General features: G+C 46.1%; 2 protein-coding genes across 7 annotated transcripts; both read right to left on the reverse strand.

The window, feature by feature from the left end:
• Nucleotides 1–22508: 22508 nt before the first annotated feature.
• Nucleotides 22509–24407, reverse strand: CARTPT (CART prepropeptide). The gene is made up of 3 exons (XM_004420469.3): nt 24249–24407; nt 23851–23934; nt 22509–23030 (listed from the first exon to the last, which is right to left on the reverse strand). The coding sequence occupies exons 1-3, from the start codon at nt 24405–24407 to the stop codon at nt 22923–22925; spliced, it is 351 nt and encodes a 116-aa protein (XP_004420526.1). The 3' UTR covers nt 22509–22922.
• A 35801-nt stretch (nt 24408–60208) lies between these two features.
• MCCC2 (methylcrotonyl-CoA carboxylase subunit 2) lies at nt 60209–121484 on the reverse strand. Of its 6 annotated transcripts, none has more exons than XM_014779698.2 (17): nt 121334–121484; nt 114045–114111; nt 110360–110444; nt 108790–108891; nt 100976–101103; nt 99901–100013; nt 89437–89550; nt 83867–83931; nt 80340–80439; nt 80133–80228; nt 76918–76990; nt 72402–72478; nt 70575–70641; nt 67919–68075; nt 66966–67080; nt 65138–65223; nt 60209–62524 (listed from the first exon to the last, which is right to left on the reverse strand). In XM_014779698.2, exons 1-17 carry the CDS (start codon nt 121460–121462, stop codon nt 62407–62409), a joined length of 1692 nt encoding a protein of 563 aa, XP_014635184.2. In that variant the 5' UTR covers nt 121463–121484; the 3' UTR covers nt 60209–62406. The 6 variants fall into 6 exon arrangements, 2 of the variants coding, with proteins under 2 accessions (XP_014635184.2, XP_087286340.1); XM_087430214.1 differs by lacking the exon at nt 121334–121484 and adding an exon at nt 120675–121059; XR_015552049.1 differs by lacking the exons at nt 60209–62524; nt 65138–65223 and adding an exon at nt 67381–67658 and having other exon boundaries at nt 67021–67080.
• Between the last annotated feature and the right edge of the window lie 6238 nt (nt 121485–127722).

The following is a 127722-nucleotide window of genomic DNA, read 5'->3' on the forward strand; positions in this document are numbered from 1 at the left end:
AGGCCTTTAAAGTTCAATCTAAGATTCCTTATAAAAAGTTCCAGCAAGGCAGATTTAAAAGAGCTTATATGATCAATTGCTATTCTTGCTGTACTTATGTAAATAATTGGGCCAACTTTATTGGAACTAGACTTATTTTACAAACTAGTTACTCTAAATTTGGCTATCTTTGATAAAAATGAGGGTGATTTTAGAGAGAAAAATTATATTTCAGTAAAAACTATAGTATACATTTGCAGATATTAGATCCTAGTTTTGTTAATTTGTCTTTTGAGGTTTTTGTTTTATATCTATTCACTGGACTGGATCCAATCTAGAAGAAATTGATTTCTTCTAGTCTCCTAAAATATCTGGCTACAGATCTCCAAACTAAAGTTTTTGATTTTTTCCATCATTTTCATTTGGAATCACTGAGAACTGAACCTTCCCTTTATCCTGAAGCCTTACAAACTGAAGCCAATGGACTTGATATAAACTTGAGAGATGACCTGACGACATCATGAGAGACATTTTAAACTGCAAAAGATGCTTTGACGCTGACATCTAAAAATCTTCTTAACTGGCTGTCCTCTAAACTCAGAAACTGCTTTACAACTTGCTCCAACCATTAACCCTGTTTTTCTTTTGTTTACATAGAAATGCTTCTATTAAATACTTGATTGCTTGCTTCCACAATATAGGTGTAACCTTGAGAGCCCACCTGCCATCACCACCTTCTAAAATGAACTTAATTGAACTGATCTATTATCAGGACTAAGAAATGTGTTCAGTGAGATGAAACAATCTACCAACTCAGCTTCTGGGCTATGAAACTTCTTTAAGTTTCAAAAGGACTGTGAAACTTAGTTTCAAAGGCAGGACTGTGGGAGATCAAGGTTTGGCCACCCTGAAATATATCTCTTTACCTTGATTGTTTTCTTTGAGGGACGTTTGACCTCCCCCACTAACTGCCTAAAGAATTTGACATGGTGGCTCCTTCCTGGAACAGATCTTCTATCATGATGGCTGTAATGATAATGTAAAATAGATGTTACAATGGGAGGGGCACCAAGCCCCTTTTATCAAAAAACTCTGTCTCTCCCTGACCACATTATCTATAGATGACCCTGAAAAGAATTGTCTTCTTGCCCTCTGAAGTCCCAGACCACTACCCACCCCACCACCTTCCTCTCCTTTAGCTACAGTACTTAAGCAAGCAGCTTAGACAGAGGGACGAGTTGCTCATTTCTGAGTTTCTCCCATGTGTACATGTTATTAAACTTGGTATTATTTTCTCCTGCTAACCTGTCTTGTTAATTATTTGGCCAGCCATAAGAACCTTAAGGGAAAGGGCAGAGGGGGATTGTCCCTCTTCCCCCACAACGTCAAACCTAACATAGACATATGCCAGGAATGCAAGAAAGTATTAATAACAAGAAGATCTAAAAATATAACTAATCATGTTAACAAATTAAATTAGAAAGAAACCAGCTCAGTAGATTCAGGGAAAACATTTGTCAAAATTCTACATTTATTTATAATCTTTAAAAAAACTCCCAACAAACTAGGAATAAAAGAGAACTTTTTTAATCTGCTAAAGGATATCTCCATAAAACCCATTGCAAACATCATTTTTAATAGGGAAACATAAGAAGCATTACCTTTATGAAAAAGAGCAAGACAAGAATGCCCATTATTATCATTTTATTCAGCATTGTACAGGAGGTCCTAACCAGCACAGTTGGACAATAAAAACAAAGGCAAAATATTGGAAAGAAAAAATTAAAACTATTATTATTTAAAGTAATATAATTATCTACATAGAAAACTCAAAGACTCCACAGGAAAATTATTAGATACAATAACAGAATTTAGCAAGGAGGCTGGCTAAAAGATCAACATACAAAAATTAATTACATTTGTATACACCAGAAATCAATAACTGGAAAACACAACTTTTAAAAAGTATCTATCTACAAGAGTTACAAAAAACAAAAGATACTGAAACAAGCAAACAGCCATTGATGATTGAGCAGCTGGTAACTATGGGGGACTGGAATTTGCGAACTCAGATTATGTCTCTGCCTGAATGACCTTTTGACCGCCACCCCCACTAACTGACCAAAGGAGTTTGAGATGAGAGTCCTACCCCCAGAAAAGGCCATTACTATAGACATCTCCGGGTACCTGGGTGGGGTGGTGCTAAACCCATTCTTAGTTCTAGTTACCCTTTATGAGAGACATTTACATTTGTAAAGAAAATCTCCATCTGTAAAGGTATCTTGTTCCCTGCACCAGGAAGAAGGGGGGATGGCCTTACCTGGAAACTTATCAGAATGGAAGGCAAGGACTTAAATCTGCATGACAAACTTACTCATTGTTAACTGTGCTGTTTGGGCAATATGCTATCTGACTCCCACTAGGTTCCTATAGATGACACCTCTCTGGAGCCTGGGTTACCATGGTAATGGGTGTTTGAGCTATTTTTTTTTCAGGAACTGAACCCCTTGTCCACTTCAGGCTGGATTGAGACCACCAACCCATCAACTGGCCCTTTTGATGCCAAGAGGTTGGAACTCCACCCTCAGGGCATGCTAATGCTGCCATTCTGTGAAGCCTGACTATGCTTGCCCAGATCATCAATTACCTCATCTCTCCTCACCTCCAATCATTTCAGACCACCTTCCCCCTTCCCCATAAATACCCCTGAGTCCCTATTGGGGAGGTGGATTTGAGACTTGTTCTCCCGTTTTCCTCACTTTGTTGCCTTGTGATTAAACCCTCTCTCTCTGCAATCTTGTCGTCTCGGTGATTAGCTTTCTGGGCGGCGGGCAAAAACAGACCTGGTGCGGTAACAATACTTATAAATAAATCTGAAAATGATATATGAGAGCTATATGGAGAAAAATTTAAATGTCATTGGAAGACATTTAAGAAAGCCTAAATAATCAGTGAGACATACTATGTTTATTAATAAGAAAACTTAATGTCATGAAGATGTCAATATACTTCAAATTGATTTATAGATTCAATATAATTAATCAAAAAGCCACAGATTTTTTTTTTCAGAGAACTTAAAAAGCCAATTCTAAAAGGTACATGGAAGAACAGGGTGTCAGGAATAACCAAGACGCTCCTGCATGTCCTCATAAGGCTGGGCAGACCTGACGTAGCAGACATCAAGATTTGTTATAACACTTCTGTTAATAAAATAGTGCGGCATTCCAGGGCCGGCCCATGGCTTAGCAGTTAAGTGTGCATGCTCCGCTACTGGCGGCCCGGGCTTGGATCCCGGGCGCACACCGAGGCACCGCTTGTCTGGCCATGCTGAGGTGGTGTCCCACATACAGCAACTAGAAGGATGTGCAACCATGACATACAACTATCTCCTGGGACTTTGGGGGAAAAAAAGGGAAAAAAAAAAAAGAAAGAGGAGGAGGATTGGCAATAGATGTTAGCTCAAGGCCAGTCTTCCTCAGCAAAAAAAGAGGAGGATTGGCATGGATGTTAGCTCAGGGCTGATCTTCCTCACACACACACAAAAAAATAGTGTGGCATCTGCAGAGAAATAGATAAATTGACCAAAGAAACAAAACAGAGACCTAGGAACAGATCCATGTGCATGTGGAATCTTCAGTATATTTTAAAGATGGCATTGCAGACCATGAGAAATAGCCTCCATTTGCCTAGAAGGGAGTGAAACAATGGGTCCGCCACGAGGCAAGAATGATGTAGGACTCCCACCTCTGGAATCTGTCAGCTCCACACGGATCAAGGACTCACATCTGAAGGGCCAACCTTCAAAACTATTAGAAGAAAATGCAGGAGTATATCTTTCTGACCTTGAGGTATGGAAAAATTTCTCAAACAAGGTATAAAAAGTTTCAACAAGGAAGAGAGTGATAAATTTGGCTACATTAAAATTAAGAGCTTCTTTTTATCAAAAGACTCATAAAAAAGAGAAAAGACAGGCCACAAGCTGGAAGAAGATATTTTCAATGCATATTACCAGCCAAGGATTAGTACTCAGAGTATATTTTTTAAAACTTCTTCAAATCAGTAAATAAAAAAAGACAAAAGATCCAACAGACAAATAGCGTGAATAGGAATTTCACAAAAGAGAAAACACAAATGATGACTAGAAACTAATTAATAACTAGAGAAACGCAGATGAAAGCCACAATGAGACAGCATCTTACACCTGTTGCATTTGCAAAAATTAGGAAGTCCAGCAATTCCTAGTGTTAGGAGAGGAACATAAGTTAATGAGAACTCTCATACACTGATGGTGGAAGTGTAAATTGGTGCAACCATTTTGAAAAACATTTTGGCATCATCTTACACATCAGTATTTAAATTTTCTAGTGACCTCGTTAAAAAAGTAAAAATAAATAATGAAATTAATATTAATGAAATACAATAATATATTGTATTTTACCCATTATATCCAAAATATTATCATTTCAACATAGAATCAGTATAAAAAATTATTAATGAGATATCTTATGTTCTTTTTTCATAATGAAAGGGATCAGAATATACTATCCCAAAATATGCCATTTTGGCGTAAAGATTATTTTGAGCTGAATGCGATTGAAAAACAGCAGGCTCCGGAGATGCTCTCTGCTTTCCCCTTTTCTGCCTAAAAGCGGGGCATAAATTTCCCTTTGTAAAGGAGCCTTTCTTCCCCTCTCCTGTACCAGGAAGAGGAAAACCATTCTTATCACAGGAGACAACTTGAGTCTGCACAACAGCTCTTACTAAACAGCCCTTATCTATGACATATTTCCTGGTCATCTTCCCACAATTCACAGCCCCTAGGAGCCCAAACTTCTTTTTCCTCTATCTAGTCATTTCATCATAATTTGCCACCCTTTGTTAAAATGGTATATCAGCCCCCAAGTCTAATCATCTCTCTGAGTTTTCACTTCTTTCCTGTGAAACCCCCATGCATGTAAAAATATTAACATCAATAAAATCTGTATGCATTTTCTCTTGTTAGTCTGTCTTCTGTTAGTTTAATTCACAGGTGTCCATTCACTGAACCTAAGAGTATTTTTCCTCCTCTACAATAAGTTTTCAAAATCCGTTATGTATTTTACACTTACAGCACATTTCAATTCAGAAGCTAAATTTTTGCTGGAAATACTTTACCTCTATTTATATTTCATAAAATTCATAGTTGGAAAAGTAGATTCACAGACCAGAATTGTTCCAAACATGCTTAAAAGTTTTCCAATAACCACATGGAGTTTTGGTGTAAACTCCATGTAAAATCACATTAAATATATAGTTCCTCATTTATGCTAGCTGCATTTCAAGTCCTCAGTAGCTACATGCAGCCCCATCATTGAACCATAGTCTTGTAAAGTTGAACATTTGTATGTCCTTTGACCCAGTAAGTCCACTCCTAAGCAACTTCCCTACAGCACCTACAGTTCTGAAATTTCAAGCGTCAGAACATCTGAAAGGCTGATTAAAACACAGATGGCTGGGCCCTATCCCAGAGTTTCTGACTCAGTGGGTCTGGGATGAGTTTCAAGAATTTGCCTCTGTAACCATCTCCCGGGTGACAACTGACACCGCCCTATACAACATGCACATGAAAGTTCACTGTAGCTCTGTAATAGCAAAAAACTAGACCCACCCTACATATCCATCATCAGAACAATGGATTTGTGTGAAGTATAGTATAAGCACCCAACAGAACACTATACAAAACTGAAAATGATGTGTTGTTGTCAGATGGAACAGTACGGATCAAACCACATCTGTTGATGGAAATAGAACGTTGATGTTTCTAACAAAGCAATTTCAAGAAGATTACAGACAGTATAGTGCTCTTTTTATAAAAGTTGAAAACAATATATTATTCGGACACAATTAATAAAACCATTTTTGTTTTAAAAGCAAGGGAATGAGAAAGCTTTTATTTCTCCATCATATCTGAAGGACAGTGTCTTGGATGAAGGTTTTTGTCTTTCAGTATTTTGAATATATCATTCCATTCTCTCCTAGCCTGTGAGGTTTCTGCTGAGAAATCCACTGAAAGCCTGATAAGGGTTCCTTTGTAGTTTATTTTCTTCTGCCTTGCTGCCCTTAATATTTTTTCTTTGTCATTGACTTTTGCCAGTTTTACTATTTAATGCCTTGGAGAAGGTCTTTTTGCATTGATGTAATTAGGGATTTTATTGGCTTCATGTACTTGTAAGTATAGTTCCTTCCCCGGGTTTGGGAAGTTCACAGCTATTATTTCTTTGAACAATCTCTCTGATCCTTTCTCCCTCTCTTCTCCCTCTGGATTACCTGTAATCCTTATGTTGCTTTTCCTAATTGAGTTGGATATTTCTTGAAGAATTTCTTCATTTTTTAAAAATCTTAGTTCTCTCTCCTCCTCCACTGGAAGGATTTCTATATTTCTATCCTCCAAATCACTAATTCTGTCCTCCATAATGTCAGCTCTATTTTTTATGGATTCTAGATTATTTTTTATTTCATTAATTGTGGTCTTCATGTCCAGAATTTCTGTTTGGTTTTTTTTTAGAGTTTCAGTCTCTTTGGTGAAGTATTTCCTTCTGCTCATTAATTTTATTCCTGAGTTCATTGAACTGTCTTTCTGAGTTTTCTTGTAACTTGTTGAGTTTCTTTATGACAACTATTTTGAACTTTCAGTAATTTAGATTGTAAATTTCTGTGAGTTCAGGATTGGTTTCTGGAGACTTGTCATTTTCCTTCTGCCCTGAAGTGTTAATGTAGTTCTTCATGGTGTTTGATGGAGTGCTCCTTTGCCAGCGCATTTGTGTTAGTATCTGGTTGCAGATTCCACCTGCCACTGCTGGTGGGGGGCAGAGGCTGTGTTTTCTGATCACACCCCTTTTGCTGGAAGTTGTGCCACTAGGGCTGCTCTGTGTTTGTGCGCTGGCTGCAGCCGCTTGGCGCATCACACACGCATGCACAGGCTGAGTCTCTGTGCTCTGCCCTCCAGTTGCTCTGGTGTGGGACCACTGCACCTGGCGGGCGACCAGCTGAGCTGCTTTCATGTGTGGGCTGGCTTTGCACTCACGAGCGGCTCGGCTGAGCGGTTGTGCCTGGTGGGGCTCCTTCACAGGGGCTGCACCACGCCACTCAGTGGGGAGTGTTCCCGAGGGCTGGGCTACAACTCTGAAAGTGTTTGCGTGGGCCCAACTGCCCCTGCCTCCTTTTACAGTTGTGCCAGCTGCTGTTTGAGGACCTGCATCCTTGATTGCTGCCAGCAGGGATGGGGAGGGGTCCACTCACCTAGTTCCACTGCTTCCCAAGGATCCAGTTATCCCACCTTCAGACACACGGCTGCATGGATCTCTCAAACGTCCTGTTGTGTTGTGCAGGGAATCCACTACTGATTAATGAATGTCCATTTAGCTGTAACTTAGAGGGGAGAGACAAAAGAAACAACTCATTCTGCCATGATTCTGACGTCAGTCTCTTAAAAGAGAGGGAATGAAACACAAAATTTGGGATAATGGTGACCTCAGGGATAGAGGGGAGGAGTAAAGATTAGATTATATTCACAGGAGTTCATTATATTATTATGCTTTATAAATGACACATGTCATATTATATCATTTTGATGTATCGCATACATATGACATAATAAAAATAAGATATAAAAATTAAAGTAATACTATATAGCACATAATCCCAGATATGTTAAAAATACATGTATTTATAGAAGCAAAGAAAAAATATCAGAATGTTAACAGTGGCTATTTCTGGGTTGTGGAGTTTGGATATATTTTTTCTTTTTGTATAATTGTATGTTTTCTATGATAAATATGCAAAGCTTTATAATTAGACAATCTTGTTTCTTTTTATCTTCAATGCAGATGGGATTCAACTTGCTCTACCCAGTTATTCCCCAAACTCCCTGTGCATTTCTGCACAGCCTCAGCACAAACCTAAAAAGGACCCATTTCTGTTCTCTACAACATATGTCTCAGACGTCTTTTCATGTCTTTATTAAGGATAATAGTAATAAGCATAGCTGACATTCATTAAGCACTACTGTGTTCTTATGTTCTTGGTATTTAGTGAATAAATTTGGTTAACTTTTTACAGGAGCTAGGTACAATTACTTTTCTCATTTTACAAATCTAGAAAAGGCGTACAGCACTTACTTAAGCAACTTGGTTAAATTGATGCCCAAGGCCACACGTTCAGAAGACATCTCCCTGTCAACCTTAGCAGGGAGAAAAGCAACAGTTTGCATTTCATCTCTACATCCTGTTTCAGGGACCATTTTCTCAGCAATAACTTGGTGAGATTATTCTACATATGAACAAAAAGTGGGGAGAGGACTCATGGAAAATTTATTAGATTTCCTGATCTAATAAATCTTAAAAAGCAATTACAATCACTGTTGATGACAGAACTTCCTGACCAAAATCGATATCTGTCTCAGTGAGCAGTGTTTGGCTATTCTCAGTCTAATCAAGACAAGCAGAAACCTGGATGACATCAGCAGTGGTCAGAGTCAGAAGAGCCCGCAGCTCCATCAGGCCCTGGGGACACTGCAGTTTGCTTTACCTTCCAAAGAAAAGAGCCTAAAATTCCTTGTCTGTGCTATTGACTGCTAGAGAAAGTGTCCGTGACTGTTCCCTCACTCTCTATATGCGTTTATACGTCATCTTTCATGCTGAGATAATCAACCATCTTACCTGCCAAATACAATGGAAATAGGTGTTATTAATTTCTGTTAGCAACATCCTGTAGGGATACTGAGGCCATCTCAGTCCACAGATGTTGCTTCTCAACCAAAGTGGCCTGAGTCATCACCAAGCAGCTTACTTAGTTTTAGTCTAATAAAATCCCCAAATACATCACCTCCTCTACCTAAGCCAGGACCGAGAACACTTGGAGCTTCGTATTTCTGCCGTCTTTTCTCTGCTTCCACCTCCCTCATTCCTCAGTGGTAACTTAGAATCTTTGGAAGCCCCACCTCCCTTCCTTTTAAACAATGTCTATTTAGTTTCATTTTGAGAGAATAAGCACCTTATTGGAAAATCCAAGATCTCAAATCCATGATGGCAGCAAAACGTGCATGGATTTGTGGGGCCAGCCTGAGCAGCCCGAGTTTGGGTCTTACCAGGTCCAGAGCGACCTTGGAGGCTGATGTCTTGGGTCAGCTGCCAGGAAGGGCAGAGCCACAGCCCAGTCTGGCAGCGGAGGACAGAGGACAGTCCAGGCAGAGAAAACTACCCAAACCTCCTTCTCACTAGAAGAAAATCTAGAACCTAGAATGATGAATCACCCACAGCCCTCCCAGGTGGTTTGAAGGAGCAGTTTCCTCTCTAAACAAAGCCTCAAGCCTGCGAGATTTTCATAGAAAAGAGCTCTGGAAATAAACTGTCCAGGTGGAAGGAGCGGGGGGGCAGGAGTTACAAGCACAGGCTCTGGAACCTGCCTGCCCTGATTCAGACCCCCTCTCTGCCACACACCACGCCTGTGAGACCCTGAATGCACTAACCGAAGTGGCTTGGCCCAGTGCCCTCATCTGTAAACACAATGATAGGATCTATGGCATAAATTATTCTGAGCATTAAATGGGACTATGCATATGACGTGCCTAGCTCACGACAAGAACTCCAGGAGTAGCGTCTGCAAGGAGCAGCTGAACAGGCCTACACTGCACAACTGCAGAGAGCACCAAGCATGCAGCACGCAGTGAGAACAATGCCTGCTGGACTGCACGACACGGCAGCCGTGCTGCTGGACCTGAGCGTTTCCTCTCTTGCTGACACGCTCGGCCTCCACAGATCCTCTACTCTCCACCAGCGCTCCCTGGAAATGCTGGCCCAACAAAGATACAGTGCCCTTCCTAGTCCGTGCACAGCTGAGATAAATGGGAATTTTCCAAAGAAATGTCACTAAACACCAATGAATAATCTGAATATGAAACTGAGAAAACTGTTTCATTTATAATGGTACAAAAAATAATAAAATACTTAGAAATAAATTCAACAAAAAATAAGTGTAAAACCTGTGCTCTGAAAATTACAAAACATTATTGAAATAAATTAAAGGGAACATAAATAAGTGGAAAAAATCCCACATTTATGGATCAGAAGACTTAATATTGTTCAGATGGTAATACTCTCAAAATTTATTTACAGATTCAATGTAATACCTATCAAAGTCCCAGCTGCCCTTTTTGCAGAAATTCACAAAATGATCTAAAATTCATGAGAAAATGCAAAGGATCCAGAACAGCTAAAACAATCTTAAAAAAGATCGTAGTTGAAAGACTCACACTTCCTGATTTCAAAACTTACCACAAAGCTACAGTAATAAAGACAGTGTGTCACTAGCATAAGAATATACATATAGATCAACAGAATAGAACTGAGAGTCTAGAAATAAACCCTCACATGTACAGTCAATTGATTTTCAACAAGATAATTTCATGGGGAAACAATAGTCTTACCAAGAAATGGTGCTGGGACAACTTGGATATTCACATGCAAAAGAATAAAGCTGGACCCCTACTCCTTGCCATATGTAAAATCTAACTCAAAACAGATCATAGACTGTGGTAGGCAGAATAATGTCCCCTCCCAAAGATGTCTATATCCTAATCCCCAGAACCTATGACTATGTTAGGTTACATGGCAAAGGGGAATTAAGGTTCAGATGGAATTAAGGTTGCTAATCAACTGACCTTAAGTTAGGGAGAGTATCCTGGGTTTCCAGGTGAGCCTAATGTGATTGCAAGAGTCCTTAAAAGTGAAAGAGAAAATTGGAAGAGGGAACCAGAAAGGTGGCAGGATGGGGTGGACTCTGCCTGATGTTGTTGGCTTTAAAGATGGAAGAAGGGGCCATAAACCAAGGAAAGTGGGTGCCTCTAGAAGCTGAAAAAGGCCGGGAAAGAGATTCTCCCCCAGCACCTGCAAAAGGAACACAGGCCTGCCAACACCTTGGTTTTAGCCCAGTGAGACCCATCACAGACTTCTAACGTTCAGAACTATAAGGCGGTAAGTTTGCACTGTTTAAACTACTAAGTGTGTGGTCATTTGTTGCAGCAGCAATAGAAAACTAATGCAGAGACCTAAATGTAAGAGTTGAAAATATAAAATGCTTAGAAGAAAACGTAAGAGTAATTCTTCGTGACTATGGATTACGCAATGGTTTCTTAAATATGACACCAAAAGCACAAGCAATCAAAGAAAAAATAGATAAATTGGGCTACATCAAAATTTAAAACTTTGAGGCTGCAAAGGACATTATCAAGAAAGTGAAAAGACAATTCAGATAACAGGAGAAAATATTTGCAAAACATATATCTGATAAGGGACTAGTATCCAGAATATATAAAGAACTCTTACAACTCAACAATAAAAAGGCAAATAACCCAGTTTAAAACTGGGCAAAGAATTTAACAAAGAATGTCATTCATGAACCACATCAACCACTACTCAGTTAAGACCTAAGACCCATTTCCCAATTTGACTCTCCCCAGTGACCATCGCAAGCCTCTGTCTGGGATGTAGACCCACATCGCTGTCATCACGGGCCCAGACAGACAATTAGTGTTATCCAGGGGGAGAGTGTGGATGAATAAAGCGAGGTGGGAGAGTGGGAGTCAGAGAGATATATTTTTGTCTCTGCAAGGACACTGGTTAATCTATGTCTGTTGTCTGGAGTCCAGTGGGTACACCAGAAAGCTCCAGGGGGAGCCACTGCTGACAAAAGTTTGTGACAATGAGCTTCTTACATCCTGGGATGGAGAAACCCCTCTCCATACAGACGGGCTTCTCCGGAAAGAGACATCCTAACAGGCCAGCAGAAATGCACAGTGGTGGGGTCTCCATTCCTGAGGCCCCTTCCTTCCTTCATGCCCATCTCATTTATCTAGAATCTCCAGTGTCATTTCCTTTCCTCCTGGAACCTTGATTTTATGAACTGAGTGCTAGACTCTGCCTGCAAACGTGATCCACGTTCTCCGTGAGTCATGCACACAGCCCCTCATGACAAGCACTCACCACAATCCCATTTCCTGTCCTTTTCTTCCTTTCTCTATTTCTCCAAATAGAATGGAACATGAAGGCCTGGGTGCAGCTGCCGGTACCTGCCAAGCTGTCCCTCAGGGACCCAGAGCAACACAACATCTCCAAGGCCTTGTGTTGGACCCCGAAACCCCGCAATTCCTCAGCTACGTTATTCCTCTGACTTTGAAGGACCCTAAACCGTTTAAAAGCATTCTCTCATACAGCAAACAAATAGCACTTCTGTCATGCTCTGGGCATTGTGCTCGTCTCTGGGATTCAATGGTAAGCAAAATAGACATCGTCCTCATCCTTGGGAAGCTGTTGAGGGAAAGAAGCAGTAAACAATTAATCAAATAAAAAAATAAAAGCAGATACTTAAATCGCCACTGTTCAAGTGCCTCAACACACATTCACATTTGATTTTCCCACCAATCCTAAAGGTTATTATTTATGTCCCTGTTTTACAAGGGTTTGTAACTTGGCCAAGGTGTTCTATCTAAGCAGTAACGGAGCCAGGATCCAAACCCAGGCCATTAGAGTCCAGATTTTGTGTTCCCTGTCTTTTCAGTGCATTATCTCTTTGTGACGCTGTGAACACAAATATTCCCATTTTTCTTTTGAAGTAAGATCTATTTATCTAGAGTGACAGACCAGAAATAAAATTGCTGAAAAGCAGGACAAGGAAAAAAACAATCAGAGTCAAATGCCTGACATGAAATCCAGAAGCCCAGTCTAGTGTAGGGGGAGTCTGTCATGGTCCTAGAAATGAACACCCATGTTGGATCACACCACTCAGACATCAGAACTCCCTACCATTTGCAATGGCCTTGCCCTGGAGAAGTGTGACCACTCTGCGGGTGACAGTTCTGGATAAGTCTGCTCTGGCCCCCACATGGATCCCTGCCCCTATCAAAACCAGATTCCTCCTATCGCCTTCTTTCCCAGTGCAAGAGCCTGGATCTCTGCCTGAGGCTTCACCTACAAGGACACGCCACCGCGCTGACAGCATGAGGTCACTAAGAAACTGCCCTCGGCCAGAAGCCTCTTCCTATCCTCTCAAAACCCAACTATGAAAGCTCTATGGCGGGCACCACCCAAAAGCCCCAGCTGCAGGGAGGTCTGGAAGGTCACAGCGAGGTCTGTCTCAGAGCAGGCGCCCCATTCTTTGTGTAGAACTTTTCCCCTGAGGATATACCCAGCTCAGTCTGCAGAACACAGTGTGTGTCTAAGAAGGAAAGAAATAGAAAAAAGTGAACGAAACCCCTAAACTCTCTAGAACCTGCCTGCCGAGGCCTAAAAGACTCCAATTAGGTCCCTGCAAAAGAAAGGAACACAGAAGATAAAGTCAAAACAGTATTTCCAGATAGAGTTTGCCCCCAAACTTCTCTGAGGACCCTGGACGGGTAGATTGGCCCCTACTCCAGAGGGTCTTGCTTTGGCTGATCTAGACTGGCCTAAGCAGCCTGAGTCAAAAACCATTTGAGTGGCTTCCTTGTTCCACTGTCCCTGGGCCCACACCCTCTCAATCCTGGAGATCCCACCAGGGGTGAGAAGGGACACGGAAAGAAAAACCTGTGGAAAAACACACCCCAGAAAGGGGGAGTCTTTCCCCTAAGGTCCTCGGTGTTGGCCTAAAGCTCCCTGCCCCGAGGGCTTCCCGGGACAGAGATGAGGAGGCAGCCTCCCAAGGGACGAAGCCTCCAGCCATCTCACTGTGCTAAGAGAGGGACGGCTCCAAAGGACGGCTCCATCTGGAACCCACACGGGGGACACCAGGTGTCAGGCTTTCGGAGAAGATTTAGGAAGGAAACCCTCAAAAGTCTGGAACAATAAAAAACAGTAATGACTTTCTTCTTATGTTCTCTTTTACTCGATTTTTATGAAAAATAGTAATAAAGCCGGAAATGAAAAAAAATTTTAGCACCAAGGACAGGGCTTATTATTCAAATATTTGTTGAATAATGCATACTCCCTTCTTCCCACCCAAGAAAAGTTGCCAGACTTCCAGAACAGGTTCAGGATCCTATAACTACACACTGGATCCAAAAGCCTAGTAAAATTTTTGACACAGTCAGACTCAGGCTTCCCTGCCTGTTTTGATATGGGACACCCCATTTGGGAGTCTACTTCTGGACGCCCATCCGCTTCTTCTTGCTAAGAGAGCAGGAATGACCTGACAGTTGTTCAGAGGCAATACTGAGATTCCTCTGTTATGTCCCACGGTGTCTGAAACAAATCCTGAGAAGCCGGTCAGCAGCACACAGAGCCTAGAAAGCGACGCAGGCTCTCCTGCACTCTGAAATAGCTAACATGCACTGAATACGTACTGTGTCCAGGTACCGTTCGCATACTTTAACTCATTTAGTCCTCCTTGGGTCAACAAGGTCAGATCAAATGGGAAAAAACTGCCTTCTTCGATAGCACCAGTTGTGATCTGAACAGGTTATCAGTGGCTTTACGAGACTATCCCATTTTAGAGGGCTGTGTCCAGTTCTTGGTGCCACATTTTTTTTTTTTTTTTTGGTGAGGAAGATCAGCCCTGTGCCAACACCTGCCAATCCTCTTATTTTTTCCTTTCACTGAGGAAGACCGGCCCTGGGCCAACATCTGTGCCCATCTTCCTCCACCCTATATGGGACGCCGCCACAGCATGGCTCTCCAAGCAGTGCGTCGGTGCGCACCCGGGATCCGAACCGGCGAACCCAACCGCTTGCGCTACCGGGCTGGTCCCTCTTGGTGCCGCGTTTTAAGAAAGTCTCCACCTGGACTGAGGAGACACCCCAGTAAAGGTGACTGCGTCTCCTAGCTGAGAGAACGGGTAGATGACAGCCAGGCCAGCAGCACATTGACACTGGTATTCAACCAGAACCTTCGCCTGCTTCATCTGATCCGATTACGCCTACTTCCTCCTCCTCTATCTCTGCAAAGGAAGAGTTCAAAGAAATTCAAGGCAAAACGCCCACCCTTGACTCATTTATGAAATACGATCTGTCTCCTCTGAGCCAGCACTAGAGAGGGAATTATTTTTCCCTTTTCCTGAGGGACATCATTAGCATGGTGATAATTAATAAAAGGCAGCAGCCAGAGTTTGGTAAATTATTAATGGCTTCAATCATCCCCAGAGCAGACAGCCCCTGTGTGCAGTTGTCCTCGGTGACAGTGTGGGAGTGCTCCGGAAACCAGGGATGGTGGATGGAGGACCAGAGCCGTGTGCCTGTCCCGCTGCTCTCCAGACTGCACACACAGCCTCATCCTTTCTCATCCAAACAGCCTGGGTTTTCATGCAGAAATGTTCATGGATTAAAACCGGGAGCAGGTCCCTCTGGCAGATGGTGGATACTATCAGATTCTTCCTATAGAATGGCTAAGTGGGAATCAGGCCTGGTCCCAGGGACCTGCTGGAAAGTAGGGGGAGGAGGAGGTGGGTCTCTTACAACAACCACAGAGATTGGGGGCCAGAGAGCAAAACTAAGAACTGCGTTAGGAGATCAGTGCCCAAGGGTAGCTGGGGAGTGTACCCAAAACGGGTTATCAGCCAAAGGGCTGGAGACCAGTGTCGGGAGCTGAGATGCACAGACAAAGGGAGCCACAGGCAAGCTGGGAAAATGAGAGTGAAGGCATCGTGCAGGAGCCACTGAAAGAAGGGATGACCTGGGAGAAGAAGTTCCTGGGAGAGGAGTTGAGTGCCGCAGGAGGAGTCTTTTTCCCTCCCTAGCCCACTTGTATGGGTCCCACCTACACGGAGCCTTCTTGTTATAAAGATCATAGGCTCCTTGAGAGTGGCAATCTCAACCTTTTCTTCTCTGCAGCGTCTCCTGACCCTAGCACAGTGCCTGACACAGCCTGGGTGCTCGAACATGTCTGCTGGGTAATGAATGAAGGGAAGAATGGGTGGATACAGCCAGCTTACCATGCTGGATATTGGCTAAAGGAAAGAAATATTGACAAGCAGTTTTTCAATAAAACCGTATCAATTGTTACTTTGAGTAACAAAGAATTTACTGAAGAATCCGCTGTGGAGCAGGAAGAGAGGTTTCCAATACACCCACCGCACAGCACAGCTGAATTAATACTCCTTAGATACATTCTTCCCCTACTTCCCTTTGCCAAATGTCTTCTTCAGCCCTTCCCCAGCACAGCACACAGGCGTCGTCTATCTCTCTCTCTCTCCCCCGTCCCCCTGACTAAGTGCAAAGTAAAAACAAAAAGTTCTATTATTGCATATGTAAAAAAAAAATCAGTCCTCTTATAATCGTGATGTGACTTGAAGGACGAGGGGTGCCACTCCCATGCCGTCTCGAGCCCGTGGCACTTTCTCCCTTCGGGGGTGTGCTGAGCCTTGGAGATCTCCAGCCAGACACAGGCTTTAGCAAAGCGTGAAGCAGACAAAGCTGGTCCCAGTGTCCCCCTACAGGGCCCTGACATCTCAGCCTCTATGGTCACCGAGAAAGAGGCTGTGGAAAACTCGCCCCGACAGAGACACCGGGAATGAGTGGTCTGGGCCTTTCAGGAGTATTTTCTTTTTACATCAGAACCACAAGAAAATGGAGTTTGGGGAAATTCCCTTTGTGGGGAACGATCTAGCGAACAGAAGACTAATTACTGAGTAAAACCAAATCTATGAATTAGAGGACAACCTCAAGATTTTCCCCCAGGACTCAGAGGGAAAAGATCAAGATGAAAGGAGAAAAGATATAGTTCACATAAACATATTTATATAAAAGGAATCCCAGAAAGAGAACCAAAGCATACAACAGAGAAACAATAATCAAAGAAATGAGAGAAACATCTTTTACTTAACCAAGGAAAATCTTGAATCTTCCCATTGAAAGGGCTCCAGAAGATTCAGGCAAGTTTATGGAGACAGACCTACACCAAGGTACACTGGATGCCGTTTCTGAAGTTCAAATATGGAAAATAATCTCTACTCCGACGCTGAGGGAGAGACAAGACACCTGAAAGAAACGACCATCACAGGGAAAGAGCTCCCTCACTCCAATGCCAGGAAACAAAACACCAACAGCAGGAGAAGAGACTTCTACATCATGTCTAAAAATACGCTCCCGTAGGAGCAAAATAAGCACAAATTCAGGTATGTGAGGGTTCAGAAACATAATACCCAAGTACCAGCCCCGAAAAGTCATGAGAAGAAGGATTCCAATGAATTGGAATAAAGACTCAAGAACTGAGACAATGTGACAAAAGAATCAATGATGAGCAATAAACCAACAAAACCTAGAATTAAGTCAAGAAAATTGTTGCTATGTGGTTGGTAAACTTAATGCAAATGTTAACAAATTACTCCTAAATTAGAAATATAGATAAATTGAAAAGTTAAAAATCTGGATCTAAAATACCAGAGTATTTTAAAAGAGACTAGGAAGTAGGGCGAAGTTACGAGTTCAAGATTCTCCATCCAAACAGAGCTGCCCTGTGGAGTTAGGAGAAGGAATGGCTGTGGGAGAAGCAGTGGCAGGGGAGGAGCACCTGGAGACTGAGGTGAAGGGAAAGCAGGAAATTGATCAATAAATTAGAAAACCTATCAATAGATTTTCACGTCAAGCAGGCATTGTAAAGGACCAGGCAGCACAAACAGCAGTTCTAGAACGGCATTGTGGGAGGGCGGGGGGGAGAGAAGGAGCAGGTGTGTGGCTCTCCACCCCATGCCAGTCATAGAAGGATCAAGTGTCAGCCTCTGAGGGGGGACCCAGGCCCTTAGGCGGCAGGAGGTATCCGCGCTCCCTTGGCAGGATCTGGGCGACAGCTGTGGGCCATGGCGGAACCTTGGACTCCAGCCTTGATCTTCCAGCTCAGCGCTCCACCAAGATGCTCAACCACTAGCATGTATCCATGGAGCTCTGCTGGAGGCAGATTACTTCTCTAGGATGTGATAGTCAGATTATTAATACATTAAGAAAAAATGATTATTCAATAAATGCAGGAAAAAATTCTATAAAATTCAATTCTCATTTATGTTTGGGTAAAAAAAAAACAACTTATCAAGCCAGAAATAGAAGAAAAATTCACCAATCTAAGAAAGGGTATGTATTTTTAAAAATCTGCAAGAAAAATAAATTTTCTGTCAAACTTTAGAAGCATTGTCACTGAAGTCAAGAATAAGATAAGAATGATGGCCATCACCTGGTTGTCATGTGATGAATGGTCATTCTCTCTGTCCTGGCTAATGCATGTTTGTTGTCTATTTCCCTCACTGTCCTAAGTGAGGGTAGCTCTTCAGGGTCCCTGGTCTTGAGGGTCTATCAGTACAACTGTTTTGGCTTGAGAATAGTTTATGTAAATATTTCTAGCTGATGATCCCTGAATTACCGAGAATAGGAATCAGCAGAAAGGAAGAGGTTAAAAATTTAGAAGAAAGTAGAGGTATTGATGAAGCGAGGCTCTTGTCAAAGATGAGAGGATGGGATTCAGAGCCAGGAGAAAGATTAGTTTTGGGGAGGAGGAAGAGGGTGGGAGAGCACATGATGTATATGTATGCAGGTGACTTTGTAGGTGCGTTGGCAGGAAGTGGGGGAAGTTATTTTATGGCTTCTGTTTTCTAAGGGAAGTAGGATATAAAGTCATCTGTTGAGATGGAGGTGAAGCAGGAGGAGATAAGTGTGGGTCAGATAGTGGGGTAAGGGGCCAAGGCTTTATTCCTGGAAGCAGAATGATGTGATCAGAGCTGTGCTTTAGGAAGCTCATTCTGACAGCTCATTCTAAAGCAGGGACCAGAGAGGGAGGCTGGAGCATAGGAAGGGCAGGCAGGAAGATGCTGCAGCAGCCCAGACAAGAAGTGATGAGGCCTGATGGACAAGGCAGCGAGGATGGACGGGAGCTGCCCAGGAAGAGTCTGGAGCAGTGGCTTCCCACAGCTCCTCAGGTCTGCGGGATGTTTTCCCTCATCTGTGTAAATGGCCTAGGGCAGGGAGACCACTCATCCATCAAAGAGACAAAGAAGACAAAGTTGATGCCAGGACAATGCCTCTGCTCACTCTCAGGCCTGCTTTCCCTGGAGGTATTCCTGCCCTATGAATAGCTGCTAATTCCACCTGGCACCTGATCAAGGCAACAGCGTGCACCTGAGGGCCCCAAAGACCTATTTACAGGGCAGCCACCTGGACCCTCCTCGTCTGGCATTCACTCCCTAAGAGTCTTCGGTCTTCTTTCGGGTCCTTGAGCTATGTCAACAGCTATTCTGCCTTTGAACTTTTATACACACCACACCCTCTCCCTGAAGCACTGTCCTTTCCTCTCCCTCCCTTCACCCTGTCTCTGGCATGACTGGCTCCTTATCCTTCAACTCTCAGCTCAAATATCTCCTTTCATGACCCCTCGTTTGCTATCACTGTGTTCTTCATAGAATTTCTCATGGCTTATAATTTTTCTTTGTTTCTTATTAATTGTTCTCATCACTAGACTATAAACCACTAGACTAAAAATTCTATGAGAACAGGGATTATGTCGATCTTGTTTACCATCACATTCTCAGCATCTAACACATGGAAGACACTCAAAAAAGTATGGAATGGATGAACTGTATTAAAAACTAGCTCAGCGGGGCCGGCCCCATGGCTTGGCAGTTGGGTGCGCACACTCCACTACTGGCGGCCCAGGTTCGGATCCCAGGCGCGCACCGACGCACCACTTGTCAGACCATGCTGAGGCTGCGTCCCACACACAGCAACTAGAAGGATGTGCAACAATGACATACAACTACCTACGGGGGCTTTGGGGAAAAAAAGGAGGATTGGCAATAGATGTTAGCTCAGGGCTGATCTTCCTCACAAAAAAAAAGTAAAAAAAGAAAACTAGCTTAGCATTGCCGTGGTTCTTTATTTAAACTAATCTTATTTAAACTAAACCTTATTTAAACTAAACTTAACCCTCCTTCCCCAACTACACTCCCCTAACTGTCAAAGAAAAAATAGAGCTGGACAGTAGTTAAAGCCATAAAAACAGATTTCATTCAGGACTATTGCAACAGTGGAAAAGAGATCTCAGTATAGAACGGGGCTCAAGTGCGAATACAGCGAAGGCAAGTGGGTATTTATAGCCAAGGAGCAGGGTGGGGTTCAGAGGACGGAAAATTACTAAGAGGAAACGTCAGGGGTGAGGGTGTTCCAGCTAAACTGACCTAATAGGATCTTTGCTGAAGACAGGCAGGGTGATCAGACCTGGAGGACGGTGGAGCGTGAGGAACCTGAGCAGAATCAAAGGTGGGGGGAGTTCTTGATAAACCGACTTAGCAGGCTTCTTGCTAAAACTGGATTTTACAAGGAAGTACACACATGGGCCCAGAAGAAGCTTCAAGAGACTGACTCAAGTTTGGTCAAACAAGAAACCTTTGTCAATACCCAGATCCAGATGCACCATTATCAGGATGGGGAGGGGGTGTAGGTACACAGGTAGACCATGTGTACCCAGCGCCCCAGACTGTGGCATAGGATGAGGGGTGTAATATCAGTAATTACCGTGAGAAGGGGGCTGTAGTTGAGAAAAGGCCTCTGGTAACTTCCATACGTCATCTCCAGGCCCCTGTGGGAACCACGCCTCTAGGTGGACCATTCCTGTGCCTTGTAATGCTCCCCATACAGCTGCTTGTTGACTCGCAGACCCCCGACCACTCAGCCGATCTCAGAAGGTCTCTGGGACTCATATACTGGCAACTACTTTTCTCATTAAAATGTTCTTAATCTTTAACATTCTTGTCCTCTTCCACAGGGACCTTCAATCATTAAACACACTAAGGCATCCTGTTTGAAAAGGAGCTCTCATATTGATAAAAAGAAGGCAAAGTTACTTCTAACAGGCCACTGAAGATTAAATGTTGCCCCCATTAGTGTAGAATGTCATTAGCACTGTGAACCTAAAATCTGGGCCCCCAGACAAAACTTTTGGAAAAAGCCTTTGTATCCCCAGGCCACAGATTCCCCATTACCAATCCCCCATAAGTCCACACCCTTTAGTCGTATCAAACAAGAAAGCAGGGGTGATATGGGGGGGGGCGGGGAGGGGTGCAAGTGAAAGGGGTTTGGAGCAGAGTTCTTATTCCTTTCTTTGAACTACAAATTCCTCTAGCATCTCCTGCTTTCGGGGACACATTCCAGACTGAAATAGGAAGCAGTACCAAGTGTTATTCCTGATCTGATTTATTTAGGACTGACAGGAAGGGGGCGACAGTTAACAGACTCAAGGAGAAGGTTAGGATTTTAACTGAAATGCTTTCTGGAAAAGTAGCAGACTGTGAAACTACTAAATAACCCTTTGCAGTTTCTAAAGATTAAAATGTAACACACTTTAATCACAACGAAGCCTGTCATAGAGGAATTCAAATGGAAATGCGACCCCCAAAAGTACATTGGTACCCCAGTGAGCTGATTTCTATTAGAGAAAGAAGTGCTTCCCGGGAAATTTGGGAGTCCAAACAGCCTGTCCAATTGCCCAGCATGACATGGAGGGAAAAGACAAATCTTGGGAGTCATAGGGATTAGAGCTGAAATCGTGATTTAGGATTGCGTGACTTGAAAAAGTGCCATCATCTCTCTTGGCCTCTCTTTCCTCCTCTGAAAAACGATAGTAATGCCTATCTTGCAAGATTATTAAGGGGATTAGCCATGCTAATAGGAACAGCAAGAACACTGCCGATAGCGATTGTGTATGAGACTATTTTTGATCAGCATGCTCAGTCTCCCATGAACCCATGGAGGGACTTGCTTGTTAAATTCTGTTCTGATGCAGGTGTCTCTTGAGTTTGCATTTGGAGCCTGAAACGTCTGTTCCCCTCATTATGCTGCTTCTCGAATGTTACTTAGTTTGGTTTAAACCCTCAGAAATGCAACCTCAGGTAAGCACTCAGAAACAGTTAAAGACTACTAAATTTTACATTTAAGATTTTTGTATTTCTTGAGTCGAATCTGCCCCCATCGATTTTCATTTGTTCCCCTCAAAACTGTTTGCTAAAATGACTCTTTTCCTTTGAATGGAGAATTTGTCCAAGATTGTGAATCACCTGGTGGGAAGGATTGGGTCTCCCACCCTGGAGCACCCGACGCAGCTCTCCTCCTTCCTTTGGACAAACAACAACCCCCAAAGAGTCCATTTTTTTATCAATGTATATTTTCTATAAAGGAGTTGCTAAAACACAAGTCCTAATTTTTCGAATTGTTTTTAATGTGGCTAAAGTATGAAACAATTTTTCTTTTATTGGTCTCACTATTAAAATTAAGGGATCGAGCTAAAGGTTTCAACAAACAAAATGCATCAGCTCAACTCCAACCACCTCCATTTTATCACACACACCCTGCACTGCTGCAATCAGAGAAAGATAGAGTGGATCAAATCTTGTGTGGCAGACTCCTGACGAGTGGTCAAAACTCCTTGGAGCTAAGGGGCTGTTCTCCCACTAGACTGCTGTTTTTTAAATATTTCTCTTTGAAAACAACAGCATGATTAATTCCACCATTTCATCTTAGATTACTGATGTAGAAACAACAGTGCACTATGAGCAATTATTAAAAACATTTTATTATGTATAATTTGTACATGCTTCCATTGTGATGCTTGGGGTGAGTTATTTTCCAGGATGTGATGTCATCTACCAAGATTAACTAGGTCTAATTTTCGTCCTGCCGTGCCACATACAAAAATACAATTTTCACGGTGAAATCCCCTTCTTTACACAAAGATACACAAAAGTTTGTCAGACGAATAAAATAAGAAAGAATACTTTGCACATCACACAAGGCACCATCCTTCACACAGCAACATCTAATGACTTCTTTTATTTGGAAACAACGGGAAAAGAGCCCCTGCCCTCAAAGGGAAATGCAAAATTTGTTGCTAAAGCCAAACTCCCGGTGATGAAGGCTGGTCCTCTGGGGAAAGTGGGGGACCGGGGACCCCTGGAGAAGGGTGGGCGCCTCATAAGCACTTCAGGAGGAAGGAATTGCAGGAGGTTCCTCGGGGACAGTCGCACAGCTTCCCGATCCGGGCTCCTTTTCGCACTGCACACTGCTCTCCTGCGTCGCACTGCAAAGAACACAAGTGTGGTCACGGGCAGGAGCAAAGCCAGGCTCCCATCAACACAACTTCTGCCTCTTGGGAGGGAGGGTGGACCCCATCTCCACCACCAGAGGTCTAAGTACAGTCAGGCCTGAAATGCAGAGAGCCTTGTCTTATCATTTCAGCGAGAGAACAGAAAAGAAAGAAGTTTAAATTATCGAGCCCCTCCTACCATCTTCCACCTTACATTTCCTGGCTCCTTTAATTGCTCTACCAAAAGAAAAAAAAATCACCAGACCTTTTTTCTAAGAAATGAACAATAGATCTATATTTTCTCACAACCGCTCCTCCCTGCTTTCCGCCTCCTTATCCCAAGAAGGAAGATTTAGGGTTGTGTGTGGGGGTGTGTGTGTGTGTGTTCTCCGAGGAAGGTAACCAGCCCTGAATCAAGAACTTTGACCCTAGAACCTAGGTTAAAAAACTGGCAGTGCCCAGGAAGGCAGGAAGAAAACTGGAGGGACAAGAACTGAGTATATTTAAGGGCTTTTCCAACTCGGAGAATTCTTTGCGAGATGAAAGTCGCTTATCTTCAGGAAATGCTCTTTCCAGACCCGAGAGAGAGCTGGTTCCTGGCACAAGCTGTTCTTGCTGGGAACTGGCTGGTCTGAGCTTTGCGCTTAGAGACCCAGGGGCAAGCCTGGCGGTGCAAACAAACGGAGCCCACAGCATTCTCCAAGCCCATTACCTAAATTACTAAGCCACATCCCGGGGGAAAGGTCGTGGATAAGACTCAAGGTGGTGTCTTTCCTCCCGGAAAAGCCTGGGGAGGGGGGCCCCAAAGGCTTACCATGGGGACTTGGCCGTACTTCTTCTCGTAGATGGGAATGCGTTTACTCTTGAGCTTCTTGAGGACTTCCTGCAGCGCCTCGATCTGCAACACACCGCCCCGGCCGAGTTGCCGCCTTGGCTGCGAGCCAGCCCGGGTGCTCACTCCCAGCGCGAGTTCCGAGGAGCCCGCACCACACTCTCCTCCCTGGGACCCCACTCCAGCGTGTCCCACGCACCGACCCCAGGTCCGGGAGCCGGGCCGGGGATCCGCTCTACGAGCTTCGGGGCCGGGGCTCGGGAGGCTCCTCGGAGGACGGCGGGCGCCCCGACTCTGGGCATGCGGTGGGAGGGGAGCGGAGGGCGCGCACAAAGAAAGGGACCGCGCGGGGCCCAGGGGAGCCGGGGAGGGGTACCGACCAGCTCCTTCTCGTGCGAGGCGTCCTCCACGGCGGAGTAGAGGTCCAGGGCGCGGGGCTGGAGCTCGGCGTCCTCCTGGGCGCGCGCGCCCAGCAGAGGCGGCAGCAGCAGCAGGGCGGCAGCCAGGACGGGCAGCAGCCGCAGGCGGGGGCTCTCCATGGTGCTGAACTCCCGCCGGCGGCCGCGCGCCCGCTTTATAGCCGCCGAGCCGCGCGGCGCGCGGGGAGGGGCGCAGGGAAGGGGCGCGGAGGAGGCCCGGGTCAGCCGTCCGGAGGCAGCCCCCGCCGCCGCTTGACGTCAAAGCCCGCGGGCCCCGGGGCCGGAACGAGGCTCTGCGCACGGATGGGCCGGTGCGCGGGGAACGGGGACCCCGCGCCCCAACGCGGTCAGCCCCGCGGCCAGGGGCTCCCCGGGGGGCCTGAGCTGAAGTCAGGGGCGAAGGTGAGGGATGGGGAGCTGGAGGGGGCTAGGAAATGGGAGTCAGGCCCACGCAGAAGTGTCGCTCCCCAGCACCCAGCAGGGGCGGCTGCGCAACCCGCCTCACCGGCCCCACCCTGCCTCTCACCCCAGCCCCTATGTGGCAGCAAGAGGGGGGTGCGCACCTTACCAGGCGCTCGAAAATAGAGAAATCATGGCCTCCCCCACGATGGGTTCTTTGATGGATCTGTGTGGTAATGAGAAAGGAAGGGAAACAGACTCACCCCAATTCAGGGGCGGAGTGGAGGAGGCAGAGAGCCAGCTCTGGTTCAGTCCTGGCTCCACCACTTACAAGCTGTGTGACTTTGGGCAAAATAAAGCACCTGTCTGAGCCTCACCTTTTTCTTTTGTAAACTGGAATTTAAAAATGCACCTCCCAGAGTTATCAGGAGGATAGAACGAGACACTAGGTATGTAAACCCTGGCCAGTGAGCACTAAGTCCCCCCCCCCCCCCCAGATAAGTGGCTGTGTGCACTATCTCAGCTTTTCCCTGGGGCAAATTCAACCATCCTCAGAACCTCTCCTACCTATCACCCACCCTGGTATCTAAGAAGCCTGTCCAGAAAGAAAACAAAGGGGATGAAAAAATGCAACTCCTGATTGTGGAAATATCTCCAGAGATCAGCAGTCAGAGGTGAGCTAGGTCTTTGGTGACCTGTGAAGACACTGTTTTTTAAAAGGTCTGGGTCCTTGTAGCCTGAATACAAATGAAAGTTCCTGTAGGAGATGCGATGTTTTCCCACTTAGACCTAGAGGCTTATCCCACCTGCCTGCCAACCTGGCTTCTTCCACTACATCCTCCTTCCCTCAACTGCTTCTGAATCCATCCACTCTTCTCCATCCCCATCTCTACCACCCAGACCTGCACAGCTGTCCCAACCTACGTCTTGCCTACACCCAACCTCACCCCATCTTCTCTTGCTTTCCTCTAATCCATAACTCACCACCAGCCAGAGTGTTTTTCCCTGTAAAATACATTAATGGCTTCCCATCTTACTAAGCACTGAATCTAAATTCCTTATCCTGACTTACAAGGTCCTACAAGATCTGCACCCCTCTCCAACTTCATGTCCTACATTCTGCCCCAGGCCGCTCCACTCCAGCCTCAGTGGCTTCTTTTTGGCCCTCTAACAGACAACCTCATTCTTACTTGAGAGCCTTTGTATTTACCTTATCTGGAAAGGTCTTCCTGCATCTCCAAATAATTGACTGTTTAAAAGTCCTTGACACCCAATCTAAAGTATCCACCAACTTCTTCTCCCACAGATTTATTGCTTAGTAGACAATGTGGGTCACTGGGATAGTTAATACATAATGTGTCTCATTATTTCATTGATCAAGTATTTAATTGTTACTTAATGCACACTGGGAAGCAATTCAAGAAGTAATCTCTCTTCTGATGAATAGCACACATATTAACAGCATCAAAATATTTTCCTTTGGGGTAAATCCAACTTGAAAACATATCTAACACCTCCCCCAGCTCTGCCTTCCACACATACCTTTTAATTCTACACAATAAAACTTCAGTGGCAGCACATTTATTGTTTAAACCTTACAGAGACATACCGGAACTCATTGCAGAAAACATTTCCAGTGATCTTAAAAGCATTCTAAGCTTCAGAAGAAAAACAGCACCAAAGAAGATTTTAGCCCATCCTTCTGCAAAGATAAGGTATTCCCAAAACAATATTTTCTCTTAAATTTTGTTGTCCCCAGACACAAATAATAGCTTTCCCTTTGTGCCACTTGTGTTGGAAAAATAACTCAGAAGTTCAAGTCCTGCCAATGTTGGGTTGGTGCTGTCGTCTTCATGGAAGCAGGACCCCACATTTAGTTGAGGGGTTGGGAAAGGGACCCTTGGACAATACTGTGAAGCAAGCCAGAACGTCTTGGTCATTTACGTGTCATAGTACTTTCTTCATCTTTGAGCAGAAGGACTTGATAAACTGTCTTTAGGAAGCATGGTACAGTAAGGATTAGGCCATTTTCTTCCCAAAGACAACTTCTGATAAGTTGTAACAAGAGAGGGCACAAAAGCATGAGCTGTTCTACAATCTTTACATCACGCCCTGTTGGAAGAATTTATACATTCTTGCTACTTTATAATGACTCCATTAGAAAGAAAAGCCCACCTTTTATGCCCCTAAGCAAGTGAGGAAAAGGCACCATTGGATTTAATCACTATTTCTCATCTCATATAGAAAAGGGAGGCAGGTCTCCTCGCAAAAGAGAGACAGTGACCAGAACATGTCTACAGAGGTTTACTATAGACAAACCTCTCTTAACCACTCCTGTTAAGACAGAGTAGGCCTCAAGTTCTGGTCTTTGGAATAGCTCAAAGGGAGAAATCTCATCAGCAGAGAGCTGAGAACTAGTGCCAGTAAGATCTATTTGTAACATACTGCCATCGGAAAAGAAAATTTAAAAGGTTGGGAAAATCTCCTCTTACTGATGTCTGTCTCTTGGAGTTCTGAAACTTTTATTACAAAAATAACCCATTAATTGATTTGTGACTTGGCAAGAGAAAAGAGCCTACGCTGGTTTTGGCCTAAAATCCTCTAAAATATAGAGCCCAGTCAATATTACTAAATGATAACTCTAGAGCCCTAAGATGTTGAATCGTGAGAAGACCATGGAGAATCAGACACCAAAATCGTGTTTTTGCCAAACTGCAGTCCTTCTCTCTCTCCCTCTTCTTCAGATTTTGAATAGTCTCTTTTCCTCTGGCCTTTTGGGTTGTCATATTGCTCACATGTCAGACCGCTTTGTTGTCTATTAACCTCTGCTCCATCCCTCCTCCGACCGAGTCTTGTTCAGCAGTAAAACTTCCTCAGTTCCATCGACTTCTTAAATATTTGTATTTAAAATTGTTTCTCTTTACTTGTGTTTGCTGCAATTTCCTCCAAGCTAAACATCACTCTGTTCTCTTTGGTACACAGTTATAATCTCTTAGGTGGCCCTCTTTTCACTTCTACATGGTCTGCTCTCCACCCTCCCAGCCTCCAGAAGAGGTTAATTTCCATTGACGTTCATCTTCTGTTTACCGACTTTCGATCTATAGCCTTCGAAAGGAACTGGTGAGGGCCAGCCCCATGGCTTAGCGGTTAAGTGCGCGCGCTCCGCTACTGGCGGCCCAGGTTCGGATCCCGGGCTCGCACCGACGCACCGCTTCTCTGGCCACGCCGAGGCCGCGTCCCACATACAGCAACTAGAAGGATGTGCAACTATGACATACAACTATCTACTGGGGCTTTGGGGGAAAAATAAATAAGTAAATAAATAATTAAAAAAAAAAGAAAAGAAAGAAAGGAAGTGGTGTTCACTCTGTTCTGACTAAACATGTTTATCACTATCTAGAAGAAAATAATCTGCAAGTAAAGGACCCGTGTTGTTAGTGTTAAATTGGGAGGCGTGGAGACGTAGTAGGAAAGAATACCTGCTTTACAGACAGCCTCTGAAGGAGTAAAGCAGGGGAAATTAGACAAAGCTTTCCATCAATTTTTTTTAAAAGCTTTCAATTTTTAAAAAATCTGAATGCTCAATATGTTCACAGCACTGCTAAGTACTATGAGGACCCTGAGATGATCAAGACGCAGTCCCTGCCCTTGATCTTTGGGTCTGGTCATGCCCACAAATACCCAAATACAATGACTCCGTGAGGTGAGGGTCCTGGGAGAGAAAGGGAAGCCCAGAGAAGTCGGAGATTAATTCTTTCTTGAGAGGGATGTTTCTGGAAAAAACGGCATGTGAGCAGCTGGGTCTTAGAGGGAAGGTAGAATTTTAATGATAACAAACATCCCACTCTGGGGCCTTGAGGGCAAGCGTGCAGTGTAAGTGTGGTCAAGGAGGCAAAGACATCTGGGGGAGCACGGAATGGTCTGGATTGCCAGAGACGAGGCTACATGGAGAATGTGAGATGTGTAATGGAACACAAGACTGGAAAGGAATAGTAGAACAGAAAAAGAAAATCTAGAGCAGCAGTAGATAGTTCCAAATTTGGATCCAATGAACAGAAAGTAGGAGCATAGGTAAGCCCAAAAGATTCCATTTTTCAAATACTAACACTAAAAGCAAGCTTTTTGGCCTAAAAGGTATAGCCTAAGAAAAGTAGCCCATGTCAGATATAGGGAGGTATCACTGACGAAGAGACACTTGCCCTGGGAGAAAAACACCTTCCTCTGGTCCCTGGCATAGTCCACCTGGAGTGCAGCACAGGAGGGGCACACCAACCACCACCCCCTTGCCGTGCCTCATCCGTCCCATCCTCCCCTCTGACTTTTCTGTATCCAGATCCCCTAAGCTTGTAGGAAGAATAGGATTAGCACCAAAGCAGCAGACTAGGGCGCCCCAAGAGATGAACTATAGGATTTAACAGAGAGCAATTTTTTTTTTAATAATTTTATTTATTTTTTCCCCAAAAGCCCCAGTAGATAATTGTATGTCATAGCCGCACTTCCCTCTAGTTGCTGTATGTGGGACGTGGCCTCGGCATGGCCAGAGAAGCGGTGCGTCAGTGCTCGCCCGGGATCCGAACCCGGGCCGCCAGCAGGGGAGCACGCGCACTCAACCACTAAGCCACGGGGCCGGCCCCAGAGAGCAATTTAATTCTTCCATGGCTGCTCGTTGCCGATAGTTTCAAGTTCACTTCTCCGCATGGTGTTGATGTTTCTCATAATTTGGTCCTGGCCCACATCTCTAAACTTACTTTCCTTCACTCCCAACCAGTTCCGTCAGATAGCTTGTATTTTATTTTGCAGGCACAACATACTCATTTCTTAGTTTTGCACTGAATTAGTGGAATAGACTGGCTCATGCTGCCGTAACAAACAACCCCAAAATCTCAGTGACTTGAACAAAACCCAGATATGTTTCTCACTCACGTCACACGTACGTCAAGCGTTGATGGAGAGTTGTGTTCATCATGGTCACTCGGACCAGACTGACAGAACAGCCACCACGGCTGATGCTGCTGGTCGTGTTCCAGAGGGGAAAAAAGAGCTCGGGACGGTCTTGGACAAGCTGTTAAAAGCTTTGGCCCAGAAGCGATGCTTTGCCTCTGCTTCCAACTCATCAGCCTGAACCAGTCACATGGTTCCACTAAAGCACCTGGGACTAAGAAGAGCAGTGTCACCATGTGTCTAGACTGCAGCAATGACCACCACATGCACTGGCATGTTTCCGTCTCTGCCTTTCCCCTTGCCCTGCCATATGCCTGGAAAGCCCTGCCATACCTGGAACATCTAAAAAGTTCATCTTTCAAGACACATCCCATCTGAAGCCTTCCTCCCCCACGGCTCCATCACACCACCAGCTCTGCCTTGCCTTTGTTTCCAAGGAGCTTTATACACATGCTGATTAAAACGCCTAACATGTCTTACATCATGTTATCGGATGTCTATCTCACTTGCTGGACAGGGAGATCCTTGAGGGCAGAGAATAGATCTAACCACCTTTGTATTCCCTGGGTTTAGCACGATGCCTGATACACAGGTGAGGAGGGGAAAGTTAGTTGCTATGAAATGAAAGATAACCTTTAGACACTAAGTAGGTGACCATTCAATAAAGTACATAATCTATTATAGAATAGATTCATCAAGAAGTTTAAAAGCACTGCTAATTTACTATCTAGAAACGCCGTTATCACCCTTGTATCAGGCAAAAAAATGTGCCAGAAAGGGGTAAAATGGTTTCACAGTATTCAGTTTCAGAAGTAGGATTTCAGGGGTACAGACTGTGGCCTCTCTCAGCATTTCCTCCAACAACTGAGGGCATTTCAGTCACCAAATGGAAACTTTTCTCAAATGCGAAACTAGCTGTGTCACTAGGAAGCAGGGAGTTGTCTCCACACTGTTGTTTAGACTCCTACTTTGCTGCTCTCCCCCCACACTCTCTGTGGTACAATGTGGAAGCAGAACTGGGTCGGGACCACATCCTGACGAGTCTTGGGAAGTTTAAAGCGGCCCCTGAGCGCCCGCGCCCAGATGGCCGCCGTGAGGAGGTGAAGCTGCTCTGGGCAGGGGTTTGGCTTAGAGGGCGTCTGAGGTCACTTGTAAACCTCGGTTCTGGGCCTCTGCTATGCCTCCTTCAGAACTCACCCGGGTGAAGTCTATTTCTTTTGACGCGAACTATAACCTCAGGAGAAACAGAATACCGTCTGGCGAGATCCAAAGAGGCAGGGCTGGAGGGCAAAAGTGTACTTTATGGGAAGAAGGAGCCTCAACAGGTCCCCGTGCTTTTTAGGGGCTCTCTGGCCCTGACATTTCTCTGCTGCGCATCAGCAGAAGTTTAATCTGGTTCTGGTTTTGACAACAGATTCATCATGTTGGCTTGGCTCACCAGCTAAGGCAGGCTCAGCTTCTGGTGACATGCTGACGTTCAGATCTCTGCACGACCTGTCACACCGCCTCTCTAAAGCCGGCCGGCAAGGCCTCTGAGACACCCGGGCCAGCGGTCATTCCTCAGGCTCCGCCAGCATTTGCAGGAAGTCCACAGGGACTGTGCTTGTTCCTCAGGAAGGTAGGATTAGCCCGGGGCTTTGGAAAGACTGAAACCCAGACAACGGCAGCCTTGCCCACGGTGGTGTGTCAAGTCTTCCACTCCTATTAATTGGCTGCTGGAAGACAGTTGTTTGAAAACCCACTTTCACTTGATGAACTGCATTATAGATGTGGAGGCTGTTATATTTCTGTGCGGAGGACGCTGGGAGAGCTTCGGAAAGGCAACGCAATCAGATGAGTGGTGCCAGAGGGGCACATCTTCACGCTGCATCTGCCACAGAGAGCTCCCTGTTTTAGGATCTCAGGGAGGTGACAATGGAGATTCTGGGGATGCTTAAAACACCTCAACTTCCCTCAGTGCCCCATGTTCCCTTAATTCTCCACCCTTCTCCGGGAAGGATAGCTCTTCAGCTGCACTCTCCTCTTAGACCCATTCTGGGGCCTCTCACCCCTCATCTGAGGACGAGAGCTACTCCTCCTCATTCCTGCGTGTCCTGGCAGTCTGTGGCTACTGCTCCCTCTGACCAGCGTGCAGGGGTACACGGTGCCCTGTGCTACTGCTCACCAACACTTAGCCCCCCACCTGGAGGAGGATTGTACTTTGGGCCCTGTTCAACTCCCGTGCGGACACGTGACTCACTCTGGCCGGTGAAACACAAGCAGAAGTACGATGTGTCATTCCACGGGAAGCCGTGGAAGCTTTGCCCTGCTCCCTTCTCCTCTTCCATGAGGACCGGCCACGTTCCGGGTGGAGACGGCTCTCAGCCTGGGTTATGGAGGGCTCTAAGGGGAAGAAAGTGTTGAGCACGGCTACAACCAGCCTTCAGTGGACATACAGTGCGAGCGAGGGTAAACTTTTGTGGGTGGAAGCCACTGAGCTTTTGGGGTCATTAGTTACTGCAGCATAATTTAGCTTAATCTGGCCAGTTCAGGCGGACAGACTAACATGTCCATCAACTCATCTCATAGATAATATCAGTCACCTATTGCCACATAACAAATTACCCCAAAACTTAGTGGCTTAAAACAACACACCTTTCTTATCTCACCATTTCTGTAGGTCAGGAATCCAGGCATGGCCTAGCTAGATCCTCTGCTCAGGGTCTGTGACGAGGCTACAGTCGAGGTGCCAGCCCAGGGTCTCTCCCGAGGCTGACATCACAGTGTCAGCTGGGGCCACGGTCATCTCAAGGTTCACCCGGGGCAGGATCCACCTCCAAGATAACACAGCGTCATTGGCAAGATTCAGTTCCTCACAGGCTGCAGACTGAGGCCTCAGTTACTTGCTGGCTCTTGACCAGAGGGTGCCCTCAACCCTTTCCAGGTGGCCCTCTCTCTCAGAGCAAGCATGCGAGAAGAGGGATGCTCGCAAAACAGGAGTCACGGTCTCTCCCAACCTCATCACAGAAGTGACGTCCCACCACTTGGTGATGTTCTATTTAGTGGGACCCCCCAACACACTCAAGGGTAGGGATGACATAAGGGCGTGAATATCATTGGGAACCACGTTAGAAACTGTCTACCACAATGACTTTACCAAAAAATAAAATTAAATGGATAAGAATTTTGCAAGAACCTAAGCTTGAGAGGTGAGATAGGAAAGAGAATTGTGGATTTTATAACTGGGGCTGTGAAACCCAGAAAGGTTAAAAACATTGCCTAGGATGCACAGTTAGAAATAAAACTAGAACTAAAATTCAGATCAGTGCTATTGCCACTGGACAGAGATAAGTGAAAAATTAAATAGCAATATAAGACAAATTGCCTTCAACTGAAACAGAAGCCAGGCCATCAATTGCTAATTGAATTGTCAAATAAATCATCCAGGCAATGAGTGAATTAAAAGTGCAGAGAAGGCAAGCTCTTCGGGCTGGGGCAATCGAAAAGGCAAGTCAGGATACGAGCTAGGCTTTGCAGGGTGGAACTGTTGAGCAGAGAAGAAGGGGAAAGTGTTCTTCGCAAGGGTCTGGCCAAGCTGAGGCTTCTTCAGGGCTATGCCGTCATCAGACAAGAATGCTGCCGTCGCTCTTTTCTCTCTTCTATCTCAACTCATCAGATGACGTTTTCCAAACAGGCTAAGTTGGGCACATTGTGCATCAGAGGTGAGGCCGGATAGGGAGATCCTTAAATTTACTTTTAGGGAACTGGCTCCCAACCCAAGGTGGAAGTATCAGAATCAAATGGAAATTTTTGTTCGGCAAACTACATATGCTTCATCCCACCCCCAAAATCTAGGGCACTGGGGTCTCTGTGGAGGACGGTCCCACTCGTGTTGCCCCGAGGGATTCTGATATAACCCGACTGATACAAGCCCCGTTGAGGAGCACTGCTTAGGGCATCTTTGCATCATCTCGAAAAGTGTCAGGGAGCTCACCCTGCCCTACAAAGATCTCTGAGGCCAGGTCTTTTCAAGATTCCATTATCCTACCCTCATAAAATACAAATGGCTTGCTGGCTGAGCCGGTATGGGTGGGCAAGGTAAAGTCCCTCTCAGTTCAGCAGGGGTCTCCCTTGTCCCCTCATCTAAGGTCATGAACCCGCCCCAAGCGGCTTTCCAAGAGGGCCTGACGTGCAGAGAGAAGCCCCCCAAATAGTAATAAGTAATTAAACGTTGATGACAGACTTATTTGCGCTCACCTTGAGCAGACGTTGTGTTCCCAATTCTGCAGGTGATAAAACTGATCGTCTAAGTAACTGGCTCCAGATCCTCAGGCAAGGGGGCGGGAAGGTGGACCCAGATCCTCTGAAAACCTAGTGTTTCTTATTTACCTTGTCCTTCCATTTCATTTCATCAACTTTATCATTTTTAAAAAAAAAAAAAAAAAGGAGGTGAGAAAAAGAGGGAACAAAAAAGAGAGAAAGAGAAAATAAAACAATTCTAAAAAAATTTTAGGGCCGGCTCCGTGGCTTGGCGGTTAAGTGTGCGTGCTCTGATGCTGGCGGCCCGGGTTCGGATCCCGGGAGCGCGCCGAGGCACCACTTCTCCATCCAACGTGAGGCCGAGTCCCACGTACAGCAACTAAAAGGATGTGAACCTATGACATACAACTATCTACTGGGGCTTTGGGGGGAGAAAACTGAATAAATAAAATCTTTAAAAAAATTTTAAATGTTGTAAAAGATATTCCCTAATGGTCAAGATCCCCCTGCTCCCTGAAAACCTAGTAATTTTCCACTGGAAGCTGCAAACATGTCGGGCTGAGTCTCCAGGGCGAGCTTGGACTTTCCAAACGTGAAGTGGGCTCCATTTTGTGACAGAGACCTTAGCTTTAGGCTGAGATCGCCTGGAAGCCCCATTGGAGATCTCCTCCCATGTAGACGGGAGAGGCTCTTGAGGGCCTTTTGGCCAACGGAAGAGCAAAGATCTCACCCTGTGCAGACACAAGCCCGCCACACTGACTGATGAGGAGAGACCGCGGCTCTGAGCATTGGTGATGCTTTTTCCCAGATGCAAATGTCATTTTCTGCCATTTGCACTCTTGGCCAGAGTGGCCGGGATGGAGACATCGCTGAGGGACATGGCCCATGCCCAGCGCCCCACAGCGGGGTTGGAACGAACGACCACTGTGGCTTTGCACACGGCACCGTCCGATCCCACAGAGACCATCTCTCCCAGGGCTTGCTAATGAGATTCCTCCTCGGGAAGAAACCTGTCGAGTTCGCTTTATTTTTTATTATTTTGTGTTACTTCTGAAGCAAGGGTGCACCAAAAAGCAAGGAGCTTCTAAATGTCATTACCTGTTTCCAGGGAATCTGAAGATTTGCCATAAGATAGCATTGATGTTCAAGCACTGCACAGGAAAACTTTGAAGTAATTCTTTGTTCCTTTCTTGTCTATTCTCTTTCTCCAGAATTCTGTAAAAACACATCTTAGCTCTGGACATGGTGGACATAAAAGTCAAAAGGGGCCCAGCTACGTGTGAGTAAATTAGGATGAGGTGAACGGGCTGCCCAGAGGTGCTGGGAGACAGGTGACAGCAGCAATTCTGCACTCAAGACTTCGTAAGCCCATTTCTCTCACGCAGAGACTGAGGCTGGCGTCTGTTTATGGGGAAACCCTAAGCAGAGGGTCCCAACTAGACTGACAGAGGAGAACCGCCTGGGGGGCTGTTCAAACCTACCTACCCTCAGAGATGCTGGTTCCATTGGCCTGGGGTGGTGCCCGGGCAAGGGTCATTTCAAAGCTCCCCAGGGGGAAACCGGAAGTGCCTCACTCTCTCAACGGTCCGGCGGCCCTTCTGGTGCCTATGCACTGAACTGGGCATTTGGGTCAGCTAGCTTTGTTGTAGCCTAGGGGTTGCAAACTCAGATATCTATGTGCCGGCAAGTGAGGTAAGGCATGAAGAGGGAGTGGTGGGCCTTCTGGTTTTTCTACAGGAGATGGAAATTTGGGTTTTTACATGAAATGTCCCCATTTCAAAATGTTGACAACTGAATTAACATTAAACTCTTTAAAGGTGAACGAGGCAACAGCCTCGGTTCCCACCTGAAATATTTCCTGCACTGGGTCCTCATATGACCTGGGTACCTCTTTCGATCCAGAATAAACTACAAATTCGAGGAAGGAGAGAGCACACCTGTAGAGCCTGACTGCACGACCTGGTCAACACTGGCCCCCGTCAGTGGGGGGGGGGGGGGGGGCTCATTTATACACAGGTGTCTTTAATTGACATTCAACAAGCCAATGGGTGCAGGGAGGGCACAGGAGCATCCCCGGAGCCAAGACGACTCACCTGATCCTAAGAGGCTTCACCAGGCCTTAGACAAGGATGTGCCCCTGGGTCCAGGACTTTAGAGGAAACCCAACAAAAATAAGGAGGGGAATAGCTGGACCCCCAAAACATCGTTTGTCGAGGCTTTCTGTTAGGACCACCACCCAGAGAGTGTGGGGTGGGGGAAAACGCACGGGCACTGACGCTGGCCACTTGCCCTGTGCACACTGGGCAAACCAAACAATCCTCTGAGCCTCAGGCTCCATCCATGAAGTGGGCAGAAAAACGTCTTCCCCATTGAGTTGCAACGACGAGATGGAACGAATATGGTGTGCCCGGCATGCAGAACGCACTCTGTAAATTCCCACCAGGAAGGGCAACTATTCTCAGCCCTAGTGATCAAATCAAAGCATCTCAGAACACTTACAGCTGAGGAGTTCTTCCAAACATCTGATTTAACCCCGAATTCCTTTGGTTTGTTGGCAGCAGCTGACACACACACACGCTCCCTCCCTGTACTTGAACAGGTGACAAATGCTCCCTCCCATCACAGCTCCTTCCTCCTGCCAGCGTCTCCCAACGCCCTAGGGACTCTGCTGCCCTCTGAATTCCACCCGCCTTTCCACGCACCTCAGGTAGGTCGCCATATTACCACATCGCCTGCCGCTGGGCGCAGGGATGTGAAAACGCCACGACCTAGCAGTCCGCGTGTGCACGCCTGACATGACTACCCTCAGGGAAGAGACTGTGTGCTGTTCAGCTTTTCACCCTCTTCAGATATAGAAGTGTCACCCAGGAGACCAAAATGTCACCCAGGCACTCTCTCCCACCCTCTTTCTGCGAAACCCCATCTTGGCTGCAGCACCCACGGCCAGTTCTGAAACCCCGTGTCCATCTTGGTGGGCTTTGCCCGATCAGGCAGCTCTTTATTAGCATTTCTTGCTCGTATCTCTTCACCGAGCCATCCATCTCTGATGCAGATTCCCTGGCCCGGAAGCAGAGTGGGTGTGACTATTGACTAATATAACTGATGATTTTAAATAAAGAGCTTTTGTGTCCAAACAACTCTTGAGGGAGATCAGGATATACTACCCCAAATACGCCACTGTGGTATGGGGATTATTGATGAGAATTTGAGCTGAAGGCCGTTGAGAATCAACAGACACAGAAAGAGTTCTCTGCTCTCCCTTATCTGCCTAAAAGCGGGGCATAAGTGTCCTTTTGTGAAGGTGTCCCCTCTCCTGTACCAGGAAGAGGAGGGTGACCCTTCACCAAAGACGGAGATTTGGTGCCTCCAGGACGAAATGGCTAAGCTCTTTCCCCCGGGATCAGACAGGTTGAGCTGAAATGGTGGATACCGCCTGCTGGTGGAGCTCAAGGAGCCTGGGTCCTCCATGGGAGAGCGACTTACTCCTTGACAGCTGCATCCACCGGGGGAAAGTTAGTTCTAAAATGTACAGCATTCGAGAAATGGAGAAAACCTTTCACAGTTGTGTGGTGAAGAGGTCGGGAGGGAGAACAGTAACCTGATTAATTGTTAGGAGAGCACAGAGCTTCTTAATGAACAGCAGCCCTGAGGAAGAGATGCGTCCGCCTCTTGGGGGGCTGCGCTTGGTAGGTGTTGGCCTCAGAACCCCGCCACCTGTGCTGATCACAGAAGCCGACGAAGCCCTGACTCTGCGATAGCCACTGAGAAGAGCACCTGGCAGGCATTTCTCACCTAAACCGAGGGCGAGGAGTTATTCTCCCATTGTCCCACGAGAACACTAAGGCTCAGAGAGGTTAAGTAGTCACACAGCCTGTGAGGAGAGTCTGGGCCCTCTGCCACATGGCTCCATCAGTTCTTCCTGCCACCGTCTCTGTGCTTTTGAACTAGGGGGCCAGCGAGAAGGCCAGGGGAGGCCACCAGCTTGAAATCCACCATCCACCACCATGTTGTCCTTCCCGACCCATCGAGGTGCCTCGTCACTAGCTGCCCTGGGCAGACGCTGTCTCGAAGGCTGCTGCTTCCAAATAAGACCTTCAGGGGCCGGGAGGAGAGCAAGGGGCAGGAGGGCAAAGGGCACCTGCCACCTACTCACACTGCCCCGATCACTCACGTCCAGCGCCTCCCGCCACACAGGACACACAGGACTCGGCTTGGAAATGTTGACAGTACTCAGCACTACTCACCATGTTTCTATTGAACCTGAAACAATGTGCTTTTTTTTCTTTGTGAGGAAGATCAGCCCTGAGCTAACATCCATGCCAATCCTCCTCTTTTTGCTGAGGAAGACTGGCTCTGAGCTACCGTCCGTGGCCATCTTCCTCCACTTTATATGGGACGCCACCACAGCATGGCCTGATAAGTGGTGTGTTGGTGCGAGCCCAGGATCCGAACCCGGGCCACCAGCAGCAGAGCGCGTGCTCTTAACCGCTAAACCACAGGGCCGGCCCCTGAAACAATGTAGTTTTAACGGCTGCTCTTTCAAAGCTCTGTAGACAGAGCTGAATCTAATGGGTGCGCTTTAAATATAATCAAGCATACATTTCTTTTCTGATAGAATAATGATGATGATAATAATAATGAATGTCTACTGTTTCCTGAATATCTTCTGTGTCAGCCGCCTTACATAGATATTTCCCTTAAATAGCTGTTTTGGGAGCAACGTACACTATACTAATATTTTAATGCCTATTAATTTAATAATAGTATCTGGATAGTACAAATACACTATTGAAGTACTTTATCCATTTTAAGTCATTTGCAAAATTAACAATTTCATTCTTTCAGACTTTTATAGCAATTACAGTTTAAAACTGGGCCAGGCCCTATAAAGATTAATTCATTTAGTCCCCCTAACAATGCATCATCCCATTTTTTGCAGATGAGGAAACTGAGGCCCAGAGAGGGTAAGTAATTTGCTCAAAGTCACACAGCAAGTAGGTAGGAGAGCTGAGATTTGAACCCTAGCAGTCTGATTTCAGAGTCCAAGCTTGTGACCTCTATGCTCTGCTGCTTCAAATGGTTGATGATCCCAGTGGCTGGACTCTGGAGAGAGCGAATGATAACTGCATGAAACTAATCATTGTAAAAAAAAAAAAAAGGATTAGCAGATTCAGGCAAGAATCCATCCTGCGACAGAATCAGAATCACATACCGTTCATAGAAACACTCTTACACATTGCGTTGAGATCAAAATAAATGATAAATGCTTAATGTTACACATTATAGAGTTTCTAGTGTTTTAAGGTTAAGTAAATCAAGACTCAGAAACACTTACGACACTTATAAGCATTCCTAACTGTATATCATTAGTGTATATCACCACTTATAAATCAACAGAACGGTCTGTAATGTGTCCACTGGGCGTTTATGCAGTTGGTGGATGACCAGCTAAAACCCACATGCAGATGAATCTTGGGGAAAAAACATCCTAAATGTTTGTGTGTGTGTGTGTGTGTGTGTGTGCGTGTGTGTGTTCGTGTCACACGTAGCAGCCTGCAGGGTTTACTGCTGGGACACAGGACACTCAGGCAGAAGACGTAACAGTCCCCGTGTCACACAGTCGGGTGAGTGGTGGAGGCGGGGTCTGAAGCAGATCCAAGCACAGCCCAAGCTTTCTGCTCCCCACACTGCCTCTCTGAAAGCACAGGATGAGATCAGTCATGTTTTCCTATAAAACCTGGAATTTATGTTAAAACCTATTAATCAAGAGCAGATAAACAGATCTAACACTCATAAAGTATAATTTATCTGCCGTTCTCTGATCTATTAATTTTCTGTCCTCCATAAATTGTGTCTCCTGGGGTCTTTCACGAATCATATTGGTTATCACTACAAGGATTGTCTATTTAATTGGCTTTAGTGCCAAATTCTGTGAAGTAAGTTTGCTATCAGCTTGGAATTCATGTTTTGCATACTTCTTTTTAGTTCAGCGTAGACTAAGAGTTCCTTTCTCCCTTTTTCTAAATGGCTTATTTTTAACCAAAATATATAGCAATAGAAACCAAGGAGTTCTGTGAGTATTGCTGTTAACTTATTGTCTATTGCTGGTCATTGAAATCACGATCCTTCTCAGGGCATGAGGGACAGGAGCCTTCTGGAGCAGACGCGAGGCGGGGCGGCGGGGAGGCGGGGAGGCGCGGGGCGGGGGAAGGAAGCAGTTAGACTTCTCCGCCAGAGGGTCGCAGAGGAACGTGCCTGTCAGCCCTACTCCTTCCTTGCACTGCTTTACTAAGAAGCGCAGTCTGCTTTTCTTGCCCTTAGCCACACGTTCGAGGCAGCTTCCACCCTCCCCTTTGCTTCAACTGACCAGCTAACCCCTGAGGTCATTCAAGATAACACCCCAGGCGTCGGGCACTGGGGGAAAGGATGGTGGCTGTAAGCTTACAGCGTCAGGCTGCTCCTGACGGCAGCTGGCCTCCCACGTCCAGGTGCCCGTCCTGCGTCCCAGGAGCCACACGGCGCAGCCTCTTCCGGGTGCTCTGGGGAGCCTCGCCACCTGGCACGGCAGGTCTTGGGGGTGAGTGCCGTCATCTGCACCCTCCCGCACACGAGGAAAAGGAGGCGCAGGCTGGCCCTGAGACCTGGCCACCGGCCCCGGAGCCCACTACCAAGGACACAGTGCTGCTGGCAGGGGACCCCAGCACCCCTGCAGGTGTCTTGGTGCACTGGGTAGAATAATAGGGAGAAGGAAGGCCAGGGACTGGGCCCAGCCGGGGAAGCCCAGAGCAGGGGCCGGAGGCCGAGGAAAAGGCTCACAGCCTGTAACGTCCTCCACCCTCTGGGCCTGCAGAGGCTAACAGAAGCCTGCAGAGCCCCTTCAGGGCTGCATCTGGGTCCTCAGAGGCCTGAGGAAGAGGAAATGGGCTAAACCTGAATTTCCAAATTTTTTTCTGAACGTGCAGAAAGCTGAGACAGGTCTGCTTGAGCGGGTTGTAGAGTCTGTCCCTGGAAATGGGCTTCACAGGAGAGGACGGCCAGTCCTCTCTCCCGGTATTGAACTAGCGTCCATCAAAGCCGCTGCTTTGATGGTTCTGCTCCTGCCCCTGCCCCAGTGAGGTCGTCTTTTCTCTTCTGCCGTCTGCCCCTTTCTTTCTCCTTCTCCACAATTCTTCGCTAGTCTGACGTTTTGAAATACTCCCCACTTGTCTGAAACTTAGTCACACCATCAACAATTCCTTGAGCTTCTTGATGTTCAGACAAACAGCTCTTGGCTCAGTAACAAGACTATGTCAGACTGAAAAAGAAATAATGTTTCAAAACTTCTTGTCCCCGCAATCACCACTCTTTTTCTTTCTTTTTTTTTTTTTTTTTTTTTTGTGAAGGAGGTCAGCCCTGAGCTAACATCTGTGCCAATCCTCCTCTTTTTGCTGAGGAAGACCGGCTCTGAGCTAACATCTATTGCCAATCCTCCTCCTTTTTTTTTTTCCCCAAAGCCCCAGTAGATAGTTGTATGTCATAGTTGCACATCCTTCTAGTTGCTGTATGTGGGACGCGGCCTCACCGTGGCAGGACAAGCGGTGCATCGGTGTGCGCCTGGGATCCGAACCCGGGTCGCCAGTAGCGGAACGTGCGCACCCAACCGCCAAGCCACCAGGCCGGCCCCACCATGCTTTAAAGTCTGTGACAAATGTCTATAATGTTAAATAAATAAAATTAAAAATTTTTTTCTAATAAACCCTAATTCTTTTTTTTTTCTTTTGTGAGGAAGATCAGCCCTGAGCTAACATCCATGCCAGTCCTCCTCTTTTTGCTGAAGAAGACTGGTCCTGAGCTAATATCTGTGCCCATCTTCCTCCACTTTATATAGGATGCCGCCTCAGCGCGGCCTGACAAGCGATGCGTTGGTGTGTGCCCGGGATCCGAACCTGGCCGCCAGCAGCGGAGCGTGCGCACTTAACTGCTACGCCACAGGGCCGGCCCCTAAACCCTAATTCTTGAAGCAATAAAAATTGTTCACGTTAATAATATCCCTGAAAATCTTTTTTTTTTTTCCTGTTGGTCTCACTTGTATCAAATTCAGCTAAATGCTCAATGTGGGTTCATTTACACAGGGAGGAAACTTTAATGTCTCCCCTGCCAAAGGCCCCTCTGGATGTCTGCTCTCTCTCAGGGACAGTGTTCACCTCTGGGGACCTTTTCCAGTAGCCCCAGGTCATTGCCACTCTCCGAATATGTTAAGTTTGTCTCTATGTATGACTCTGCGAGGGAGAGAACACAACATGCTGCTTCGGAGTAAACCAGACCTGGGTTCAATCCCAACCCCACAATTCCGTTCTCCCCCACGTGCATGATGAGCCATGCACATCGATGAATATTGCAGGATTGTTTGTAATAGGAAAATGTAGGAAACAGCCTAAATGTCCATCCCTAAGGAAAGGTATTGATATGATGGATATTATACAAGAGTCAGAAGAAATGATCTAGATCATCACAGTCACTCACATTTATCAGGTGCTTATGACGGGATAATTGGACGAATTTCTGTTCTCCAGCTAAGGATTTCAAGTGCACCCCACGCAGCAATCTTGGCAATGCTTGCTTGAGAACACAAGGGGGATTCAGTGGAAACCCATGTCACCAATGGAAATGAACAATTCAACGTCTTTGTCTTAGAGACGGACAGCCAGGGGCGCCTTTAACAACAGCGACAGCGCCCGCGGCGCCTGCACAGCTCTTTCTGCCCCCGGCACTCCCCTGAGCGCTTGACGTGTCTTAACTCAGTTCATCTTCCCAACAACCCAAGAAAGTCACGACTGTTAGAACCCACGTTTCACAGATGAAGAAGTTAAGGCACAGAGAAGACAGGAAATTTGCCAAGGTCACAAAACTAGTAGTGGCAGGACTGGAATTCCACTGGCCGTCGGACTCGGGATCCGGGATCCGACCACTTTGCTGTTTCTCTATAGGAATCAGAATGGACTGGCGTCAAATCAAAATGTGAGTGGGGACAAAGGAGGATGCAAAATTTTATGTAAGACATAATTTATGGAAACATCAAGAGCACCTGTATATTACGATAATACCGTGTATTGGCTACTAATGTATAAATGTATTATGTACAAGTCCAGAAGAAGCGATACCCAGCTCCTGAGACTGGTTCATTACAGAACGTGGGGGACAGAAGACATGGGGAGGGGGAGATGAGAAAAGACATTGAACTGTATCTCTAATATTTTCTCTCTTTAAAAAGGTTTCCTGGGGCCGGCCCCGCGGCTTAGTGGTTAAGTGCACGCGCTCAGCTGCTGGCGGCCCAGGCCCGGATCCTGGGCGCGCACCGACGCACCGCTTCTCTGGCCATGCTGAGGCCGCGTCCCACATACAGCAACTAGAAGGATGTGCAGCTATGACATACAGCTATCTACTGGGGCTTTGGGGGAAAAATAAATAAATAAAATTTTAAAAAATAAATAAAAAATAAAAAGGTTTCCTCGACTTGGACAATACATGAAGTCAGTGCACTGCCCTTTTGGCTTTCCCAAAACTCTTACAAAAGACACCCATTTTTCCCCTATCATTGGTATTTTCAAAGCCCAGAATCCACAGACATACTTTAATTTTAATCTTATCAATTAACATTTGCATTATTAGAAGACATCTTAAATGACATTTACTTTTAAACAAATTTTATTAAGCTATGCATTTTAATAGTGTGAAGAGATTGGAAGAAAAAGCCAAATAGGTTAAAACAAACAAATTTTATTTTCTTATGATAAAAGTGACCAGGTTCATTTTAGAAACTTTAGAAAATTCCAGTATGCAAAGGAAGACACTTGACTGATACCCCACTGTTTATGTTCCTGTGTACATTGCTCTAGGGTTTTTCTATGACTAATATACATATATAATCTTTACACAAAATGACATTACACTGTACATCTGTCTCCATAAACTGCTATTTTCCAGTTAATATACAGCAAATTCTTTACATGTATTTCTGCATTATTTTAAACAGTTGCATATACTTCATTCTGTGAATGTACCTATTTAACCAACTGTTATTGCCTCCCACCCAAAAAAGAAGGTTAAATGAAGACATTTTTGGGAAAATGGAAGTTGAGAGAATTTGTTGCTAACAGATCTACACTATGAAAAAATGTTACAGGAGTTCTTCTGGCTAAAGCACAATTATTTCAGATGGAAACTCAGATCTGCCCGAAGGAAGGCAGAGCATCAGATGGCAAACGTGGGGGTAAGCAACTTTTTGTTATTTTTCCACATTTCTATAAAAGATAATTCACAATTTAAAGCAAACAGGAATAACAATGTATTGTGGGTTTTATAACAAGTGTAAAATTAAAAGTTATGACAATAATAGCACAAAAGATGGCATGGGAAGCTGGACACAAGCTGCTGTGGGTCCTTCTACTGTCCATGAAGTGGTAGGACACCACTTGAGGGAAAACGTGATTGATAGGCTGCTCACTGTACACCCTAGAGCAATCGTTAAATAATTGTTAAAAAATATGAAATAAGATAGCAAATACATGATTCAAAGCAACATCTGGTATTTAAGAAAGGAAGGACCTATGATCGAGGGATGCAGGCAGGCTTCTTCACTATTTAACCCGCTGCTATTCCAGAAATAAAAATATCCTCTAACAAGTTGCTTCTGGTCTAATTCCTTAGTCCCATCTTTCAACTCAAAATATGGAGGCAACCAAATCAACCTGAGCAAACTCCTAAAAAAAATGGACACGGACAAATGGCCTAGAGGGCCCACGGACGTGGACAAATGGTCCAGAGGGCCCGTGGACTTGGACAAATGGCCCAGAGGGCCCGTGGACTGGGACAAATGGCCCAGAGGGCCCACGGAGGTGGACAAATGGTCCAGAGGGCCCGTGGACTTGGACAAATGGCCCAGAGGGCCCGTGGACTGGGACAAATGGCCCAGAGGGCCCACGGACATGGACAAATGGCCCAGAGGGCCCACAGACATGGACAAATGGCCCAGAGGGCCTGTGGACTTGGACAAATGGTCCAGAGGGCCCACAGACATGGACAAATGGCCCAGAGGGCCCACAGAGAGAACTGAACTGGAGGAAGTCCGAGCATCCTTGTCATGAGCCCATCCAAACCACAGAAGCTTGGGTCCTGAAGCTTTGACATTAGTCACCTTTATTTCCATTTTAACAACATTATCACCACTGAAGAAATATTTTTTGGTCCACTTTTTAATACAGTTTCACGTATAAAAGCCACAGTGGAACTATGCTGGCATTTTCAAGATCGAGGGATCAGTTTTTCTAAGGCTCAGCTCCTTTCCGCATCCGTGTGTCCACAGAGACAAAGGCACAGGGACTTGGGCCTGAATGAGCCCTTCAGGGACATGCAGCTGCAGATGCAAATACATACCAGAGCTTCCAGGGCGGAAATCATGCAGACCTTCTGAATCATCCTACCATCGCCTGGATCCGGGCGGGCGAGGGGCGTCTCTGACCAGTGCTCTCGCTCAGTGAGGGGGCAGCCAGTTGCCACAGGCCTCTGGCAGCTGGAATGTGTTAAATGGTCCTGGAATCTGAAATATATAGTCACCATTCTAGATCCCCCAGACTGCCTTTGTGGTTTTGAGCAAGCCACCTGACCCCCTGAAATCTTGCGTTAGTCCTGGGAATTAGGATATTAATAATACTAACACTTAGGGCTGAGTGTGTGCCCTCCCTGGGACCTAAGTGATTACAGGAAATACATAGATACATAAAAGATAACAGTACAATGAATACTACATCATAAATAAGTGTAAGATAATAATACGTAACATATACTCAATCCTCACAACAGATAATGAAACCAGGACAGAGAGAGTTTGAGGAACTTGAGCCCAAACTACAAATCTAACAGGCGACAGAGCCGGGGCTCCCACCCCGGCCCGGCCCCCCACTGCCCCTCCGCTCCGAACGGCCCCCGGGAGAGGAGCGGTGGAGACCGAGGCCTCACAACATCGACCCACTTCCACAATTTCAACTGGACAGAGCACAGCAACCTCCGTTCCTGCTCGTGTCCCTCCCCCTACCTCTGCTGCCCCCACAGCCTGCCCTCGAGGCCCCACATGTTCATCTTGGAAGCACCTCCCCCAAGGGTGGCTGGAGACCCCAGCGCCCCTGCGGTCACTCTGGAGAGGTCGTCTGTGTCCCGGGGCCTGTTCTAGGTGCTGACGTGTCGAGCTGGCTCTCTTTCCCTTAAGGACGTTCCCTTATTCACTCAACAAGTCTGTTGAGCCCTACCGTGCGGAGGGCCTGGGAACACAGCGCTGAACAGACAGGGAGCTCTGTCCTCGAAGTACCTGTGGCCCAGTAAAGGACACACGTGGACTCAGAATTAGTATCTGCTGGCAGGGCGAAGGGAAATGTAACCGAATGTTGAGGAAACGGGGAGCTTGTCAGCCTCACAGGAGAATAAACTCCCGGCAGAGGGCGAGCCCGTGGGTGACTGAGGGACTGTGAGCCCACGACGGCGGGACGGGAAGTCCGGTTCCAGAGATCAGAGGCCAAATCAGCAAGGACATGCGTCTCCCCACCCCTCTACACGCCGACAGAATGATGGAAAGGAGCGCAGAAGGAATGCGCTAACAGCCAAGACCTAGAAGAAGAGCTCACCAGGGGAGGCCCTCGAAGGGCGCCGCCGAGGCCTGACCCAGCAGAGGGGGCCGCCGAGGACACAGCCCTCACAGATGGACGGCCAAGCCAACCCTGAGACAAAGGCTGGTGAACAGGTAGTCTATTTGGGAGGTGATCCCAAAAAAGCATAATGAGGGACTGGGCAAAGTGAGCCGGGAAAGAAAGGGAGAAAGAGCCAAGAAAGTGCGTGTTCTATGAAGGTAACTGCTGGGGGCAAGGAGGGCCTGAGGCCAGCAGGCCAGAGAACAGACCTTAGAGCCCGGGTACGGATCAACCAAGTCCGCTTCACCGGTTGAGGGTGGCTCCGGAGCCAGCGAAGGCCCAGCGCTCTCAGGCTGCCCGCATGCTGGGCAAAGCTCTCCCGGTCCTGGAGAAAGTCTCCGAGCAGAGAGGCAGGTGCCGGAGGCAGGACATGCCCAGCATCTGCAGGCACTGGGACGGCCAGCCACCTGAGCTGGGCTGCAGGGACGGGGGGCCAGGCGTGAACAGCTCCTGCTACGATCCGCTCCAAACCCCCCAGTGACCGGAATGTGTGAAGGACAGCAGGAATGGGAAAGGAATTAACTGAAAATTACTGCAAGTCAGCTCACCGAGCAAGTGCACTCTCCCACACCCCACACATGGTAGACTGCAGCCGGATGACTACCCTTCTCTTACTTTATTATCCATCCAAAACTGAACGGTTACAAAGGAAAAGACTAGAAATACCATACTCAAACACATTTCCTCCAAAACCCAAAAAGGCCTGCCAAGTGTTGTGCCTCCTTTTACTGGCAGACTGTGAAAGCAACCTTTCACCTCGCAGGAGCTGTCTCAGCTGGACCCCCAGAAACTTCACTAGGAGACAGACCCCTAAATGTTCATAGACTTTATCTCCTGCCTCGTGATTCACATATGTCTCGTTAAGACTTCCTAAGTACTTCCTGCTCATCAGATCTAATTAACACAGTAGTTATCAAAATAGTGGTCCACTATAACGTTGTATGGATTATCAAAATGTCCACAGCTTTTGTGGACTGTATTACGACAGAGAGCAGGACAGGTGGTGTAGTCCTGAGGCAAGACTGAGAAAATATGCTGCTGGTTCTGCCAGGGGAGAGCAAGTTTCTTCTGGTGATACTTGCAAATTGGTAAAGAGAAAAAAGCATTTTCTGGGTCAATATCTGAATACCAGGTGCCAGGGGCTGTATTAATTTGCTCCAGTGTATATACCATACCTGAAAGACAGGTCAAATTGGAGTCAGCTTTGCAATCATCTGTGGTCATTCTCCAAGATTCTTCTGCCTTCTGCAAGGGCCAAACAGGCCAGCTAATGAGGACGCCACAGGTTCGGCCCTCACCTCCTCTGTGTATGCGTCGGTGGCACCACAGCCCTGCTGCAGCGTTAGCTGTTCCTCGCATGTCAGACTTCGTACTTGTTTCCCTAATTACGGACTAGTGACAACAAGGGGAGATTGGAGTGGGTCTTGAGGACAATAAGCATCCTCCTTTAAGGCAACGTCCCCAGGTAAGATTGTTCCGGTCTTCAAGTTCAGATGCAGAAGAGCAGCCTGCTTCCACCAACAAGGGAAGCTCAGGTTGACGCGGGGGAAGCTCACGATTCTCAGCCGCATCTGGGCCTGTCAGATGTCCCCATTCCGAGTCTTCAGGTCCCATTCCTTCTCAATCAATGCCCTCACAGTCACAAGAGAAACATGGCAAGGCTGTGAATTCAGTTAAATGTCGTGTTTCCTGTTCAGCAAGATTGCCTCTATGCTGCAAGAAGTAAGAGAGGATCTTACGGCTGCTGTAGACGCTCTCCAGTTCCCTGTAGCTGGGACTGAGCACGTAGACATCCAGGCTTGTCGTCTCCTTCTCTAAGTGCTCCTAAGTGCCAGACGAACCCACCCCTGGCTATTGTCCCTTGCCTCATCATTACTGCCACAATGGTGACATGTGGCAGCCGCTTGTCCCCAAAGATACTTGCCTCAGTAGATGCTTCACCACAATTACCCACGTGAGAGAGTTTAGAGACTGAATTTGCCACCAAATGAGTTTTGACACCAAACTTTCCACAACAAAAAAGCTTTCAGATTTCATAGCTTTTTGAATTTTAAAACTGTAGATAAAAGACTATGAACCTGTGGTAATATAACTACACTGAGGGGACAAGGAGGAGATGGGGATAGCTGTGAAAGTGAGCTAAAATTTTGATTTATTGTAGCAAGAATTAAATAGCTAATTTCTAAAGTTGAAAAGCAAAGAAATATTAATATAAGCATTTTTATAGGCATATCATCAAAAGAACAAAACAGAAATGGTTACAAGTGGTTGCCTCTGTGGATAAAGGATGGATAGAAAAGGTGGATCAGGGGATTGTTAGAAGCCTGTTTGTTTTATTTATTTTTAACCGTTTGTAAGTATTATTATTTTTTTTAATTTTAAAGATTTAGGCCAGGCCCAGAACACTCAGAGACGCCAAGGAAAGATATTTAAATTTTACCCCTAAGTGATAGGAAGTCAACAAAAGTATTTAAGCAATAGAGTCGCATGGTTAAAACAATGTTTTTAGGAGAGGTCAGGGGGCCTGCAATGTGAAGCGTGTGCTGCGTGACCTCGCTCACGTGGAATCTACACAGACGCACAGAAACAGCAGAGTGGTGGCTACCAGGGGCCAGGTTGGGGGTGGGGGCATTGGTCAGAGGTCACAAACAACCCGTGAGAAATCAGGACATGCAGGAGACCGCAGGTACAGCACTGTGACTGTAATTAACAATACTGTGTTGTATTCTTTTTTTTTAAACGTTTTTTTTTTTTTTGAGGATTGGCCCTGTGCTAACATCTGTTACCAATCTTCCTCTTTTTTTTTTTCTCCCCAAAGCCCTCAGTACATAGTTGTGCATCATAGCTGTAGAGTTGTAGAGCATGGCTTGATGAGCAGTGAGCAGGTCCACGCCCAGGATCTGCACCGGCGCACCCCGGGCTGCAGAGGTAGAGTGCGGGAACGTAACTGCTACGCCACCCGGCTGGCCCCTGTGTTGTACTCTTGAAATTTGCTGAGAGAGCAGATCTTAAGTGTTCTCACCACATGCAAGAAAAAATGGTAACTATGTGGCGTGATGGATGTGTTAATTAGCTTGACTGTGGCAATTATTTCACAATATATACATATATAAAAACATCACGTTGTACACCTTAAATATATGTAATTTTTATCAATCATACTCAGTAAAATTGGAAAAAGAAATTTTTTTTTACTGATGTCTTAATAGTTTATAACATTGTGAAATTTTGGTTGTACATTTTTGTTTGTCCATCACCATATACATTTCTCTCTTCATCCCTTGTGCCCACCCCCCACCCCCTTTGCCCCTGGTAACCACAGTACAGTTCTCTCTGTCCATGTGTTGGTTTATATTCCACATATGAGTGAGATCATACAGTGTTTGTCTTTCTCTTTCTGGCTTATTTCACTTAACATAATACCCTCCAGGTCCATCCATGTTGTTGCAAATGGGACGGTTGTCTGAAAAAGAAATTTTTTTAATGTAAAAGAAAGAGTCTATTGGAGGCCTAGAGGGTGGGGGCGGTGGGCACAGGACTGTACCAACCAGTCAGAGGGGAACATTCCACACTCACGGTGCCCACAGCTGAGGAGCTCAGGATCAAGTTCACTGGCAATTTCAAGTTCCAGCAGTGAGAACACACAAGCCACGGCTCACAGAGCCGTCCAACAGCAGGACGGCACACTAGTCTAGCCTCTTTTTCTTCTTCATCATTCTACCAGTCACCATTACCGCCTCAGGACATAAAGACTAAGATAAGGTCCCATACCGCCCGGAGGCCTGACCTGGATATGAGAGGAAAACACTTCCACTAAGAACCAGAGAGTCAGGGTGGACGCCTGGGTTTAACAGCCGTGGGATAAAGGTGTGGATGGAATAAGGATCTGAACGGCGAGCGTCTGTCTCTTCCAGCACCCCTCAGACGCGTCGGGTACTCCGTGCTTCCCTGCTGGCACACATGGGTGAGACTTGCGGGGGAGATAACCAAGGGGTAACATACTCGGTCTTTGAGCTGATCTTGAATTTGCAAATCATATTTTATTTTATTTTTTTAATTTTATTTATTTTATTTTTTTCCCCAAAGCCCCAGTAGATAGTTGTATGTCATAGTTGCACATCCTTCTAGTTGCTGTATGTGGGACGCGGCCTCAGCATGGCCGGAGAAGCGGTGTGTCGGTGCGCACCCGGGGTCCAAACCCGGGCCGCCAGCAGCGGAGCGCGCGCACTTAACCGCTAAGCCACGGGGCCGGCCCAGCAAATCATATTTTAAAACAATCCCCATCAAATTTTATCCCAAATGTTTATGTAGAATGTATGGCTGAAGAAAGAGGAAGGAAGAGCTTCAAAATGGTGGTTCTGCAGCTCGATGATGCAATCAGGGACCCAGTTCTTTTCATCCTGCTCTGCCCCCTCGATGTCAGCTTCACACTCCGATGGGCAGCAACAAGGTTCCACAGATCCCAGAGTCACATCCCCACACAGCAAGATCCAGAAGAAGAAAGAGATCAAATTTTCTGGCCTTTCGCTGGGGCAAAGAAATATCTCCTAGAACCACCCCTCAACAGACTTCCTCCCATGCCAATTCCTGGCCAATCACTGGCAAAGAGAATGGGAAACCCCTAAACCAGGCAGCCCCCCTGGAGCTGAGGGCTGACTGGCTCCCCTGAGACACGGGGATGCATTCGTAAGTACGAATAACTGAAGGTAAAAAATGAGAGCTCTGTAGGAGAGAAACGGGAGTGGATGCTGGACAGACCCCAAAAGCATCCATTAGGATGTCTAAACTGAAAAACTGACTTACCGGGTCAGGAAATCAAATTATATTAACTGATAATTTTGGTCAAAATAAGTAGAGAAAATATTTAGCACCTGATTTCAGAAGGTGAATAAGAAAATGCCAACAGTAAAGACATGAGACCCACAAAAAAAAGTATTTCTGGTAAACTTATAGAATCTAGGGAGAATGCCTGGACTCGGAGAGCTCACCAGCACGCTCCGTGACATTTGCAGAACTCTTGAGAATCCTCCAAGAATATGGGAGGGTAACAAGGAGAGCTGACGCATGTTTAAGTGGCTAAGTTAATAAAAATAATAATGGAGCCAGCCCTGATGGCCTACTAGTTAAAGTTTGGTGAGTTCTGCTTCAGCGGCCCGGGTTCGTTTCCCAGGGGCAGAACCACACGACCTGTCTGTCAGTTTCCATGCTGTGGTGGCGGCTCACGTAGAAGAACTAGAAGGACCTACAACTAGAATATACAACCAGGCACTGGGGCTTTGGGGAGGGGAAAAAAAAAAAAGAGGATGATTGGCAACAGATGTTAGCTCAGGGTGAATTGTTCCTTGCAAAAAAATAAATAAATTCATCTTGACTTTAAAAAAAAAAGAAAGTAAGAAATAATAATGAGGGACGGCACATAGGTGCTCGCTCTACACTAAGCACCTTAGCTACATTAACACATGAAACACTCATAAAAACCCAGTGAGGGGGGCTGGCCCAGTGGCGTAGTGGTTAAGTTTGCGCACTCTGCTTCAGCAGCCCGGGGTTCATGGGTTTGGATCCTGGGCACAGACTCACACACCGCTCATTGGGCCATGCTGTGGCAGTGTCCCACATACAAAATGGAGGAAGACTGGCACAGATGTTAGCTCAGCGACAATCTTCCTCACAAAACAAAAACAAAAAAATCCAGTGAGGAGTTACTGGATTTGCTGTTGCCCAGCTTCATAATCCTCATAATGGGCACAGCAAGACACAAAACCACATTTATTTGATTCTGAAGCCTATGCTCTTGGTCACTGATCTATAATAACTAGTTTCTAGAGAAATGGAAGATTTGAACTAAACAAATTAAAACAAGCTCCACACCAGAAATTCTGAAAGATTCCAGTGTAGTTTGGTAGCATGCTCTGTCCACCTTCAATCAATTCACCTTTGCTGAATACCTACTCTGACCTGAGACATCGTCCGGTCATCTGGCCAACAGTGCGGGCATCCCCTACAGTCGTCTACTAAAGTGTGGTCCACAGACCAGAAGCACTGGCATCTGCAGAAGCTTGTTGGAAATGCAGAATCACAGGCCCTACCCCAAACCTACTAGATTAGAATCCGCGTTTTAATAAGATCCCCAGGTGGTTCATAAGCAGATTCCAGTTTGAAGGACTGCCCTACAGCATCCCTGACACCTGGGCCCCTCTTTAATCTTTCCTGGGACAGCTTGGTCCATAACCACACAGCTCTCATTCTCAATAAATTCTTACTAAGGCTTCCCTGATCATTCTACACCTTCCCATCAGTCTGCCGTCTCAGCTTACAAATCTCAACCCTTCAGATCTTGGAAACACCTATTACATCTCTGCACAGTGCTCCCTAAGTTAAATACCCACTTCCTTCAATATTTTCCGGATCATGGTTTTTGTGTTCTCCATATCAGTGGTAACCAACCTAAGACGTGCTTTAGAATCACCAGAAGATACCCAGGCGTGGACCCCAGGAGTCTGCATTTTTTTACGTACCCCCCAGGCACAGCCAAAGCCCAGTTCTCAGGGCTCAGAACCGCTGCCTGGCACGCCATCCAGTTGTTGATATTCCTTATAGAACACGGCTTGTGGAGCTGAAGACAATGACCAGCCCGAAGCACAGGCATCATTATGGCCCACGATCAGGACGTACTTTTTAACTAGCGCAGCCTAGAATGTGGCCCGCTCTTATAAGTAGTCTCATCACACTGTTAGCCTGCATCAAGCTTGTTGATAAACAAAATTCCGAGGCCTTATTTCCAGATGAACTGCTGCAAAGCCGGGTTTCCCCCATTCTGTACATAAGCTCTTTGTCTGCCTGAATTTAGATGTAGGATCCTGTATTTATTACTCTTAAATTTCCTCTTGTTGTTTTGAACCCTTGATTTCACTTCACAAGTCCTGAGTCTTGATTCCATCCTTTGTTGGAAGGCAGTGAGTGCACTGGGAAAAGCTGGGCTCTGGAGTCAGATATATGTGAGTAAAATCAGATTTATTTGAGACAAACGGCTCAAATGGCTATGCAGAAGACTCTATAACTTGAGGCCAGCTCAATGCCTGACGAGAAATGTTCACGCAGTATGATATTTGTTGAATGAACTAATGAAACAATAACTGATGGCAGTGATAATCGGGGAGACTGGGCAGGAGGCTTTGATGCTGCTCCGAGTGAGAATGGATGAAGGTCTGAAGTGAGGCTAGTCCAGTGATAAAGAAGGAGGATTTAGGGAGCTATTTGAGAAGTAGAACCCATAAGATTTATCGGGCAATTGAAAGTCCAGGTAGCAAGAGGAAAGAATTATGACGACACCCATGTTTTTGGACTGAGCATCTAGGGGGATGCTGTGTTGAGAGCAGGACTAAATGCAGACCACTCCAGTCCACCCCACAGGGTCCCCTAAAGGCTCTGGGAAAATAGCAGCTCGCTCTATCATCTGTGTGCTTGTTTAACCGAAATAAGACCGACAGGTTTATGGACCTAATTCAGTTGTGACACGGACATATGTGATCAAAAAATGATCTCTGGATGAAACTGGAGGACATTATGCCAAGTGAAATAAGCCAGACACGAAAGGACCAATATTGTACAATTCCACTTATGTGAGAGACCTAGAACGGGCCAATTCATAGAGACAGAGAATAGAATGGTGGTCCCAGGGGCTGGGGGAAGGAGGGGGAGTTTGTGTTTAATGGGAACAGAGTTTCAATTTGGGAAGATGAAAAAGTTCTGAAGACGGATGGGTGGTGTGGATGGTTGCACAACAACGTGAATGTACTAAAAATGCCACTGAATTGCACACTGAAAAATGGTTAAAATGGTAAATTTTGTCATGTACATTTGGCCGCAATAAAAAAATGTTTTAATAGTAATCTCGAGCTATCAACCATGGTGTTGACGAATATTCCCCTTTTTACCTAGTCGTGGTTGGTTGGGCGTGAGGAACTGCGAGAAGTCCTCAGAGACTTAAATCCTGTTTAATCCACTGAGCAGTCACAGCAGAGGCATCGTAGCCTAAAGAAACGCCTCAGAAAGCAACGCTGTGGGAGCAAACCATCAGCTGCCTGTACGGCCCACTACGCAGAACGTCTCCTGTTTCTGCTAGTTGGTTTGTTTTTCCTGATTTTATTTCTTTCCATCACTTTGGATAAATCTCACTAGAAACTTTCAGCGATTGGTAACCGCTTTCAGCAGTTGGCCTGAAATGAGCATATTTAGAAGCCAAAAGGAGGCAAACTTTCATCTGGGCTGTGAGCCATACCTAAAAATGAATATCCAACCTAAACTTTAAGATTTTAAATTCACGGCAGTGTCCTGAAGCGAATGGTTGCTCTATTTTGAAATCTCCTGATCTGGCCTAACCTTGTCAAGTGACTCAGCTTTGGCCGCACACTGGAACCACTCGAGGAGATTTACAAACCGCTGATGCTGCAACCCAACCTGAAAGAGTCAGGTTTAGTGATCTGGAGTCCAGCCTGGGCATCAGGATTTTTAATAAGTTCCTCAGGTGACTCTGATGTTCAGCCCGGGCTGTGACTCACTGACGGAGAAGTTAAGACAAATCCATCCTACCCGGAAAATGGGGCAGGGAGAGAAATGTACAAAGACCTCACCAAAAATATACAAGAGCGACAATATCACCAAAGCAGAAATCGATCTTAGAATCCTAGACTCTGAGAGCTAGGAAGGAACTTCAGGATCATCTAGAGCAGTCAGTGGTTCTCAAAGGGTGAGCCCCAGAGCGGCATCAGCGGCAGCTGGAAACGTGTTAGAAATGCGGGTTCTGGGGCCCACTCCAGACCTGTAGGATCAGGATCTGAGGGGCCCACATCTGTTTTAAGAAGCCCTCCAGGCAATTCTGATGCAGCTGAATTTGAGAACCATTGTTCTAGAGCAGTTATGGGCAGCTTTATCCCATTACTCCTCAAAGATTCTGACTGAAGCATGCTTTAAAACCTCCTCAGCGAATTCTAACGTGAAACCAGGTGGAAAACCACTAATCTAGTCCCACCCTGTATTAAGAGAAAAGGCAAGACTAGCCCAAGATTAGACAGCTAGTTAGAACCACCACCTGGAGCAGAACCCCGGTGCCCTGATTCAAATTGAGCTCTGGGTCCAGCAAGCAATTCTAGTTCTCTGACTCAGAATGCTCAATCCATTCTCCTACGATTCAAATCGCGCCCCAGGTCGGACGCCATCCTTCCAGTTACAGCGCTCAGCTGTCGGTCACCTCTCCCGTACCACTCAGGGTGGAAAGAAGGCCGGAAGGCAGGCCACGTTAAAACCAAGACAAAGCAAAAATAAAATAAAATAAATTTGAAATACCAATAGCTCCAAAATAAAACCAGGCGCCTCACAAATACTTGCAAACATCCACATGAAAATGCAGTGTGAACATTTCAAAAGAGGGTATGGATGATGTCTGCCATTCACATGAGACCAGAACTGTGGTGCTAAGACCACCCAAGGAGTCACTTCGTCCTGTCTCCTGGTATGGCCATCTTTAAATTATCTCCACTGGAAGACCATCAGATTTCCAGTGAAAAGGAACCTAAAATCTTGCTCAGTGACAGTTCAGCGACCAAAGGCTGCAAGAAATCGAGTTTCCCTTGTGGCGATTTACACAACCGATCCATCCTCGCCTGCGAGGGTGGCGGGAGTCGCATCCCGTCGTGAATGCCCACGTGTTTGAGGCCAGTACCCTGCTTATTCCTCTGTCCATCACATAATCCTGGTGACTTAGTTTCAGTGTTCCAGGGGTTCCACTTCTGACAAGCCTTTTTGAGACTGCAGGCAGTGAAGCTTTCTCCAAGTTTGAAAACGTGGAGGAAGCTGTTTTAACCTCTGACTTGCAGGACATGCTCCAAGCACAGGACTCGGGCCCACTTTGATCGTTGGAAGAATACAAGATGCCAGGAGGCCTCAGGCTCAGAGTCCTGTGACCAGGGTTGCGCGGGAGCCCAGAGCAGAAGGAATGAACAGCCTCTGACAGTCCTCGGGAACAACGCAGGGCCAGTCGTCTTCCACCTTCGTCCCTCTGCTCGGGATCAATGGCTGGAAAGTCCGCCTGGCCAAGCCTCAGTCGTACGTCCAGCTCTCGGCTGGGGACCAGAGTTCTTTGCTTGACACTCTCGCCACGACTGCACACAACAGGAGAGGGCTAGTCCCCGAAGCAGAATGAGGGTGCAGTTACCAAGAGGAGACGGAGGTGTAGTGAGCAGGGGAAATTCCCCCCAAGTCGCTGACTTGCTGCCACGGGAAGACAGGGCCACGCTGCACTTGTCTTCGTATCCCATCCCAAAGCCAGACACACAGTGGGCCTTCAGCAAGTGTTTGTTCGTTGAAATAAAAGAAAAAGCTGAAGAAGGCGTCATCTCGGTAAACGGTCCCCAGCACGAGTCTCCCCAAGCCCTCTGGTGCAGACTTACTCTGTGTAGAACTAAAAAGCTCTCAGCATACCCTATTTTTTTCTCCAGCTTACTTCTAACAAGTGGTCCTGGTCATATTCTCTCTTCAGAAAGTTCTCTGTTACATCCCCTCCTTCTGAGACCTTCCCCTCCCTCCAGTCCTCACCCCCTCAGCCCACTTGCCCAGTACTGGTGGAGAGACAGGGGATGTGGGCATCTGGAGAGAGAAGGAAGACAACTGAGAGGTCAGAGAGGCTGACTTTGGCCCCCTCCCATCTTCCTCAAGTTCACACAACTTTTTAGTAGCAGAACTAGGGCTGAACCGGCCTTCTCCCTGTCTGGGGTTCTTTCCATGACCAGGATGCCCCCATGCATTTACGCTGAGTCTTCACAACCAATATGACATTGTCACCTAGACACAACTTTTAAAAATTAAAGGAAACAGTAGTTTTGTAAACAATTTTATTCTACCGGAAGTTCTTTCAGTATCTGAAAGCACCAGGGTCATCATTATATCCAGCAATACTTGTACCATACATGTACATTGACAGAGAATTTAGCAACGTCTTAAAAGTCTACATACACTTGGATCAAACAACTCCACTTCTAGGAATTTGTACTAACAAAATAATCACAGTGAGTAAAGAAACAAGATATTTATTGCAGCATTATCTATAATAGTGGAAAACCAGAAATAACCTAAGTGTCCAACAATAGGGGAGTGGTTAAATCAAATAGGGCATCTACAACATACTATCACGCAACATCAAAACTACTGTAGAGGAAATATCAAATTACACAGAAACATGTCAATACATTTACACTACATTAAGTGAAAATGCAGATTACAAAATAACTTTTTGTGAAAAAAATTCCTGCAGATAGAAAAAAGAATAGTACACACAAAAATATTAATAGCAGCAGTGATCTCTGGGTGGTGGAATTATGGAGAATTTTTACTTTCTTTACTGTCTCTTTCTAAATTTTCTACAAATAACATCGTTGGATTTTAAATTACAAATAATTTAAAAACAAGTTATTTTTAATTATCCTACAGCTATAGGAATGTGAATGGAGCTGTGGTTGAAAAATTTCAAGCACGTTTCAACAGAAACCACTTGATATAGGTCCGAGGACTCCAAAATTCTACTCATTCACTTCTCACAATTAACACTTGCTGAATTACACATTAAAAATTTTTTTGTGGGGCCGGCCCAGTGGTGTACTGGTTAAGTTCACATGCTTTGATTTGGCAGCCTGCGGTTCGAGGGTTCGGATCTCGGGCGAGGACCTACTCACCGCTCATCAAGCCATGCTGTGGCGGTGTCCCACATACAAAATGGAGGAGGATGGGCACAGGTGTTAGCTCAGTGACAATCTTCCTCACAAAAAAAAGAAAATTTTTTTTCTCCAGCTTACTTCTAACAAGTGGTCCTGGTCACATTCTCTTCAGTAAGTTCTCGGTTACATCCCCACCTTCTGAGACCTGCTCTCCCTCAGACACTCCTTTCCCTGAACATCAGAGTAGCACAAACTTGTGATTTTCGGCCTTCATGAAAGAAAAGCTTTCAGACACACTGAAATGCTGGGAGCTACAGGAAATAAGATCACCCCACTCTTGGTAAACTCTCCTCTTGAGTCAATTAAATGGCTCCATAGAATGCTAATGTGCATTACGTGTTTGACGTCATACTGAAATCTGTATTTAAGTTACAAAGCAGGCAGGCGGCCTCTAAAAGCTGAAAGGCAGGAAACAGATTTTCCCCTCAAAGTCCCCCGGAAGGAACGCAGCCCTGCTGACATCTTGATTTTAGACTTCTGATCTCCGGAACCATAAGAGAATAAATTTGTGTTGTTTTAAGCCACTAAAAAGTTACAAAGCAGGTATCTGGAACACCGGCTTGTAAGAATTAGCAAAACCTGACACACAGCATCGGTCCTGGATCCACTCAATGCCGAGTTAGAGAGCGAGCAACCACACACCCCAGCGTGCCGTCAGCCCTGGCTCACACCTGTTTTTGTGTAATTATCAGCAGGGCCCTTCCACGCTCAGGAGCATCCCAGAGTGGCGATCAGTTACATAATCACCTTGACCACAGGCCTCCTCATCTGGAATGTACATTTGCCTAGGAAGGTCAGAGGCTGGTAGAAATTTCATTCTGCTCCAAGAACAACTTTATCCTTAGCATCCAGGGAAGACCGTGATCTTCCTCAACAGAAAAAGGTAAAAAAACACCCTCAAACAGCCATGAATCGCTGACTTGTCGATGGCTCCTATCAAAGGATATTATCTAGTCTTGATTAAAAAAATCATCGTTTTGGGCCAGCCCGTGGCTTGGTGGTTGGGTGCGCGCACTCCGCTGCTGGCGGCCCGGGTTCGGATCCCGGACACGCGCCCACACGCCGCTTCTCCGGCCATGCTGGGGCCGTGTCCCACATACAGCGGCTGGAAGGATGTGCAACTATGACATACAACTATCTACTGGGGCTTTGGGGAAAAAAGGAGGAGGATTGGCAATAAATGTTAGTTCAGAGCTGGTCTTCCTCAGCAAAAAGAGGAGGATTAGCATGGATGTTAGCTCAGGGCTGATCTTCCTCACCAAAAAAAAAAAAAAAAAATCGTTTTGACATGGATGTAAATTTTAATAAAAAATTTAATATAATTTACTTTTACTATTTTAAAATACTTACTGTGTTCCTTTGTTGGTTTGCAAACTGGCCCCCACACACAGAGGGCAAGGAGAGATGGAAGAAAGAGGCAGGCCCCCAGATTGTAGGTGGCAGGTTTAACCAGCAAGGCAACCTACACCCGAGGCTTGTCTCAGGCACCAAGAGACAAGATCTCTGCACTGCCCGCCAGAATCTTCAAGTTTATATAGAGGCCCTAACGGCGCTCAGTCATGCAGACCGTCCACGTGGTCTCAACACCACCCACTCTCTCAAGGCTGCGTCCTTGAAACAAGGCTGTGGGAATGGTGGGTAGAGCATCCGTTCCCAGGGAAGGGGAGGGTTGAAGGGCCTCCAATTGCCTGGTTCAGTTCTCAGGTCAACTGACAGTCACGTCCTCTCGATGACCTCCTCCGACATCCATCAGAAAATGCAGCCTACCTCTGAATTGTGGTCACCCATCTGTACACATCTCAAAACACTAAACTGACTTCTGATACACAAACGCAGCCCAAATTGAACATCACACACAATGTGTAAAATATTAATTTTATTAGGAAAGCATTTAATAGTTGTATTAGATCATATAATCAATCACTTAATTTTAAAATGATGTAACCTGAGGATATCAATTAAAATATGGATTTTTTTCATTCCTTCAACAAATATCTGAGCACCAAAGTGCCAGGCACTGGCGAGACAGGCTAAGCAGGAGGCCCCCTGCTCTTACAGAGCTCACAGCCCAGCAGGAGGACACGAGTCAAGAGGTTTATGTTTCCTGTTCACACACAACAGAGGAAGAGGACGGAGCTGTACAAGAGCACACAGCAGGTGTCTGACCCACCAGGGAGGTCACAGAGGCAAAAAGGCAAGTGTCTAAGAAGAAGGGAGAGGGGAACAGCTCAGGCAGAGGGAACCGGCAGACTCTACGGTGGGAAGGACTTCGTGGGTTCTGGAAAGGCTGGACCACCTTGTGTGAAAGCAGAGTCAAGGAGATGAGACTGAAGAGTGATGCTCAAGATCACAGAGGGCATCTGGGGTGTGGTGCTGCACTGAGAACCAGTGAAGATTTAAGGAAGGGAGGAGCAGGACCAGATGGGCACTTTGGAATGGCCATCCTAAGTCCCGAGGGATGGAGAGACTAGACGAGGTGAGACTGGATGCAGGCAGATCACTCCTAACTGCGGAAGCAAAAGACAGAAGCACCCAGGGAACTCCCGAGATCATTAGGAGGCTAAATCAACAGACCCCGATGACGGAACCTGCGGTGCTCGTGAGACGTGAGCGCAGGCGCCCGGCAGACCTGTCAGAGACGCGGGTCTGGAGCCCAGGGTACTGTGTCAGGAACTGTCGAAGCAGAACCATCCACTTTTAGACACCAAGTGAAGCCTAAGACGGGCTGAAGTGGCCCAGCGAGAACCAGTCAAGCCGTGAGAAACAGACACTTCAGAATGAGAAGTGCCAGGGCTGCGGGAGGGGACGGGGAGTTAGTGTGTAGCGGGACAGAGTGTCAGTCTGAGAAGACGAAAAGCTCTGGAGATGGAAGGTGGTGACGGCTGCACAACAATGTGAATGTACTTGATGCCACAGAACTGCACACTTAAAAATGGTTAAAACGGTAAATTTTATGTATATTTTACCCCAATTTTAAAAAAAGAATGAAGAGAGAATTTTGTGTTCTTTGTATCTTCTAGAATAAGAATGTGTTCATGGGGGCCAGCCTGGTGGCGCAAACGGTTAAGTGCGCATGCTCCGCTGTGGCGGCCCAGGGTTTGCTGGTTCGGACCCTGGGTGCACACCCACGCACCGCTTGGCAAGCCATGCTGTGGCGGCGTCCCATATAAAGTAGAGGAAGATGGGCATGGATATTAGCCCAGGGCCAGTCTTCCTCAGCAAAAAAAGAGGATTGGCAGATGTTAGCTTAGGGCCGATCTTCCTCACACACACACACACACAAAAAGAATGTGTTCATGTATTACTAAAGAAAAATCAGGACAAATGGTGAAGCGGGTTGGGCAGGATCAGCAGAGGAAGATGGGCCCACAGAGGGAAATGAACAAGAATGGCCAAGGAGGCTGGAGGAAAGCCTGGAGCGTGAGAGCATGGAAGCAAGGGCAGCATTTCCAGGAGGAAGCGTCCCACTGACTGGAGCGCCGTGGAGAATTAAATCAGATAAAGTCGGGAAAGAACCCACTGGTTTCAGCAACACGGAGGTCAAGCGTGGAGAGGCTGCGGGCTGAGGAGAGAACGGGTAGGAAACAGGGCTGCAGGTGCAGACCCCAACAAGTCTGTCATGGGAAGGGGTAGGACGGTGGCTGGAGGCAAAAGCACTAGAAGTTTTTAAAAAATAAGTGTGCTAAAATGTCATTGTGCATAATCAGCAAAGCAATCATTTCAGTGGAAATACAACTTTATATCGATAATCTCAATAATACCTGGAATTTACAGATTATAGAACTTTTCATACCACTTATGGGTTAGAAAGGATAACTAAGTGATTCTCTTCATTTTATGGTGGTAAAACTGAGCCACATAAAAATTTCTCTAACGAAATTTACAAGGAATTGAGGTTCATCAAATAAAAATCTTCACTGATTTAAGGTAGAAAAGTGTGCACTGTGTTAAGAAAACAATTTTACTGTAATAGCCACATGTTGAACAAGTCTAAAATTTTAAGGCTACTAATGTCTTAATTTTGGGTCCACGTCCAACGGAAGGAGCTTCCTACTCCAGCTACATCCTGAAGACACCGAAGTCGGTCTTCTGGATTGGCGCATTGAGGGCTGCGCTGATACTGAGCCCCAGGACCAGCCTGGTGTCCACTGGATCAATGATCCCGTCATCCCACAGCCTGATGAAAGAACAAACACCAGTTATTAGGAATCCTCCACCACGCTGCCATGTCCCCACTCGTGCCCAGAAATGCCCAGGAGGTTTTCCTTCAGGTAACACAGGGATCTACTGACTGGCTTCTGTGGACTATGACCCCACAGCTGGAACCACGTCCAAGAGAGGGGGACAGGAGGAAGAAGAACAACGAGGCTTTCATCCCAGGCCCCACGGAACGTCACATCCAGCTTACGGCTTTGGGAACAGCTTAGCACAAGACACCTCAAATAATCCCTGATTTTAAAACATTTTTACTTATTTCAGGAAAAACATTCCTGTCCCTCTTCTGCCCACATGCACGTACAAATCGAGTTGATGTACTGCTATTATCAATATGGAGAGCCACATAAATCCAGGTGACAGTCTCCAACCAAAGTCTCTACTGGAAAAGGAGCATTCCCTACAACTCCCACACTCTTAAGAAATATGAACATTACTGAATAGACTCCAGCACGTTTTATTAATAAAGTACCTTCAGATGTAGTTCTTTATTTTTTGCTACAATAGGAAAAACAAGTCAAAGCCTTAAACTACTTTCAGAAGAAACTTTTAAGTAGAAATTTTAGTTTGCTCTTCATCGACAACCTCTAACCTATAAAGAAAAATGAATGAGGAATATTGCTTTTTAAAGGTCATTAGTAGGGGGCAGTTTTGCTTTCTTTAAACAAACTGGCTTCAGTATCCGGACACGGCATCAATTATTAAACCATATCACATTGACAGACCATGAATCAAATCTTTGCTCATAAAACATTCATAACAGGGACCCTGCAGTATCAACAGCTAATAAAAAAGGTTATTCTTATAATTTGTAACCAGGTCAGTTGATTACACTCCTCACTGAAGCCCATAGACAGTCACACAGCAGCCCGATGAGGCCAGGGCTGCTGCCTGGTGGTCACTGAAAGGGCTGCCCCGGGTAAAAAGTCTGATTATCACAACATCTGACAGAAGAAACCTGGCGTGCTACATACGTAACATGCGAGGATGAAGAAAAACAGAGGAGCTTACTGTGGCCAGATGAGGACAGAGCCTTCTGAAAGACACAGATCTAGCCACGTTAAAGCCTAAACAGACTACGACATTTATTGTTAAGCTAAGATTTACTAACCTAAGGAAGGTGCCATAAACTGGCTTGAAAATCCTTTCATCTTGGAAAGAAAGTTTCTGTCGCCATGCCACCAAGAGTTTCCAGAGGATTAAGCAACTACAAGTCAGCAGCAAACCTGACTGTCTTTCAACATTTATTTCCAAAGATAAGTCCCTCTGGGCCATGTGCTCTCCTGCCTCGAACAGAATCCACTAAAATTATAATAATAATGTAAGTAGGAAAATAATACAGGATTCAGTCTTTCTCAAGAGATGACTTAGCCAGGGCTGAAAAACAAATTAATGGCTCACACAAAATACACTATTTTTCAAAGTTTAATATTTCAACTGTCCTTGTGAATTTCAGTCAAAATCTTATGTAAAAACGAAAACAAACTGTAGGTGAGCTTACAATATTTATTCTCTTAAACCTTTTATAGGTTTTCTATTTCCTCTTGGCTTCTCCTGGCTCCAATGTAAGTCTGCTTAAGTGATGGTAAAAAGAACATATTTATTTCTCAAATCAAAGACTATAAAATATTTTGTTCTTAATTAAATGAATCAATGACCCACCACATAAAATATACCTGTAAATTTGTGTACCTGGCAAAAATACATGTTAACACGTAAGAGAAACTAGCTTTTTAAAAACCCCAAATGGTGTTATTGGAATTCTGACTAAACACACTCTGGAAGGTGCCTGCCCCGTCTCTGCGGCCTGGCCCCCGGCGAGCGCCTGCCGTAGAGCATGCTCAGACGAGTGCACTGGGTTCCACTCGTGATTTCCTCCCCTCCCCGGGGTGCCTTCACCAGTAAGTGGCATAACTCACAGCACAACCTAATTTTAAAAGACACAAGTCGTTATTTTCTTTTTCCATCTGCCGAAGGGATGAAAGGCAGGCAGAAAGCTTAGTCTTCAGAACGCAGAGCATTAAAGTGGTTGAAGACAGAGGTCTGAATGCTCAGCCAGCAAGTCTCCAGCTGGGATGAGTGATAATTTATTACCTTGTTAAGTGGCGGCAGAAGCAAACAGAACCAAGGGCTCTAAGGGGCCTGAGGTCATTTCTTGGTGCTGACACGTGGACCCCAGCCTCGAGTAATCACCTTCTGAAGGCAGGAGCACACTTGTTCACAAGTGCCAATCTCATGCATAAAATGGGGTAAAAACAAAACAAAGAGAGGGATCTGACAGGAATCCACGTGTGTAAGCAAAAATTAGAAAGAACTAATTCCTGATGGTGACACAGCCAGGATGAACTCGCAGCCTCCAGCCCCAGCGTGGCCCCCTCTGGCTGAGGAACACTCTGGGCAGAATCAGACCGGTGGTGGATCCACAGCCCAGCCTGGGACCAGGGGCGTTTCTGCAGCAGGTGTTCCCATTACAGAGTCAACAGCTCAAAATTAAGTGTGCCCAAACACCATGTTTTGTTCCAACGAAGGCTGAACCATCAACTGCTCAGACCTCTGTACACAGCTGCTACCCTACCTGGCACTGGAGTAGTAAGGGTTTCCTTCCTCTTCGAATCTGGCAATGATGGGCTCTTTCAAAGCTGCTTCCTCAGCAGAGGAGAACTGAAAGAAACAGGACCCTGAGTAAGTCAGCCGCGTGGGACAACAGACCCACTCAAGGGAACCTCAGGGGAAAGGGGCCACAGAGGCCATGAATGTACGCATTACAAGCGATGCCTAACATACACGATCTCACCTGAGACACGAGTATCAAGTTAGCGCACCCGACCCCTCCCCTGCCAGAAACAACATCCTGAGGCCCTTTAATGCGAGGTCAAAACCAGGGTCTGGCGTGTGGCTGCATCCCAGCAGGATGCAACGACTGACCTGAATTATATAACATCACAAAAAGGCTCCATTACATCTAGCAGCTTCTGTTTAAGAAGATGGAGAAGAGGATTTCATTCAAAATAGCAAAAATTTTAAAGCTTAAAGGGGTAACAGCAACCACACCTGGAATAACCTCTTCAGTCTCCCACATAGCTGAGAGAGATTCTTCCCTAATTAAAAATACAATGGTTTGCCCATCAGTATTACAAGAAAGAAGTGATAATTAAATCAGATGTAAAAATCTTTACGCAAACTAATTTTGAAATCCTGAAAAGTATTTTCCACTTAAAAAATATTCCACACCAAAAAAAGGGACTTACTTCAAATAAATCCAACCTTCTTTTATGTACTTTCATAGTTTAATATCATTTATAGGTCAAGAATTTGGAGGAAGAACCACTAAAATCCTGTATTTTCCTTTCATATACAAAAATAGATGAACTCATAATCTGTATATCAAATTAATCAAAGAACAACTATTTAATAAGAGATCCCCATGCTCGGCTACAGTTTAAGACACGTCTTCAAAACCTCAGGCAGAGTTTCACATCCCCCCCCCCCTGCCCACACACTTATATTTGCCAGGACACCCGTCAGCACTCAAGTGAACCTGACACCTCATCTAAGTCTGCAGAGTCCTGCTGCTCAGAAAAGACAACCAGGGACGGGAGGCCCACAAAGGGTGGGCCGCACTCAGGAGGAGGACCCACCCTCTGGCTTTACAGCACCCCACTCCACCAAGGAGCGGTGGACCTGCCAATCCCCGAGGGCAGACGCCTCCACTGGGTGCTGGTGACGACAAGACGGCGCGCCTGAGCCACGCCAGCAACACGCATCCGTCCTTCTGGGACTCGGTGCCCACACGAAGTAGTTACGTTATAACTAATAACATTAATGCAAAATTTCAGAAGACTTTATAAGAGACACAAACAAAATGACCCATTTTAAAAGCAGCCACTTGCTAACTCGCTCTCTGCAAGTGCCCATTTTTCTCCACTTACACTGTCACAGCACAATAATGTTATTCAGTTCTCATTCGATGACTGAGCCTTCCCACTCAAGTATCCTCAACAACAATCTAACACGAAAATAGAAAAAGCACAATTCTGCTGCTTTACGTCATAAAATCAAAGAAGTCAGTCAGATTTACTGAAACCTCACTAACTGCAAGTGATGAAGAATCAGCATCTTTGTGCCTTTGGCACTCACAGGCAAAGGTTCTGAAGTGTTTTCTCGGAGATTCTGAAAAATTTATAAATTACCACAAAGAAGATACATCAAAGAAGTGGCTCTAAAAAGAGAGAGAAACTGTGTAGTCTAGATGGCTGAGACAACTTCCAGGTCAGCATCTCCTAAATAAAGCCGCCAGGCCCTGCGTGTCAGAGCCCGGAACACGGACAGGTTCTGGGCACGCTGCTCCCTGTTTCGCGGCCGTTCACGGTGAAGCCAGACCCGGATGGAGACACGGCATCTACCTGTTTCCCTTCCCGAGCTCTCTGGTCCTTTGCTATTGTTGCCAGCACGTTGGCTGCCTGCTCTCCCCCCATCACTGAGATCCGGGCATTTGGCCACAGGTAGAGGAATCTTGGGCTGGAGGAAAAGAAAGAACAAACAAATTAATTCACTGTACAATACAGGTTTTCAGAGGCCCATGTTAACCTGTAAAACTGGTGGTTCTTTATTCTAGCTGCTCATTATAATTATATGGGGAGCTTTAAAAAAATACCGATGCCTGGAACCCACCCCAGTCTACTCTCCAGCAGTGGGGCCTGAGCACGGGATGATTTTTAAGTTCCACAGGTGACTCTGACGTCTGTTTTGATAAACTGCATTTTTCCATTTCATCTAAATGTACTAGGCATAAAAGTATTCACAACATCCTCTTATCACCTGTGGTCATGGCCTGTTTTCCACGCCTGATGTTGGTTACATGTGGCTTCTTGCTTTATTCTTTAGTTTTGCCAGGGGGTTCTCAAGTCCGGGCTGTACTGACTCTCCCATCCGCATAACGCTTGCTCTCCACGACGCCCCTCTCTCTACTCGTCTTGTGCTTGACAGGCTCTTCTCTCAACTTCGTGAGCGGCTGCTTGGCTTGCTGGTTTCCAGCCTTCCTTCTTTTCCAGGATATCTAGTCAAGTCTACAAACCTTTCTCCAAGCAAGACTTTAGCTGTATCACACACGTTATGACATGTGCTATTTTCATTATCAGCTGTTTCGAAACATTTCCTGATTCCCATTGTGGATTTCTTCCAAGAAGTACCTTTAGCATCACATTTCATTTCACCCCTCCAGATAATATAAATGAAGGTATAATTGATCAAGATTTGTGAACACCCTTCTATACCTCAAATAAACCTGAAATACACTGACCATCTCTAATTACACTTGAAGTACAAGTCTTTCCGAGAGAACCAAGACAACACCCACCTATATGCTCTGCCACACATTCCGTAGTTTCCAGCCCCGTAGGATCCCCCAATGATGACAGTCATCTTAGGCACGTTCGCACAGGCCACGGCAGCTACCATCTTGGCGCCATCCTTGGCAATTCCTTCAGCTTCATAGTCTCTCCCAACCATAAATCCTAAGAGGAAGAAGAGAAGGAGCCTCTGGAGGATGGATGATGCACAGAAGTCAATGCCGCCCAGTACAGGACAGAGATCTCGCCACAAACTAACGCACCCCAGGCCTCCTACCCTAACGAAATATTTATATGTGAAATATGCCCCCAAAAATAAAAATAAAACTTCTACTTTAAAGGGTAAAATAAAATTTTCTCTAATCACTTTTTAAGTTTTCTTGAAACCGTTCATCTGGATGCACACAGAGATCTTCAGACGACATAAGGATGCAATTTACTTTCAAGAAAGTCTCTCAGAGCAGCTGGTGACGGGAGAACGTGACGTGACAAGCTAAGGAAAGGACTGTGTGTGACAAGGCAAACAGCGAGGGCTTAGGTAGTCACTGACCTGGTTTAAAACACTGACTGTTCCTTCTGAAATGCTGCTTTAAAACTTTGATGAAATAAAGATGAATGTTTCATAGAGATGCTAAGAGTCCTTGTCAGTGACTCAACAGCAAGGTAAAAAAAAATGTCATATAATTACAGGATCCTTCTTCCTCTTCAAGCTCCAGGTCTGCAGCTGCGCTGGGCCTTCCAGCCTTGGGCTCCTTCCTCTTCACTTATAAACACTGGCCAGGCTTCATCCATCTCCCTCCCCACCCACAGACTCACCTGCCCGCTTGAGTGTCACTATTCGTGCTTTGCAGATCTCCTGCATGGGGTCATCCAGTTCAATTCAACTGATTTTTACGGAGCAGCTGTACTTGCTGAGGATACAGCAGAATGGAAGAACAGCCCTTGCCCTCACCAGGCACCATCCACTTCCTCCAGCTTCCCCACTGAGCTGGGCCCTCAGAATAGCTCAGAAACTCCTTTAACGACCTGACCTTAACTCCCTGTAACATGCCACCATTGCTATCTCAACTGTCGACTCTTTAAGCTCTCACACCGGCCCACCCCACCCCTCTGCCCCTCCAGTCCCTTTAGAGGACCTTTCAAGAGGAAAGTGACGCCGTCTCACTTGGCTTTCTCCAATCCCTCTCCTTCTCACCTTAAAACACAGCACAATCATGCTCCCTTTCTTCCTTTCTTCTCATCTCCATGGAAGAAATGAGAGTCACTCAAAGACCGCCCCTGAACCCTCTTCTCTTAGGGTGTTCTCACCTATTCCCACAGCTTGAAATCCACCTCCACATTCTGATGGTGCTGCATTTCCAGCTCCAGCTAACACACCTCTTCTGTGCTCAAGATTCACTCCACTGCCAACCATACATCTCCCACTGGATGTCACACAGGTCCCTCAAACGCAATGCTGCAAAACCAAACTCAACCTTGGCTCTCCGCCCCGACCCAGCCAACAAAACAAGACATCGGAATCTTCCAAGCCCTCTGGACAGAACTCCTCTCAAAACCCCTCTAACAAACCCTTGGACTTGACGCCGGCACAAACAGAGGTGTTTCAGCACCAGCTCTATTTAAAGCCCTGCCACTGTCAGGTGCTGAGTCCCTCTTCTCTCCACGCCTGCCTGATCCCAGCAACTGTTCAGAACCTCTCCTTCCTCCGAACCTGCAACAGCCAAGGACAACTCAGAATACTGGGCAAAAAGTTGTTTTCAGCTAACCCACATATCTGAGTGCCTCCCCTATGTCAGGCACCGTGCAAAGAAATACAAATGAGAAGCAGAGAACCCCAGGAAAAAAGAACTAGAGGGTCCAGGCCCGTGGCCTAGTGGTTAAGTTCTGTGCACTCCGCCTTGGTGGCCTGGGTTCAGTTCCCGGGCACAGACCTACACCACTTGGTAGTGGCCACGCTGTGGTGGCGGCCCACATACAAAATAGAGGAAGACTGGCAACAGATGCTAGCTCAGGGCGAATCTTCCTCAGGAAAAACAAACAAACAAAAAACAAAAACAAGAACCAGAGCCATAAGGGACCTTAAAAATCACTTCATCCACCATGTTAAGACCCTCTGTGGGATAGGAAATCCAGAGAAGCAACACCGGTCACGTCATCCTTTGGGGTCAAAAATCAAATCCCCAGACTTTGGTGCAGGACGGGCACATACGTTTTAAAAAGACGTTGCTTCTGGTAGAACTAACTGCACAGTAAAAGAGGAGGAAAAGGGAGACGAAAACATGCACTTGAAATCCTGGAAGGGGAACAAAGTCTTGAGAAAGAGACGATGGGCCAGACGACACCCCTGGCGGTGACCAGCGGTACCGGTGGAAAACAGCTCCGCCACTGTCTGGGCAGCAGGGGTGCAGGCGCAGGAGGAATGGGAGGCCACTGACTCTGACACACGTAACTCAGAGATTGCTTCTCTTAGAAAATACGAATAAACTCCCTCAAATCTTTAAGACTCATGAAGAATTCTCCCTTAAAGAGACTCTACAAAGAGCACGTCCAGTAGCACTTTCTGCTGCGAGGGACGTGTCCTCTGCCTGCACCGTCCAGTGTCCGCGCCACGTGGGACAGGCTGCTCCAGCATAACCACACCCAGCTGACTGCGCACTTCCTTACCAGTGATGTTCTGGAGGAAGAGCAGAGGGATTTTCCTTTGGCAGCACAACTGGACAAAGTGAGTGCCCTATAAGCAAATAAGATAAAAATCTTTTTAAAGGGGGTAAACAAATCTGGCATCATCACGCACTCCACAACACCACACTTGGGTCAAAGACAAGCAGTCCGCTCCGCCTGGCCACTCTGACCTTACAGTGATAGTAACCATAACACTACGGCGTGGGCCACTATCAACGGACGTGGGACTGTGGTCTACACTGTCACCTGCGAGCGCTGGCACGCAGCTGTGGGACAGCCGCATCAGGGGTGATGTCAGCCACTAACATTCCCAATGGCAAGTGGAACTTAAGTAACAGACAAGAAAGAACCGCTGTCAATGAGAATTCCTGAACCTTGCTCTAAGAGAATTCTCTGGTTCTCCACTTTAAAAAAGATGGAATATAATCCAGAATCCTTCTGGGAGACCTACAGTGACATCTATGTCTTGATGATCCCCTGAAATGCTCTCAGGCACCAAGATTACAGTAAAATACATCTTTCTTACCAACACATCTCAAATAAATGGGATATTAGATGAGTGCTAGAGTCCTTCTAAACCTTGAGTTTAGGAAATTAATTATTTAATGACACAAAAATATAACTATTCCTTTCCGGTCTTCTAAAGATTATGTAAAAAAAACTCTTCTAAATCTTTCCTTTATGTTTTACTCTCTCTTTGCAGATCCCTTTAACTTTGCTGGAAATGCCAGCAAGTACAAAATTGCAGAGTGCTTGCTCGACCTCAGATACAAGAATGAGGAAATCACACAGCCCTTGGGGCTCCCTTCAACAAGGGAAATGTCAGACGGGGCCAAACACAAACTTCCCGGTTATCAGCACCAACAAACAGAACTATGTGGAGTCTGCTGGCCTCAGGCTGTCGTCTCCTCTAATGAAATTATATTGTATTATATGTCCATTAAAAGTCATTATTTCAGGGCTGGCCCAGTGGCGTAGTGGTTAAGCTCACATGCTCCGCTTCAGCAGTCTGGGGTTCGCAGGTTCGGATCCTGGGCACGGACCTACACACCACTCACCAAGCCATGCTGTGGCGGCGTCCCACATACAAAATAGAGAAAGACTGGCACAGATGTTAGCTCAGGGACAATCTTCCTCAGCAAAAAAGAGGAGGATTGGCAAGCAATGTTAGCTCAGGGCCAAACTTCCTCCCCCCGAAAAGAAAAAAAAAAAAAAGGTCATTATTTCAGGAATATTTTAGGAAACACTCACTACATATAACTATTAAAATGAAAAGAAACAAAACCTCTCTCTATATGGAAACACCAATTTTGTTTTTTAAAAAAAAGGATAGGAAAAACTAAGGAACCATTTCCAAAAAGTGAAAAGAAAACCAAGTTAAACTGATGACGGGATAGAACAGAATAATCAGAAGACGTCTCAGAATCCCCTGAAGAGCATGTCTGAATCCCTCAAGTTCGGGAAGCACTAGAGAATGAGACTCTCTCAAGACAAGTATTCCTACTATATGTCATCCATAGCAGATATAATCCAAGTGTCTTGTAAGAACTTTCCTAAAACAAATATTTGAATTTTTAACAGTCCTCCAGACAGCTCATTACGTTCATGTAAATCTCCATCAAAGCTGTTCCCAACACTAACGCACACACGCACTCATATTCACACATACACAGTGTTCTGTTTGCTAAGGCAGCTGGTTAAATATTTTAAAGCTTTTTTGCAATAAATGTTCATTCATTATTTGACCTTCAAAGTTAATTATGTTTAAATTAAAACAGAAAATCTTGAAATATTTTTAACAGTACTTGCCTTTTTTGCAGATTCAGAGAAGAGAACTCCATTATTTCCAATGATACCTACTGGGTATCCAAATATTCTAGCAAATCCTCAAAAGAAAATTCAAAAAAGATTTATGTATTTCAGAGGGCTTTTAACTCACAACAAACAGACATATTTATACATCCTTTATTTCAAATCGAAGCTTAAAATGTGGAGATTTTGTTTATTGTATAAAACAGCTCCTGTCACAATTTTTTATTTCTAAGGTAAGGAGTCTGGTTTTTGCTTTCTTGCGAGGGGTGCATTCCGTGTGAAGTTATCCCCTGGTCTGCCTGGCTGCTTCGGTCAAACAACTGGCTCAGCGTGTCCTCCGTCCACTTGTGTAACGTACACCTGGGTGCCCACTACGGACCGGACACTAGGGATAGTCTGAGACAGACGAACCACAGACGTAGAGCCCTTCAAGGTCCATGTTGAGAGCCGTTGGCCAGTTTCCGGGGACCTGCCTGCCTGAAAATGCCTGTGGTAACAACAGGCCCTTGAAATAAAGGGGATGCACCCGGCAAAGGCAAATTTTTAAAAAAACAGGAACACAGTTGAGCCTGGCGGCAACCCAGTTTAAAGTAAGAAAGCCAGTTAAGCTTAGAAGAAGAATGAACGGCTCCACTTGCATTTGCTGTTTGCATCTTTTCTTTCACCTTTCCACAGGTTTTGCTTTTATCCCACCACCACTTCCACTCTCTCTCCAGATAACCCCTCTCCACACACACACAGGAAAGGGAGAAGGAAAAGGAAAAAACCTGTCATTTTGTGAGGCAGACACCTAGGTGAACTGAGGAGGCTAATATTCTGTACACCTGAAGAACGTGATTAGAGAGACCCTCCCCAGGGTGGCTCTCCACGAGCCGACTGTAGACAGGTGTCAAACACTTGGAACCAGAGTCAACAAACTGCCTCTTAAGGCAGGTCAGGGCGAGTCCCCACACGCGTTCCTGGAGCCAGGCTCTGTCTCCACGCTCAAGGTGGACAGGCTGCGCCAAGACACATGCGGGGCCTGACACAAAGCAGGGGCTCCCAAAACTCACGGCTAAGAGAGAATCTCAGCCTACTGAGAAGCCGCAACACTGGATTTTTAAAGATTTATTTTTGCTCTTTACTCTGGCCTTGACTTATTATTTTTAAAAAATTATGTTTATTTAAAGTGATAAAATGCAACACTGATTTGATGGTCAGCTAGATTTCTCTTGGTCTTTCAGGCCTGAAATCCCAGCCAAAAGCCTATGCTGTGCACCCTAAATGGCAGAGGCAACGCAGGGGAGGTGAACTTCCCAGAAGGCCTGCCACGCCCTCTGACAGCTGCCCCACAGAGAGCTGGGGCTCTGGCCCGTCTCTCAGCAGGGTCCTACCCCAGAAGGGGAAGGCGTGCTGCCCTGTTCACCGCTTAGACTTGCAGCCCATACTTAGCCCTGTGCACCTCCAGGCACAGGGCCTGCTGAGGGGGACGAGGGACCCAGGAAAGGAGTGCCTCCACCAACTTCCTCCCAGCCCACGGGGAGCAAACAGTCCAAGGAACCACTGGGGCCTACACCTGGCAGGGGTGGGGGTGGGAGGGACCTGAGGGCTGCCAGAGACACCTGAGCCTCAGGAAAATCTGCTCGTCTCCCTCCTCACTCCCTCTCCTACGGCCCCCACCCTCTCACGCCCTTCTCTGACCCTCTCATGCTGCCCTCTGACCCTCTCATACCTCCCTGACCCTCTCATACCCCCCTGACCCTCTCATGCCCCCCTCTGACCCTCTCATGCCCCCCTGACCCTCTCATGCCCCCCTGACCCTCTCATGCCCCCTCTACTCTCTCATGTCCCTCTACCCTCTCATGCCCCCTCTACTCTCTCATGCCCCCTCTACCCTCTCATGCCCCCTGACCCTCTCATGCCCCCTGACCCTCTCATGTCCCCCTGACCCTCATGCCCTCCTCACTCTCATGCCCCCACCCTCTCACGCCCCATCTGATCCTCATGCTCCCCTCACCCTCTCATGCCCCCTCACCCTCTCATGCCCCCTCTGACCCTCTCATGCCCCCTCACCCTCTCATGCCCCCTCTGACCCTCTCATGCCCCCTCTGACCCTCTCATGCCCCCTCACCCTCTCATACCCCCTCACCCTCTCATGCCCCCTCTACCCTCTCATGCCCCCTGACCCTCTCATGCCGCCCTCTGACCCTCTCATGCCCCCTCACCCTCTCATGCCCCCTCACCCTCTCATGCCCGTCTGACCCTCTCATGCCCCCTCACCCTCTCATGCCCCCTCACCCTCTCATGCCCCCTCACCCTCTCATGCCCCCTCTGACCCTCTCATGCCCCCTCACCCTCTCATGCCCCCTCTGACCCTCTCACGCCCCTCTGACCCTCTCACACCCCCTCTGACCCTCTCACGCCCCTCTCACGCCCCTCTGACCCTCTCACGCCCCCTCTGACCCTCTCACGCCCCTCTGACCCTCTCACGTCCCCTCTGACCCTCTCATGCCCCCTCTGACCCTCTCATGCCCCCTCTGACTCTCTCATGCCTCCTCTGACCCTCTCATGTCCCCCCCTCACCCTCTCATGCTCCTCTTCTCTTCCTCACTTCCCTCCCCTCACTCCCTAACCTTATTTGAGTCCCAACACAGTCCAGAAGAGATGGAGGAAACTGGATATATCCCTGGTATTCTAGAGAGCAAAGGTCTTTTGGCAAGTACAGGGCAAATACATAAAAACAGATGACAATGACAGCCCAGCCATCTTTGAGAAAGAAGCAGAAACAGCTTTAATTTGTTCTCAACTGCTGCACAATGAGGGTTACATCCTAAACTATTTGGTGACAAATCCTGTCTATATATCAAACAAAAAGCTCTTAATCACTTAAACACCTGAATACAAAAACATAAATTCCACTCCCTGTGTGAAGCCTCCTCTTGCTCATGAATCAGACCAGGAGACCTGCTATGACTTACCCTTAAGCCTCAACGTACACCCGCAATTTGGATTTTTGCAGCCAGTTGTTTCTTCTACTCTGATATGTTGTCTTCAGATTAACTGCTACATTTTTGAGCTTTTATAAGGCCAAATAAAATGCCCAAATTTGTTTTGCCATTTGTCCAAGATAGATTAACATGGCTCTAGCAACTACGTTTCAAATACTTTTCTTCAAAGACCTACAAATTTAACACTTCAGATGAATGAATTAACTTTATAAACACTCTTATTTTGTTTTTTCAGACTTGGTATTCTGTCCTGTACCATGGTCCCCCCTTACCCATAGGAATACGTTCCAAGATCCCAGTGGATGCCTGAAACCGTGGATAGTACCAAACCCTATATGTACAGTCATGCCTCACTTAATGACAGGGACTCGTACTGAGAAATACGTCGTTAGGCAATTTCATCATTGTGCGAACCTCACAGAGTGTACTTACACAGACCTAGATGGTACAGCCTCTACACACCTAGGATAGATGGGACTAATCTTACAGGACCACTGTTGTAGATGCGGTCCGTCCTTGACTGAAACGTTATGTGGCACACAACTGTACTATGTTTTTTCCTATGCATACATAGTTGAGGCGTGACAGCAAAACTAGCACAAATTTCTTTTCCCTTCTTCACAATTTCACGGGTTGAAGATTCGTTCCTACCACAGATTTTAGCAACCTCAGCATACGATTTTTTTTCTTTCCCTTATTAAGTCGAGAACTTGCACCTTTTCACTTAGAGGAAGCACTTTACAACTTCTCTGTGGCGCACCCGAATTGTCAGCATCACTGCTCTTGCGCTTTGGAGCCGTTAGTAAGTAAAATGAGGGTGACCTGAACTCAAGCACTGATACCACGACGGTCGACCTGATGACCCAGTGTGACTAACGAGTGGGGAGCGACAGTGTGGATCCGCTGGACAAAGGGATGAGTCAGCCAGGCAGGACAGAGTGGGACTTCGAGAGACTGCATCACACTACTCAGACTGGTGCACAACTTAAAACTTCAGAATTATTTATTTCTGAAGTTTTCCATTTAATATTTTCAGATCATGGCTGACTGCGGGATCTGAAACCACAGAAAGCAAAACCTCGGGCAACGAGGGGACTGCTGTATTCTCAATCTAGTATTGCATGAGTCAATGTAAGACCCACACAGAGGCTGTGAGAAGCTTTAACTCAGTCTACATCCTTATGAGAAGCTCCATATCATAAAACTTCCTAGTTGAATTGGAGACTAAAGAACAAAGGAGATAGTGCTGAAATTTAAGAACCTGTTTATACAGCTAACGCCTCCAAGTCACAGATAAGGGCCTACACCACAGCATCTGGCAGCTTCCTTTTAAACTCTCTGGATCCATGAAGCCATTCGGCTACAAATGAGCTTTACAAAACAGATCCTTTTGGATAATGACTCATACATTTGTACTGTTCTAAACAACAAAGCTCCTGCCAAGTGCATCAAGGCCTTGTGACAAGAAATCACTTATTTTCAAAGCATCAGCAAAGGTTCGCATTTTCAATTCTTCATCTTGATACCTGTGACTAACGTGTCTCCATACAAGGCTTTGAACTCACTGAATCTGCTTCCATCCACGAGTCTAGCAATGACCTAAGAGGAAAAATAACAATGTTCCTGAGAAATTATATTACCAAAGAACTTTTGCATTAAAGTTATTTATAAGGAAAACAAATTCATAGTGAAGTTGTCACTTTCACAAAATTTCACCCTACACAAAAAATCTCCTCACTATAATCTCACTTTGCATTTGTGGATCATGCCCTGAAGTCCTTCTGGGCTCCATCTTACACCTGACTATGCAGCAAGAGCACTTGCTGCAGACCAGAGAGGCCAAGACTCCGTGGGCCGGCTGCCAGATTCAGAGTTTCAGGGGCTGTTCTCATGTACTAAATGTATTGGCAGGGATTCGCTCAGAAAGATCTAGAAGGCATAGAACTTAGAGTCAGAAGACTTAGGCTCTGACCTAAGGTATCACATGGGATTCGTGTGTCCTGGAGTACGATATTTAACCCCTCGGAGTCTCGGGTCTCACTCCTACTAAGACGGGACAAAGCCGTGAAGATGAGACGAACTAGCAGTGAAGGAATCTAAGAAAATAATTCTGAGATGAAGAACCAGCTCTCAGCTCTACCACTGAGAAACCAGAGTCATAGGCTGGTTACCTAAAACCCTCCGAGCCTGTTTCCTCATCTGTTTAAAAAAAAAAAAAAAAAAGATGGGGCCAGCCCCGTGGCTTAGTGGTTAGGTGTGCGTGCTCTGCTACTGGTGGCCTGGGTTCAGATCCCGGGCGCACACCGACGCACCGCTTGTCCGGCCATGCTGAGGCCGCGTCCCACATATAGCAACTAGAAGGATGTGCCACTATGACATACAACTATCTACTGGGGCTTTGGGGAAAAAAGGGGAAAAAAAAAAAATATATATATATATATATATATAAAAAAAGATAATACCTAGAAAGTGCTAACTAAAGCAGATTGCCTGGCTCTAATAGTAAAAGGTAGCTATTATTATGAAGCCTTCAATCAAGGCTCATTGACTCTGAATCTGACAGACTTGCGGGATCATCCCACATAGACGTAATTCATCTAAAAGGAGCAGAAATTACTGAATAGTTTCTCCTTGGGGCTCATCATTACTTAGGACTATTTCAAAGAGTTCCAAACATGAAGCATACTCCAAATTTCTTCAGAAACTATTCTAGATGATACACATCATTTTTCTATCTAGCTCGAACTTCCTTTTCCTGTTCACCACATCAATCACAGCCTTCTTTTGTAAGATGCAAAGGCTGAAAAATGAGTGAGTGCTTCCCAGTATCTTTCTTTCCAAAAAGTAAAAGCTTACTTTGAATTACTTTTTAGTTATTTTCCTAAAAGGGGAATGGGAATATACTAGTTATCTGTTCTAAGTGCTACGTACCTCCAAAATCATACCTTTAAAAAAATAGTAGGCACATAACAACTACCATCCTTCCACACAAACATAAAGCTACTCACAGGGCACACGACTCAGGGCCACTCAGTGTGAAACTACTTCTATTTGTTCACGATGACACCACCTAGCCACGTAAAATATGTTAACTCATCCTCACAAAGACTCAGACTTTAGGAAGCAGACAGATCATACGGTATTACTCCTATTTCTAGAAGGGGAACTCGATGTTCAGAGAGGTTCAATGCCAATACCGCTGACTAGGGAAACAAGGACTAGAACCTGGGTTTTCCGATTCTATTCCAGGGCTATGCCATAGCTCCACATACCAGTAAGACCTCCAGACAAGGCTTATCTGCTATTACAGAAAAATTAACACATTATCATCACAATGAGGAACATGAATCAGCAGAAGGCAGAAGCCCAGGATATTATTTAAGAAGGCAAGGGTCTATCTTTATAAAAAGACCTCCCCTAAAATGAAATGGAACTACCGTGAAGGCCTGGATTTGTATCTGTTTTGCTCATTTCTGCACCCCTGGTGCCTGAAACAACACTTTCATAGAACAAGTACTCAATAAATACTGTTGAATAAATGAAAAAAGTGGTGATGCTTAAAAGGATGAATTCTTAGCCTCTAGAAAACTTGGCTATTGGGAGCAACTCGTTTTTCAATCACATCAAATTGTAAGTACCATTCTTCCCTGTGCTTATAACTAACTGAAAAGTCAAACTAAAAATCTAATTCTAAAACACAGAGTTGACTAAGTCATCACAAAAATCCAGGATTTAAGATCCTCTAACAATAGTAGGCTATTGCCTAAATAAATAACTGTACACATGCATAAGCAGAATATTACATTCATTAATTCATTCAAAAAAATATTTACTGAGTGCCTACCATGTTGCCAGGTACTATTATAGGAATTAAGCCCCAGCCATGGAAAATGTTCCATGAAGAACTTTTAAATATTGGGGAAATGTTATAATTTAAACTGGAAAAAGTAGAAATTTAAAAATATATATGTATATATATGTATGTATGTACCAGCTCAACTAGATAAAAATACACATTAAGCCAAAACACTAGCTGCTTTCTCTGGATGATGGAATTACAAGCAATTTTATGTTTTTCTGTATTTTCTACATTTTTCACAATTTGTACCTAAAACTTTTACAGTCAAGGGGAAAAGTAACTTAAAATATTAAGGCACAGAATCTGGTATTAAGATTATTTCCTAATTTAAAAATTATTCTGCCAGATATGGGCACTGAACAAAATAAAAGACCACGTGCTCTACGCAAACACTAAAAACCGTCACTCCAGACCTCAGGAGACTAGTCGACAACCTGTAACCATAGCAACATCCTCTACTGTAATCAGGTCTCATCTTTGCTAATGTCATATTGATCTAAAAGGGTCTGTTTTTTCTTCCCACGACTTACTGACATTTCATCCACTGCCTGAGATAAGAACACTGGGAAGAAGCAGCTGCAACTATGAAGTCGCCCCCATGACTCCCAACGCCCACAGGGACACGGAGTCCTATTTCTGAACACACCGAGCTCTGTCACAGTGCAATGAGAACCTTCCAACCACAAGAGGTCCCCACTTCAGTATTTACTGCGCACCCACGACGCCTGCACTATGGAGAGGCTCTCTCCGGGGTATCACTCCTGACCGAGGTCCACGAGGGCCCCAGGCACAAACACACCCACACAGACTTCTGCTTTGAACATGAAAACACATATGAAGAGACCTCGGCAAGTTCATAGCTAGCGGCCCCACTGTACGTACCTCTCGGACATCAAAGTTCCTCTTCAGGTTAGCACCCACTATGCCGTACAATTCATCAGCAGGAAACAAGGGGTCTTCAGAAGGTTCAATGGTAACCTGCAGAAACATAAAAAATCATATTAATCAGTTTAAAGACACTATTTCAAGGTGACACAAGCCAAAATGCTTCTCAGAAACATAAAAGCTAAAAGAACATATCCCACTCACATCCAATTTCTTCTGATGATTTAGATTTCTCACAATCTTCCTGGTTAAGTGAAGGGCATGGTTATCATCCAGAGCATAGTAATCTGTGACTCCAGACTTTCTGCAGAGTAAAGCGCATTGAAACAATCAGAGCAGGAAAGGGAAGATCATGAACCATCCTAGCCCCCGATACTGTCTCTCCTCCAACACCTGGGCTCTCAGTGGTTCTGTCACCCTCCCCGCCAGGACCGAAGTTCCTAAGTAGGAGCTGAGACCAGGCTCACCCCCTGTGCAGCCCTCCGACGCCTCTGCAAATGGTGGTCCCTTCAGTCTCTTTAATTTAGTACAACATTTACAACTGATCACACCTTTTACACGCTTCACAGGTAACACCAGCTACAAGTGCTGACTGATAGCCACACTGTAGAAATTCGTAAGCAAAGAGAAGCAGAGGAACTGCTTCCAAATCAGTAAATATTTAAAGTGCTTTCTTTTAAAAACTGCCTAGTATTTACCAAAACACAGGAAAGGGAAACATCTGATGAGACTATCTTACACAAGTCTTTGTACCAAATTAACTACTAAGAACGACTAATCAGAGAGACAGAAAGACGTATTTAAAGACAGAGAGAAACCAAAGCAATTTGTGTCCAGTAAATTTTATGACACTGTTCAAAAAAAGGCCATCACCACCTAATCATTTTCCTATGATTCTAAACAGGCTATTATTAATAATAACAGCTAGTAATAGAGTGCTAGTATGCACCAGACACTCGCTATGAGGCAGGAACTATTCTCATCTTCATTTTACACACGAGGAAATGAGGCTCAAGGAAGTTAAGTGGTTTGTCTAGTCACAGGGGTATTAAAAGTGAGGCAACTGGAAGACAAATTCCAGAACCTACACCCCTAACTTGACACATTGCCTACAGCTTTGCACCAGATAACTTTTTTAAACAGTCAAAATTTTTTTTAAATTAATGCTCCTCAAACACTATGTCCTTCCCTGTTCAGGAACCTACAGAGGGTGGCGGCCCACTCTGTCCTGAGGCCACCCGTCTGCCTGCGTCCTCCGTCTCCAGGTTGAAAGCTCCACTCTACAATGCCGGAACGGTCAGTGGACACCAGGTAAGACCGGAGCGCGCCTCTCCGCTCACACGGCTGTGCTGTGCACGCTTGGGCAGAAACCCACGCTCTCCCTCTGCGCTCCACTCTGCCCGCCGCAGCTCCTCCACCCAGTCCCCGAACCATTCCTCCTCTCGCCTCTGGCTGTAACACTGGAAGATGCTACTGTAGTTATTTTGGAATTGTTTTTGAGTTCACTCATTTATTTCTCTTATCTGACTAATTAAATCACAAATCCTTGGGGGCAGAGGCTAGGCCTGAAATTCTTCTGCATTACCCATACACAGTGCACTCAATCTCTCCACAGTAAGTGCTTGATGAGAAAGGCACAAACGAAAACTTGAAGCAGAGGAAGGACCCTGACCTGGCTCTTCAAGGCAGAGCAGTGCTCTGTGATGGGGAGGCGGGAAGGACATGCACTGCTCACAGCACCTGCCTCCTTGCGTGTGCGGTCAGGCAGAGGGAGGCCATCTGCCAGGCCACAGGCTCGATGATTACCTGTCGTTCACGTCCTGGGCCCTCTTCCTTACCTACATCCACCCAGGTGAGCTCATCTAGTCCCACTTCTGTGCCAAGGACCCCACACACAGATCTTCAGCACTGACCTGGGCTCCAGACTCATGTGTTAACTGTCTACTCAGCATCTCTACCTGGATGTCTCAGCATCTCTAACTCATCAGGCCCAACAGGAACACCTGAGCCCTTGCCCCATCCCCAAATCCACTCATCCTCCCGCCTTCCCAGTCTCAGGAAATGAAACCATTTCAGGTCATCATCTTTGTCACCTCGCCTTCCTGTGCCCCATATAAGACATCCACCAAGTCCCTCAATTCCACCTCTAAACTGGAGCTCACATCCAGTCATTCGCCTCGACCCTCACAGCCACCACAGCCATCCACACAGCAGCATCTCTCACCTGTGCTGTGGACACACCACCCAGCTACCCCACGCAGACTCCTGCCAACACCCCAAGCAGTCTCCCTTTAGCAGCCGAGGGCTTTTTTTAAATGAAATATTTGATAATAGCACATCTGTGCTTAAAGCTCTTCATGGTTCCCTAATTGCTCTTAAAAAAAAAAGTCTAAAACCTTTAATCACCAATTATGATGATAAACAACAATAATAATGGTAGTTAACATTTATAGGTATTTTTTAAAGCAGATATTGTTTCAAGCAATTTACATATATCATCTCATTTAATCCTCATTAAATTCTAGGAGGTAGATGGTCTTCTTACCCCTGAACTCTAACCTACAATGTCTAGACCAGTGATGTGAAGGAGCCAGCTTGCGCCTGACTCACAAGAGCCAACCGTGCATCTCTTCCAGACTCCACACTCAGTGGCGTCGTGTTGGTAGCTTGAAATCAACCACAGTGAGACAGTTTATACACAGAAAGTGGCAGATGCCACGGAGCAGGGCTCTTCCCTCCCCCCAGGGAACCCGCTGTTAAACACTTAGCTGCTACGGAGAGTTGAGCTAGCTACTCCATGGTATTGCTACCTGAGCATCCATTCTGTCTGGCCAAGTGGCCTGCAGGGACCTTAAACTGACACCAGCCTCTCGTGCAAGTGTGTGCCCTAGACAGCAGCTGCAGAGTCACAGCAAAAGTGAGTCCTGACGTGACTTCTCAACAGACCACAGTCTCCCCTGCCTCCCAGCACCTGTATGCCTTACGCACCCCTCAGATAAGGCCCCCATGGGACTTACCAAAACCCCGCTCTTTTCGTTTGAATTGCCCACTATGGCCATGGCCCGAGAACCCCAAAGCGCTCTACCCACGGCCCGTACACAGGCACGTGCCCCAGGACCTGCTTCTCGGCCTGCACTCGGGCTTGACCTCCCCACGTGACCCTCGAGGCACGCCCTTCCTCTGGGACCTGTGGGTAACGACCTTCTCCGTTTGTCTCTCTGCGAGCTCACCACCCAGCACTCTGTGCTCCACTCAACAAATGTTAATTCAACAGTCGACACCTGCACACACTGGGTTTGACGCCCCCTTCTGTGCTCTCCCTGACTTCTTCTCCGCAGGCCTTGTTGTGCGCACACATTTACACAAGGTTTTGGTAACTGTCTGTTTATTGCCCGCCTCCCTGACTAGAATGTAAGGTCCTCGAGGACAACGCCCAAGACAACATCTATCTAATTATCCCGAGTACCTAGAATGGTGCCTGGCACATAACTGGTGCTCGACAGATGTTTGTTAGAAAAACAAACTCTCTCTCCAGTCCTTCTGGAAAAAGCTGATGCTCTAGCTGGGAAAGGCAACTCTACAGTTCAAAAGTGAACCTTAAAACAACAGATCGAGAACAAATAAACCGTGGTTTGATCTGGCCAGTTTAACATTTGGAAAAAATAATTTAAAACTTCTTTTAAACCAACAAGGACCATCAATCCTGGAAAGGACCACGGCCTCTGCGGCACCTGCAGTGGAGGTCGGCGCCCCCGAGATCCTCGGCTGACACCTCTTCTCCGGTGGCGGCTTTAACCTGCGACAGGAGGACAAAACTCAGTGGTGAGATCCCGAACACAGCCCCAACAGGCACACCCCCCGGCCCCCTGCACCTACCGCTGTGTTTGCTCATCCCACCCTCCGAGTAAACCAAGAAAACACTCTGTCTCCAGCCTACAGAGGAACATCTGAACCAGAGGCACTGAGGAAGCTGCCCAGCCCTGAAGGGAGCCCAGGTGCTTCCGACCTGGACACCCAAGCGCCTCCCCGCGTCACGCTGCCTCTACACGCGCGCTGACGGCTTCGTGTCTGTGCACACGCTGCTCCCACTGCCTGGCGCCCTCCTCTCACCCACCCGGTGAATCCCTACTATCCTTCAAGCTCCACCTCAAGTCACTCTCTCTGCCCAGCTTTCCCTGACCCCCGGCCTCATCGCTACTGACAGAGCGATGCCTGCTCATCTCCGGTCCAGGGGTCCCCCCGGGCACCTCCAACAAGGCCTGTGCAGACTGCATCTCGGTAACCTGCACGTGTCTCTGTGGTCCCCTCTGCGCTGTGAGCTCCCTGATGGCAGGAACTGTGATTTGTTCCTATCTGAACACTCAGTAAATGTACTGAAGGAATGCCTTTTTTTCGTCTTTACTGAACAATGCCCGTTACTGATCACAAACAAACTCTTAAAGGTAGAATACCTTTAAGATGGGAAAGAAATCTCCAAGATTACCTACATCTAAGATTTAGCAGAATGTGACCAAAAAGAAAGAAACCTCAAGTAATAAATTAAGAAGGACTTAATTATAGCCAGAGAAATTCTAACAGGAAAAAGAAAAAAAAAATCATTTAGTTCTAAATGCCAAACTGATGTCTTAGGAATTGCTTATTGATTCCTACTGCTTTGGGTTGATTGATTTGTTTCTTTTTCTTCAAATAGGAAAAGCTTTTATTAGAATAATAAACATTAAAATACAGCATAGAAGTTACTTATTCACTACATCAAAAGCTCTGTCTTAAATAAAATATTATTCCACAGGGAAAGGTAATTAAAATTTTCACCTCCAATTATTCCACCCCTAGAACTAAATTCTGGGTTCCCTTCTTCCCAAAAAATTCAGTGTAAAATAGCATTCAGCCCAGACAATAACTAAATATAAGCAGTGTCTGGAAATTTAAGTTGTAAAAAGGAATAAACAACCGATATACTATACTCATTTTCAGGGAACTGATGATATCAACTGAAAATACAAGGATTTGTCATTGGTTAATATTCATTGAACATACACAACGTGTTTGATACTGTGACAGGCGCAAAGACGACAAAAGTCCCAGAGAAAATTAAAACAGCTCATTCTCCTAAGTAATAAGTTCAGAAGATAAACAAAAGACAGGAGAATAAACACCTCCTTCAAAAACTTGTCTTATTACTATGCATTTTTCTGCACTAGTCTAAGCCACTGAAAGCTAAAGCAACTCAACCCTACCTGTGTGTGAACCTACAAAACCTTGTCTCAATTCTCGGTAAAACAAGCAGCAAAATTTAGCATTCTCAAGCAGCTGAGGCGCTGCTGCTGCTGCCCCCCGTGAACATGGGCCTCCCCCGGCCGAGCCCTGAATGGGGCAGTGCCCCCAGCAGGGCAGACTCCTCCAGCTGCTGCCCTGCTTCTTTCTAGGCGCCAGCTACGTCTGCACCCACTGAACACACACCTGGCTGCCCAGCTTTACACAAAACCTCCTCTCGAGAACAGCCAGCAGTGTTCCTCAACACGACGCTGCCTGTGTTCCCCAAAAGACGTTTCACAGTTTAGTCACCTCTTCACTCATTCTCTAATGAAAAATGAACAAGAACTACTCACGAAAGTTTGTTCCCTTTACTATACAAAGGTAAATTGTGAGTGAATTTTCCTCTCATTAACCAATGAGAGTTATCAAATACAGCTAGAGAAATAAATAATAAACACTGCAGGCTTTTTGAATAACGTCTTGAGACTGTTATCACATTTGAAATGGCAGTTCTTCAGGCTTACCTATCCTCAATAAAAGATATTAAAAATTAATGCAATCATTGGGAAAACACACTTATTTCATGAGAAAGCATAAACTCTTTTTAACATACTCTTTTAAATAAATTTGTGTTAATATTCCAAAACCAAAGATCATTCTTTGACAGACTTTTGAAGTAATAAACTTACTTTTTGAGATAAAATTCACACACCATAAAATTCACCATTTAAAAGCATACAATTTGGTGATTTAGTATATTCACAAGAATGTGTAACCATTACCACTACCTACATCCAGAACATTTCATCACTCCACAAAGAAACCCCACATTCATTAGCAGTCACTCCCAGTCCACCCTCCTCCTGGTCCCTGGAAACCACTAACCAACTTTGTGTTTCTATGAATTTGCCTATTCTAAATATTTCATACAAATGAAATTATACAATATCTGTCCTCTTGTGCCTGGCATAATGTTTTCAAGGTTCATCCATGTTATGGCATGTGTCAGAATTCCATTCCTTTTTATGGCTGAATCATATTCCATTGTACGGATATTATAGTTTTGTAATTTCCTTGATGTTCTTCTTTTCACCTATTTCATATTCTTGGATTTTACTTAAATAATGGGACATTTTCTTGCAAGGTGTAGTAATTACCTGTGTCTTCACCCACCTCTCTTCATCCTTTGAAGTACAGGACCACGTTGTGACATATGCACGGCAGAGCAATGACAGTATTATTGGAAATCCCTAGACTGGAGCTGACCAAAGAGGAGGTGAGACAGAGCCTGGGATGACATAATCCAGTCCCCAGTGACTGCATCACGGGCAGATGACCAGTGAGGTCGCACAGGGTCGCACCCTCAGAAGGGCCCTGTGCTTGGAGCTTAATGCTCGGTGTCGCCCTCCTGAAACTCTTACTGACACACTCTGAATCTGTGTGCTGTAGGTGAAGTCTGAAGAACAACAGAGCATGTGCGCCAGGCCTGGAGCCTCAGCCCTTGCTGGGTCTACCTCCCACCGCCTCCCTGAGACGGGTTCTTGGCTCCCTGGTTCCCTGCCAACTGGGCCCTGGCCCTGCCCTACCTCCTCTTGCCTGCCCCCGAGTAGCAACTGTGACATCTGCCCCCACTGGGGGCCTGGCATGGGCAAGGGGAAGACGGGGGTCAGGTGTGCACCCCATGCTATCTCAGAGGGAACACAGCAGCAGCGTCCCTCACCTGGGCTGGCAGTGCTGAGGTATGTTCGACAACAGGTGACTCAGTGCGGGGTAGGGGTGGGAGCTAAGGGCTAGCCTCTCGCCCACTCCCCAGCCAGGTACGGAGCACACCCTGGCCTGGAGGCTCACACCCTTGGGGTCATGTGTCCACTGGGGGTTGGGATGGCAGGCCCGATGAAAACAGAGATGTCTGGGAAGGGGAGTATTCCACGCTTGAGGGCACATGTCATTAAACAGCAAATAAAAAACACCAAGACAAGTAAAGGGACCACAGAAGAAAGGAAAATGTTTTCTATTTTAGTACCTTTAACAACACTTTTCTCCTACTTTTTGAACAAGAGGTCCCATATTTTCATTTTATACTGAGATCAGCAAATCATGCAGCTGGCCCTACCAGGGATTCATACAGGTTGCTGCGATTCGAAATTTACAGCACCTCTCACAGTCATTCTACCTAATCTGTTCTTACTTCTTTATCTTTGAAAAACTTAACCTTTTTGAAAAGGTAATGCTTTCACAAGGCTCAGAAGTCAGAGGCCTCTCTCCCACCCTGTTCCCTCTCCTCTGCATTTAAACAATGTTTACTGTGTCTTTTCCAGAGTCTCCTTATGTACATACAAGCTTAAAAATGTGTAATTCCCCCATTTTACACAAAAGTTCACATCCTGTATATAAGCAGGTGTTCACTTAACTTGCTGCTTTCACTTAACAATTTATCAACTTGTCATTGACCTTGAGTCCAACAAGAGTACAGCTGAGGTAGAAGAAAAAATAAGTAAAAGTTTATTTCTTCAGCCACGTCCATTCAATGAGGAAAGGACAGTCCTCTCGGCAAGCAGTGCTGTGACAAGAGCACATGCACACTGAGGAGGATGCTGGACCCCTTCCCAAACCACACTCCAACTCGATTCAAAGTGGATCACAGACTTGAGGGGAAGAGCTAAAATTCTAAAACTCCAGGAAGAAAACAAGGATTAAATATGTGTGACCTAGGCGTAGACAAATGGCTTCACAGATGTGACACCAAAACCACAAGCAAAAAGAGAAAAAATACACAAATTGGACTTTATCAAAATTAAACTTTAATGCTTCAAGGGAAGACACCATAAAGAAAATGAAAAGATAACCCATAGAATGAAAGAAAATATCTGCAAATCATGTATCTGATAAGAGACTTGTATCTAACACACACAAAGAATTTTTACAACTCAATAAAAAAATAGCCCAATTAAAAAGTGGGTAAAGGATCTGAATAGATGTTTCTCCAAAAAAGATATACAATGGCCTACAAGCACGTGAAAAGATGCTCAACAGTGTTAGCCATTCGGGAAATGCAAATCAAAACTAAAATGAGGTACCACTTCACACCCACTAGGATGGCTACAGTCAAAGACAGATACGCAGTAACAAGTGTTGGCGAGGATATGGAGAAACACATTTGTGGTGGGCACGGAAAATATGCTCTGGACAGTTTGGCGGCTCCTCAAAATGTTAAACACAGAGTTACCATATGACCCAGCATTGTACTCATAGGTATATATCCAGTAAAAATTAAAATATATGTCCACACAAAAACTTGTACATGAATGTTCATGGCAGCATTATTCATAATAGCCAAAAAGTGGAAACAGCCCAAATGTCTCTCAATGATAAATGGATAAACAAAATGCAATCTATCCATATAATGGAATATTATTCAGCCATAAAAGGAATGAAGTGATTGCTTAAAAAAATTAAACACAGAATCACCACATGATCCAGCAACTCCACTTCTGAGTATAAAGAAATGAAAGCAGGGACTCAGATATTTGTACACTCATGTTCACAGCAGCATTCTTCACAATAGCTCAAAAGTGGAGGCAATCCAAAAGTCCACTGCTGGATGAATGGATAAACAAAATGTGGTATATGCATACAACGGAATGTTATCCAGCCTTAAAAAGGAAGGAAATTCTGACACATGCTACAAAACAGCTGAATCTTAACGACGTTATGCTAAGTGAAATATGCCAGTCACAAAAGAACAAGTACTGTATGATTCCTCTTACAGGAGGTACCTAGAGTAGTCAAATCCGTAGAGACAGTAGAATCAAGGATGCAAAGGGTGGTGGAGGTGAGGGGGCATAGGTAGTTGGTGTTTAACAGGGACAGAGTTTCAGTTGGGGAAGATGAGAAAGTTCTGGAGTTGGGCGGTGGTGATGGTTGCACAACAAAGTGAATGTGCTTAATACCACAGAACTGTACACTTAAAAACGCTTAGAATGGCAAATTTTATATTATGTACATTTTACTTCAATCAATCAATCCATCGCGACTATGTTCTTACCAAGGGGGGTCCTGCCAAGAAAATGGTACCCTGCTTGCGCACGATGATGTTTTCGTCAGCCATGGCAGGCACGTAAGCACCCCCGGCCGTACAGGATCCCATGACCACCGCTATCTGGAAGCCAAGCACACAAGAACCCCTGAGTACAGCAAGCCATGGATCACACGGTCTCGGGGTCGACAGTCCCCCAAACACCACAGGGCCGGGAGGCGTTACTAACTAGTCCTGTACTTCAGGGATGGAGTAAAAACGGAGGCCGCTAAACGGCTGGAACAGTTTCCTAACATCTTGCATCAAAGCGTTTTGAAGGGCTTATGCCACACTTTTACAAAGTTTATAGACAATCTCCCTGTCAGAGAGAGGACTGGCCAGACAGACCATTAGCCTGAGCACCTAACACAATCCACCATAAATTAGCACAACTCTATTAAAAAGATAACTTTTAAATCTTATCATAGTAAGTGCTCTAAATAACTGCCACTTACCTCACAGGAATAGTGAAATAATTCTTCAAATGAGTGCCGTTAATGTTTTATGTTACCCAAATATGATACGTTCTACACATAAAACCAATGTCAGCATTGCAGTCGAGAATCCTGCTCAGAAGAGAGCTGACTGGGCTGAAGCTGGGGGCGCACTCACGAGGGCTCACGGAACTGTCTTCTCTGCCTGTGTGTGTGTTTGAGATTCTCCATAATAAAAGCTCAAAAAAAATCCTTGCTTAGAGATTAGAATGACATAAGGAACAATAAATAAGGGTTTGGCTGATTACCCCTAGATAGGAATAAATAATATCACAAAGAAAAATAAGGGAAGTATGTAATGGATATTTTCTTAAATTATCATATGAAAGTGGTTTTTGCCACTAATTCCAATATTCCATCAGTTTTCCTTATAGTCATACAAACATGTTTTGAAAAAAACAATGTCACACTAGTATTAATCCAAAAATGGAAGGCAGCATGAGTTAACATCTTCCGTGTAAATGGCTATCACAAAAAGCATTTTTCCCTATTTCCTATATGTTACTAAAAATGGCTGCAACATTTCTCTACCAACATATCACAGAAGTGTTTATCACTTACTGTTTTTACTCATCAATCACCCCGAAGTTTGTTTTCAAAATATCTATGGCTAGAAAAACTCAAGGAAGCGCAAGGGAACATCATCTTAGCAGTGTTCATCATAATGAAAATGTGCAAATAACCAACACGTCCATCAATACAATATTTTGAATGAATAAATAAACTGTAAATAAATATGTTTAAAAATTTGAGGCAGGGCCGGCCCCGTGGCTTAGCGGTTGGGTGCGCGTGCTCCACTACTGGCGGCCCAGGTTCAGATCCCGGGCGTGCACCGACGCACCGCTTCTCTGGCCATGCTGAGGCCGCGTCCCACATACAGCAACTAAGAAGGATGTGTAACTATGACATACAACTATCTACTGGGGCTTTGGGGAAAAAAAAAAAGGAGGAGGATTGGCAATAGATGTTAGCTCAGAGCCAGTCTTCCTCAGCAAAAAGAGGAGGATTAGCATGGATGTTAGCTCAGGGCTGATCTTCCTCAGCAAAAAAAAAAACAAAAAACAAAAAAAACCTGAGGCAAAAAGTAACTATTGAAATGTTAACACTTCCTAACCCCGAGTGGAGGGTACACAAGCATTCCATTCTATTATTCTCTGTACTTTCTGCATGTTTGAAATATGTTATGGGCTTTTTCTTGAAGGTTCTGTCAAGAGCAAAGGACACGGTTTCACCTTATCAGCCTGTTCTCTGTACTAGAACACCAGATTCAGCTTCAACGATTTCAGCACCAAAAAAGTCAAAGAAGTAGAGAAGAGTCACAATGACACAGGAATCTAAAAGGGGACAATTTTCAAAAGACAGACCTAAAGAGCTAAAGGGGCAGAGCAGCGCTCCATGAAAACAGTAGGGACCAAGGGAGAGAAGACAGGACCGTCAGCAAGTTCCAGAGACCACGATGGAGGCGGAGACAAAGAAAGAGGATTATTTTGTCACGATGCAGTAAGACAAAAATGAGGGACATGAAACTGAACGGCATCATGCCATCTCAGGGGAGAAAGGAGATACCAGTTTAGCAGCAACGGCTCAGCAGGAGCTGACATATCTACGTCAGGGCATTTTACTGTATTCCCAAGGGCACTCCAGATGCCTCTTCTCCACGGTACTTCCCACCCAAGGACACCGACACTCCACCTGTCGGACACCAGCAAATAACGGCCCCAGTAACCCTGACTGCTGGCTCACGCCCCGTGTGATCCCGTCCCCGAGCGTGTGTGCCAGAGCTGGCGCCGGGCTTCCCACAGAGAGAGTGCGGCAACCCACCACGGTCAGGGGATGAGAGACTGTCTTCCACCTCGCTGCTCCCCCAAGAGAAAGACACAGGCAGACCTTGAAACCATGGTGCTAACTAAAGACCCAGCCACAAGAGATTCCATTTATAGGAAACGTCCAGAACAGGAAAATCCAGAGAGACAGAAAACACATGAGTGGTTGCTAGGGGCCGATGAGACTGGACAGAAATGGGAAGTGACTGCTAATGGAAGTGTCATTTCATTCTGGGGTGATGAAAATGTTCTAAAATTGATTCAACACTGTGAATATCCTAAAAACCATTGAACTGTACATATTAAATGGGTAAATTGTATATTATGTGAATTATATCTTAATAAAGCTGTTATAAATTTTTTTTTAAAAAGCAAGAGTAGAGTTACTACATACACGAGAATCACAATTCCCAAATGTTCATCAATGAGAGAGAGAGGCTAGTCCAGCCACAAGTATCTAACGGTGCAAAACTTAACATTGCTAAAGCAGATTCTTTTTTTTTTTTTTTTTTTTAAAGATTTTATTTATTTATTTTTCCCCCCCAAAGCCCCAGTAGATAGTTGTGTGTCATAGCTGCACATCCTTCTAGTTGCTGTATGTGGGACGCGGCCTCAGCATGGCCAGAGAAGCGGTGCGTCGGTGCGAGCCCGGGATCCGAACCCGGGTCACCAGCAGTGGAGCGCGCTCACTTAACCACCAAGCCACGGGGCCGGCCCATGCTAAAGCAGATTCTGATAACAGAAATAAAAATTAAATAAAGGATCACAGACAAGAGAAGTCACCACTGTCACACAATCTCCTCTTCTTGTCACTTAACTCTGAGCCCTTCACTTGCTCACAAAGCAGAGTGAACGTCACCAACAGGAGCTGGGCCTCCACTGTCCGCTGCTGCCGCTCACAGAGCAGAGGGAGCCCGCGGCCACACAGCACCAACTGCCTTCCACCTCCCAAAGCCTTCGTCTGTGGTACAACGAAGACCTTACACAGGGCCACACTGGCCAAATCGTCTGGAACCCCAGAAAGAAAATTCTGCTGCTTTCTCTTGTTGCTAGTGCTGTGGAGTGGACTCCAACTCCTGGCGCCCCTGTGCCCAGCAGAGCAGACCCCTGCCAGGTCTTTTTGCCCCATCCTCTTACCTTGTGACGTTCTATCAGACAAGGCTCTGCTGCCGTTCATAGAGTTTTCATGGCCAGGTCCTTCTTCCTGGTCTGTCTAGTCTGGAAGCTCCGCTGACACCTGTCCCCACGGGTGACCCTGCTGGTATTTGAAATCCCGGTGGCACAGCTTTCAGCATCACAGCAGCACGCAGCCACCACGGTATGACAACAACAGACGGGTCGTGTGGCTCCCTGACAGGGAAGTGAATCCAGGCTATGGCGGTGAGAGCACCCAGTCTTAACCACTAGGCCACGAGGGCTGGCTGCTGCTTTCCCACCAAGAAGATATTAAAAGGACGTGAGATGCGTGACCATAGAGTGTTCTGACCACGCTCAGAGGTGCAGATTTGGCTTCTGTTGGAGGCACAACACAGGCACTGTGCCAGGAGAGCCATCACGGTGACCCTCACCTGCATCAGAACAAAGGAGAACTCCCGAGAACCACAAGAAGAGGCTACAGCCCCCACCCCGTCCCCAGTGAGGTGGGCCTGCCCTGTGACATGCACGCACCGAGAGACCCTCCTGCAGGGTGAGGAGCCTGTGCAATTCAAAGACTTGACTCCAGAGCAAGCAGCAGCAAGAAGGCTCAGAGTGACATGTGACCCACAGTCACGACACTTGTGACCACCCCACAGAAGGCACAAGCAACGTTTTCGAGTAAAAGGAAATGAAATGCTACAACACAGAGGGAACAGTCTTAAAAAACTTTAGACAAAATTTCATTACCCTCCAGGTCTTGCCTGAACAGAGGCTGGTTCTCATTGCACCAAAAACAAATCACGTGTTGTAGGCCAGTAGCCTGCCTCACGGAAAGGGCCTGAGAGGGAGTCAAGAGGTTTTATTCCTAAGTCTGAAAACCTGTGTGACCTCGACCTCCATCGTTCCACTGAAAAACTGCAGAAGACTATCCAGTTCAAAGGCACGCTGTGATAAATGTAATATCACTTGAAGGGGGAAAAGTTTCATCTCCTTGATAGAAAAGTCATTAAAAATATAATACTTTTCAATCTCTCATCTTACTTCTTTTTCAATTTAAAGTAATTGTGGGAAGAAAATACTGCCTGTATCGCATTTTTTTCTTCCTCTACCTGAAGAGCTGCCATTAAAATATACACCCATATCAATTCAATAGCCATCCAGAATTTAAGAACATTATCAACTACATTGACTGATCATGCCAGTGACTCTAGAATACTCGTGCTTATCTGTCTAACTGGACAGCTGAGATGCATACAGAGAACAAACCGTCTGCCTTACCCAGAACGTCCAGTTCCCTCCCCAACCTTTTCATCAGAGCCTCAAAGCAGCAATCAGAGAAATTCTGCCTCCCCCAGGCCCAATCTGGCTTCATGAACAGGTTGAAATGTATTTTAAAAATAATGGCATTCAATGCCTGTCCTAACCAACCCCTCAAAACAATTACCAAGCTCTGAAGCAAAGAAGATAAATTTCAAAAATGAGTTAAGCCAAGGAGGGAAGAGGGGGAAGGAAAGGAAAGAGGAAGGGAGGGACACCTCAGGAATATTCAAGGTAGATCTCCAAGGAGAAGAACAAACTGGCAGAAACACAAGGGAGTGGAAGGCCTGCGGAGCTGCGAGTGAACCCGGCAGACAGATAAGCAGACCTCAGAAGGAACACGCTGGGCATGGCTGCCGCTGTGGTAAGGGCCACAGGACCACGAGGACGGGCACTGACGCACCCGAGCAAAGACGAGCTAGACGAGACCATCACCAGATTACAAATAATGGGCACGTGAGAGCTGATTCCACTTCTGAAGAGACTAAGTCTCGCACTGAAACAGCCAGCAGCACAGCACCACAATCAGGACAGGAAAAGACGTGCATTCCCAGGCCCTCACCACATCGGGTGTGGATCTGCAGAAGGCCCAGAAAGTGTCCTCAGGACAGGAGGCTCCAAGAAAGACGCCCGACCCCAACACACCAGGTCTCTAAACTTCAAAAACAAATAAGGGGTCCTAAAACCTACCAGAGAGGAAGGGGAGGGAACAGGAACACAGAGTCTGCACCTAGCTCAACCGTCTTTCCTCCCGAGAGCAAAACCCAAATTTTCAACCCTGGAAGGTCTGTAGGAATCTGTCCACATCCCGACAGCTGCAAAGATTACAAAATAACAGCCTATGACCGTTGAGAGACATGCATCTGAGAAATAAGTGGATAAATGGGTTTACAACGGGCAAGATTAATAACGTGAAATAAAAACCAACCTTGGGGAGGGAAACAGGAACTGGCCACGAGGAAGCTGGTTCTCACCATCAAAATGCACACACAACATCACCAGAGTACAAGTGACTGCTTTGTATAGCGAAGTACCAAAACTGTTTTCATCAGTCTAGCTGCACCAGAGTCTTCCATAAATAATAAAACATACATCAAACACAGGGACTAGAACTACTCAGTATGTGGGACGTCACTCCAGTAGTTAGCTGTAAGGAGTTTGGGTCCTCCAATACATTGAGTAAGGACCTCCTCAGGGAACGTGTGAGGATGTAAACACTAATCTCAAGTGGCTTAGAGCCTGGTAAGGGAAAATTAGTCAGCACATACCTAGATAAAAGGGATAAAGGCACGGGGCCGGCCTGGTGGCGCAAGAGGTTAAGTGCGTGAGCTCCGCTGCGGCGGCGTGGGGTTCGCAGGTTCGGATCCCGGGCGCGCACCGATGCACCGCTTGTCAAGCCATGCTGTGGCGGCATCCCACATAGAGTGGAGGAAGATGGGCACAGATGTTAGCCCAGGGCCACTCTTCCTCGGCAAAAAGAGGAGGATTGGCAGATGTTAGCTCAGGGCTGATCATCCTGACAAAAAAAAAAAAAAGAAAAAATGGGATAAAGCCAGGAGCGAGGTGTAGCTCCAGAAGCACGGGGGCGGGAGGAAGAAAAGATTCCTCCCGGCAGGGGACCCGGGGAAGCTCTCTGGCGAGGGTGTCGTGAGATGCGCCTTGGAAAGCGGGCTGGAGACTCAGACCCCAAGATCTAAGGGGGGAAGGAGGGCCTGGCCTGGACCTGAGCAGACATCGTACAGGGCCGTGGTGCACAGTGAAGAACAGAGAGCCGTGTGCACACAGGGTGGAAAGTCAGGGTGGAGGCAGACCGCATGAGGCCTTAAGTACCAGGCGAAGTCTGACGCTGGTGTCACAGAAACGATGGTTGGGAAGCAGGGAACCAGAGGAGAAGTAACCTTGCAGTAAAGTGCGCAGTGGACACAAAAGGAGAGACCAGGCGGTCAGGAACACTGGTGGGCGAGGCCTGTGCCGCAGCATAGCTGGTGATGAAGGCCTGGAACCACCCACGGCGCCGGCAAGAGGAGAGGAATGGAGCTGAGAGGCTCAGCCCAAAGAGAAAACTCAAGGGACCTTCGTTCTTCAAAGGTCCATGATGTGCTGATCATGCGTCCAGCAACAGAGGAGCTCCTGGGGATACAGAAGTGAGGAAGATACACATATTTCACCTAAAAGGATCAACTAGGGGAAAAGCAGAGAAGAGTCAAGGATGACATCAACGTCGCAGTCCTAGGGAAAGAGAAGAAGGAAGGACCACCAACACGAACAGGACCAGGTGAGGGGCAGAGGAGTGGAGAGCAAAGGTGCTCCACGTCTAGGTGGAGCCTACAGAACCAGCAGGAAACGAGTCGGGACAGCAGAAGCCCTGAGGCAAGCAGAAGGAGAGGGAGGGCAGGACGGGACAGGCCACAGCAACCACGGTTCTGTCACCAAGTTTCATTAGAGCATCACGGACAAGTTCTTGGGCGGAGGTGGGAGGATTAAACGAGCAGCTGGGAGAAGAATGAGGGAACACCAGGGCATGAAGCTAAAGAGAATCTCAAGAGCAGGAACAAACGCCAACACCGCCAAGACGGAGAGGTTGTGCGGAGGCAGACCTGGTGTGTGCCTCACTCCCTCGGGGGCAGGGAGGGCGGAAGGAGAGGGGGCGCCAGGGGCGAAGGCTCTGGGCCAATCCTAGGAAGGCTGCCAACCCCAGGAGGAGAGCCGCTTCAAGTAGCAGCAGAGCTAGAAAAGGCCCTTTTCTTGTGGCGTTACTTCTGGTGCTTTTCCTTTTTCTTTAAAAACAGAGGCGGTCAACAGGATTATCGTCTGGGAGGAAAACAGCGGATGAGAAACACTCAAGTCAAAGAGAAGCAGGTCTAAGTGATGACGCACGAGGAGGGGCGGCACCAGGATTATAAACGACAGGTCCAGCCTGGGCAAGAGGGACAAGGCTTCCAGGGAGAAGGGAGGAAGACAGCAGCAAGCCGTGTCTTCTCAGGAGGACGAGCCCTCACAGTCGCCCGACCTTCTCTGTAGAGCATGAAGCAGGAGCCTCAGTGCTCATGTCAGGTTCAGAGTTCACACGTCGGGGAAAAGATGAGAACCACCACCACGGAGACGAGAAAACAGTAACAATTAGAAATTCTTCTCGGGGCGGCCCCGTGGCTTAGCGGTTAAGTGCGCATGCTTTGCTACTAGCGGCCCGGGTTCGGATCCCCGGCGCGCACCGACACACCGCTTCTCCGGCCATGCTGAGGCCGCGTCCCACATACAGCAACTAGAAGGATGTGCAACTATGACATACAACTACCTACTGGGGCTTTGGGGAAAAAAAAGGAGGAGGATTGGCAATAGATGTTAGCTCAGAGCCAGTCTTCCTCAGCAAAAAGAGGAGGATTGGCACAGATGTTAGCTCAGGGCTGATCTTCCTCACAAAAAAAAAAAAAAGAAATTCTTCTCAATTCCGAGAGCTTCATAAGGACATAGGAAGGTAAACCTTTACCCTAAACTTCCCACTGGAGTAAAGTAGAAAAAATAAATGCAAAGAGAAGGGCCTTTATCTATCTATCTATCTATATATAAATACTGATGTCAAAACTTTTAGGAAACAAAAATAAAACAGGCCAGAGGAAGGCATCCAGGCAAATACCCGTCAGACACTTTAGACTTTGATCACATGCAGGTGTTGCTTATTCAAAAATACTCGACACTTGTCGAGTAACTTTAAAAAGCCCTGGTTTTAAAGCACTTGGAGATTTATGTTCCACAGAAGCAGAGACCCTGCCTGGTCTTACTCACCAGCACAGGGCCTCGCTCACAAAAACACCTGTTACATGTTGGCTGATGTTTTACACAGAGCCCACAAAAGCTACATGAACAGAAACACAGAGCAAGGAATAAGCACACAAGGTGACAGAGGTCTACAGTGGGTCGAATGGTCGCCCCCAAAAATACACCCACACCCAAATCCCCAGAACCTATGACTGTGACCTTATTTGGAAAAAGAGTCTTTGCAGATGTGATGAAGTTGAGGCTCTTCAGATAAGATGACTCTGGATTACCTGGGTCGGCCCTAAATCCAGTGACAGCATCCTCACAAGAGAGAGAAGGGAAGACACACAGAGGGAGAAGCCACACGAAGACGAGGCAGAGACTGGAGGGATGCAGCCACAAGCCCAGGGACGCCTGGAGCCCCTGGAGCTGGAAGAGGCAGGAAGGGAATCTGCCTTAGAGCCTTCTGAGGGAGCACAGCCCTGCTGCCGCCTCGCCCTCAGACTTCTGGCCTTCAGAACTTGAGAGAGTCAATTGCTATTATTCTAAACGACCCAGTCTGTGGTAATTTGTTATGGCAGCCCTAGGAAACTAACACAAGGTTAGTACAGCTCCCTAAATTACACTACCAGATTAAGTGGGCTACTTTCCCCTGTAAAACAAGAGATCACAATAGGAATTTCTTACCACGTAATGGAAGGGCCATCTGTGCAGAAGTGAGCACAGCAGAAGCTTCTGTTTAGATACACGAAGCAGAGGTAGGCAAGGTCACTACGTCGTCACAGCAAGAGACCACAGGGACAGCAAATAAAGAAGAGAGGCGTACTAACTGCAAGTGAAGACTAGTTAACCAGAATATTAATAAAAATACCACAAACTGAAGAAATCCAATGACGAAACATAAAGGGGCACCATCAGTATTATGAAGTATTTCAAACACGCAAAAAAGAAGAGAATAATTAAATAAATATCCTTTCACCTAATTCCCAGTCTTAATAAATCTTGACATTTGGCCAGGTTTTTTTTTTTTTTTTAATAATTTTATTTATTTATTTTTCCTCCAAAGCCCCAGCAGATAGTCGTATGTCATAGCTGCACATCCTTCTAGTTGCTGTGTGTGGGACGCGGCCTCAGCATGGCCGGAGAAGCGGTGCGTCGTTGCGCGCCCGGGATCCGAACCCGGGCCGCCAGTAGCGGAGCGTGCGCACTTAACCGCTAAGCCACGGGGCCGGCCCTGGCCAGGTTTTTTTAAAGGAATAAAATCCTTCAGACACAGCTGAAGCCTCTATCCACCCCCACAGACCCTCTCACCTCCCTCCCACGGCAAAGGTTCCACTGTTGGTAAAGCTGAGTGTATCACCCCACACGTATGTTCAGACATAAATAATAGATTATTTGATGTATTTAACATTTAGACAAACAGCAATTGGCTATACATTTAGTCTAGTATTTTTTTTACTCGACATATTTTTTGAGACATATTTTTACGTTGATGCATACAATTCTAGTTCATTCATTTTAACAGCTCAGAACTGTATTATTAATCTCCCACTATGGTGACTCAAGTTGTCCTCTAACTGGCTGTAACAAACAATGCCACGATGAACTTTCTTGTACATGTCTCCTCATCCATGTACTAGAGTTTCTGCAGAACATGGTCCTAAAAAAGCAATCACTCAGTGCCCTTTCTTTTTAAAAACTCTTTTCCTTCGATGAATAACCTTTATTACAGTATAAGAGTATTCCCATAATTAACAGCAGAATCTGACTGGAGATAAAATCTTAAGATACTTTCTGTGGAAAACAACTAAATTCTGTATTAAATTCTGTTTTAAGTCATCCCAGAGTATCTAGTTGGCAAACACATTTGGAGCCAAAAGCAGTATATCTCATGAATGAGAAATTACCTGTGTAATATTTTTAGACGACATAATCGCCTGATTATAGAATATGCGGCCGAAGTGATCTCGATCTGGAAACACATCTGCTTGCCGACGCAAGTGCGCCCCTCCTGAATCAACTGAAGACGAGGAAATGAGTTGGTAAGTCATCTCCAAGAACAAAGTGTGCTGTACATGGGAAGACTCGAGTGAGCGACCGCATCGGTTCTTAATCACCCTCACAAAGCACCTGCCCATCTTTCTGAACTATCACACAGCCTCTCTCCCCGATCCCCCAACACAGCCACAAGGATTCCTGTTTTCCTCAAACCCATTAGGCTCTCCTCCCTCTGCGCAAAATTCCACTTAAGAAATGTTTAGGACATTCTCTCCTTTGAGGATTAGCTAAAGCTAATAGGGCACGGCCCCCCAAGCAGCAGGGCCGCATGGGCTCCTACACCTGCAGAGCAGTTCACACTGTGAGTCAGCCCAAGAAATTCACCTCCACAGAAGAAAGCATCTCTCCCATCAGTACCCGCTCAGATGCTCACACGGGAGAACAGTATACACCAGAGTTCTACCAAACTAAACCAAATTCCAGGAAGTGCCCATTTTAAACTGGTTCTTTTTGAAACATCCTTAGATTTAAATGTATTTTAATTTCAAATACAAACTTACTTTCATTGAAAATTAAATTTCTTTATATTACATCTGCTCAAATTATATGCATATTCAAGCATTTAACATAGTACCTGGCACTCAAGAATCCATAAATATTAGCCAGTATTTTTTCATAGTTTGAACCCATTATGGCTCTTAGAAAAACAAAATATATGAAAGAAAAAAACCCCACACAGTGTAGAGAAAAACTGGCAGATACCAAAATATCACCAGGAGTTATTCCTCAGTGATATTATCATGGGTAGCTCTTGTTTACTTTTTCTCCCAGAGTTTTTAGCAAAGAACATGCATTTCTTTTGTAATCATGGGAGAAACCAGCAGTTTTTTAAAATACCCGTTGATAAAGTCACACACGTAGCCTTCTAGGTGGTCTGGATCTCCCCAGCTAATAACAGTTTACTTCACTGCGCTCGTGACTTGCCCAGGTAGATGCAGGGGAGCCTGTTCTGCAGCGCGATCTCTTGTGCCCGCACATGCTTCTTCACCGTCACTGGGTAGTAGATACCTCCCTTGACGGTGGCATCATTGGCCACAATCATGCATTCTACTCTGAAAAACAGAAATTTCATTGGAGAGAGAGTATGAGAGATGTCTTCAAAGTAAAGGCCAATCCACATCTCATTAAACCTCCCAGACAACCTGCAGCTTCTACTACAGGTGACCAACGACAGTCCTCGGCACACAGTCTTATGACATAAAAGCAAACTCTGACCACGGTTTGCATACGCATTTATGTAATACAAAATGATCATTTTTGACAAGTTTACAAACTCATACTTGATTTTTAAAGAGTCATCACCCTATATTAGTAGTGGAAATCTAACACCCTAAGCCACATTTCATAATGATTCTTTGAATGAAAGGGTCCTAACAACATAATCCAAAAAAAAAATCCAAGTCTCAAGGGTGAGGAAATCCCTCATAATACACCTTCAAAATTTCCTTTGAGGAAGGTAATTTGCAAAACTGAAAACTGATCCATCAAGAGTATTTATTTTTCGTATTTTCAAAAGTTCTTCACATTACTGCCATATGCTTTCCTATAAAACTGAACGAAGTTTAAAATACATTTATTTAGGGGCCATCCCCGTGGCTTAGCGGTTAAGCGCACGACCTCCGCTACTGGTGGCCCAGGTTTGGATCCCGGGCGCGCACTGATGCACCGCTTATCCGGCCATGCTGAGGTGGCGTCCCACATACAGCAACTAGAAGGATGTGCAACTATGACATACAACTATCTACTGGGGCTTTGGGGAGAAAAAGGGGAAAAAAGGAGGAGGATTGGCAATAGATGTTAGCTCAGAGCCGGTCTTCCTCAGCAAAAAGAGGAGGCTTGGCATGGATGTTAGCTCAGGGCCCATCTTCCTCACACACACACAAAAAAAATACATTTATCTTGCTTAAAATAACAGATGCAAACTTTAAAACAGTATGTTGAAAACAAATACTACAGTGAGGCATCAGTGGTGCCCTTTCTCACCAAAACCAGTTTGCTGGGCATCAGGGCTCACAAGTAACACCCAGGAGGAGGGTGGTGAATGAAGACGGCCAGTGAGGGAAACTGCTTCACTCTGCCAGGACCGACAGAGTGTTCTTTACAGAATGTAAGCTTGATCCCGGCTGAACACCAGGCTGACGTGAGGGAAGCCATATTGTAGAAAAGAAAGCATATTGTAACTTCGAATGACCTCTGATTAACTAATCCAGACGTGCTTTGTGGATCTTACGGCCCCTCCCAGCTGCTATAAGTTCATAACTTTGTTCTCTTGAGTTCCTTAGCAACGTGATAACCCCTGGGCAGAGAGTCTATGCTGACAGCCATCATCAACAACAACTGAAAGATCAGGGTATAGGGCGTTGCACCAGTCTCTGATGCATATCCAGTAAAACAAAAGAATATCAGGAACTAAGCCCAGATGTCTGCTCCCACCAGCAGGCCCCCTATATAACTGGCCTGTAGTCTGTTCTGTAAGATGGTTCTTTTGGACATGAGTCAGCCATCTTCCCCCTTGCTAGCAAGCTGTAATAAAGAACCCTTTCTCTCCTATCACCTTGCCTCTTGACTACTGGCATGTCTTGCGGGGGGCAGACGAACCCCCTTTGGGCCATAACAAGCTTCTTTACATGTACGATGTTTTGTTCTCTCACTTCATATTCTCTAGAATTCTAAAACACCACTCACTGAGTCCCTGTTGAGGACAGAGAACAGCACGGAGCGTGGGGCCCTGGGATGCTGTGCTTCTCCTACCAGGGCACGTGGCCTGCAGCACCCACAAGAGAACAGGGCTCCTCTCCTTTGAGCATCCATTTTATTCACTAGATCATGTAAAGCCTTTTTCCACATTACAATTAAAATTTTATAGAGTGGAATGCAAATTTTTAATGACTTTAACATTAAACAAACTAGACTTCAAAGGGAATTAGGCTGTGGCGAGCTGCTCCCACTCCTAGTCCTGGTGGGCACCAGAAGAGCCTGAGGAGGCCAGGCTGTGAAGCCAGACAAAGGCAGGCGAAAGCTCTGGCTCTGCCACCAGCTAGATGTGTGACCTTGGACGAGAGACAGCCACTTTCACTCGTCTGTTAAAAAGTCACAGACTTGTTACAGAATGAGAAATAAAATTAGTCTACAAAAATACTGCATTGTACATCTATTGGTTTTGTCTACCCAGCACCTATTAGTGTGGCAACAGAACCAAACTTTCTTCAGAAACTGCCTCCTCTCTATTTTTAATCCATGTGGTTCAAGCAGACTGACCCCAAAGCCTGTCTTCAAAGGCGGGCACAAGAACCAGGCCTTTCTAGTCAGGGTCCGCACTGGCTCAGCAGTGGGACTGGGCCCCATCAGGAACTACCTCCTTAGGAACTTAGCTCCCACTGCAGCTGCTAAGCTTATAGAACAGAACCCAGGAACTGCCTATGGCGTGCTCTGCCTCCGGGCCTAGGAAGCCAAACTTATCAGTTAAGAGAGTCAATAAGTTCTCTTTTTTTTGCTTAAACAAGTTTGAGCATCTATCATTTGCCAGAGAAACAGTGCTGACAATATATTCAACCGTACTATTTATGTAAAAAGGTCTATTTAAATTACAATGAAGTACTACTTTATACCTATTAAATGAGTGAATTCTTTTCCAGTCATAATATCGAATACCAGAGCAGCCCTAGTGCAGAGATAAAATCAGTCTTTCCCCAGCCCCTTGGCCTCTTGGCCCCACGCACAGGAGCCTCATGAGCTAAAATGCACACACTCCATGTGGAACTCTGGATAATGACTCCATTCACAGAAAACAACTTAAGAGCTGGCGTCCATGAGAAGATTTTTTATTACAAGTTTAAAATGTGCAGTGGAATTAAACCAGGCTGAGCTCTGACCCCCAGCTCTTCATCTATTTGGTATCTCTGTGGAATAAGGAGGATTCCAGCCCAACTCTCAACCAGAGAAAACAAAACACAGCATTATCCTGCAGGTGTGACACAATTTCACAACCTCACTCTGGAAATAACCACAACAGATGATTTGGCCTATAAATTAATTCCTGTTGTTATTCAACAAATACTCGACGTGCCACATCCCGTTGCAGGTCACGGGGACACAGGGTGAACCAGGAGGGCGACGTGCCTGACTTCGTAGAGCCTCCACTCTGGGGCAGAGGCTCAGTCGGGGGAGGCCAGCAACAACCAACAAACGCCCAAGATAATCTCTGGCTGTAGCACTACGAGAAACAGTAAAACAGGGTAACACAACATGTACAGTCATTGTGTGATTATCAGTCACTTTCAAACAACATAAAACAAAACAAGGCACCCGCGGTGGGGGCTGCATCGGGACAGACGACCAGGAACAGCAACGGCAGCCCGTACTTACAGGGCAGGCACCACGCACCACGTACTGTGCTAAGGCTTTCGGGACACAAGGTAATCCATTTTACAGACGGGAAAACAGGCAGAGAAATTAAACCACATGCCCGTGGTCACCAGCTAACAAGGGGTGAAGCCAGGCTTGCGTCCAGGCAGCCTGGCTCCAGAGTGCACCCTCCTAAGCAGGGGCCAAGGGAAATCTGAATGGAGACCTGAATGACGAGAAGGAGCTGCTGTTCCAGGAGCAGGTGAAGAACACTCGTGCAGAGCAAAGCGCTTGAGTACGGGCCCTGAAGCAAAAAGCAGTTCAGCGTGTTCAAGAAACAGCCAGACCAGGGGCGGCCGAGCTACAAATAAGGGTGAGGTGAGGAGAGCGGGCAGACAGCAGACCCCGCAGGACATGAAGGCCGTGGTAAGGGACCTGAGTGTGCAGAGAGAAGGGCTGCAGCTCACTACTCTTCAGCCAGTTTCCATCTGAGGCAAGCAGTCCCTGGTTCTAAACTGGTTATAAATAGATGCCATATAACAAGTTTTCTCCAAGTTTCCTGGTGTCTACTTCAGAACTTACCATGGAGTCTAGACCAGCATCTCCAGCATTACTCAAATGTGTAAAAGGGCAATAAAGGTATAAAAGAATTTAATGACTTTAGCGGCGTGGCTCTGACAGTCCAGGCTGAAACTACCAATGACCATGGTGTAAAGAATAGGGACTCAACTGCTCATTCACTCACAACCGCCTGGCTGCTCTCGGTACCCCGAGTGCCAACTGCCCTGCGCACCTCTTGAGGAATGGGTGTTTCTCTTCTTTTTCTTGTTTCTATGTAGCTGAGCCACGTTCCTAAAGAAGCGGGGTGAGGGTGGGACGATCTTACCCTGTCCAGCCTAGGAAGGTCTGGCGGGACATTACTCATGTCAAGTCAAGTAAATGACTTGAGAACTGCAAGCACAGAGCAAAATTCATAGGCCGCCAAGAGTAAATGTTGGGGTTTAATGTTGTCATTTTAGGAAATATTATATTATTCCTAGTTTATGACTACAGCCTCATTTTTTTCTACTAACTTCAGTCTTATTCTTAATTTACACTGTCTTCTGCTATTTCATGACCCTTTTTGAATAGCTGTAACTGTTTATTGGAATTAGATGGGATGCAAATAAAGCAAAAACAAAAACACCTGGTACATTTATAACATGGTGAATACCGATAGCAAGTAAAACAGCCCACATTTTCAAAAGATTTGTATCAACTGCCATAAAAACATTAGTCCATCTAAATATTGCCACTTCTGGGGACTGAAGAAATAATTAAGAACAGGAAAATACTATCTGCACGAAGATGTCCATTCATTACACTGCTTTAGAATGGCGAAAATCGGGGGAAGCACAAGTGTCTAACAACAGGTATATGGTTACAAAGTGACAGCACAAGACAAACCAATAAAAGTCTTAAATATCAAAAAAATGTTTGCTTAAATAAGTGAAATAGCAAAGCACTAAATTCTATCTGTGACATGATCATAAGTACATAAAAGGTACATTCATTCAAGAAATATATGTTGGGGGCCCAGCCCCGTGGCCAAGTGGTTAAAGTTCAGTGCGCTCCGCTTCAGTAGCCCAGGTTCACAGGTTCAGATCCTGAGCACAGACTGACTCCACTCACCAGCCATGCTGTGGAGGTGTCTCACATACAAAAAAATAAAGGAAGATGGGCACAGATGTTAGCTCAGGGCGAATCTTCCTCAGCAAAAAAAAAGAAACATACGTTGGGGGCCGACCCGTTGGAGTAGTGGTTAAGCTCGCACACTCCGCTTAGGTGGCCCAGGGTTGGTGGGTTCAGATCCTGGGCGCCAACCTACACTACTCATCAAGCCATGCTGTGGCAGTGTCCCACATACAAAACAGAGGAAGACTGGCATGGATACTAGCTTAGGGACAATCTTCCTCAGCAAAAAAAAAAAAAAAGGAAATTTACATTGAATGCCTATCACCTGCCAGGCAGTGGTCCAGGCACCAGAGTTGAACACGACAAAGCCCCTGCCTTCACCAAGTGTAGACGCCAGTGGAGGAGGAAGACAGTAAAGAAACAACCACAAACCAGTACACAAGATCATCACAGCACCGCAGGTACAGTAATGCAAGTAAACAGGACGCTGTGACCAGTAACCAGAGCTGGCCCAGATGGGAACGTCTGGGAAAGCCTCTGAGAAGGGGGTGTCTGAGCTGAGAGATCAAGGAAAATGAGAAGTCGGCAACTTCACAGGGAATAAAAGGACAAAAGTCCTTTTCCTGGGCCAGAAAAAATTGATAGGTTCAAAGAACTCTCAGAAAGCCAATGAGGCTACAAAAAAGTGGTAGGAAACTAAGTTAAAGAGGGAGCAGGAGCCAGATCATGTAGGACGCTGTAAGCCATAACCGCGCGCACACGGAGGACAATTGGACTCCGAGAGCAATGGAAGCAGGTGGAAGGTTTCAAGCAGGGCAATTCACGATCTGAGTTGCATTTTTAAAGATCGCCTTGGATGCTCTGTGGAAAACTGATCACAGGGAAGCGGCAGAAGGAGCTGCTAGACCAGGCAACCGGCCCGTGCAGGAGACGAGGTGACACGAGGCGGCGGAAGTGGGAGGAGTGGGGGGACCTGAGTACATTCCTGGGGCCTCACGAGACTTCTGGACCAACAAGACTTCCTGAAGGACTGAAGGACAAGGCCACAACTAGAGAGGAACCAGAGCAATAAGATGTTTGATGTGTTAGACGACAGATTTGGGCGAATGTGTTTCCCGTGATTCTGATTCTTGCTATAATGTGCATTTTGCAATAATCTAAAACAACTTCTTTATATCCCATAAATTCTCATCACTTTCCTATCTACTATTCCTATTTTGTGCTAAAAATAATAGTGTTTAATAGGCATCACTCATGAAGCTGTTACCATGCGCCAGGCACCCTTCTACACATGCTCCCTGACTCATTTACTCTTCGCATTCAGTCTTCACAATCCTCTACAGTAGCTACTATTATTATTCCATTTTATAACGAATCACATTTTACAGATGAGGAAACACAGGTACTGAGAGATCAAGCAATTTGCTAAAGGTCAAACCGCTACAAGACGGAGCCAGGACTCTCACTGAGGCCGATGACTCCTGAACCTGCACGATTGCCAAGTGCTACACTATTTCCTTCAAGTCGAGAATTTTATAAACAGAACAAGGCAAGACAATAAAGATAAAAAACATAATAGCAGATGCACAGGAAAAGGAGAAGAACATGCTCCAACACGCTGACAGTCATCATGACGGGAGGTGTAATTGAGATAATTCTCCTACTTAATTATGTATTCTGTATGAATTTAACTGTACTAAGTTTACCATTTTTTTAAAAAGGTATATTTTTAAGTGTCCGCTAAGACTCCAAGAAAAAAATGTCTCCACATTGGGTAACTACTAAGCAAATCACAATTGGCAGAGAGCCATGGGGGAGGTCTGGGCGTAAAGAAAGGAAGCAAGGAGGAATCAACAATGGGGACTGGCTCCAGGTGCGCAGGTCACAGGGAGAGGGTGGAGGAACAAACATCTAAAACCAGCATCTGAGTCAAAGGAATTATATCAGGCAGAGTCCAACTGCCTAAGGTCAAAGGCAAGCTTTGCCAGTGGCTTGACCTTGGGAGGTATTGAACTCTCTACGCAGGTTTCCTTACCTGCAAGAGGGGGATGACTCGAAGAGTACCCACTCCCAGAGCGGCAGTGCAGCAGTGGAGATTAAGACCACTGATCACGGGGCAATTGTTACCAGCTCGCCAGCATGCTAACTGTGCAGGGAACGGGAGATCGTACAGGAATATGCACAAATACATTTAACGCCTACCGACTGAGACAGCCTGAGTCTGCAGAGCTTCTCCAATGCCAGCATTCAGAACCTGGAGGGCTTATTAAAGCACCAATCTCGGGCCCACTCCCAGAATTTGACTTAGTACTTCTTGGGAAGACCCAATAATCGGCATTTCCAACAAGTTCTCAGGTGACACTGATGCTCCCTGGGGACCACACTTGGAGGACCACTCCTCTAAGACAGTGGCTTTCAGCCTAGGTGTGGAGAGATGGCTGGGGAGCCCTGGAGAACCACACAAGCCACACCCTCACTGGAGAGTCTGATTAACTAGGGAGCTCAGGATTGGATCCCCAGCATCTTTGCTGGGGGTTTCCCTTCAAGTGTCGTCTCTAAAGCTCCACAGATGAGTCTAACACGTGTCTGGGTGGGAAGCCTCAGTCCTAAATAACACCAACAGCACAGAACTTGCACGCTGACGTGCACAGCAGTGAGCGCTGGACGCTGCGCCCCATGAGTCTTCCTCCCGACCCCGGGGTCGAGTGCAGAACACTCACCCAGAGACTCTCCCGATGCCTGTAATAATGCCACCTGCCGGGACCTCCTCGTCACCATACAACTGGTAACCTGCAAACTGGGATAATTCCAGAAATGGAGACCTGAGTGGAAGAAAGGATGTTGCTCGAATTAATGTCATTTTAAAAAATCATATTTAAACAGTTACACACATGGAAAAGATTTTTTCTTTAAGGGGGCAACGTTTCAAATACACATGTACACAAAATCCACAAAAATAAGAATATCTAAAACAAAATCCAATTTTAAAAATAAATAAATAAAGATTTGGGCGATGTATATGGTATAGCCATACAACAGAACACTAGGTACTTATTTTAAAAGATGTTGTACAAATGTATTTATTAATACAGAAAGAATAGCACTAACACTTAAGTAGCACTTACCATGTGCCCGGCTCTCTTCCAGGAGCTTCAGAAACACTAACTCACTTACTCCTCAGAACAACTCTGGGTGGATCCTATTATGATACTCACTGACTAACAAGGAGACTGAAACACAGGCACTAAGTCACTTGTCTAAGGTGCCACACTAGGCAGTGGCAGAGCTGGGCTGTAATAACAACCTGGCCCAGGCCCCAGGCTCTCAATCACTGTGATTCTCTCTCACTCACTTAAATGTTCATGATACATTAAGTGGGAAAAGAGGGGTGACAAAACAACACATTTAGTCTGATTCCATTTAACATATGTGTCTGACACATGCATACAAACGTACACAAGGACATGCACCAGGTGTGCACAGCGTCTGTCTCCAGGTTGGCACACGTGCACGTCGCAGGAAAAGCCCCTGTGGGCTTCATTGCTCCCTCCAACTGGTCCTGGGGCCTCCACTCTTGCTGCCCACAGCCTGCTCACAACACAGCAGCCAGAACAACTCCAACAAACACAAGTCAACTAGATCTAATGGTCTCCTGTTCAAAATCCCACCAGGTCTCCCCATTTCTCTCAGAGTAAAAGCCAAAACTCCTACACTGCCCACAAGGCTGACGAAATCTGACCCATCTCTCACTCCTCTCCCCTCACTCCCTCCACTCTGACCTCCTGTCTCCTTCAGCATGTCGGACACACTCCCACCTCAGACCCCTTGCACTGCCCACTCCCTGCCTGCAACACTCCCCAAGTTATCTACAGGGCCATCTCTCTTCCCTCCTTCCAATCTTTGCTCAAATGTCACCACCTCAGTAAGGCCTATCCGAACCACCTCATTTGAAGCTGCAACGGGACCCTCATCTCCCTCTCCCCACTCTGGGCCACCTTTTCCTTCTCCCATGACATTCACCACCTTCTGACGTACTACCTACTTTACAACACTCATCATTTATATTCTGCCCTCCTGCTGCTACAACCGAACTCCAGCAGGGCCGGGGGCTCCGTCCATTTTGTTCACGCTGTATCACCAGCCCCGGGACCAGGGCCTGACACACAGGACCTCTCATCAACATTTGTCCTTCTCATAACAAGAACAAGGATTTAAAATCATTTATTTACAAAACTGTCCAGGAAAGTGCCCCAGACAGAGAGCACCAGTCAGCACTTGGTGTGTACCGACCCGGGGTCTATGAGCCCGTCGACTCTTTCTCTGGGTAACAGCTTTCCTCTCGATTTGTGGCGTTCTTGGGCTTTCTCACCCCCTCCTGTGATGAAAACATGATCAGATTAGATCAGATTGACATGACAAAAGGACTCCAATTTAACGTGATGCCAGAAAAACATAATGCTTAGTCCAAAATACTGTACCAAAATAATTAGTCCAAAATTCAGATCATTCACTCAACTTACAAGCTGCCAATTTTCTGAAGTAAAGAAACCAGAATTTTTTTAAATCCATTATCCCTGATCCCACAGTACATCATACATTTTGTAAATTCAGTAGTAATTACTTAAGGAAATACCACAGTATTTTCTCTGCAACTCATGCATTGCAAACACTGCCTCATCTCCCCCACATTTATTCAGTCCCTACCACAAATATCCAGCCCTGTACCACACGTGATGTGAAATCTGAAAAATGCCTGCCTTTATCTGTACTAGGTGAAAAGCATCATTTTAGAAATGACTTCCACAATAAGCACAGCAAAACTTACCTAAGGTGCCACTGGTGACCCATAACTTTTGAGGCCCCCAAATGGGAGAGAGTGAACGCCATATACAGCCGTTCCAAGCCCCCTCTGCTGCTGTCCTGACCCAGACCGTCCTCAGTGTTTGCTGCTATCACTCCACACACAGGAAACTACAGTAACTGAAGAGCTGGGGTTCCAATGGGGCCACTGGAGGTGAGGGGTGCCCAAACCTCACCCAGCACAGGGCCCCAGCTCGGGTCCAGGCACGGAGTCCTGGTGACGTCCAACACGCACTGTCCCCCAGCACACCAGGTAACAGGACAGAGGACAGGGGACAAATTGTACCTTACACTGCTTATTTTCACTGCTGCTCAGGAACTTCACCTGAATGCACTCCGTGTCTGCTGAAATGCTCAGCTATTTAAGAAAGCTATTTAAGAAAGGTTGGAGCCAGCCCCATGGCTTAGCGGTTAAGTGCGCGTGCTCCGCTGCTGGCGGCCCGGGTTCGGATCCGGGCGCGCACCGACGCACCGCTTCTCCGGCCATGCTGAGGCCGCGTCCCACATACAGCAACTAGAAGGATGTGCAGCTACGACATACAACTATCTACTAGGGCTTTGGGGGGGGGGGGGGAAAGGAGGAGGATTGGCAATAGATGTTAGCTCAGAGCCGGTCTCCCTCAGCAAAAAAAGAGGAGGATTAACACCGATGTTAGCTCAGGGCTGATCTTCCCCAAAAAAAATAAAAAAAAAAAGAGTATCATTCCAGTCACCTTCCTGAGAAGCCAGGATATTTTGCCCCTCAAATCATACCCATAGACAAAACCCACAACATTTTTAACGCTATTCCCCACACCAGAACAGGGGTTCAAGAGCTGCCTGGTCAGAAAGAATGACAAATGTCCACAAACCCTCCTCCTTTATTCCCCCAGTGAGAGAGGGGAAAGTGAGAGTGGTCCAGCCAGCATAATTCACATTCATTGCTCTGCCTGCCAGCTCTCCTTCCTGAAAGCAGCACTGCCACCACCAGGGAGCTCCAGGAGCTGCCAGTCACAGCATCCTAAAGGCCTGAGTGAGCACGGGTCCTGGCTGACACGGGTACCGCAACCCCAGGCCACAGTGACGGGGCGAAGGCGTGAACATGGGACCCAACTGAACCAGTCAGAATTTTCCAGATTGGAGATGAAAAGATAGCTCTTCCCTTCAGACTGTAAACTGTACAGGGTCACCCCAGGCCTGCCGGCACCCTAGTTCCCCACCCCCTGGAGAAGCCTGAGGAGAGTGAGGCCCGCACACATGCACACATCCTGAGATGAGACGGCGGGCAGAGAGTCCTGGAGGTGGTGGAGCCCTGGGTCCAGTCAACCTTGGTCTGTAACCATGGTTACAAGAACCACTAAATGCTGCTTTCTGCATTAAACAAGCTGGATTTGGATCTCTGTGACTTGAAACCAAAGAGACCGAATACAGCCATTTTCAAAATACTACTCTTAAGATATTATAAGCACCTAACGTAGAAGGAGCTCCATGAGGTTTACAGCCTTCATTTTTTCAAATTCTCCCCAGTACCCTCACAGACAGAGTGGGAGCAATTATTGCCACCTGAATGAGATCTTCGCCTCAACGGGTCCCCCACTAAGTTCCAAATCTGTTTGCTCAAGTCATGGTAAATTTTAGAGGACTGCATTGATTTTGACACTAAACCATTATAGTAAAAAAGACAGAGACCAAGATATTCCAAATTAGTTTATTTTCCGGTCCTTTCAATTAATTTCATTACTCTATTAAGTCGAAGAAGACAGAACTGTGTGCGTGGAGTGACTAACGCCTCTCATTCACAGACTACTCCTAACTCTCAAGTTATGAAGGAGGTACTGAACATTCATGGGAGGATTAAATAACTGGACCAAAGTTGCTTAATTATTAGAATAACAAACCGGTCCAGCCCACCAGTCTCAAAATTCTGCAAAGAACCGAAACACTGACCCTGTTTCTTCCCTCACACACTGCACGAACGAACAGACAATCGGAGACGTCTCTGTTCGTCTGCCACTAATCAGGGACCCTGCCTCCATCCTTCAAGTCCTCAGAGGAAAAAATAACATAACACTTTTATTTGAACTAGAGAGAAATCCATCAAGATGTCTCTACATCATTTCCCTAATGACTTCTACTGGGAGTTTGTCCTCTGAATGCATGAGATCACACCTAAGGATACAGCAACACTCTACAGCCACAGGTTAACAGATAAAACAGACCCATCCATGAGGATACTGCAGAGAATTCTCTTTAAACAAAGGCTATAAAATTCATATAGCCCCTTCGAAGTCAGGTACTTGTAATTTATTAAGAATCTTATTTTAAAAATGGCCTTTACGGCCAGCCCCAGAGGCCTAGTGGTTAAGTTCAGCTCACACTGCTCTGGCAACCCAGGTTCAGTTTACAGGCACAGACCTACACCACCCGTCTGTCAGAGGCCATGCTGTGTTGGCTCACATACAAAAAAAGAAGGAAGACTGGCAGCAGACGTTAGCTCAGGGCAAATCTTCCTCAGCAAAAACAAACAAAAAAGATGGCCTTTAGTTTCATGTCATTCAGCCTTCTACAGTAAATTGCTGTATACCCCAATTGTGGAGCAACAGAACATGAAGTGGTATTTGTCTACACACTAATATTTTATATTCCTCCCTATACTGCAATTTCTTCCAAAATTCCAGAAGAATGTCTATTACATCCATAATTTAAAAATAGAAAATAATGATAATTTACAAAGTTTTTAGGAAATCTCATTTATTTAATTAGCAATAAACCCATATAAAAATTATTACCAAATTATACAACACAGCAGAAAATGCATAATTATGCAAAATTTAGTATATAGCATGAATATGACTAATGAACAGAGAATGTTTTAGCTGCTTCAAGTGAAACAAACATTTCAGCGTGATGCTGCGGCTGAAGCAAAACCTTAAGAAGCAACAGCTGAAAAACTGATGAATCTGAACGTGAGGCAGTGTCATATGAGCAGAACTGGCCAAGTAACCGGGAAACATAAAATATCTGTATATCAACAAACGCAGTCTCAAGGAGTCAAAAGCTTGCTGTTACCAGTGTTTCCCACAACCAGTACCTATAAAAGGACATCTTAATAACAAACAAAGAAGCACGTGTGTACCCAGTCTGATTCTCCGTGCTCGCTCGCGAAGCTGACCGACCAGGGCTTTCATCTGCTCGTGGTTCTCCTATGACACAAACAAAGGGAGGGGGATTAATACTAGAAAGCAATTACCTCTTCTACCAAAATAGAGCGAAGGAGAACATCATTGTGTGCCAGTCCCCCGTGGTCTCAGTGCTTGGCCCCCCACCCTCCATCGTAGCGAAGATTAATTCCTGCCTGTCTCTGCGCAAGTTCTCACCACCGCCCCCCTCTCTGGTCCTTCCACCCAACTCTTTGCCCTCTTTTAAAGCCTAATTCGTGTTCCATCTCATCTTCAACACTATTTCTGGCTAATCCTACTCATTTTAACTCTTTCTTCCTTAAACATCTACTGAACTTAACTGATCTCTATTTGTTTTCCTATTTAAGGAATACAAGCCCTTTGAGGGTTAGAATGCCACCTTATTTTTTCTGTCCCATCAATCACCATCCTGAGGAAATTCCGACCAATGCAGAAATGCTTACTGACAAACTACACTTAAAAACAAAGCCCGGGGGAAGAGTGGATCCTATTTTATGTTTAAAAAGGAACAAAACATGTTTGCATGTTTAGAAATTTTCTAGAGTAATATACAAGAAAATATAAACAGTGAGAAGCGGAAAAAGGGGAGAGGGACAACCTTCTCATCCTTCTGTACAGTAAATTTTGTTTGATCAGCACGTTACTTTAGCACGATACTTAGGTAGCTAATTATTTTTGAAAATTCAGAGTTTATCCCGTTGACACGTTTTTTGATGCACTCTGTAATGTGGTTAACATCCCTGGTGATTTAATTCCTTCTATGCGACACAACGCTAAGCAGCTCTCAGCTGCTCACATGAGATACATTTATAGTCTTCACAGTATCCCATATTTCCTGTTTCTACAGCTCCGAGAGCTCCTGAGGTCATGGCTTCTGCTGAACTCCCTTGCTCTGCAAAATCCAGAAAATAAAAGAGAAGCAACATAGTCTTAGGGAAAGAGCCTCTGCCTGGAGCATCTTGGTGTGTCTGCCAGCCCTGCGATGAGCCCACCAAGCCCTGCGTCCAGGGGCAGAGAACCTGCTGGAAAAAGAATCTGCCTAGAACAGAGTGTCCCAACCATGGCTGGACGCTGGAATCACTGGGAAGCTTTAAAAAATAAAAACAGGGGCCTGCCCGGTGGCGGAGTGGTCAAGTTCACGTGCTCCACTTCGGCGGCCCAGGGTTCGCGGGTTCGGATCCTGGGCGTGGACCAAAGCACCGCTCATCAAGCCAAGCTGTAGCCGTGTCCCATATACAAAGTGGAGGAGGACTGGCACAGACGTTAGCTCAGGGCTAATCTGCCTCACAAAAAATAAATAAATACATAAATAAAAATAAATAAATAAAAACAGACAGACACCTGGTCCCACACCAGAGACTCTGACGGCACTGGCTGCAGCTGTGGCCTGGGCATCACACTTTCTTTTTTTCTGAGGAAGATCAGCCCTGAGCTAACATCCATGCTAATCCTCCTCTTTTTGCTGAGGAACACGGGCTCTGAGCTAACATCTATTGCCAGTCCTCCTCCTTTTCTTCCCCGAAGCCCCAGTAGATAGTTGTATGTCGTAGTTGCACATCCTTCTAGTTGCTGTATGTTGGAGGCGGCCTCAGCATAGCCGGAGAAGCGGTGCCTCGGTGCGCGCCTGGGATCTGAACCCAGGCCGCCAGTAGCGGAGCGCAAGCACTTAACCGCTAAGCCACGGGGCCGGCCCTGGGCATCACGCTTTAAAAGTTCCCCAGGTGATTCAAGTATGCGACCAAAACCAGATGAACACTGGCCCACAGTCTCCACTTGTGAGTTCCCTCAGGGCAAAGATACCAGAAAGAAGGGGCTTGCTAAGAGGCAAATCCCTCTTCTTATCTTATGCCAGAACTTCTCCGATTACCATCGAGTATGTTATATTAACAGCAGGAGGCAGTGGAGGCAGAACTTTGCTCTACATTTAAGCCCAGGTTAGACCCTTTCTACGCACACTCAGCGAATGCAGCAACCCCTCATCTCGTGAACTGTCTCAGACAGAACAAAGCTCTGTGCCAGAGCACGCCTGCTCTCCAAGAGGTGGCATGAGAGCAGCCTGCGTAACGTCACGGGAAGTGCCTGAGGGACCTGGAGCAGCCCAGTACTGAGCCTCCTGGGCTGGAAACCAGGCCCCGGAAGCAAAGGCTGCATCCTGAATCCTCTGTCAGAAGAGCCCCAGCGGAGTCTGTAAGGGAAACGTCTCCCATGGAAACCAACCACGGGGCGGACAGGAGCTCTGAGAGGGGGAGGCGGGGGCCATCTCCTGTCTGTGGCCAAGGGCACCTTCTCCGGGGACTCTCACCCGGACCCCGGGCGGCAGCTGCCACTCTGGGATGGGGGCTACTCTGACCTCAGCCCCTGGGCTCCCCCCACGCGCTGCTCTTATTTACCACCTCTCAACACAGGGGCGAAAAAGGTCTGAATAATATGTTGCTAAGTGGAAAAGAAAGCAGATTTATTTCACTGCGTAGGTAAACTGAAGTTAATATTTTTTGCTTGTTTTGTGCTTAAGGTCTATTCTTGTCAACTTCCACACTTATTCTAGGGTTAAAAAGCCACCTAATTAAGTGTCTGAGAAATCTTGATCTGAAGAATCCCTCCTGACTGTGAAGGGCCTTCGTCAGGGCAGGCAGCCTTCTCAAATGGCCCCTGGTTTGTAATCCCACCTTCTCTCTCTGCCACTCTCAGCACAGCAATTTCTGCAATTCACAGATTAACTGATTGTTGTTTTTAACAAAAGATTTGCTCATTCTGAGTTTACAGAATTTCTGAAAGGAACCTCATCAAAACTGTTAACCCTTGTGTCTCTTCACTTTCAAGCAGTCAGGATGAAAAGAAGCCCTGAAAAGACACTGTTGGAAAAGGCACGGTTATTGTTCAACATGTCACTCCACTCAGCAAGGTATGCGAAAGGGCAACATGTTCACCTAGGAACAATCCCACTTTGTCTGTTCAAAATTGATAAGACGAAGGCAAAAAGATAATTTTCAGGGACGTTATCTGGGGCTACTTCTCCAGCAAGCCCATTGTCATTATGACGTCCTAGCTCCCGCTGTCCCGCTGAGCTCAGTGACACTGGAAAAGGAACAGACGGGCTGCACTGCAGCAAGCAAAGTCAGAGGTTTCACTAACTTTCATGGAAATTTTCAAACATACACGAAAGCAAAAAGACTAGTATAACGAAATGTACCCAACGCACTTCAACAATTATCCACAGATGGCCAGAGCTGTTTCCTTTACGCCTCACTCTGAATAATTTTGAAGAAAATCCTAGGGGTTAAGTGCACGCGCTCCGCTGCAGTGGCCTGGGGTTCACAGGTTCGGATCCCGGGCGCGCACTGTCACACTGCTTATCAAGCCATGCTGTGGCGGCGTCCCAGATAAAGTAGAGGAAGATGGCACAGATGTTAGCTCAGGGCCAATCACCCTGGGCAAAAAGAGGAGGATTGGCAATGGATGGTAGCTCAGGGCTAATCTTCCTCAAAAAAAAAAAAAAGAAAGAAAGAAAATCCTAGACATAACACTTCATCTGTAAGTATTTCCAAATGTCCAAAAGATAAGGACCATTATCACCTATCGATAACCTGTTAATATCATCAAATATCTAGTGAGTGATGACGTTTCCCCGACTGTCAGATTTGTTCTTTACAGTCTGTGTGTAAACAGGATCCTCCAGAAGGTCTATACCGCCACAACTGGCTGAAATGCTTCCTAAGTCTTTTCTAAAATATAAGTTCTCCCATCTTTTTTGTCTTGAAATGTTCTGTTTGTCCCACAAATTTTTCCCGCAGTGCTAAACGCGTCCCCGCAGTGTCCTTCAAGAAGTGTTTCTTCCCTTGTAGATCTAGAGGCTGACGGGACTCTGGGTGCCTTTCCTTCCCTGTTCTCCCCCCAGCTCTTTAAGATTCGGCCGAGCTCCCTCCACCTGCATTCTACTCCCAGTCTCCTGCCACTCGGCAAACCACAGGCACCCAAGTTCAGAGCTGAATAAATACACACAGAGGAAACAAAGAACCCTCATTAAAGCCTAACCAAACCCTAAGGGACAAGCACTGCAGCCAACGACTGCTGTCCAACTGAGAGCAGCCTCAGCCAAAGCTACAGCTGGTTCTACAGGGACCTTCACCCCAGCTCAGCCAGCCCCCAGTTACGAAAGAAACTGTCACTATCGGACAAGGCTTCCTGAAACAATGGTGCTGGGAGAGGTCAGAGCAGCCATGTGTGTTACCATCTAACATGGGCGACCAGGAGAACTGGGCAGAGAGACAGTGGACTGGCCAGGGCCCCACGGGCCCTCTCCATCCACAGCATGGCTTCCTCTTCTGTTCCCCTTTCGTGGGTTGTTTTCAGCGAGTGGCCTAGTGGTAGCCTGGGGTCCCAGGAGATACAGGTGCATCTGAGGGAAGTCTTCTAACATCTGACACAACTTAAGAAGAACACACCCACTCTCCGCGCTATTGATCCTCCATGCCACACACTGTTGGCTGCTTACCCACAGCCGCTCCTCCATCTTCCTTGAGGATGGAATCTCAATCTTATTCAAGGCGGCCACACGCCCAGCTGGAAAAGTAGCATATCCCTGCCTCCTTCTGAAGGCAGGTGTAGCCATGTGACTCAATTCTAACCCATGAAATATAGGCAGAAGTTGTAAGGTACGACTTGTAGGGGCTCCCTAAAAAGAGGACAAGCAGGGGACAGCCCCATGGCCTAGTGGTTAAGTTTGGCATGCTCCACTTCAGCAGCCCGGGTTCGGTTCCCAGGCGCAGACGTACACCACTCATCGGCGGCCATGCTGTGGCAGCAACCCACATACAAAATAGAGGAAGACTGGCACAGATGTTAGCTCACGGTGAATTTTCCTCAGCAAAAAAAAAAAAAGAGGACAAGCAGGTGAGGGTGTCCTTTTGCCTACTGACTCTTCCTCCCACTTTGTACCTGGAAACTCAGACATAATAGTTGGAGCTTAAGCAGCCATCTTAGCCCATGAGGTAGACTGTACTACCTGTTCAAAATTCTTCCTTCCTTCCCATCCTTGCCAAGGTTCGCTGTGAACTTACACTTCCCCACCCCACAGCCTGCAAGTCCGTCCATATTACTTGCTTTGACCACTGGAATGTGGGAAAATGTGACAACGTAGCAGCCGCAAGCAGATGCTTTAAGAGGGACAAAGTGCTTCCACCCTCTGCTCTTGTACCCCAGCCTTCCAATACGATAGGAGCAACCCCAGGGGCCACTGCCCCTCCAGTCTGCGTCCTGGAAACAGGTAGAGCAGACCTGGATCTGATGCACGGCCTAAGGCAGAACTGCCTCGACCAACCCATGGACTAGGAGCAAAAAGTAAATATTTGTTCTTTTGGACACTGACATCTTGAGACTGTTTGCTACACAGCATTACTGAAGCAAAAGCTGGCTGGGACAGACCGTGAGGTGACCTCGAGGAGAGGAGGAAAAGCAGCAAGAGCTAGTATTTCTTGAGGGCTTATTATACTCCAGGCACTGTTCTAAGCACTCACTAACTGTCCTGATAATTCTATGTGACACGCACAGTTGTTAACGCCATTAGACAGGTGAGGTAACTGAGGCACAGAGAGGCCAAGCAACTAGCCCAAGGTCACTCAGCTAACAAGCAGTAGAGCTAGGATTTAAACCCAGCTCACTAGCTCCAGAACCCTGCTCTTACACCAACATGCGACACTGCCTCTTCTGCCCACCGACAGGTCCACTACTAACATTGCAGCACATTTCCCTCCGGATTTTTTTCCCCTATGGAAATACGTTGTTTGTTAGTTAAGGACAGTGCTTTTTCCTCCATACCATAGCTACATCCCTGTCCTAATCACTGGTGCACAGACTGGATCAGAACATAAACACTTTACACAGAGAAAGAAGTTATATTCTCAGGCCCACACTCCTCAAAAACATCAGCCCACACCTGACGACAAAAAGATGGTAGACCAGGAAGCTCCAGACCCTCGTTCCCCCGGCCAGAGACATCAGTATAATGACCCCAAACTGGCTAAAACAACTTTGTAGGCGCTCTGGAAAACAGTCAGAGGCCTACGGCAACCCAGAGAACACTGAGCCAAGAGGCGGCCACGTTCTAAACGGTAGGGACTCTCCTCCACAACACGGCCACACTGAGGCTTCCACCACGTCTGGAGGATCAGGCCACTTCTCCACTCAAGTGTCTCAGCACACAGCCTGCAAAACGAAGTCTAAACTCGGCTTCTGCATGAAGGCCCGCCTCTATCTGGCCGCACCATCAATCCCATCGACTCCACGAATCCCACACCCTGGCCCGGCCTCACACCCACTGTGCACTTTCCTAACCCGGTCCCTCTGTGCTCCTAACTCCTCAGTCTGTACAGTCTTGCCTCCCATCCTCCTCCCTTCACCTGGCCAGCTCACTCAGTACTTCCTAGCTGCAGGAAGGCTCCTTTCCACACCCACCTTTTCAAGCTCTAGACATCACTTATCACAACGCACTGGGGCTACCTGCTTTCTTGTCCGTCCTCCCCACAAATGATTCCCTGCCTACACATCTATCCAAACACCTAAAATCGTACCCAGATCACAGGAAGCACTTAATGTCTGCATCAAACACTCTCCTGACCGCAGGAAATCCCAAGGCTTTGGAGCCTCTCAGTGGACACTGCTTCTGTCTCAGCCTGCCGACTTTCTTTCAATTGCCTTGTTTGCCCAAAGGCAGGAATTCTTTAAAATGTCTTCTCCAAAAGTTATTTGCACAGTTTAAATGTTATCCGTTTGGCTTAGAAACCATGGGACAGACTGAAATTTTCCAGCTCCGTGAGTTGTTTCTTTGACCCTGGGATCCGTCCCAATTCCAAGAACGGCCACGCAAAGGTCCTGTGTGATAGGTGTTCTCTACTAAGGCTCCAGCTACGGACTGAAGTCTGGCAGGCGCGGCCCAGGGCGAGCTGGGCGCGGCCGGGGTTCCCGAAGCTGCTGCCCCGAGGCCCGGGACTTCTCCAACAGCCGCAGCCCAGGACCCCGCGGCCAGACCGCAGGCCAGGGTGGGGCTTAGACAGCCCCGTGCTCCCCGAGCCCCCGCACCGCGCTCGGCCGGGCGCCGAGAACCCCGACGTCCCGGACGCAGAGCCCAGCGCCGCGGCCACAGGGCGCTGACGGCAGCTGCGCTGGGCCCGCCGCCTCCTCGACCCGCACGGGCCCTGTGCGGCCAGGGCCACGCCGCGCTCCGGCCTACCTGGTAGACGGCGGAGCCCGGGTCCGGCCGCGTGCCCAGCGTGGACACCCGGTCCCCGTGATAGGCGCGCGGCCCGGGGGCAGCTGCGCGGGCGCGCGGCCGCAGGGACCCCCTCAGCGCGGCCCCCATGGCGGCGGGACGAGCGCGGGGAGCGGCGGCGGCGCGCGGTCTCCGGCCGCCCGGCACGTGCCTGCGACGCCGCCCCTGATTGGTCGGCACTGCGCACCTCGCCCCCGAACTCAGCCAATAAGAGACAGAGGCGCGGCCGCGCGAGGTCCGGTCGCATCGCGAGCGCAGGCGCGGCGGCCCCGGGGCAGAGCGGCCGTCGCGTGGCCGCCGCGCCCCGCCGCCTGCCCGGCGAGTCTCCGCGCGCCGGCTCGGTTGGTGGCGGTGGGTTCCTGTGCGCGCTTGTCTTCTTCGCCTGCTAAGAGGGCCGCTTCTCCTCTGCGAGGGCTGCGGCGAGGGGACGCGCTCCCGCCCCTGTGCGCGCTCCGGGGCGTCCTCTGCGGTGCGCGCGCCGGCGGCCGCCCCTGAGGTCCGGATTCCGGTCGTGAGAAGGCACAGCGCCGAGGTGCGGGTCTCGCGACTGCTCACGCTTTGCCTGTAACGATCTGGGCGTCCTCACGACGCACCCCCTGCACAGGGAGGAAGACAGACCCATGTAGTGCGTCTAAGTCTTGGACCCCTTTTGAGTTCCTTTTTATGTGGTGTGGGGGAAGGATGCAACTTCCTGCTTTTGCGCGTGGATCGTCAGTTTTCCCAACACCCCCTGTGGAAGAGACTGTCCTTGCCCCACTGGGTTGTCTTGGCGCCTTGTCAACAATCGTTTGAGCGTGTGTGCAAGGTTTGCTCCTGGCCTCTGCTGTGTCCGGTTGGGCCAGGTCGGCCGTATGCCAGCCAGCACCACGTGGTTTCCATTATTCTAACAAACTTGGAAATCAGTAAGTGGGAGTCCTCTAGCTTCGTTCTTCTTTTTCAAGATTTTTTTTTTTTTTTGGCTATTCAGGGCCCCTTGAGATTGCATATTAATTTTAGGATGGGTTCTTCTGTTTCTCTAAAAAATGTCATTGGGATGTTTAAAAGGATTGCATGGAATTGTTATGCAACACATACCCAGGTTCTTAACCTGCCACACAAGAGGGGCCAAATAAAAATCAGAACACCAGGTTTATGGCAAGGAAAGAGTTTTTATTTCGAGTGACGGCAGCCAGGAGATGAGAGCTCTGAAATTTGTCCCGTCTCCCCGAAAGATGAGAGGCCAGGGGTTTTAAAGGTTGTGAGGGAGAGCATGTGCTGGGGTTTTAGGTGGGGTAGGGGGAGCATGTGGACGTGCTGGCTGGCACGTTCCCACCAGCTTGCATTTGCCCCTGAAGACTGATTTTTTTCCCTTGACTGTCTGGACTTTGGTTAGTTTTCATCTTCAGCCTGCGTTTGGCCTTGTGAGGCTGAATCTTGATGTCTGGACCTTTACCTCCTGGAAAAGACAGCTCACTCATGTACTAAGGAGGGACAGAAAGACCTGGTTAGTTTTAAACAACAGTTGATTATGCTGAATATGCACAGCCGCAGTTAGCAAAGCTTATCTCAAAGTTTTTGCTGTCTTCTAGCCCAGGGAAGGTTTTTTAACCTCTTGCTCGGTTTCAATCTCCACTGTCTTGTAATCATTCCTCAGTCTTAGGGAATGGGGGTGAAGACTGCTCTAGCTACTTCCTGCTGTAAAAAGGGCGAAGATCAGGATCAAAGGAATGAAACTGTTTTACCTTAATTTTAAACTATTTTGGGGTACCAGGTGAGGAGAGCGAGATATGCTTTGCATGACTAATATTTTAGTACTCTGATCAATGGCTTTGGAACAACACTTAAGTTCACATTTTACAATTGCATAGATGACTACACATACTAGCAAAATAGACAGCCCAAATTTTAGTATCCCCTCCATAATGGACCTCAGTCCTTGGAGAATCTAGGAAAAGAGGCCTGTAAACCAAAGTTGGCGCCTAGAACCTCAAGTGAAATCTGATGTAGCTAAGTAGCCTGCTGTCTATAGTCCAACAAACAAGTCACCCAAGGTTTGGGTGATTCCAGTTGTGATGTTTTTCTATGGCATGGTTCATGTTCCCTGTGACATTTCTCGTATGGTCCTATCCAGCAGGGATGAAGTCAGGATTTCAATAGGACCCAGTCTCCATGACAAAGTCTCCAATGTTCATAAGGGGTATTGCTGTATAGTGTTCTTTTCTTGTAATGTCTTTGTCTGTCCTTGGTGTCAGGATACTGCTGCCTTCATAGAATGAGTTAGGAAGTATTCCCTCCTCTTCAATTTTTTGGAAAAATTTGAGAAGGATTGGTATTAGTTCTTCTTTAAATGTCTGGTAGAATTCACCAGTGAAGCCATCAGGTCCAAGGCTTTTCATGATTAGGAGATTTTTTAATTACTGATTCAATCTTCTTACTAGTTATAGATGTATGCAGGTTTTCTATTTCTTCATGATGTAGTCTTGGTAGGTTTTGTGTTTCTAGGAATTTGTCCATTTCATCTAGGTTATCCAATTTGTTGGTGTATATTTGTTCATAGTATTCAGATTTACTTTTTACTTTACATTTTTCATTTTAATTTTGTGTGTGTGAGGAAGATCAGCCCTGTGCTAACATCTGCCAATCCTCCTATTTTTTTTCCTAAGGAAGACTGGCCCTGGGCTAACATCCATGCCCATCCTCCTCCACTTTATATGGGACGCCGCCACAGCATGGCTTGACAAGCGGTGTGTCAGTGCGCGCCCGGGATCCAAACCGGCCAACCCCGCGCCGCCGCAGCGGAGCGTGCACACTCAACTGCTTGCACCACCGGGCCCTCCCCCATGATTTTAATTTTTTAAGAGAATACAATATTTCAACTTTTATAATAGAAATAAAGATGTTTTTACTTCCTTCTCTCAAAAATGATCCCAAAGCAACAAAGGAACACAGAATTCATATCCCACCTTCAATTAAACTAGGAGACATATGAAGACAGCAGGCAAAAATAGGAATAATAAATTTAGCAGAATAAAGGAAGCTGAGATCTAAGTGCTTGCAATGGAAGATACAAACAAGTAACAAGTCAATTTGCCTCCCAGAAATCCATGTAAGGCTCAGGAACTGGGGGCACCAGGTACAGAGGAAGGTATGAATGGGGGTGGGGAGAGGCAATACAGATCAAGAAACAGTGGAACTACTTGAAAACCTGTATAAGAAGTAGTTAGTACCCCAGCTTTCCACCCCCACTTTGCCTGGAGATAGGAGATATATATTCTCTGGAGAAACCGAATCTGAAATGTTCCAAATTTAGGGACATTAGGCAGGAGTGAAGTGGCAGACTGAAACCAGAGAGATTTAGTGAAAGTCTGGAGGCCAAATCAAGAGAGCCCCTTCCCCCAATTCTCTTTTCCCACCCAGTTCTAAAATGCTGCCTACCAGGCTTATATAGGAAGGAGTCTAGAGAAAACCTACCTCTTCACAGAAAAGAGCTAGAGTGACATTTGAGGTTTCCCAATGAAAAAGCTCCTTGGAAAATAATTGGCATGTCCTACCTACCTACACCCCAATAAGCTTGCAAAAGCTCCCCATCAGCTTTTTAGAAACTTTAACATATGCATGGATAGCCAAGGATCAACAGGCCTGTGAGGAATGCTTTCAACATGAAAAAAAGATACCCACCACCAGCAAGAAAACAAAACCGAAAAAACCTCAGAAGAAACCAGCAGTACAAGGAACAGAAGAAACTAATAACATCCTTAGAGAAATGAAAAAATATTGCATCCATGAAACAAGAACAGGATTATGAAAAAATAAAAAGAAACATTTTGGAAGTAAAAATATTAAGAATTTTAAAAACCTGTAGAAGTGAAGGAAATGTGGAAATAAAATTTTAAGCCTCATTTCCAATTTAACCTTGGTTTGAAAATGTAACTGGAGCTAGAGGTTACAAGCTTTAATTAGCCATTTCATGAGAAATTATAAAAACCATGGGAAAACAGATGTTCCAAGGAGTCAGGTACTCTGCTAACCATTAAATTTATTAGATGAATGAGAGGTTAATCCCAGCTGGCCTTAAGTTTAAGTTTATACTTAATATTATACCTATTTAAAATTTTACTTGTTTATATTTATCCTGTGTGTCTTATCATTATGACTGAGTTTCTAAGTGTGTTTGCTAAGAAGGACAAGTAGCGTTCTCATAATACTGAAAGGCTTGCTTTAATAGCTCCAAGGGCTGGTCTGAAACTTAAAGACTATGAATGGAGGTTATAGAAAATACCTTTATAAAAATCTTAATTGTAACACAAAAACAATTTTTTTTTGTTTTGTTTTTCTAAGTTCCAGGAATAATCAGAAAATGAGCATTTTAAAAACACCATTTATAACGGCATCAAAGAACAAGTACTTAGAAATAAATCTAACAAAAGATGTGCCACTCCTAGGTACTTACACAAGAGAAAAACATGTCTACAAAAAGATCTATATAAGAATATTTATGGTAGCTTTATTCAAAATTAGTCGAAATTTGGACTCCACCCAGTAGGAAAATGGATAGAAAATTATGGTATTAGCGCTGTGAGTGGGAGTGCAGAGGGGCTTAGGGAACTTGCTGGGGTGATGGAAATGCTGTATATTCATTTTCTGGGGTGGTTACACAGGTGTAGACATGGTCAATACTCAAGCTGAATACTTGAGATCTGTGTATTTTATCAAATGTAAATTATGCCTTAAAAATGTTAATTGTAGAAAACTGTGTTGACTCAAACTTATGAACTAAGTCCAAGGATGGTGGTTTTACCTGATGACTCACATTCTGTGACTTGATTCTGTAAATTTGTTGGTCAGAAACATCAAGCCTGTCTTGGCCTTCTCTTTACCGATTTTGTGACTAACAAAGTCACTTCTCAGAAGAAATAGACACTTGAATTTTTCTCCAATATAAGTCAAAATTGAGAAAATCTCCCCCCCAAAAGGAACAAAACAACAATTAAAATGAAGAAAAGAAGGGAGAGAGGGAGGAAGGAAGAAATGGAAAACAGCAGAGAAAGTAATTTAGGGAAGCAGCAAAGGAGGCAGAAATATTGAATTAATAGGAATTCCAGATAGAACAGGGAGAATGGAAGGGAGGAGACTGTCAAAGCAGTTATGCACACACGCCTCCCCGAGGTAAGGAGATGAGCGTCCATATTCAAAAGGCCCATGAAGTGCCAGCAGCATGAATGTGAGGCGGGAAAGGGGGGAAAGGGGCAGGCATACAGCAAGGCTCACGGCTGTGCAGACCAGTGTCAGACAACTCATCAACAGCAGGCCACATTCCAAGGATAGGGATCAGAACGGCACCAAACTGTTAAACACTGAAACCCGGAAGACAATAGAACATGCCTTCAAAATTTGAAGTGAAAATTATTTTCAAATTATTCAAGAATCTGTTCACAGTCCAACTGAGTGAGAGGGTAAACTAAAGACACCTTCAAACACGTCATGTCGTCATCCATGCTCAATTTGGCAGGAAACAGAGGAAGATGTGCTTCTTCAAAACAAATCCAGACAGACACTGACATGAGCTCCAGAAACAGGGAATCCAAACCAGGCAAGTGGGGTAGGGAATTCACAGAGCAATGGCAGATGGAAGTCCAGGGTGGCATCTGCACTGCACAGGGAAACCCATGAAGCCGCCAGTCCAGATTAAAGCAGGAAGAGCGAGCTCCAGAAGGTTTTCCAGGAAAAAGTGAAGAAAACAGTTTATCTGACAGTCTGATCATGTGAAAAATTATAAGCAGAGGCTATTTGGCTTTTTTTTTTTTTTCTGTGAGGAAGATTGGCCCTGGGCTAACATCTGTTGCCAATCTTCCTCCTTTGGCTTTAGGAAGATTGTCACTGAGCTAGTATCCATGCCAATCATCCTTTGTTTTGTAAGGGAGGACACCTCCACAGCATGGCTTGATGAGCAGTGTGTAGGTCTGAGCCCGGGATCCAAATCTGCAAACCCTGGGCCACTGAAGTGGAGCACGTGAACTTAACCACTATGCCACCAGGCCAGCCCTAAGCAGAGGCATTTTACAGACTTGCTCAAGGGTGTGGAAAGTTAAGTCACAGGTTCAAAAACAAAACTCAAAGAAATAAAAAAATCAAGCAATTATTAACTCAAAGAAAAACAAAAAGTAGTACCATAAAGGAAATATTATCTTAGTACATTATGTGGCACAGCAATGAATAATTACAACAAAAATATTGAATACGGGTAAACCCTAAATTGTGATTAACATTGGGAGAAAGCAGGAGGGAAGCAAGTTGTAAGAAAGCTAAAATTCCTATGTACCGTAACAAAAAGTCAATTAACAATGTTTAACATTTGTAAATAAGAGATAACA

Source organism: Ceratotherium simum, chromosome 4, assembly GCF_057802395.1.
Source record: "Ceratotherium simum simum isolate JZ-2026a chromosome 4, ASM5780239v1, whole genome shotgun sequence".
Classification (NCBI taxonomy): domain Eukaryota; kingdom Metazoa; phylum Chordata; class Mammalia; order Perissodactyla; family Rhinocerotidae; genus Ceratotherium; species Ceratotherium simum.

Coding starts and splice junctions, on each gene's coding strand:
- CARTPT (XM_004420469.3), bottom strand. CDS start 24,407: ATGGAGAGCCCCCGCCTGCGGCTGCTGCCCGTCCTGGCTGCCGCCCTG. Junction 23,935..24,248: donor CCTCGCACGAGAAGGAGCTG/GTCGGTACCCCT, acceptor GGTGTGTTGCAG/ATCGAGGCGCTGCAGGAAGT. Junction 23,031..23,850: donor AGTACGGCCAAGTCCCCATG/GTAAGCCTTTGG, acceptor TGTTCTTTGCAG/TGCGACGCAGGAGAGCAGTG.
- MCCC2 (XM_014779698.2), bottom strand. CDS start 121,462: ATGGGGGCCGCGCTGAGGGGGTCCCTGCGGCCGCGCGCCCGCGCAGCT. Junction 83,932..89,436: donor TCTTGGCAGGACCCCCCTTG/GTAAGAACATAG, acceptor CTCCTGTCGCAG/GTTAAAGCCGCCACCGGAGA. Junction 72,479..76,917: donor TGGAGACACGTTAGTCACAG/GTATCAAGATGA, acceptor TTTTCTTTTGAG/GATTTGCTAGAATATTTGGA.